This window comes from Saccopteryx leptura, chromosome 9 (genome assembly GCF_036850995.1).
Source record: "Saccopteryx leptura isolate mSacLep1 chromosome 9, mSacLep1_pri_phased_curated, whole genome shotgun sequence".
Taxonomy (NCBI): domain Eukaryota; kingdom Metazoa; phylum Chordata; class Mammalia; order Chiroptera; family Emballonuridae; genus Saccopteryx; species Saccopteryx leptura.
Window position 1 is genome coordinate 47,776,390 of NC_089511.1, and position 144,179 is coordinate 47,920,568.

The 144,179-nt window shown below is 42.1% G+C and overlaps 4 protein-coding genes and 1 pseudogene across 5 annotated transcripts; 1 reads left to right on the plus strand and 4 right to left on the minus strand.

The window, feature by feature from the left end:
• Positions 1-22,140: 22,140 nt before the first annotated feature.
• On the minus strand, positions 22,141-56,546 carry LOC136381357 (interferon-induced protein with tetratricopeptide repeats 1B-like). 2 transcript variants are annotated; one of them, XM_066349982.1, is made up of 2 exons: positions 56,472-56,546; positions 22,141-23,835 (listed from the first exon to the last, which is right to left on the minus strand). In XM_066349982.1, the coding sequence occupies exons 1-2, from the start codon at positions 56,474-56,476 to the stop codon at positions 22,404-22,406; spliced, it is 1,437 nt and encodes a 478-aa protein (XP_066206079.1). In that variant the 5' UTR covers positions 56,477-56,546; the 3' UTR covers positions 22,141-22,403. The 2 variants fall into 2 exon arrangements, with proteins under 2 accessions (XP_066206079.1, XP_066206078.1); XM_066349981.1 differs by lacking the exon at positions 56,472-56,546 and adding an exon at positions 52,191-52,290.
• On the minus strand, positions 42,533-52,324 carry IFIT3 (interferon induced protein with tetratricopeptide repeats 3). The gene is made up of 2 exons (XM_066349980.1): positions 52,191-52,324; positions 42,533-44,518 (listed from the first exon to the last, which is right to left on the minus strand). Exons 1-2 carry the CDS (start codon positions 52,193-52,195, stop codon positions 43,060-43,062), a joined length of 1,464 nt encoding a protein of 487 aa, XP_066206077.1. The 5' UTR covers positions 52,196-52,324; the 3' UTR covers positions 42,533-43,059.
• A 5,722-nt stretch (positions 56,547-62,268) lies between the features above and the next one.
• On the minus strand, positions 62,269-70,558 carry IFIT2 (interferon induced protein with tetratricopeptide repeats 2). The gene is made up of 2 exons (XM_066349983.1): positions 70,359-70,558; positions 62,269-65,585 (listed from the first exon to the last, which is right to left on the minus strand). The coding sequence occupies exons 1-2, from the start codon at positions 70,361-70,363 to the stop codon at positions 64,190-64,192; spliced, it is 1,401 nt and encodes a 466-aa protein (XP_066206080.1). The 5' UTR covers positions 70,364-70,558; the 3' UTR covers positions 62,269-64,189.
• A 46,526-nt stretch (positions 70,559-117,084) lies between these two features.
• LIPA (lipase A, lysosomal acid type) lies at positions 117,085-142,717 on the plus strand. Its single transcript, XM_066349019.1, has 10 exons — positions 117,085-117,241; positions 119,268-119,379; positions 120,691-120,808; positions 129,613-129,811; positions 130,886-130,995; positions 133,047-133,183; positions 133,598-133,744; positions 135,218-135,289; positions 139,469-139,540; positions 141,232-142,717. The coding sequence occupies exons 2-10, from the start codon at positions 119,269-119,271 to the stop codon at positions 141,463-141,465; spliced, it is 1,200 nt and encodes a 399-aa protein (XP_066205116.1). The 5' UTR covers positions 117,085-117,241; position 119,268; the 3' UTR covers positions 141,466-142,717.
• LOC136381573 (small nucleolar RNA U3) lies at positions 125,096-125,179 on the minus strand (annotated as a pseudogene).
• Positions 142,718-144,179: the final 1,462 nt, after the last annotated feature.

A 144,179-nucleotide genomic window follows, 5' to 3' on the forward strand; every position in this document is an offset into this window, starting at 1 on the left:
GTGATAGAGAAGCAACTAACCAAGTAGAATCTGGTCTGAGGATCAGAAGAAAGGTCAATCAAAACTTACTATTCAGAGTTAAATGTGAAACTCATTATTGAATAAATATTCATTATAATGCTTATTATATTCGAGGTGCTGGGACACAAAGATGAAAGCCAAGCCCCTTTCCTCAAGAAATGCCTGCTAGCCTGACCAGGCGGTGGCACAGCGTATAGAGCGTTGCACTGGGATATGGAGGACCCAGGTTCGAGACCCCAAGGTTGCCAGCTTGAGCCCAAGGTTGCTGGCTCGAGCAAGGGGTCACTCGGTCTGCTGTAGCCCCCCAGTCAAGGCACATATGAGAAATCAATCGAACTAAGGTGTCGCAATGAAGAATTGATGCTTCTCATCTCTCCCTTTCTGTCTGTCTCTTTCTCTGACTTTCTGACTCTCTGTCTCTGCCACAAAAGAAAAGAAATGCCTGCTATTATAAATACATAATATCTGATCAGTTCTGTGACTGGAGATAAGCTTGTGCAAATAGCAAAAATCAGGAGCAGTTTCTAGACACTTGAGTCCTTAGCAGCACCTCAGCTAAACCCTTTAGCTATGAAGCCTTTACCCTCTCTGTTCAGCTCCCCTTGCGGTTCCCCACAGCAACTAATCCCAATCTTCATTCCCTTCATGCCACCAACCTGCTGCTACTGTACTCTTCTTGATGCCTCCTCCATGGAGAAGATGGAGATTACCTGGCATTTCCTCAACTTTCCACACCCATACCTATCCATTGTCTCTATTACTACTCACAGCTTCTTTCCTCTAGTCTCAGAAAATGATGCACACCTTCTATTTAGTGCTCATCGTTCTAGTATTTGGCTGTTAATCAATTACACCCATCTTTCCCTTCTCACTCATGTTTCTCTCCCTCTCCCCAACTTGGTATTTTGGAAATTTACAAACATAGAAGAGTTGAAAGAACAGGACAGTACAGTAATACAGCATCTATATATACCACTTAATTCAGTTCACGTTTCGCCTTTTGCAGATAGCCCAAACGGCAGGGAAACCACATTAAGTTTCCATCCTCTATTAAGTGACATCAATACACTAAGTCAGCAGGTGTCAAGCCTCCCCGCAGCCTCCAGCGGGCGCACGACCTGTGGACGCCTTGATTTGTGCCCAGCGAAGGCCACGCACCATGGGAAATGTAGAAGTGCCAATAACATGATAAAAGTATTAATTCCTAAACGTTTCCGCATTGAGACAAATTGCTCACATTTTACAGCAGGCACAGAACAGCATTTTTATTTTTAAGCAATATGGCGTGAGCTATACTGTTTAAAAGACGGAGACACAGAGTTCAAAGATGGAGGTGGGGGTCTCAACCATCGCAGAAGCAGCGCATCCTGTAGTATACTGTCAGTGTTACAAGGGGGCGCTCTGGGCCTTCAGCACCGATGGAAGTTTATGGAGTACTTGCGAGGGGAGTACCTTGGAGGAGGACGGAGTGAAGGCGCCCAGAAGTGGTGGGGCTGTCTGTACGGGGTAAGGTTGTCCTCAGGTGAGGGAGGCAGAGAGAAAGATAGACACCAGCCTCCAGGGCATAGAGCCCCCCAGTGAGGAGGAGGAGACAGAATCCAGCGGGGACTAGAAGTCGAGAGCGCAGAGGGTTTCCGGGTAGTGGGCCAGGCATAGGCGAAGGGTGGAGTCAAGGGTTTGACGGGCTGTCTCCTGACCGTCTCCTGACCGTCTCCTGACCAGCAGAGAAGCCCATCAGGCCAGGGATGTTCAGGGATCCGACACCAGCCAGGGAAGGGCAATAAATAAGGGCGTGGGCTTAGGATCAAGGTGTAGGAGCCGTGGGTGGGGAGTGAAGGCAGGATTCCCGTATCCAGGAGCTCTCAAACCTGATGAGCCCAGCTGATGGTTCTCAAACCGTGGCCACTGAAGCATCGCTGCCGCGTTAGAGCAGCAAACTGTCCACCATTACCAACAGCTAGTCCTGTGCCTGCGATCTTCAGTTTGCAAGAGATGGGAGGGGGGACTGCAAGGAGAAGAAACTGACAGGCCCCAGGAGCCAATGAAGAGGAGCCTGGGCGCTGAGTGGGGAGAGGGATAGAGGGAGGTGCAGGACTCGATGACCGTGGAGTGAGTGGAGCCCCCAAAACGGAAAACGAGCAACATTCCAGAAAACGGGATAAACTCCCAGGGAGGGCATCGTTCTCCCCCTGCAGAGCTATTTACACGGTTTTCCTTCTTCAGACATTAAATTCTCTCTGTATGGTATGTGCTGTTCCAAACACTAATCCAAACTTGCCCATTTAGGACATAATTTTTTCACCACCAGAGATTTGATGTTAAACCTGCTGAGACTCAGAAATAGTGAATGAAGTCATCCTGCCCCAATTCGTCCAGTTCTGAAGGCTTGGTTTCACCCTCAGGAGCTTATAGTGCACTCTACTTACAAACACGACAAGTTGCTGATAATACCTGAGCAGAGGCTCCACGGCAGCACGAATGTCGAGTTGATCATATATATATAAAAAATCCATCCTGAAAACGGTGCACCACCAGAGAATTAGGAGCTCCTGCCCGTGCATCAGGACAGGTACTCCTAAAGGCCGGCACAGCCATCACATGATGCTGACAGTCTACTGTTAGCCGTTTTTAGGAAAACATAACTGTTCTTCATTAATATTAGCTTTATTTAGGACAAAGTCAGCGCTACTGCTCTTAGTTCACAAATGTCAACTGCATTTAGGACAAGGTCTGACCCACTGGTCTTAATGCAAAATTTTCAGGGGCTTTTGTGACAATGTCAGCCTCACTGGTCTTAGTCGACTTAATGTCACCCACTTATAGAACAAATACAGTCCCTTTCATCTTAGTCCACAAATGTCATCTGCTTTTAGGACAAAGTCACTGCACTGGTCTTAGTCCACTAATGTCAGTCATGTTTAGGGCAACGTCAGTTGCATTGATCTTACATCACAAAAGTGGGCCGCTTTTAAGATAAAGTGAGCCCCACTGGTCTTAGTTTACAAATTCAGCTGCTTTTAGAGAAAGGAAGTATCATTGTTATTTTTTATATTTAGTTTTTCGTTTTGTTTTTTATTTTTCCAAAGTGAGAAGGGGGTGTGGCAGACAGACTCTCGCATGCTCCCGACAGGGATCCACCAGGCATGCCCTGCTCAGCTGCAACCAGAGCCATTCTAGCACCTAAAGCAGAGGCCATGGATCCATCTTCAGTGCCCGGGCCAACTTTGCTTCCTTGGAGCCTTGGCTGCAGGAGGGGAAGAGAGAGACAGAGACAAAGGAGAGAGGGGAAGAGAGAGAAGCCAATGGGCGCTTCTCCTGTGTGCCCTGGCTAGGAATCAAACCCAGGACTTCCACATGCCAGGACGACGTTCTACCACTGAGCCAACTGGCCAGGGCCTACCATAAATTTTTATATATTTTTTTATTCACTGTGCATATTTTATGTTTATGACTTTTCTTTTATCATATTCTTTCTCATTTATTTAATGTTTTCTCTTTCTTGTTTTTCAAACTCTTATTTACCATATATTTTTATATCAGTTTTCTTTATTCAGTTAGTATATTTTATTTTACTATATTTTTTTCATAGTGTTTATTTGTATTTGATTTTATACTTTCTCATTCTAGTTGTTCTATTTCATGTTTACCATACATTTTTATATATGTTTTTACATTATTTGATATATCTTAGTTGTATATATTTTATTTAATCATAACCCTTTCTATTTTATCTTATGTCTTTACGTTCTAGTTTTTCTTATGCGTGTGGAACAAAGTCTTATATCATTTTTTAAATTCATTAGCATGTGTTATATTTATGCCTTTTGATAGATTATGTTCTTTTGCATTTTATCCTATGCATTCTAGGTTTTTTTCTCATTTTCCATAAACTTTTATAACAGTTTCTTCATTCATGTTGCATTTTTTATTGTATACATTTTGTTTTATACTGTTTCTCTCTATTTTATCTTATGCTTTCTTAGTATTGCTCTTTTACACATGTTTATCCCAACTTTTATAGTGTTTCTTTATTCATTTGCACATTATTTTTCCATTTTTTTGTTTTATCGTGTTCCTTTGTACTTTATCCTATGCTTTCTCATTCGTATATTCTTACTGTAGTTTACCATTAATTTTTGTATTGTTTATTTTATTCATTTTTCACATTGTTTTATGTCATTTGTTCCACCATGTTTCTTTATATTTTATTTTATACTTTCTCATTCTAGTTGTTCTAACTCATCTTTACCATACATTTTATGTTTTTTGTATTTTTCTGAAGTGAGAACTGGAAAGACAGAGAGACAAACTCCTGCATGCACCCAACCGGAATCCACCCAGCAAGCCCAAAAGGGGCAATGCTCTGCCCATCTGGGGCATTGCTCTGTTGCAACAGAGCCATTCTAGTGCCTGAGACAGAGGCCATGGGGCCATCCTCAGTACCTGGGCCAACTTTGCTCCAATGAAGCTTTGACTGAGGGAGGGGAAGAGAGAGATAGAGAGAAATGAAAAGGGGAAGGGTGGAGAAGCAGATGAGTGTTCTCCTATGTGCCCTTGCTGGGAATCGAACCTGGGACAACCACATGCTAGGCCAACACTCTACCACTGAGCCAACTGTCCAGGCATACCATACATTATTTTTATCTTTTGCATATTTATTTATATTTCTAATATCTGCAAAGAAAATACATTCCTTCTTAAAGCTTTTAACACCCTCCTTCAAGGTTAATATTCAAACTAATTAAACATTATAAGAAAATAGTTTTTTTTCTTCTCTTTAAAATATAAATTGGTTGTGTTTATATACTTACAAGTGTTCCCCTCCTTCCATGATTTACTGTTCTGCCCTCTATCTCTCTGTGTTATGTGTATATACTTTCTCTAACATCTCTCCTTTCTTTGATTCCCTCCTCTCACCCCCTTTCCCTCTGACCACTTTCCCTCTGGACTCTTTAACCCCTTCTCTGTCTCTCTTCCATTCCTCACTTCACATTGTTCAGTGGATTCCTCATATGAGTGAGGTCATATGATACTTTTTTTCTCTGCCTGGCTTATTTCGCTTAGCATAATAGACTCCAGGTGCATCCATGTTGTCACAAAGGGTAAGATTTCCTTCTTTTTCATGGCTGCATAGTATTCCATCGTGTATATGTACCAACGCTTTTTAATCCACTTGTCCACTGATGGACATTTGGGCTGTTTCCAGATCTTGGCTATTGTAAACAATGCTGAAATAAACATGAGGATGCATTTCTTTTTTTGAATCAGTGATTTGTTATTCTTAGGATATATTCCTAGAAGTGGGATAGCTGAAAGAAAAGGCAGTTCGAATTTTAAGTTTTTGAGGAATTTCTCCATATTGTTTTCCACAGTTGGGCTGTACCAGTCTGCGTTCCCGCCAGCAGTGCAGGAGGGTTCCCTTTTCTCTGCACCCTCGCCAGCACTTGTTATGTGTTGTTTTGTTAATAAGCACCATTCTGACAGGTGTGAGGTGGTATCTCATTGTGGTTTTAATGTGCATTTCTCTAATGATTAGTGATGTTGAACATTTTTTCATATGCCCATTGGCCATCTGTATGTCCTCTTTGGAGAAGTGTCTATTCAGTTCTTTTGCCCATTTTTTTTTTTTTTTTTTTTTGTATTTTTCCGAAGCTGGAAACGGGGAGAGACAGTCAGATAGACTCCCGCATGCACCTGACCAGGATCCACCCGGCATGCCCACCAGGGGCGATGCTCTGCCCACCAGGGGGCGATGCTCTGCCCCTCCGGGGCGTCGCTCTGTCGTGACCAGAGCCACTCTAGCCCCTGGGGCAGAGGCCAAGGAGCCATCCCCAGCACCCGGGCCATCTTTGCTCCAATGGAGCCTCGCTGTGGGAGGGGAGGAGAGAGACAGAGAGGAAGGAGAGGGGGAGGGATGGAGAAGCAGATGGGCGCTTCTCCTGTGTGCCCTAGCCGGGAATCGAACCCGGGACCCCTGCACGCCAGGCCGACGCTCTACCACTGAGCCAACCGGCCAGGGCCTCTTTTGCCCAATTTTTGATTGCATTGTTTACTTTCCTGGTGTTGAGTTTTACAAGTTGTAGATTTTGGTTATTAACCCCTTATCAGATATGTTGGTGAATATGTTTTCCCATTGTGTGGGTTGTCTTTTTATTTTGTTCATGTTGTCTTCTGCTGTACAAAAGCTCTTTAGTTTGACATAGTCCCTTTTTTCATCCTGTCCTTTATTTCACTTGCCCGTGGAGTTAAATCAGCAAATACATTGCTGTAAGAGATATTAGAGAGCTTACTGCCTATGTTTTATTCCAAGATAATCATGGTTTCACAACTTACATTCAAATCTTGTATCCATTTTGAATTTATTTTTGTGAATGGTGTAAGTTGGTGGTCTAGTTTCATTTTTTGCAGGTAACTGTCCAGTTTCCCCAACACCATTTGTTAAAGAGACAGTCTTTACTCTATTGTAAGCTCTTACCTCCTTTGTCAAATATAAATTGACCATAAAGGTGTGGGTTTATTTCTGGGATCTCCATTCTGTTTCATTGATCTGTATGCATGTTCTTATGCCAGTACCAAGCTGTTTTGAGTACAATGGCCTTGTAGTATAACTTGATATCAAAAAGTGTGATATCACCCACTTTATTTTTCATTTTTAAGATTGCTGAGGCTATTCATGTTCTTTTTTGGTTCCATATACATTTTTGGAATATTTTTTCTATATCTTTGAAATATGCCATTGGTATTTTAATAGGAATTGCATTGAATTTTTATATTGCTTTGGGTAGTATAGACATTTTAATGATATTTATTCTTCCTATCCATGAACACGGTATATGCTTCCACTTGTTTGTATCTTATTTGATTTTTTTTTATCAATGTTTTATAATTTTCTGAGTACAAGTCTTTAATCTCCTTGATTAAATTTACTCCTAGGTACTTTACATTTTTTGTTGCAATAGTGAAGGGAATTGTTTCCTTAATTTCTCCTTTAGACAGTTCATTGTTGTTATACATAAATGCCACTGATTTTTGACTTTGTGATTTTATATCCTGCCATCTTACTGAATTCATTTATCAGTTCCAGTAGTTTTTTTTACTGAGATTTAAGATTTTTTATGTACAGTATCAACTCATCAGCAAATAATAAAAGTTTTACTTCTTTTTTTTAATTTGGATGCCTTTTATTTCTTCTTCTTGTCTGATTGCTGTGGCTAGGACTTCCAGAACTATGTTGAATAAAAATGGTGAAAGGGCTGACCAGGTGGTGGCGCAGTGGATAGAGCATCAGACTGGGATGCGAAGGACCCAGGTTCGAGACCCCAAGGTCTCCAGCTTGAGCACAGGCTCATCTGGTTTGAGCAAAGCTCACCAGCTTGGACCCAAGGTTGCTGGCTCTAGCAAGGGGTTACTCTGCTGAAGGCCCACAGTCAAGGCACATATGAGAAAGCAATCAATGAATAACTAAGGTGTCACAACGAAAAACTGATGATTGATGCTTCTCATCTCTCTGTTCCTGTCTGTCTGTCCCTGTCTGTCTCTTTCTCTGACTCTATCTCTGTAAAAAAAAAAAATGGTGAAAGGGGGCACTCCTGCCTTTTTTCTGTTCTTAAGAGGATTGCTTTTAATTTTTGTCCATTGAGTATGATGTTGGCTGTGGGTTAGTCATGGCCTTTATCATGTTGAGGTATGTTCCCTGTATTCCACTTTGCTGACAGTTTTGGTCATAAATGGGTGCTGGATTTTATCAAATACTTTTTCTGCATCTATTGATGTTACCATGTGGTTTTTATCCTTCATTTTTTTTATGTGATGAATCACATTGATTGATTTGGGAATATTGTACCACCTTTGCCTCCCCAGAATAAATCCCACTTGATCATGATGTATGATTTTTTTTTTATGTATTGCTGGATCTGATTTGTTAATATTTTGTTGAGAATTTTAGCATCTAAGTTAATAAAAAATATTGGCCTATAGTTTTCTTTTTTTGTAGTGTCTTTTTCTGGTTTTGGAGTGAGGATTATGTTCACTTAATAAATAAGAAGTTTTGAATATTTTCCCTCCTCATGAATTTTTTGAAATAGCTTCAGAACGATAAGAGTTAGTTCTTCTTTGAATATTTGGTAAAATTTTCCTGTGAAGCTATCAGGCCCACGAGTTTTGTTTGTTGAGGGGTTTTTTTTTTGTTTGTTTGTTTGTTTTTTGTATTTTTCTGAAGCTGGAAATGGGAGGCAGTCAGACAGACTCCCGCATGCGCCCGACCGGGACCCACCCGGCACGCCTACTAGGGGGCGATGCTCTGCCCATCCGGGGTGTCGCTCTGTCATGACCAGAGCCACTCTAGCACCTGGGGCAGAGGCCAAGGAGTCATACCCAGTGCCCGGGCCATCTTTTGCTCCAATGGAGCCTCGGCTGTGGGAGGGGAAGAGAGAGACAGAGAGAAAGGAGAGGGGGAGGGGTGGAGAAGCAGATGGGCGCCTCTCCTGTATGCCTTGGCCGGGAATCGAACCCAGGACTTCCGCACGCCAGGCCGACGCTCTACCACTGAGCCAACCGGCCAGGGCCTGTTGAGAGTTTTTTGATAACTATTTCAATCTCTTTTGTTGTCATTGGTCTGTTTAGGTTTTTTTATTCTTTCAGATTAATTTTTTTAAAAATATCTTTAAAAACCTTTTATTTTATTTTTATTTGTTTATTTATTTTAGAGGGGGGGGAAGAGAGAGAGAGGGAGAGAGAAGGGGGGAGGAGCAGGAAGCATCAACTCCCATATGTGCCTTGACCGGGCAAGCCCAGGGTTTGAACTGGTGACCTTAGCATTCCAGGTCAAACCTTGATCCACTGCGCCACCACAGGTCAGTCTCAGATTGATTTTTGAATGATTATATTTTTCAAAGAATTTATTCATTTTATCTAGGTTGTCCCATTTTGGGGCATACAGTTCTTCATAATATTTTCTTAAAATTGTTTGAATTTCTGTTGTGTCAGTTGTTACTTCTCCACTCTCATTTTTAATTTTATTTATTTGAGCCCACTTTCTCTCTCTCTCTCTCTCTTTTTTTCTTTTTTTTGAGTCTGGTTAAAGGGTCATCAATTTTGTTTACCTTTTCAAAGAACCAGCTCTAGGTTTCATTGATCTTCTGTATATATATATATATATATTTTGCCTCTATGTCATTTATTTCTGCTCAGGTCTTTATTATTTCCTTCCTTCCACTTCCTCTAGCTTTACTTGCAGTTCTTTTTCTAGTTCTTTTAGGTGCAGGGTTAAGTTGTTAATTTGAGCTTTTACTTGCTTCTTAAGGTATGTTTGTAATGCTATGAACTTCCCTCTCAGAACTGCTTTAGCTGTGTCTCATAAATTTTGAGTTGTTGTATGTTCATTTTCATTTCTTTCAAGGATGTTTTTTATTTCTTCCTTGATCTCATTGTTAACCAGTTCATTATTTAATAGCATGCTATTTAGTCTCCAAGTGTTTGAATGTTTTTCAGTTTTTCTATTGTAGTTGATTTTTAGTTTCATACCGTTGTGATCAGAGAAGGTGCTTGATACGATTTCAATATTCTTAAACTTTGTTTTTTGTCCTAACATGTGGTCTATCCTAGAGAATGTACCGTGAGCACTTGAAAAGAATGTATATTCTGCTGCTTTGGGGCAAAAGGTTCTGAAGATATCTATTAAATCTAGTTTATCTAGTGTGTCTTTTAAGGCCCCTGTTTCTTTGTTAATTTTCTGTCTGGATGATCTATCCATTGATGCTAGTGGGGTATTAAAATCCCCTACTATTATAGTATTGCTGTTGATCTTGCCCTTTTTGTTCATTAAAATTTGTTTTATATATTTAGGTGCTCCTATACTAGGCATATATATATTTATAATAGTTATATCTTCCTGTTGTAATGCTCCTTTTATTATTATGTAATGACCTTCTTTATCTCTTACTTTGTTTAAAATTTATTTTGTCACATATTAGTATTAATTATAGCTGCTACCCCAGCTTTTTTTTTTTTTTTTCTTAGTCTTTTTTTTGTATTTTTCTGAAGCTGGAAACGGGGAGAGACAGTCAGACAGACTCCCGCATGTGCCCGACCGGGATCCACCCAGCACACCCACCAGGGGCGACACTCTGCCCACCAGGGGGCGATGTTCTGCCCCTCTGGGGCGTCGCTCTGCCGCGACCAGAGCCACTCTAGCGCCTGGGGCAGAGGCCAAGGAGTCATCCCCAGCGCCCAGGCCATCTTTGCTCCAATGGAGCCTCAGCTGCAGGAGCGGAAGAGAGAGACAGAGAGGAAGGAGGGGGGCGGGGTGGAGAAGCAAATGGGCGCTTCTCCTATGTGCCCTGGCTGGGAATCGAACCCGGGTCCCCCGCACGCCAGGCCGATGCTCTACCGCTGAGCCAACCGGTCAGGGCCTACTCCAGCTTTTTTTTTTCTTTCTATTTGAGTGAGATATTTTTTTCATCCCTTTACTCTCAGTCTATGTGTATCTTTTATTCTGAGGTGAATCTCTTGTAGATAGCATATGTATGGGTCCTGTTTTCTTCCTTTCTTTCTTTCTTTCTTTTTTTTTTACAGAGACAGAGAGAGCAGTCAGAGAGAGGGATAGACAGGGACAAATGGACAGGAACAAAGAGATGAGAAGCATCAATCAGTTTTTCGTTGTGCATTGCAACACTTTAATTGTTCATTGATTGCTTTCTCATACGTGCCTTGACCATGGGCCTTCAGCAGACCGAGTAACCCCTTGCTCGAGCCAGTGACCTTGGGCTCAAGCTGGTGAGCTTTTGCTCAAACAAGATGAGCCCTCGCTCAAGCTGGTGACCTCAGGGTCTCGAACCTGGGTCTTCCCGCATTCCAGTCTGATGCTCTATCCACTGTGCCACTGCCCGGTCAGACTGGGTTCTGTTTTCTTATCCAAGCAGCTACCCTATGTCTTTTGATTGGAGCATTTAATCCATTTACAATTAAGGTTATAGTTGATATGTAGTTGTTTATTGACATTTTATTCTTTAAATCTATAATCCTCTTTTTCTTGATTTCTTTTCTTTTTTTGCTCTTTCTACAGCAAGTCCCTTAACATTTCCTGCAGTACTGGTTTGGTTGTAATGAATTCCTTGAGGTTTTTTTTTTTTGTCTGGGAAACATTTTATTTCTCATTCAATTTTAAATGATAACCTTGCTGGATAAGAAGACTTGGTTGTAGGCTCTTGTTTTGCATTACTTTGAATATTTCTTGTCATTCCCTTCTGGCCTCAAGTGTTTCTGTTGAAAAGTCGGATGTTATACTTGCAGGGGCTCCTCTATAGGTAATTGACTTCTTTTCTTTTGCTGCTTTTAGTATTTTTTCTTTATTTTTAAACTTTGGTATTTTAATTATGATGTGTCTTGATGTAGGCCTCATTGGGTTTCTCTTTGCTGGGACTCTCTGTGCTTCTTGAAATTCTGTGACTTTTTCCTTCATCAATTTAGGAAAGTTTTCAGCTATGATTTGTTCAAACAGATCTCTATCCCTTGTTCTTTCTATTCTCCTTCAGGAACCCTATGATGTAGATGTTATTTCTCTTCACATTGTCACAGAGTTCTCTTACAGTTTCCTTCTACTTTTTGAGCCCCCCCTTTTTTTTGCTGCTGTTTCTGTGTTTTTATTTATCTTGTCCTCTGATTTGCTCATTTGATCCTCTGCTTCATCCAGCCTGCTGTTAATTCCTTCTAGTGCAGTCTTCATTTCTGATACTGTATTTGTCACTTCTGACTGATTCTTTTTTATGATCTCAATGTCCTTTTTGATGCTTGCTATCTCTTTATTTACTTGGTCATTATGTCCATCCATTGTTGTTCTAAGATTCTTGAGCATCCTAAAAATCATTGTTTTAAATTCTGCATATGATAGTTTGGTTACTTTCATCTTATTTGGTTCTTTTTCTGGTGATTTCTCTTGTTGATTCATTTGGATTGCATTTTTGTGTCTTCTCATTTTGTCTGTGTATAGACTCATCCTTTGGGTGTACTGTTTGTGTAGCTAGCTGAGTTTAGGCTTGGTGTTGTCTGCCTCCATCTTCCAGTTGTGTTGTTTCTAGATCTTCTTGGATTGGCATCAGCTGTTGTTTGTAATCCACTGTGAGCACTGTCTGCAGCTACTGTTCTTTTTGCTGTTTGTGTTGGCATTTTCTGTAACTTAGGTGGGCCAGGTGTGAGAAGCTTTTCTTTTAGATACCACTCTAACAAAGATTCTTATGGCCTGAATTGATGCTCTCTGCATCTGGATGCTGGATGTGCCAGCCTTGGATCTCCCTGGCAGAAATCTGGTGCAGACCAGTGGGTGTCACTGCCTATGACTGTCCCTTAGCAACCTTCTTGGAGCCACAAGCAATCCAGAGTTTGTGGTTGCCTCTGCTGGGCCCAGGTGCCATTGTAAATATCAGCTGCACTCTTAGGCTGGCTTTTATCTACTATTGGCCTGGGGAAAGTCCACTTAAATGTTCAAGTTCCCCTGCATCCCACTTTCTGCCGCCTCTTACTGTTGGCTGCTTGTTAAGCTCAGCATGGTAATTCAGGGATTAAGAAGGGTAGTGGGTGTGGCTTGCCCCTTGGCCTCAGGTGTCATTCTATCCAGACTTTTTTTTTCAGACCTCAGTAGGGTGTGGCCACAGGAGTCCAGTGGGTATGGCCTCTGGGATCCAGAGGTGTGGTCTGCCCACTGGCCTGCTGGCCCTCTGATGAGTACTCAGCAGTGCGGGGCAAGGGAGGTGTAGCTCAGGCCTCAGCACCCCAAATCTGTGTCCCTGACGTGCCCCCTGCTTCTGAGTGACACTTTGCCCTGACTGGAGCAGGAGAGACTTTGGTGGGTGCTTCCCTTTGCTGTTGTTGCCAAAATGTGTTGCTTCTCCCAGAAAAATGGCCACTTTAGTATTGGGGAATGACTCAGCACAGGGGTGGCCATCCCCCACAGTGTCTCTGCCTGGGCCTCCAAGTTAAACTCTCCTCACACAACTCCAGTCCTCTCAGCTCTCCCCCACCATGCCACTCTCCCCACAGTAAGGGTCCTTGTGGACCCTCCACTGCTGCTCACTCCTGGGAGAGGGGCAGCCCTTTTCAAGTCCCCACCCTTCCTACCAGTTTTGTTGTGGCTTCTTCTGTGATTCTTGGTTATAAACTTCTCTTCATTTAGTCCTAAGTTGATTTTTCAAGGTGATTGTTCTTAAATTAAGTTGTAATCCATTTTGGTCCTGGGAGGTGGCAGTTGGAATGTTTGCCTACTCCGTCGCCATCTTCTGGTCTGAAATGAACATTCTTGATGAAGATGCATGATGAAACAAATGACAAAGAGAGAACATAAGTTAGAGCAGGGGTTGGGAACCTATGGCTCACAAGCCAGATATGGCTCTTTTGATGGCTGCATCTGGCTCGCAGACAAATCTTTAATAAAAAAATAATGACATTAAAAATATAAAACATTCTCATGTATTACAATCCATTCATTTCTACCGCTCATGTTCATGGTTGCGGGTGGCTGGAGCCAATCACAGCTGTCCTCCAGGACAACACCAAATTTTTATTGGATAATGCCTGACGTACCTGGGTCGTTGTATGGCTCTCACAAAATTATATTTTAAAATATGTGGTGTTCATGGCTCTTTCAGCCAAAAAGGTCCCTGACCCCTGAGTTAGAGTAAAAAGAAACACCACAGAAGTTCTGGCTGATTGGCTCAGTGGTGAGTGAGGACTAGGTGTATGGGTGTCCTGGTTTGATTCTCGGTCAGTGCACACAGGATAAGTGCCTATCTACATCGCCTACCCTCCTCCTCTTGCTTTTCTCTGTCTTTCTCTCTCTTCTCCTCCCCCTCTGCAGCCATGGCTTGTTTGGAGCAAGTTGACCCAGGATGCTGAAATAGCTCCATGGCCTCCAGGTCAGGTGCTAAAATAACTTGGTTGCCCAGGAACAAAGCTGCAGCCTAGCCAGGCAGAGCATCACCTGGTAGGGATCTATCTATGCCAACCTGCCTCTCACTTAAAAAAAAAGAGAGAGAGAGAAAGCAAAAGATAAAATATAAAGGAATGCCTGACCTGTGGTGGCGCAGTAGATAAAGCATCAACCTGGCAATGCTGAGGTTGCCGGTTTGAAACCCTGGGCTTGCCTGGTCAAGGCACATATGGGAGTTGATGTTTCCAGCTCCTCCCCCCTTCTCTCTCTCTGTCTCTCCCTCTCCTCTCTAAAAAAAAATGAATAAAAAAAATTAAAAAAAATATAAAGGAATACCATAAAAAATACATTAAAATAAAAGCATTCAAAAAATCTTTGAGATGAATAGGACAAACTACAAAGGGCAATCATATGATAAAATGTAAAGGAACATGGTTAAGCCAAAGAGAAAATTAAAATATGCCAAATGAAAATACCAAAATGATCATTTATGATATGATTAGTAAGAAAAAATACAAATCAAAAGCATATGATAATGTATAAAAAAACACAAGAAAATAAATATATAAATGTAAAATATGAAAAATGATTCAAAGATTTATTATCAAAACAATAAGAAATTACAAAAGAAAGCATATTATAAAGTATAAAAGGACATGATAAAATAAAATATATAAATATAAAATATATATTACATAAATAAACCAACTGAATTTAAAATTTATAATAAATAATAAGACAACTAAAAAAACAATAAAATCACTAATATAAATATAAAAGATATAAAATAAACAAACTACAATAACAGTTTTTTTTAAATTTGGAATTAAATTTAATGGGGTGATACTGATCAATTAAGAGTACAAAGTTTTCAGGTGAACATCTCTATAGCATTTATTTGAACTATTGATTATGTTGTGTACCCATCACTCAAAGCCAAATTATTTTCTGTCACCATAAATTTTCCCTCTTTACTCCCTTCCCCCCAACCCTCTTCCTTGGGTAACTATTTCACTTTTTTTTGTGTGTGTGTGTGTGTGTGTTTTGTTTTGTTTTTAGTGAGAGAGAGAGAGAGTGACAGACAGACAGGAAGGGAGAGAGATGGAAAGCATCAACTCATAGTTGCAGCACCTTAGTTATTTATTGATTACTTCTCATTGTTGTATCAGGGTCCACTGCTAGATTTTCTTCATTGTATCGTGGTCCATTGTTAGATTTAGTTTTTTGTTGTATCCCGGTCCATTGTTAAAATTCAATTTTTCGTTGTATTAGGGTCCATTGCTAAAATTAGTTTTTTCATTGTATCAGGGTCCATTGCTAAAATTAGTTTTTTTGTTATATTAGGGACCATTGCTAGATTTGTTTTTTGTTGTATCAGGGTCCATTTTTAGAGTTAGTCTTTTATTGTATCAGGGTCAGTTGCTAGATTAAATTTTTCATTGTATCAAGGTCCATTGCTAGATTTGTTTTTTGTTGTATCAGGTTCCATTGCAAGATTTAGTTGTTTGTTTTTTTTATACCAGGGTCCATTGCTAATATTAGTATTTTCGTTGTATCAGAGTCCATTGCTAGATTTACTTCTTCGTTGTATCAAGGTCTATTGCTAGATTTAGTTATCGTTGTATCAGGTCCATTGCTAAAATTGTTTTTTTTTTTTTTTGTATTATCAGGGTCCATTGCTAGATTTAGCTTTTCATTGTGTCAGGATCCTTTGCTAGATTTAATTTTTTGTTGTATCAGGGTCCATTGCTAAATTTAAGTTTTCGTTGTATCACGGTCCATTGCTAAAATTAGTTATTTTTGTTGTATCCAGGTCCTTGCTAGATTTAATTTTTGTTATATCAGGGTTCATGGCTAAAATTAGTTTCAAGTTTTCTGAGTTAGCTTTGCTCATGTGTATTTTTTGGATTGCTTTAAAATTAACCTCATTGCTTCATTTTTGAATTGTGTCCATTTTCGGTTCATGAAGAATTTCCACACTCACATTACAAAACATCTTTCTTTAACCAAATTATGTGCTTCATTTTTGAACTGCACCATACAAAGCATCTTGAGTTTAATATACAATTTGATTTCTGGTGGCCAAGTATGCCATCATATTGTTAAAAAAGTTATGAACCCTTAAAAAAAGACAAGCTACCTGGGAGTATAGAAGTAACTCAAATCATATCGCTCACATTAACAGCAAGTACAAATTCTTACCCAGGTAATGGTGAAGGCTTTTACTCCTTAGATTTAATTTTTCATTGTATCAGGGTCCATTGCTAGATTTGGTTTTTCTTTGAACCAGTGTTCACTGCTAGATTTAGTTTTTCGTTGTATCCAAGTCCATTGCTTGGTTTAGTTTTTCCCCCTTCTCCAGCAAACAACAGCAAAAATTGCCCCTCCCAAGCAGGAAGGCAATCTGCAATTTGCAATCTGCAGCCCTGAGGACAAGCACCAGCTACACACACATGGCCGCTGCTCTAATACAAGCGAGCAAACTTAAAAAACATTTGTTGGCCCTGGCCGGTTGGCTCAGTGGTAGAGCGTCGGCCTGGCGTGCAGGAGTCCCTGGTTCGATTCCCGGCCAGGGCACACAGGAGAAGCGCCCATCTGCTTCTCCACCCCTCCCCCTCTCCTTCCTCTCTGTCTCTCTCTTCCCCTCCCGCAGCCGAGGCTCCATTGGAGCAAAGTTGGTCCGGGTGCTGAGGATGGCTCTGTGGCCTCTGCCTCAGGCGCTAGAATGGCTCTGGTTGCAACAGAGCGACGCCCCAGATGGGCAGAGCATCGCCCCCTGGTGGGCATGCCGGGTGGATCCTAGTTGGGTGCAGTCTGTCTGACTGCCTCCCCGTTTCCAACTTCAGAAAGAAAAAAAAATACAAAAAAATAAAAATAAAAATAAAAAACATTTGTTTACCCAACATCAAGGTAAAGCAATGCTTTCTTTTATTTGTTTTTAAAAATAGTTTGTATTCTTTTTTTATATTTTATTTGACTTTTAGAGAGGGGAGAGGAGAGAGAGAGAGAGAGAAAGGGAGGAGGAGTCGGAAGCATCAACTCATAGTAGTGGCTTCTCCTGTGTGACTTGACTGCGCAAGCCCAGGGTTTCGCACCAGCATCCTCATGACTCCGGGTCAGTGTTCCATCCACTGGGCCACCACAGGTCAGGCATAAAATAAAGTAATGCTTTCTTTTAAAAAAGCTACCTATACTTTGCCTTTTAAATAATAAACAGACAAGAAATAGCTGCAAGATATTTTCCTCACAGAAACACTTAATTGGACATACAGTCAGATCTAAAAAATTTCTTCTCGTTCCATCTTGCCCAGTTCACCTCTCATTTCAGCAAATCTAAAGCTTCCACTGTGACGTTGTTACTGAATTAAAGGGTCTGTCTCTTGGTGAGCTTAACGCAGTGAATCTCAGCCAGGACAGTATATGTGCAAAGGAAGTTTATTACTTGCAGGAAGTCAGGAGAGCACTGAGATATCTCCCAAACCAGTGTCTTCTCAAATAGACAAGGGGAACTACCTGTATTGGGACTTTTTGTGCATATTCATCAAAAACGGACAGGCATTATGTGAAGAGGCTGGGTCATTCTCACACAGGTGCACAAATAAAAATTTCTGAGTAAATAAGACAAGCTTATCCATGTATTCTGATAAATGTTCAGGCTATACGGAAGTGCTGAAATAAATGAATTAGAAACTCCTTTTTGGGAACAAGGTGTGTTTGGAATTCTTAGGGAGAAAAGCAGCTGGGGTTGTAATTATAAAAGGCAGAGAGGCAGACAACATGTTTCTGTTGTCATTGCTGTGAACTGGCAGTGGTGTTGGTTCTGTGGGGCTCTGGCGCTGGTTGGTTAGGATTTCAGAATCTTGCCCACGCCTCCTTGAGGTAAGTGTACCCGTGAGTGATACAAGACAGGCAGAAAGAAGAAGACAACAAAGTGTGTGTGTATTTACAGTTAGAAAAGAAAACAAGAACTGGAGTAAATAAACTTTAAAAAAATTAGGCGGTTTTATTCTCTATCCCATATATGTTTTGGTTTATTTGCTATATTTATTTGCTTTCAAGAAAAAAGAATTTATATATTTATTTGACTCAAAAAAAAGAATCAAAGAAAGAAACCTCTTGATTATCTATTTACACATTCAGAAATTCAAATTCAGAAGGACAAAAGCCATCTGTAAAAATTTGAAAGGAAAGTACATTTTCAACACTGAAAAGAAAGAGCTGAGTGGGTGTTGAACATGCTGAAATGACTACATGGAATTTGAATATTAATCTTTTTATCACAGACTGTTGAATTGAGTGGATTCTTGGGAAAATCAGTGGTATATTGTCTTTTGAATTTCTTATCTACATGTAAAACACAACAATTAGAGAAAAGGGGAAATAAAAGTGAAACACAGAAACTGACCTAAAATCTGCTTGGGAAACTGAAACTTAAGTAGCGTTTCAGAATAAACACTTGTTGGCAATAACACTTCCAGCAGATGAACGTCAGTCAGAGTTTCTCAACCTTCGTCCTCTTGACATTTGAACTGGACAATTCTTTGTTGTTCGAAGCTGTCCCAGGCATTGTAGGATGTTTACCCAGCACCACTGTGTATACCCACTAGATGGCAGCAGCATCCTGTAGTTGTAACAAATCAAAAAAACCGGTCTAGATGTTGCCAGATGCAATTTCTTTCTGCCCTCAGGGGCAAATTCTTCTCTTCCTTCTTACCTTCTCCCCACCCCAATTGAAAATCACTGCTACAAACAACACCCTTATAGATGTGCCTAATTATTTGAATTATTTTTCACAGCACAACCTGTAAGAGATAGCAGATGGATTTCAAGTAGGAAAGGAAAAGTTGAATACAGATGAAGAGAAGCTGGGGATGTCAAGACAATGCCAAGTCAATGCTAGCTGGCTCTTAAGGCTTTTCAGGCAGGATAACGGTCTTGCTTGGGGGTGATGTTGCAGGCTACATACTGAAACCCTTTGTGATTTGACACATTGAGACCCCAGGGGCTTCCAAGACATCAAACATCACATTTCCCAGTGTGCTACAGGAACCATAAGAAGTCATGGATGACTCAACTCCTATTCAAAGATGCCTTTCTGAATTGCTCTGCTAGCAAAATTGAGGAGTACTGTTTGGAGAGTAACATGCATTTCAAGATTTTGCTTGTTTTTGATAATGCTCTTAGACATCCCCCTTCATTGGTGATCTTCCCTATATCAAAGAGGTGCTTCTCTCTCCAAACAACATTTCTATTAGTCAACCAATGAGCCAAGGAGTTATGGCAGCTTTTAAAGCCTACTACCTCAAGAGGAGCTTTTCCCAGGCTGTTGTTGCAACTGGGGAAGACACTGATGCAGTTCTAGAAGGATTACGACTTCTATGACCACATCAAGATTTTCGCTTGGGCTTGGTATGATGTCACTGAGGAGTACACCTGACATCTGAAGGAGACCCTCATGAGTTCATCCATTACATCAAATCATTTGTCAAGGATGAGGGGCTTTCAGAAATCAAGAAGACTGAGGTTGAGATGGCAAACAACTTGCACCTGGGTGTGAATAAGAAAGACTTGGAGGAGCTCCTAGAGATGGTTCCAGAGGATTGACTAGCGAGGAGCTGTTGGAACTGGAACAGGAACACATAGCCAAAGAAGAAGGAAAGGAAAACTGGGAGGAGAAAGAGAAGAAGAATCCCCAAGAAAATTCATAGTGAATGGTTTAGTAGAAGCTTTTGCAGAACTCAACAAGCTCCCAAAAGAATCTGAAAACATGAAATCCCCCAAACTAAAAGGTTTTTATTTTATTTTATTTATTTTTATTTTTTTTCCCGAAGCTGGAAACGGGGAGGCAGTCAGACTCCCGCATGCGCCCGACCAGGATCCACCAGGCATGCCCACGAGGGGGCGATGCTTTGCCCATCTGGGGCGTCACTCTGTTGCGTCCAGAGCCATTCTAGCGCCTGGGGCAGAGGCCGAGGAGCCATCCCCAGTGCCCGGGCCATCTTTGCTCCAATGGAGCCTTGCTGCAGAAGGGGAAGAGAGAGACAGAGAGGAAGGAGAGGGGGAGGGGTGGAGAAGCAAATGGTCGCCTCTCCTGTGTGCCCTGGCCGGGAATCGAACCTGGGACTCCTGCACACCAGGCTGACACTCTACCGCTGAGCCAACTGGCCAGGGCCTAAAAGGTTTTTATTAATAGAAGAGAATGTTCATGGTACACTATGGACTTACAAGCAAATCGGTGGTGAAAAAATGAAACAAGCCAAGCAAACCACCAGGAGCACATTTCAGAAAAGAGTCACACCTCCTCAAGTAGAGCCTCAGGCAGGTCTTTCGGGAGGTGTTTCAGAGGAAGGCATTGTTATCACAGGCGAGGACAGCTACATGTGTGCGGTTGCCTCTGAAGAACTTCTAACGGCACAAGACGTGGGGGAGGAAGACAGTGATACTGATGATCCTGACCCTGTGGAGGCCTAGGCTAACGTGTGCTTGTGTCATAAGCTTTCTAATAAAAAGTTTTCAAAGTAAAAAAGAAAATTAAAAATAGAAAAAGCTTCTTGAATGATGATAGAAAGAAAATATTTTTGTATGGTGTTTATGAATTAAAGTGTTATTACAAGAAAGTTAAAAAGTCTGTTAATTTATTATTTAAAAATATATTTTCAAGTAGTGTATCTAAGTGTATGATGTTTGTACAGTCGACAGCAGTGTACATTATCGTCTGAGGCCTTTACATTCACTCAGCACTCACTCGCTGACTCACCCAGAGCAGCTTCTGGTCCTGCAAGCTCCGTTCATGGTAATGGCCTTATATGAATATACAGTTTTTCATCTTTTACCTGTATTTTGCTGTACTTTTTCTATATTTAGATATGTTTTGATACACGAATGCTTACCATTGTGTTGCAGTTGCTACAGCATTCATTACAGAATCATGCTGTGCAGGTGTGTGGCCTTGGAGCAATGGTGTGTAGTAGGCTATACCAGCTAGGTCTGTGTAAGTGCACTATGATGTTTGCACAGTGATGAAATGCTCAACAATGCGTTTCTCAGAACGATCCCTTACTGTTAAGCAGTGTATAACTGTACTTGCTTCACTATCTGTCTCTTTCACTAGATGGTAAGTTGTGTGAGGTTTGGAGAAAATCTCTGCTTGGTTCACTGAAGGGAAGCAGAAAGTCTCTGCTTTGTTCACCTTGGCATAAGGACTGTTTTGAGCTGAAGGCAATTAAAACTAAGCAGATACAGGTATCCCTACTTTTTTGAAATTCGCTTTATGCTACTCTGCTTCTATGAAAGATGTACATTAGTACCTCTTTTGCTAATTGACTGCTTCAAAGAGATTTTTCATTTTTATGAAAAAAGGCAAAAAATCATAGTGTCCATCGTTCATTTGCATGGAAGCTTTAGATAGGCCGTGCGCTCCGTTAGCAGCGAAGCTCTGTCCCCAGCAAGTACATTGAACATCTCAGCGTGAGGCTGCTCTGGTTTCGAGCTGTGTCTGTGAGCATCTGTGTTCCATCTTGACTCCATTAGCGTAATGTCTCCTAAGGTAATTGCTTCTTTGCTTTATGCTGTTTTGGCTTATGAACGATTTCATAGAGACACTTCACTCATGGATGGTGGTGTGTGGGGGGAAGCGGGAGAAGAACAGCTTTGCCATCTCCCTCTCTGCCTGTAAAGCAGGGTGTAGTTTCCGAAAGGGGTTGCCCTTCCCGCTCTGTCCAGACAGAGGGTAATCACGTGAAATAACTCCAGGCACTTATTAGCCCAGAGTCACTACCAAAGGAATGTATGTAGCAAACCTTACTAACTAGCAGCTATTGTCTATTAGATTTCCCCATATATTTACCTTCTTATACTTTGCCTACCCTAAAAACTCAAAGTTCTCCTTTGTCTTATAATTTCTCTAAAAATGTATTGTTGTTTCGTTAACATCCTATGAGAGCCCAAGTTCTAACCACCTCTTCGAGTTACTCATCACTGGGTACTCCCGGGTGTATGTGAGATAACATACATTAACAAGCTTTTGTTTGTTTTTCTCTTAATTTGTTTTTCCTTAGTCTAATTTGTGGGGCCCCAATAAAGAAACTTAAGATGGGTAGAAGAAAAAAATTTTCTCACGTCACCATAGTATACTTGGTATCTAGCTCTGAAAACTATTTTTTGACAAAATGAATGAATCATTTTACTTTACGTAAGTGCACTGTTTTATTTGCTACAAATCTGCTTAACAAATGTTATTTTTACTCTATAACATTCACAGAGAAATGGTTTATGTCTCTCTTCATCTCACACACAGAGACATAATATATTCTGTTTTACTATGTTCTGAATACAAGTAATATTTTATCAGGTTTGAGCAATTGTTCAAAAATTACATGTTTCTGAAGGCAGCAAGCAGAGAAGATGATTAATACATGTCAATCTATAGTCAAATGCAATGTGACAGTGGTCCATACTTCAGCACCTACAGACTGTGTCCCGCCGAGTTCTCCGAGGCCGCAGCCAGCCGCAGGGCCTGCTCGTAGCACTCCAGGGCCCGATTCATTTCTCCTTTCAGTTTGTGCAGGAGCCCAAGGATGCTCAAGCTTTCTATGTCTGATGCATTCCGCCGAAGTTTCTTTGAAACCAATTTCTCCAAAGCACCGATACTTTGATTGCTTCGATATGATGACATTTTTATTTTTATTGTTTTTAAATAATGAATAATTGCATCGTCTTCAGATTTCATTTGATACTCTTGAAATCGGCCATAGCGGTAATGAACCTCGTGCCGTAGATAATCATCAGAAACGCCCTTGGACAATAGTATCTGAAAAGTGTCGTCAGCTTTGCTGTACTGGCCCAGTTCTGCATACATCTCAGCCAGGTCGATATACGCCATCTCAAACGTGGGCTTTATCTTCAGAGCCTTTTCAAATTCATGCATAGCTGACCTAACTAACCTCTGGACATTTTCTCTATCCCGTCCTCTAGGCTGCCACTTTGCAGCTTTCTTTATTTGAATCATTTGTGACTTGTAGCAAATCCCTATCTGGTGATGCAGGAAGGCAGAGGAAGGTGTTGCCTGCAAAGCCATTTTTAAGAGCTGTAAACATTTATCCACAAAGCCCTTTTTTCTATAAAACACGGCCACATATCGAAAGACGTAGGCCTGCGAAGATGCGTTGTTCAGTGCCTCTTCAATGTACTTTTCTCCCTCAGCCTCTTGTCCTACATCCTGAAGCTTCAGGGCAAGGAGAGCCTTAATGTAGGAATCTTCTGGATTTAGCCGGACGGCCCGTTTTAGGGGGTCCAGACTAAATGTCCCAGGACCCTCTGTTGTTTCGTTAATTCTATCCAGACGAAAGGTAATAATTGCATACCCGGTGTTGAATTCAGGGTTTTCAGGCTCTGCTTCCAGAGCCTTTTCAAAGCAGGCTTTGGCTCGTTCATAACCCTTCCCTCCACATTTCAGTAAGGCCCACCCTTCCTCGCAGTCCATTTCTGGACACTCCACTGAATAGCAGGAGACACTGGCAAACTTCTTGCAAGTGTTCTCCACCTTGTCCAGGTAGATCTGGGCTTCTGACAGTCTGCCCATGTGGTAATACAGCCAGGCATAGTTGCCCCAGGTAACCAGCCTTCTCACGTCTGATTGGCCGGGATTTTCTGGCTGCTGTAAGTCTTCAGCTTCTTTCAAGCTCTCCAGGGCTTCCTTATTCTGGCCTTTCAGGTGTCTCACATAGGCCAGGAGGTGGTATATTCCCACATTAAATTTTGTGTCTAGGAACTCAATCTCATCAAAGACCCTGCTTTCTAAATCAGTCAGTTCAGATTCTTTAATTGGCAACTTCCAAGTGAAGTGACATCTCAACTGCTCCAGCCTGTCTTTGATCTGATCTTCATCAGCATTCTTACTGTGAAAACAAAAGCAGATTTACTTTGTTAGCAGAAGAGCAGCCAATGCAAAGAAGCCAGATACAACACTTCACCTTTACAGCTTAGCCTTGAAAAGGACACACCTGCCTGGAATTTTTTCAGTTTGTCTGCAGTTGACCCTTGAGCAACATGGGTGTGAACTGGCAGGATCCACTTATACCTGGATATGTTTTATTAAACATAGTCAGCCCTTCTTATTAGGGGTTTCACATGCAGGGATTCAACCAGCTGTGTATAGAAAACAGTATTTTCACATGTTTGATCTGTGGTGGGTTGAATCCTCGAATGCGAGGGGCTGACGGTAGAGTTTAAGGTTATAGTGTTCCAAAGAGTACCTATTCCTTTCTTTCCTGGCTTGGTTAAAACTGACAAAGTGCCTGACCAGGCGATGGCGCAGTGGACAGAGCATCAGGCTGGGGTGCGGAGGACCCAGGTTCGAAACCCTGAGGTTGACAGCTTGAGTGCAGGCTCATCGGCTTGAGCGTGGGCTCACTGGCTTGAGTGTGGGATCATAGATATGACCCCATGGTTGCTGGTTTGAGCCCAAAAGTCACTGGCTTGAAGCACAAGGTCACTGGCTTGAGCCCAAGGTCACTGGCTTGAGCAAGGGGTCACTCTCTCTGCTGGAGCCCCTCCTCCATCAAGTCTCATATGAGAAAGCAATTAATAAACAACTAAGGAGCTGCAATGAAGAATCGATGCTTCTCATCTCTCTCCCTTCCTATCTGTCCGTCCCTCTCTCTCTCTTTCTCTGTCAAAAATAAATAAATAAATAAAGTTATAATGAGTTTTTTTATGGGGATGGGGGATTAGGTGGTGAAGTTGGCATCCCTATCTTCCATGCTGTTTGATGGTCAACTGTATATCTAAGATCTGCATGGAGTTGGAATGCAATTAGCTTGACTCCATATTCTGGCTTCAGCACTTTTTTATCCAAGTAACCTCTTTGTGCTTCAGAGTTCCATATGTAAAATAGGGATAATAATAGTACATATGATACTGGGTTTGATAAGGATTTATTAGCCATATATGTTAAGCATTTGGAGCATATTATGTGCTATATAAGAATTTCCTGTTGGCCTGACCTGTGGTGGTGCAGTGGATAAAGCATCGACCTGGAAATGCTGAGGTTGCCGGTTTGAAACCCTGGGCTTGCCTGGTCAAGGCACATATGGGAGTTGATGCTTCCAGCTCTTCCCTCCCTTCTCTCTCTCTGTCTCTCCTCTCTCTCTCTCTCTCTCTCTCTGTCTCTCCCTCTCCTCTCTAAAATGAATAAATAAATAAAAATTTCCTGTTTTTTTTCTGGAAGATTTTATTGATTTTACAGAGAAAGAAAGAGAGATTTGTTGTTCCATTGATTTATACATTCATTGGAATTCTTGGTTGATTGTGTGTGTGTGTGTGTGTGTGTGTGTGTGTGTGTGTGTGTGTGTGACAGAGGGAGAGAGACAGGGAGAGGGATAGATAGGGACAGATAGGAAGGGAAAGAGATGAGAAGCATCAATTCTTCATTGTGGCATCTTAGTTTTTCGTTGATTCCTTTCTCATATGTGCCTTGACCAGGGGGCTCCAGCAGAGTGAGTGACTCCTTGCTCAAGCCAGCGACCTTGGGTTTCAAGCCAGCGACCATTGGGCTCAAGCCAGCAACCATGGGTCATGTTTATGATCTCATGCTCACGCCATTGATTCTGCACTCAAGCTGGATGAGCCTGCACTCAAGCTGGTGACCTCGAGGTTTTGAACCCGGGTCCTCTGAGTCCCAGTCTGATGTTCTATCTACTGTGCCACCTCCAGGCCAGGCTTGGTTGATTCTTCTATGTACCAGGACTGGGCATTGAACCCACAATCTTGACTTATTGGGGCAAGGCTCTAACCAACAGAAGAAACTGCCAAACTATTTTCCAGAATGGTTTATCAATTTATATTCCTATTAGCAATGTATGAATGTTCCAGTTATGTGTATCCTTTCCAGCATTTGCTTTTTCTCATGTCTCAAAATTATTTTTAACTCTGTCATATTCAAAAGAGAGACTTGGAGACTCTTGTAGTAAACTATGTGCTGTCCGTCACTTGCGATCTCTTCGTGGGACAGGAGAGGGAATCCTGAAGGAGAGGCTCCTCCTCTGTAACTGTCGGCAATGGCAGATGGGGTGTCTCTAGCAGGTGAGAACACTTTGCAATAGAAAATATGTCCTCCACTTTGTTAGTTGTTTTTTTGTTTTGTTTTGTTTTTACAGAGACAGAGTCAGAGAAAGGGATAGACAGAGACAGACAGACAGGAACGGGGAGAGATGAGAAGCATCAATCATTAGTTTTTCATTGCGCATTGAGACACCTTTAGTTGTTCATTGATTGCTTTCTCATATGTGCCTTGACCGTGGGCCTTCAGCAGACCGAGTAACCCCTTGCTTGAGCCAGCGACCTTGGGTCCAAGCTGGTGAGCTTTTGCTCAAACCAGATGAGCCCGCACTCAAGCTGGCATCCTCGGGGTCTCGAACCTGGGTCCTCGGCATCCCAGTCCGACGCTCTATCCACTGCGCCACCGCCTGGTCAGGCACTTTGTCAGTTTTAACCAAACCAGGAAAGAAAGGAATAGGTACTCTTTGAAACAAACACATCACAACCCTGATGAGATCTCTTATTTTCTAACATCTAGTGGAGTGGTGAGTGGCTCTTCAACTTTGAGCTTGCATCACGATCACCTGGAAGACCTATCATGTTACCCCCTCCTCACTGAGTTTGAGTCAGTAGGTCTAGGGTGAGGCCTGAGAGTCTGCATCTAACAGATCCCCAGGTGATGTGGATGCTCCTGCTTAGGAGACCACACTTTGAGAACAATTGATTTAACGAAAAGCAAATTTCACAGTGATAACAATTTGCACAGTTTCACAGTAACCATGAAACTTTTCATCAAGAAGAACAGAAAAAGAAGATCATCTTAAAAATAGCTTCTTCTCCTTCCCGCTTGTCCTGTATCAGATGGAAAGCTGCTAGCAGGCTAATTGAGTTTTCAAGTGAAAGTATTTTCTGCAAGGCAGCAGCACTAACCCAACTTTGAAGGAAAGGGATGGAAATACAAGTAATACTAAAATGAAGGTTAGGAGGGCTGTTTGCACTCACAGCAATATGGCTTTGGATGCTTTTATGCATAAAATCATTGTTTAGTGACAGTAGCTCAGGGAAACACGTGCTACTCAGATGATCACTGAATGTGGCGGCAGCCCTGACCTGCAGGCCTCTGGCTCAGCAGACGCGGTGTTCAGAATCCTGCCCGGTGTGTCTTCGGCATAAACACACCATGAATCACACAGGACAGAGGAGCGTCAAGAAGAGAGGAAACAGCCAACAGAGTGTGTAAATGTGTGTCTTTCTGTGCGTGTTTACAAGCAGAAAAGAGCAATAGAATTTAGAGAGAGTTTAATTTCTAAGGGGCAGGGTTCCTCCCTGCAGAAACTATATTTAAGCACTAAACTAAAGTTCAATATCGGGATTCAAGGACCAGCTCTCTGTTTGATTGACAAGCTAGGTAGGTGAATTTGATTTAATTGAAACTCTATTAGTTGCCTTATCAGTTAAATAGATAGGTTAGCCTTCGATAGTAGTTTGCAACCCTGGTCTCTGGGAGTGAGGCCCAGGCATTAGAATTATAAACAAAACAAAATAAAACAAAAAAAACCCCCAGAAGCCCCAAGGTAATTTTATTGTGCAATCATGTCTTAAAACCACTGAGCTAGATTTTTGCTACTCAGAGTATGGTCTCTACACCAGCAGCATCAACAGCAACTAAAGTTTATTAGAAATGCAGAATCTCAGGCCCTCCCATGAGCCTATCAAATGAAACCCTTTAACAAGGTGTTTGGGTGATTTGTTGGCATTTTAAAGTTTGAGAGGTACTTTCTCAGATGACTCTTAGGTCCCTTTCGGGGAGGGTGGTCAGGGACTCATTCCTAGTCTGTACCGATCTTTCTGTGAGGCTCTGAATCAGTACATTTATTTCTCTGTGCCTGGCGTCCCTGTGTGCACCTGATTAATCCACACAATATGACAAAGGAATGTAAGTCAAAGTGTTTTGACCTCTATACAGAGTGTCTGACGGTTGCTTTTGAGTTTACTCAGGTTTGAAAACACGTGCCAATCATCCACAGAGAAAATCCCTAGCCCAAGAACTACGCTGCTCTGAAAGTTTCAGTCGTTTTTGTACCATCTCAGGGGGCTTGGTGCTTATCTTTGTCCCATCATGATATACATTTTGGACTGACTCCCAAGTATTCCGGTTCTAACTGAATATTCTTGAGCTCCTGATTCTAGAGCAGATTCCTTACCCGTCAGCTGGCCATAGGCTGCGGCTATGTGGGACCCTAAAGTGGCAGCAGAATGACATGTAGAGATGCTGTTCTTTCATTGACCCTCTCAGCCTCCAGCTCAGCCAGTCTCTCTGTATTGGGGTCTAGGGTATCATCTCTCGGGGGCGGCGGTTTGGCCGATCTCTGCCGCACTGGTCATTGCTAGAGAAGAGTGATTTCCAACAAGGGGTAATTTTTGCCCCTCAGGGGGCCTTTGGCAATGTCTGGAGGCATTTTTGATTGTCACAAGTAGAGATAGGGATGGTACTGATATATAATGTGCAGTGGCTAGGGCTACTGCTAATCATTCTATAATGCACAGAACAGCCCCTCACAACAAAGAAGTACCTCGCCCCACACGGCAATAATGCCGAGACTGAGAAACACCAATTTGTTCAGAAAGAACTTTTAGCAGTGATGGACATGTTCCAAATCTGTGCTGTCTAATGTGGTGGCCACCAGCCACTGGTTACTATTGAGTACTTGAAATGAAACTAGGGTCTCTAAGGAATTCAGTTTTAGATTTTACTTTAATTAATTTAAATACCTACATAGTGGCTATAGGATTGACCAGCACAGCTTTGGATAAAGGTCTGCACTGTGAGATGCTTGGCTTGCTCCACCCATCTTGATGGAGACAGCAGATAACTTGGGAGAACTTGGGAGACATCCATTTCTTTTTTCTTTTTCTTTTTTGTATTTTTCTGAAGCTGGAAACGGTGATAGACAGTCAGACAGCCCGACCGGGATCCACCTGGCACGCCCACCAGGGGGCGATGCACTGCCTACCAGGGGGCGATGCTCTGCCCCTCCGGGGCGTCGCTCTGTCGCGACCAGAGCCACTTTAGCGCCTGGGGCAGAGGCCAAGGAGCCATCCCCAGCGCCCGGGCCATCCCTGCTCCAATGGAGCCTCTGCTGCAGGAGGGGAAGAGAGAGACAGAGAGGAAGGAGGGGGGTGGGGGTGGAGAAGCAAATGGGTGCTTCCCCTATGTGCCCTGGCCGGGAATCGAATCCGGGTCCCCCGCATGCCAGGCCAACGCTCCACCACTGAGCCAACCGGCCAGGGCCGAAAAATCAGGTTTTAATTGCTAATGAGCCCTTTTCTGCTAATGAGGTCATATGTCTGACACTCAGAGGCTGATGATTTTCCAAGCACATGAGTGTGTTTTTGAGTGAGTCCTTTAGAATTTTAAGACTGACAGGACAGAAAGGGCTGAAGAAAGGCTTGCCCATCTCTGGGACTTGGACCATGGCTTGTCGGGAGCCGATCCACTAATGCTGGCTAACTAGGTCACAGCAGAAGAAGATCCACAACTGCTGGTTGACAAAGTCACAGCAAAAGAAGATAGAGTCACCGCAGTAAGACCAACAGCTGCGGGTTGACAAAGTCACCGCAAGGAAAGACACGATACTTCCCCCTTTAATCTTTTGAATTAATCTGGCCTTATATCCCCTCTTTTTCTGGGTGTGTGCTATTATTTGTGGCACAGGGATAATAGTACCGTACTTTCCCTGTAGATTTGTAGTAATTTCTTTGGAAATGAGACAGAAGGTGTAAGTTCCACAGAAAAGCCTGTAAGCCCCTTGAACTGGGCTCATAAACATAAGAGGCTGGCTATGATATCCCTCGTAAAGGGTTAAGTTTGTAGGAGAATTTCTTATTATTAATCATGTTAGAAAGAATATAGCCAGAACTTAGCTAGTGTATGAATATAGTAAATAAATAAAGTTTAACCAGACAATAGAATCTTAGATAAGGTGTTATGGAATGGCCTGTTGCATGGCCTGGGATAGGAATGCAGTCAGCAAGAAAAGGATGTTTTGCTAAGAGAATTGTTTTATGACTGAAGGCAGTTGCTGGACTTTCTCAGTGAGACACTCATGAGATTTATAAACTTTCCCAAAAATTATTTCTTCTGATAATGAGAGGTATGGGGCGGGGGGCATCCATAGAAGCAATAGCAATTAATGTCTTCTGAAATTATGTTGCTACTAAGCTATCTTGCGAGTGCACTCTATATATCTTTAAGTAAAAGTTACTCTTAATGTTATGTCAATTTCTTAATGGGCAAGCCTTTTGTTATCTTGTGAGAAAAGCCAGGACACTGCATAAATTCCAGGCCATTTGCCTGAGCAAGCGGTGGTCCTTTGCTAGTCCTTAATGATTTTGTCTGTTAATCTCTCTCTGCCCCTTGACTCACAACAACAGTAAAGTTGAGTTATTAGTTAAGTACTAATCCTTTAAAAGCTTTTACCGATGTTATCGCTATTCAAGTTATTTTTTAGTTGTACTTTGAATGATTTACCACCTGATCTGTAGTTTACAGATGTAAACTAACTGTTATCTGGAAACATGTAAACATAGTGAAACAGAAGCAATGATTAATACCATGTAATTGTAACTTGGTGTGTGTGTATAAAAAAGGAGCTGTACTAGCATTTGGGGGAGATGCCTGGCAGTAAATGCTAACAAGAGAATAAAGAGAAAGAAAAGAATTCGGCTCTCTCACTCGATTTCGCCGACGCCGTCTCTTCCTGTGGGACCCCTGGATCCCCCCCGGGGCTGGACCCCGGCATTTGGCGCCCGATACAGGGACCTACAGGTAATCCCCCCTCGTTGTCTCGGGACGGCTAGGACTCCACTCAGGGTGCTGCAGACCCCCCTGTAAGAAAGACAGGGTGAGGATAGGTGGAGAATTTCAGAACTTAAGATTTTGAGAAGTCATGGGCCATACTGAGTCTAAAGAAAGAAGACTCTTTATGAAAGTCATTAAGTATACACTTTCCCTAAAAGGAGTTAGTGTTTCCACTAAACAAGTAGCTCGTTTTATGAAATTCATACAAAAATGTTCTCCATGGTTTCCAGATGAGGGAACGCTTGATTTCGAGGAATGGGTTCAAGTTGGAGAAGAGTTAAAACTTTATTATGAGCTACATGGACCAGAAAAGGTCCCAGTTGATACATTTGCTTTATGGAGCTTGATTAAAGATGCCTTAAATCCAGAACATGAGATGCATAAACTTTCTAAGGCAACTGCTCCTCCAAAAGAAGAGACTCCATTAATTAGAAGTAAAAGGCAGTCTCAAGATACTACAAATCATGCTATGGCCTCTTTAAAATTAAGTAAACATCAGGATGATAGTGAAGATCATTTATCTCCAACAGATGAGGCTGAATTAGAAGATGAGGCAGCTAAAAATAATAGGAATAATGAGGATTGGAAGTCAAAAACAGTCTTGCCCATATTATATTCCTCCAAGACTGACAAAAAGGATGAAAATAAGGCTATTAAAATGTCTTTGCCTCTACCAGTACAATCACCAGATGTTAATGAAAAGAAAAAATCATCAGGGTTAACAGGGTTGCAGAAGGCAATTCAAGCTTCTTGCGACCAAGGGGAAACTGATTTGGCATTATGTTTCCCTGTGGCTGTGGCTGGTGAATTTGATGAGGAGGATCCTACATGGGAGCCGCTTTCTTATAAATTATTGAAAGAGTTGAAAATGGCTTGCAGTCAATATGGACCCACCTCTCCTTATACTATGTCTTTGATAGAAACAGTTTCTCATAATTGGATGACTCCTTATGATTGGGAACAAGTGGCTAAAGCTTGTTTATCTGGAGGAAATTATCTCCTTTGGAGAGCTGAATATGAGGAGCAAGCTAAACAACAGGCAGTTAGGAATCGGAGGACTCATAATCCTGTGATTAGAGAAATGATTACGGGAGAAGGAGAATTTGCTGATGTTAGTGAACAGTTAAAACTTTCTAAACCAGCTTTGATACAAGTGAATAATTGTGCTATATCAGCTTGGAGAAAGTTGCCAGCTTCGTCTGGTGGAGATGTTACTGTGGTAGGAGTAAAACAGAAAGGTGATGAACCTTATGAGGAGTTTGTTGCTCGGTTGATTCAAGCAGTGAGAGGAGTTGTTTCGGATGAGGCGGCAGGAGATATTATAATTAAACAGTTGGCTTATGAAGATGCTGATTTTACTTGCCAGGCCATGTTGTGGTCAGTGAGGAGAGAAGGAACGATAGGAGATTTCATCAAAGCCTGTCAGGATGTAAATCCTGCTTTTGTTCAGGGAGTAACTATTGCTGCAGCTTTAAAAGGAGAAACGTATCCTCAATTTATCAAGACTATGTATCAAGGAAAAATGCCTTCTGTTAATGAAGCTTCCTCTAAGGGAAGTCTTACTTGCTTTACTTGTAATCAAACGGGCCACTTTAGCCGACAATGCCCTAACAAGAGTGAGCAAGCAGGCCCAGGAGTGCAAGGGACAGCTCCTGTAATTAATAATACTAATAATAATGTCCCATTACCTAAGACTTTGTGTCCACGCTGTCTAAAAGGATTTCATTGGGCAAAGCAGTGCCATTCTAAATTTCACAAAAACGGACAGCCATTAGGACCAAAGTTAGGAATAGAATGGCAGCCCCCACATAATTTAAATCTAGCAAGCAATCCAAGTAGCAATCAGGGAAACTGGCAAGGGGGCCAGCCTCAGGCCCCGATAACAATTGGGGCCAGCCTGAATCCATTTGTCAACTCCGGTCTGTCTCAGACCTCACTCGGGCCTCCCGCATGGCAGGCGGGAATTCTACCACTGAACCACCCATGCCTCCATGCAAAATATGAGAAGCAAGCCTCTTGTGGAGGTTGAAATGGAGGGATTCCGGCTGCTGGTTGCAGCAGCTATTAGAAGTCAAGAATGATTAGAAGACTGAGATGAGTTTTAAAGTTGTGTTATTATCTGATTTTCTTTAGTAAATAGAAGGACTTAAGAGTTTGGAAAAATTACAGGTTTTTTTGTTCTCCTCTTTCTCTCAACTCATTTTATTTCTTTCCTGTTCTATGCCTGAAAAGAGGGCAAAGGGAACACCTGTTTGGATATGGCTAAACAAAATCTCATAAGCGGCCGTTCTTGAAACTTTTCAAGAGAGAGTTCTGTTTAGTTTCTATCCAATATGTTCCAGTCAAAATTGCCCTGTGTAAAAATCAAGCAGGCCATACTCTAATCTCTAAATCCCGGGTTTCTTTCTAATCTGTCTGATTTGTCTACTTTGTCTGATTCTTGTTTGTGTTTGGTCTTTGTTTAATGTTGTCTAAATGTAATTTTTTAAGTCTTTGCATGCAAAAATTGAATATGCCGGCTCTAATATTATAAAATATCATTCCTACCAATTTATAATTTTAATTGAAATAAGTAAAGCGTGCTCATTTAAATTTAAATAGTATAAAATATAAATCCTAAAAACTTGTTAATTTTGACTAAACTGCTTCAAGCTTCAGGCTGCTTGCTGCTGCTGCAGAGCATGAAGCAGAGTAGATTTGCCTAACAAAGGTATAGATTTTTTTACTATAGAAAAATAATGAAAGTCACTAGAGTTTTCCAGCTTTAATGTGTTCTTTAAATTGCCTGTTAATTAATGAAGTAGAAATGTTTTTATGAATATAGAAAACTCGTATACTGAAACTCCTGCAAATCTTCTTTATCGTGCTTCTTACTTTAAAAAATTTCTTTTAAATGCTGATATACAGAATTATTCAACAGCTGAGAGATGCTGGAATCCTACAGGAGATGCTGAACCTGTTTCTTCTGCAAACTTTTACCCTCTTTTGTTTGATCCAGCTAATAACGCTGTTTTGTCTTTTTCTAAATAGTTCCAGATATACGGAAATGATTTATATAGGTAAATAAGAACCCTTAAACCCCTCACCAGTTGCGGTGCCTCATGGCTACAGTGTAATTGTTATAGATTTACAGGACTGCTTTTTTACTATACCATTAGCTACACAGAATTGTCGAAGGTTTGCATTTAGTCTGCCATCAGAAAATTTTAAACAACCTTATGAGAAATATCAGTGGAAGGTATTGCCCCAGGAAATGAAAAACAGTCCCACGCTTTGTCAAAAATTTGTGAATCTAAATTCAGATTGCTTTTAGTAATTTTACAGGGCAGGTTTTATTTCATCTTCCTGCTTGCCCACTGCTGCAATTTCTAAAAAGACAATCAGTAATTTATCCCACTAAGACTTCTAGAAATCTGCTGCCCCCTCCCAGCCAGAAGGAGACTTCTGTGCCACCCGCATCACCAGTGACTTTCCAGCAAACGCCATCAAGGAACTCTTTGTATAATCCTGTTACTCGAGGGATACAGCGATTGTCACTACAGGAAGCTAGACGACCTCCCTATCATAGTCAACGGATGATTCACTCTACTCGAACTGTCAACCCACCAACCTGGGACCAGTTGAAGGCATTGACTGAGAGGGCTAATTTAATTTGTCATTGACAAAATATACATCGTAACCCTGTTAATATGTTTATTGCTATGCTAGCTGTACTTTCAATTCAGGTACTTAATGTTGAGGCTACTGGACAAAACAAATCTTATTGGGCTTATATTCCAAATCCACCATTAGTTAAGCCTGTTACTTGGGGAGGAGACGATATACCTGTGTTTAATAATCATACTAAGTTTTTGGGAGGATCATGTAGTTCTTTTATTATGCATAAAACTAATTCAAATTTCTCATTTCATGGAAAAACGGATAAGGTACCTATATGTTTTATGTTTAATAATACTCACAAGATTTCTGGGTGTTTTCCTACTACACTTAAGACTATTTTGACTGACTCTCCTAAAAGTAATAAACCTGGACACACTACAAGAGACTTATGGTCTCTCACAATTTTAATGCCTGGAGGCCCTGACACCCATGAGTATAATCCTGTTACATTGCCTCCTAAGGGATTTCACCCATGTAAACTTTATCCTCCAAAAAAAGGCAACTCAAGAGCCTTACTGGTGGTCTGTAGAGAATAGATTTGGTTTTCCCCCATGGCAAGAATGTGCATATTACAATTATATGAATTATACTGCATATGCTGTTAATTTCACTGTACAAGATTGGTCTAGTCCTTATTCTGAATATGATTATAGAAAATTAGTGCAGAAAATGAGAGATGATTACAGTTGGTCAGATAAATATAATCCTTTAAATAAAATCGTCACACGTTGGCAGTCTGCTGGATGGATACCTGCACAGCTGACTTATCAGGATGAATTAACCACCAGGTATCAAACAAAGCTTTGGCAGCTAATTGCAGCTGCTGCACCAGCATATTTGGTTAGGCCTTACCCTTATCCAGTTCAGAATATTTTTGTTCAGGCTTGTGTACAGGCTCCTTATGTACTCTTGATTGCTACAATGGACAGTAATCTTTCTGTTAGTACTTATAATTCTATATTTAGCATTTCCTGCTCTCGCTGTGTTTTAACAAACTGTCTATCATATGACACCAAAGCTCAAGTTATGTTTATTTTGCGGCAGCCACCTTATGTGATGTTACCTGTTAGTCTGTCTCAGCCTTGGTATGATGACCCAGGGTTGCATGCACTACAGGCTGCTTCTGAAGCGCTTGCTCACTATTGAGGAAAGCGATTTGTTGCAGAATTGATTTTGGGAACTACTGCTCTTATTGCTATTATAGAATCTGTAGCTGCTTCCACCACTGCTTTAGCTCAATCAGTTCACACTGCAAATCATGTGGATAGTTTATCTCGTAATATATCTCTTGCATTAGCAGTACAGGAGACTATAGATAGGAAGTTAGAAATAAAAGTGAATGCTTTAGAGGAGGCTTTTATTCACATATGTAATGAGCTGTTAGCTATGAAAGCTAGAATGACTCTTAGATGCCATGCAGGATTCAGGTGGATATGTGTGACTCCTTTAGAATATAATCAGTCTATCATAGCATGGAATAATGTACAGAATCATTTGTTAGGTGTATGGAATAATAGTGATATTAGTTTAGATTTGAGGGAATTACATCAGCAGATACAAAACTTAGGACATTCGGGCTCTTTAGTCTCTGCCTCAGAAGTAGCTGATCAATTTGTTGAAAACATTAAAAGTATGTTTTCTATGCATGGCCTGACCTCTCTGGCTACTGATATAGGCATAATAATAGCTGTGGCAATTATCACTCTTCTTGTCCTTCCAGTCATGTTCCGACTCTTAAACAGCAATCTCAGAGAAACAACGGTGAAAATACAAAAGCTTTATTTAAATAATAAAAAAGGGGGAGATGTCGGGAGCCGATCCACTAATGCTGGCTAACTAGGTCACAGCAGAAGAAGATCCACAACTGCTGGTTGACAAAGTCACAGCAAAAGAAGATAGAGTCACCGCAGTAAGACCAACAGCTGCGGGTTGACAAAGTCACCGCAAGGAAAGACACGATACTTCCCCCTTTAATCTTTTGAATTAATCTGGCCTTATATCCCCTCTTTTTCTGGGTGTGTGCTATTATTTGTGGCACAGGGATAATAGTACCGTACTTTCCCTGTAGATTTGTAGTAATTTCTTTGGAAATGAGACAGAAGGTGTAAGTTCCACAGAAAAGCCTGTAAGCCCCTTGAACTGGGCTCATAAACATAAGAGGCTGGCTATGATATCCCTCGTAAAGGGTTAAGTTTGTAGGAGAATTTCTTATTATTAATCATGTTAGAAAGAATATAGCCAGAACTTAGCTAGTGTATGAATATAGTAAATAAATAAAGTTTAACCAGACAATAGAATCTTAGATAAGGTGTTATGGAATGGCCTGTTGCATGGCCTGGGATAGGAATGCAGTCAGCAAGAAAAGGATGTTTTGCTAAGAGAATTGTTTTATGACTGAAGGCAGTTGCTGGACTTTCTCAGTGAGACACTCATGAGATTTATAAACTTTCCCAAAAATTATTTCTTCTGATAATGAGAGGTATGGGGCGGGGGGCATCCATAGAAGCAATAGCAATTAATGTCTTCTGAAATTATGTTGCTACTAAGCTATCTTGCGAGTGCACTCTATATATCTTTAAGTAAAAGTTACTCTTAATGTTATGTCAATTTCTTAATGGGCAAGCCTTTTGTTATCTTGTGAGAAAAGCCAGGACACTGCATAAATTCCAGGCCATTTGCCTGAGCAAGCGGTGGTCCTTTGCTAGTCCTTAATGATTTTGTCTGTTAATCTCTCTCTGCCCCTTGACTCACAACAACAGTAAAGTTGAGTTATTAGTTAAGTACTAATCCTTTAAAAGCTTTTACCGATGTTATCGCTATTCAAGTTATTTTTTAGTTGTACTTTGAATGATTTACCACCTGATCTGTAGTTTACAGATGTAAACTAACTGTTATCTGGAAACATGTAAACATAGTGAAACAGAAGCAATGATTAATACCATGTAATTGTAACTTGGTGTGTGTGTATAAAAAAGGAGCTGTACTAGCATTTGGGGGAGATGCCTGGCAGTAAATGCTAACAAGAGAATAAAGAGAAAGAAAAGAATTCGGCTCTCTCACTCGAATTTCGCCGACGCCGTCTCTTCCTGTGGGACCCCTGGATCCCCCCCGGGGCTGGACCCCGGCAATGGCTGGCCTGCCCAGCCTCATGTAGGCTTTGCTGCTGCTGGAAGAAAAGCAGCTGCCTCTTTTGAAATCTGGGATTCACAGATCCTAACTGCCTGGACCTGACTCCAAGCTGAGACCTGGGGCGGACTGCCATCAGTCTGTTTCAGCCTTCCTTGCTTATGTTGATCTGAAAGAGGGCTCAGTAATTAGAACCCTGACTCCGGGACTTTGCACATGTAGGACCCCCCTCTGTGGAGCCCTAATTTATAAAAACATCATGGATGCCAGTGCGACTTCTGGAACAACTTCTGGATCACAAACAATCGCCCACAGAAAAGAACATTTCTCTGATTGACCATCTGAATTATAATAGCAGATCAGCTCTCTCTCTCTCTCTCTCTTACTGTAGAGAAGGGAAAAATATCATTTTCCTCTATCCATCTTAGGTTCTTTGAGGGGGCCGTACAAATTAGACTGACAAAAACATATTAACAAAAGAAAAACAGAAGTTCAATAACATGTGCATCATGCATACTCCTAGAGGTACCCAGTGATGAGTAACTCAAAGGGATGGTTAGAACTTGGGCTTATATACCAGGGGTCCCCAAACTACGGCCCGCGGGCTGCATGCAGCCCCCTGAGGCCGTTTATCTGGCCCCCGGTGCACTTCCGGAAGGGGCACCTCTTTCATTGATGGTCAATGAGAGGAGCATAGTTCCCATTGAAATATTGGTCAGTTTGTTGATTTAAATTTACTTGTTCTTTATTTTAAATATTGTATTTGTTCCTGTTTTGTTTTTTTTTACTTTAAAATAAGATATGTGCAGTGTGCATAGGGATTTGTTCATAGTTTTTTTTTATAGTCCGGCCCTCCAACGGTCTGAGGGACAGTGAACTGGCCCCCTGTGTAAAAAGTTTGGGGACCCCTGTTATATAGCATCTTAACAAAAGGACAATATATTTGTAGAAAAGTGACAAGACAAAGGGAAGGGACTTTGAGCTCGGTGGGGCTGCAAACTGTGGGAGGGTAAGTACATGGGGGAAATGAATGGAGGATAAGAGCTAGGAAGATAAGGTTTGTTTGTGTATATTCTTTTTGGTGTGATCTCCTCTCTGGTAAGAAGACTGTTATCCCTTCTTGGTACAGGAACTGAGGTGGGGGCACATTTACACGAGGAGTTTATCTTCTGCTTTCAGACAGATGAGGAGGGTCAAGAGCTCATCCTGTGTCTGCTTTTTCTCAATTGCTTTAAGCTCAAAAGAAGCTCCATGATACAGAGGGTAGTTGCGTTTCTAACCAGTGATTCTTTTTAAATTTTTATTTATTTATTCATTTTAGAGGAGAGAGAGAGAGAGAGATTGAGAGAGAGAGAAGAGAGAAGGGGGGAGGAGCAGGAAGCTTCAACTCCCATATGTGCCTTGACCGGGCAAGCCCAGGGTTTTGAACCGGCAACCTCAGCATTCCAGGTCAACGCTTTATCCACTGCGCCACCACAGGTCAGGCTAACCAGTGATTCTTGTTGAAAGCTGCAAGGTGGGAGAGGATACATTCCAGGGCGTGTGACCCTCTCCTCCCGCTCCTGGCAGATTTCATCTGACCCCTCTCCAGGCTCTCCCACTGCCTTTGACTTGCTCTTTTTAACTTTTCCAGATACTGCAATCTGCAAGACTGGCTGGAGAACCTGACTCCACATCCCTTACCTTGGTCTTAGTATACACGTCTCAGTAAGCTATGCGGTCTGATTGTTAAATGCAAATGACCCCAGGAAACAGTCACTCTTTTCTGGGCTCACCATATAAATGATCAGGATGGAGGGGTGGCGAGTAATGTAAATGCATTTTGAAAAATTTTAAAAATTCAGGACTTTGTGCTCATCCCTAAACATGATGCCTCTTTCTGGCTAAGTTGTATAAAATGTTTTTCTATGAAAACACTTCTGTCCCTCTTGTATATAGCCTGTCAAATGGAAAAGTCTGGGTAAAAGAGAATAGGGGATAATTGAAGGGAAACAATGAAAAGTTATGACTCTGATTTGTAACAATGAAGAAAAAGAAAAACAGCATCCCGGGAAGGCCCACGGGAGGGGAGGGCACTAATGATCTTTGTGTTTCAGAATTGTTCCTGGAAGTTCTCCTTTCTTTTTTTTTCTTTTTTCTTTTTTTTTTTTTTTTGTATTTTTCTGAAGCTGGAAACGGAGAGAGACAGTCAGACAGACTCCCGCATGCGCCCGACCGGGATCCACCCGGCACGCCCACCAGGGGCGACGCTCTGCCCACCAGGGGGCGATGCTCTGCCCCTCCGGGGCATCGCTCCATCACAACCAGAGCCACTCTAGCGCCTGGGGCAGAGGCCAAGGAGCCATCCCCAGTGCCCGGGCCATCTTTGCTCCAATGGAGCCTCGGCTGCAGGAGGGGAAGAGAGAGACAGAGAGGAAGGAGAAGGGGAGGGGTGGAGAAGCAGATAGGCGCTTCTCCTGTGTGCCCTGGCCGGGAATCGAACCCGGGACCCCTGCACGCCAGGCCGACGCTCTACCGCTGAGCCAACCGGCCAGGGCCTCTCCTTTCTTTCTGAAGAAAATCTCCGATTCTACCTTTGCAACCTGTGCTAGTGCTTTGAATTCAGACTGCTGAGCCAGTGAGCACAGGGGACAGCAATGGGGTGGCAGGGTGGGGGCCAGGTCCCGAACTCTCCACCCAGAAACCCTCAACATCCTCTTCACTCCTGAGGCAGATGAACTGGTATCAGGGAAGAACACATGCTTCAAGCTAACTGTCTGGCAGTTCTTCTAAAACCAGGGACTCAACTGAATCTTCTGGACTGGTCTGAAAACCCCAGGGCGGGAAGCCTTACAGTGGAAGGCCACACCTGGAAAGCCTGTTACCCTGCACTGCCTGCCTAAGGTATGTCCTGCTTGGGATAGCTAAACAATTGTAAACTCTGTTTCCAGGGGAACACATGGGTGCCTTCTGAGACTGTACTGCTATGTGCGCCTATGATGACAGGAATAATGCTTCAGCCCAGGAGTGCAGCCAGCTCAGCTCATTGGCCAGAGCTGTGCTGTGCCACCAGGGAAAAAGGATAGCACAGGAACTTAAGGAGTAAGTGACCCAGACTTTCAATATAGACCTTATTAATTAGTAAAAGACTGAATCCAGAACCCCAAAAGGGCATAACTGAGGCCAATACTGTAAGGTCTCTCCCTGACATGTGGGACCCTACTGATAATCCTTTGTGTTCAGATACCTTAGGAAAGGACCACGGGGCTGGGCTGGGCAGAAGAGCATTAGGCCAGAGTCTGTGATCCTTAGAAAGGCCTGCTTGCAAGGTTGGTCCTTAGTTGACATCTGGGAACTTAAATTTTTGGAGTGTTCCCACCATTTTTTAACCAATAAGCATGGTTATTGTTTGTGCAAATGATGTGATTAATGCTGACACCTGCTTTTCTTCTGGGAGTCTGGAATTTTGGTATGTGCTAAGTGGAAGGTCCCTATGCAACTAGTCCCGGCGAAACCATTGACCTTGGAGTCTCTGATTAGCTTCATAAAAGTTGTCACAATTTGATGCTGGATGAATCAAGGAAATCCTGTATGATTCTACTGAGAGTCTCTGGGAAACTTGCACCTCATTTCTTCTTTCTCTTCTTTCTCTTTCTCTCCGTCCTTCCCTCCCTCCCTCTCTTCCTTTCCTTCTTCCTCCATTCCTCCTTTCTCCATTCCTCCTTTCTTTCTTTTTAAGTGAGAGGAGAGGAGATAGAGAGACAAACTCCCACATGTGCCCATGACCAGGATCCACCCGGTAACCCCTATCTGGGGACAATGTTTGAATCAACCGAACTGTCCTCAGCACCCAAAGCCTACACTCAAACCAATCAAGCCACTGGCTGCAAGAGGAGAAGAGAGAGAGAGAAGAGGGAGAGGTAGTGGAGAGAAGCAGATGGTCGCTTCTCATGTGTGCCCTGGCAGGAGATGGAACCCAGGACGTCTGCACACTGGGCCGACACTCCATCCACTGAGCAAACCTGCCAGGGTCTGCACTTCATTTCTTTATTCTTGGATTTAGGCACCTTTTTCTGTGCTGATTTTGCTTTGTATCTTTTTGCTGTCATAAGTCTCAGCTGTGAGCATGACTCTGTGTTGAAGCCTGAGAGTCCTTTCTGTGAAACCCACCAGACCCAAAGACTGTCTTGGGGGACTTCTGATGCTGACATCTTAGACTTCTCATTGGAAAAAACAATGCAACAGCTGTTAGGAAATGCTAACTACATCTGGCAGAGCACAGGAGATGTGCAAAGTGTGGATCCCTCTCCAATCTATCCCGTTTCTTGTGAGGATTCCCTTTTTGTGACCCTCCTACACAAACAGCTGCCCTTAGATTCCCAGACCCTGGGAACACTGGCTGAGGACACAGCATTAATCTAGGGCATACCTGGGAAAGGGTCTATCTCCTGGTAGATCCCAGTTGCGGGTATGTTTCCACATAATTTAGCAGAGAAAAAGGACCAGGGACATCAAAACTCTTATGTTTATGATCTCAAATTGCAGCCAATGTTTCTCCATAATCAATGGTGTGTGGGGATGGGGGTGGAGGGAACTGTGAAATGGTATTTAGCAGGGAGGCAACTTCCAAGGTATTCCTGGGTGTACAGGAACCCTAGTCTACAGCAGCAGCTACTGACTGGGCACTGGGCTCAGGTGAGGCTCCGGAACTGCAAGGTGAGTCATAAGTATGTAGTTCCGTATCCCTGAGATGCGCTGGCCACAGGGTGAGAGTGTCAGTTCTAAAGAGGAGCTAAAATGGACGACATGTTGGGAATAGCTTGGCCTGGCTGCAGCAATTACCCACCATCTCTGACAAGAGAAACTTTGGGGATTAATATCACTCTTAGTCACACATGCAAACCACAAAATTACTTCTATCATGAGTGGAATTTTAAAAATTTATTGTAACATTACAATCAACAATACATGTTTATTGTAGCATCACTTTCAAGAATACATATATATATATATATATATATATATATGGCTGAAGTCAAGAAAAGCACTTAAAGAATATTACAGGGTTAGTCAAAAGCTATTCTTCCAGAAGGTTAAATAGTAAAGGGATGAAAGATGTGATATTTTGCTGGTGGATAGTCACTAGGGATGACCTTTAGCAAGAAGGGCAGAAATGGGGGATTTCTGGTGAACAGAGTGCAAACTGAGAACTAATCACATCAGGCAGGTCCGAAGCATTGTTCCTAGTTGTCATTCATTAAAAGACCTACAGACTACACAACTTTGTGTGGCTGGTATGGAACCAGCAAGACAGACATGAGAAAACAACTCTCTAGCAAGGTACCTTAAAGTCACATGCCAGACAATCTCCGACTGGGGAACTCCTGCCGCCCACCCTTCTCCCCCTCGTGACCATTCCAGGCCTCCTCCTCTTTGTGTCCCTCCTCTGTGTTTCAGCTCAGGGGTCCAGGAGCTCACTGAGAGTGGAGCTGTCTACCCCCGGGCCCCCTTCCTCACGGTCTTCTTCAAGCTCGGACTCTGGCAGGAAAAAGCTGCTTATGCCTGAAGGGCTGTTCTTTAGCAGGCAGCCCAGTTCCTTCTCAAAACATTCGGCTGCTCGCAGCAGATCTCCATTCAGCTTGTGAGTTAAGCCTTGGAGGTACCAAAAATTTGGTGCATTTTGTGGAAGTTGATTTTCAGCTCCGTTCTGTAGTTGGTACTTTACCTTTTCCGTCTCAGTCGATTTTGTGCTTACGGTCAAATCCTTTAAATGATCTAGGATGGGAGTGTCTTCACACTTCCCCGGACACTCCTGAGAGTTGGAATAGCGCTGGGGGAGTTGTTTCCCCTCAGCCTGGGGGTGCTCCTTATTGAAAGATCCCTGATAACATTCTTCTGCTTCCAGGTCAGGAGAATCAGAATATGCATACAGAGGATTTAGTCCCTTCTCAATAGCTTTATTTATATAGTCCATAGCACATTTCCTTGTTTCTTCAGTCTTCTCACTGTCCCTACTCGCTTCAGAGTGGTCCGTGTTCTGAATTTGTTTTTTCTTTGCCCTGTAGCAGCACGCGATCTGGTGATAGATGTAGGCATTGTTTGGCAGGGACTCCAATGCCTTTTTAAAAAGTTCAATAGCTTTGTCCAGATCACCCTTTTTTTGGTAAAAATAGGCGGCACTACGAAGAACATCTGCTTGGCAAGAAGCTTTCTCCAGGGCCTCTACCACCAGTGGCTCTCCTTCCTCTTCTTTATTCATCTTTTGCAATTTCAGGGCCAAGAGGACTTTGATATACTGATTGTCAGGGTTGAGCTCAATGGCCTGCTTCAGGACACTGGCAGGGAACTGCTTCTGTGGCTTATCATCCAGACCAGATATTGCAATTGCCAGCCCGGAGAAGAACTCGGGGTTGTTGGGTTTCTCTTCTAGAGCCTTCTCAAAACACACCTTCGCCCTCTCATTCCTTTTGGCTCCGCACTGTAGCAGTGTCCACCCTTCTTCACAGTCGAGCTCAGGACACTCAATACTGTAGGGATTTGAAAACTTCTCGCACACTCGTTTGACCTTGTCTACGTAAGCCTGCGCTTCGGAGAGTCTGCCCATGTGATAGTAGACCCAGGCGTAGTTTCCCCAGGTGACCAGGCTTCGGATTTCTGCTTGGTCAGCGTGCTCTCGCTGGATAGAGTCTTCCGCTTGCTGTAAGCATTCCAGTGCCTCCTCGTTTTGGCCATCTAGGTGTTTTATGTAGGCCAACAAGTTGTACATTGTAGCTTTGAACTTAGTGTTTAAAAATTCAATCTGATTAGACACTCTATCTTTTAGATCATGTGAGACATGTTCTTCCTTAAGTAAGTTCCACGTGAAATGGCACTTCAGCTGTGGAAGGATTTTCTCCAGAGAGTTCTTGTTGACCTCACTGTGGAGAAAATAACATGGTCACTGTGATGGTCACCTGCCAAGCACTGTTCCCTGGGATGCAATCACAGGTTAACTGTGTGTGTCAACTTGACTGGGCCATGGGATGCCCAGAAATCTAGCTAAACACTAGTTCTGGGCATATCTGTGAGCCTAGCATTTGAACCAGTAGACCGAGTAAAGCAGGCTGTCCTCCCCAACATCCAATCTGTTGAGGGCCTGAGAAAAAGAAAAGAAAAAACGGCTGAGGAAGGGTGAACTTGCTCTCTCTGCCTTGCTGTTTGGGCTGGAACGATCTCTCAGACTGGAACTCAGACTGTTGCCACTCCTGGTTCTCAGGATTTTGGACTCGGGCTGGCACTTACACCACTGGCCCTTCAGTTCTCGGGTTTTTGGACTCAGATGGGAATTACACTGTTGGCTTTTCTGTGTCTGCAGCTTACAGACAGCAGATCATAGCATGTCTCAGCTTCCATAATCACATGAGCCAAATACTCATAATAAATACCTCTCTCTAGTTCATTATATACATATCTATCATCTATCTATCTATCTATCTATCTATCTATCTATCTATCTATCTATCTATTCACACACACACAAGCACACACACATGGGTATACACATACAAGCATGTATGTTTGTGTATATAGCTGCATTAGGTGGGAATCTTTATATATAAATATTTTTTAAAAGCAATATAAAAAAAGGCAGGTAAAAATGAATGTTTACAAATAAGGTAGAAATAATACAAAAGAACATTAAAATTCTCAATGAGGAAAACCAAAATGTGTTCAAGTGTACAAAGCTTTTCCCCTTACAAGAAACGGGCATAAAGTTGAAGATCCAGTTTGGTTTCCCTGCTACAAATGCACAAATGCTGTGAGCCCATTTCTTGCGCCTGCCTACTTTCGATCGAAGGAAGGGTGATGGCCACCGTGCCAGCCAGAGCCAGTGAACTCTCCATCCTCCATTCACCTTAACTAAAAGCTGAAGGAAACCAGCTTTCAGTGAAGTCTGAGTTCTGCAGTTGCCTGACTGAATGTCCGCCATAGTGGTGCTCAAAACAGTTTACTTCTTGGCCAGAAAAAAAAAATGGATGAGCCTGGAACAGCCTTTAGCCTGCTGACTTTTCCCAGCCTTTGTGGGTTGGGCCTGATATCAACCAGCAACATGTCTATATATCCACTGTTGGTTCAGTTTTTCTGGAGAACCCTGACTAATACACTTCCTAAGTTTTCTTAGGAGGGCAGGTACTTCCCTCTTGCTTCCTGGACTCACCTTTCTATAGTTATGGTTTGTGCAAGAACCCACTAAAACAGTGGTTCTCAAAGTGTGCACCCTAGAAGATTTCCAGGTGCGCCCTATGGTATTCCAGAGAAATATGTGCCTGCTGGGGCCAAAAAACCAACAGGGTTTTTGGAGTTTAGATTTTTGGAGACACAGAAGTGGGAAATTGGCTGTAAACTGACAGTCTGCCCAACCCTCCACCTCATTTGCTTGATTAGGTTCAAAAAGGAGGTTAAGCTGTGGTGCTGGATTGTTTACACTACCCCCCACATTCCCCGGAAAGACTGGAGGCAAGTTTCTTCTATCCTTTGTTTGGTGTAAAGTTAAGATGATATGTATGGTGGGGGTTTTCTGCACTCAACACAATTAAGAAAAAAAAGAGAGGAATTCTTCAATGTATTGACGAGGAAATGAGAGTTTGCCTTTCAAATATATGCCCAAACATTGAAGAAATCGCCAGGACACATCAGGCTCATGTTTCTCATAAACACAAGAATGAAAAAACTTAACATTTTCACACCGGGACCTGCCGAATTTACTAAATCTTACTAAGAATGTATCTATATAATAAAAAGATAACTTTTTTGTCATTTTTTAAATTTTTTAACCCCTCTCTTTTACGAATTCTAAAAAGCATAACTCAAATAATGTAACATAAAAATGTTTTTTAATGTCAGAATAAACTTAATTTTGTTGTATTTATTTTATTTAATTACCATAAAAGCATGCTTGGACTTTATATATTTTTCTTTAATATTTGACTTAATTATTATAACATATTTCTCAGAAATCTGTATATAGTGTGCCTACAATTATTTGTAGGATTTTAAATGCGCCCCGACTTCAAAAAATTTGGGAACCACTGCACTAATCACATCACTTCCACTGTGTGAGTGAGGTAAGGTGGATGAGATGGAGCCAGTGGTGGGATTCAGCTGGTTCGCATTGATTCGACAGAACCGCTACCTAATTTTTTGTTGAGTTCAGCAAACAGCTTGTTAAAATGGCACTTGTAATCAGGGTTCTCTCTAAGGAGGGTGCCTGGGCAGCTGCCCAATGTGGAAATCGCAAATTTACATTCTTTACTCTTTTTTAACGTTCATCTGTTCAACAGTGTATTCTAAGTGCCTGTAGTAATGTTTATTCCATCCATATTGCCAATCAAGAAGCAATATGGAAATATCTTTTTTTTTTAAATATCTTAAGTAATACTTTTATTGTTTTTTGTCAGGTATTAATATTCTTTCATTAATATTTTAAAACTTATAATCTAGTTTTGTGTAACTCTTTTATAGTTCTTATTTAAGTATTAAATGCATAAAATAATAAACTACCTATTGGTATATTTTTTTATACTTAAAATGGTCATTGGGGCAGAGAACTGGTTGTTAAATTATTTGAATCCCACCACTGGACAGAGCAGTGAGAGGAACTGGGATCCCTCTGGTCCTGCTCACTTACTAACTCAGGGCTCAGTCCTCACACATTCTGAGGAATCAGTTTTATTTAGCCATCCAATGACCCTTTATAGGGCTATCTTTTGTGTCTTACTAGTTTTGGGGAATACTAAGAAGCATAAAGATTATCCTGACCCAGTCTACCCCCCGGAGCTCATAATATTCTTAGAAGGAGCCATGAAAAGAAGTGAAAAGTCAGGGATGTTTGTCACCATGCTCTGTTATTTATAGTATTTTCCCATGTATAAGGTGCACATTTTCCAAAAAATTTGGGGTCTAAAAACTGGGTATGCCTTATACAGTGGTTGTAGATTTTTTTACTTGCATCTCCTGCTTTCTCACACTTGGTTTTGCACTCATTGTTGTAGATTTTTTTTACTTGCATTTCCCACTTTTTCACACTTGTTTTTTTTCAAATTTTGGGCCCCAAAATTAAGATGCGTCTTGTACATGGGAGCATCTTATACATGGGGAAATACGGTAGTTCTCTTTCCTTCTTCTACACCAGTTCTCTACAGTCACACACAGACCCATGAAAGTTTGGTTTCAGTCTGGTTGAAGTAGCTGTTTGAGAAACAAACAGCATTGATACACGATTACAGGGGATTGTCTTACTCATTGCTAAGTAAGTTACACAGTTGTCAAAGTGTGTTCTCCCATCTGTCTTTGCCTAGGGCTTTTTTTTTTTTTTTTTTTGGTGGCAGAGATGGAGAGAGACAGAGAGAGGGATAGATAGGGACAGACAGGAAGGGAGAGAGATGAGAAGCATCAATTCTTTGTTGTGGCTCCTTAGTTGTTCATTAATTGATTTCTCATATGTGCCTTGACCAGGGGGCTACAGCAGACCAAGTGACCCCTTGCTCGAACCAGCGACCTTGGGCTCAAGTTGGTGAGCCTTGCTCAAACCAGATAAACCTGCGCTCAAGCTGGCAACCTTGGGGTCTCGAACCTGGGTCCTCCACATCCCAATCCGACGCTCTATCCACTGCACCACCGCCTGGTCAGGCTGCCTAGGGCTTGGAGTGTGATAACCGAGTTTGTGCTCCTCCTTTCTCACCAGTAGGTACTTAGCACCTTAAGATTGGAAAGAACTTCCAGAAATCATTAAGCCAAGTGTTGTCTATATTTTTTTATTTCAAAGACTAGCACAATTTCAGAAAAAAGTTATGAACCAAATAGAGCTGCCAACTTATTTGTAATACAATGACACTGGGAGAAATTTCATCCCAAAAGACACCAGCCATCTATTCTTACCAAGATTTATTAAAAAAAAGAAAAAGGAAGCATTTTTGTTATCACTGGCAATAGTTTAAATCCTCCAATCAAAAGATATAGTGGCTGAATAGATAGATAAAGAAATAACACCCAGCTATATGCTGTCTTTAGCTTTAAAAATACCCACAGACTGAAAGGGGACGGGAAAATATATTCTATACAAACCAAAAGAAAGCAGGGGTAGCTATACTTACATTGGGCAAAATTAACTTTAAGCCCAAAACTGTAGCAAGAAGCAAAGAAGGTCATTATATAATAATAAAGGAGTCAATCCAATAAAAGGATATAATATTTGCAAATATCTGCACACACACACCTAAAAATATACAGCAATACAATAATAGCAGTGAACTTAAATACCCCTTTTTGACACTGGATAAATCACCAGACAGAAAAATCAATAAAGAAACACTGGGCTTAAACAACAGATTAAACCAGATAAATTTAAACATTTATAGAACATTCCATCCAACAGCAGCAGAACACACACTCTTCTCAAGCACACATGGAACATTTCCCAGCATAGACCATATGTTGGGCCACAGAACAAGTCTTAATAAAACTTAAGCAGAGCAAAACCATAGTAAGCATTTTTCTGACCACTATTATTCAATCATAAAAAAGAAAAGAATCCTGCCATTTACGATATCACTGATGGACCTTGAGGACATGTTAAGAGGAATAAGCCAGACAGAGAAAGAGAAATACTGCATGTTATCACTTATATGTGGAATCTAAAAACAAAGAATGTCCACGTGCAGGCTAAATATAGGGAGCTAACTGCCCTTCTGTTGGGCAAATGAGTTTGTAAAATTTGTGTTGAGTTTGCTCACTTTTACTGTTAAAAATGGCACTGGGCAGTGCCAGGTATGTGATCTGTGAAATTGCTAATTACCTTCCTGCTTGGGAAGGGCCATTGTTATGCTAATGTTGTTGGAGGAGAGGTTTTCATGCCAGAAAAGTTTTTGTTTTTTTTTACAGAGACAGAGAGAGTCAGAGTGAGGGATAGACAGGGACAGACAGACAGGAACAGAGAGATGAGAAGCATCGATCATTAGTTTCTCGTTGCGACACCTTAGTTGTTCATTGATTGCTTTCTCATATGTGCCTTGACCATGGGCCTTCAGCGGACCGAGTAACCCCTTGCTTGAGCCACCGACCTTGGGTCCAAGCTGGTGAATTTTGGGTCCAAGCTGGTCCAAGCTCATCTGCTCAAACCAGATGAGCCCGCGCTCAAGCTGGCGACCTTGGGGTCTCGAACCTGGGTCTTCCGCATCCCAGTCCGACGCTCTATCCACTGCGCCACCGCCTGGTCAGACCATGCCAGAAAAGTTTTAAAAAAAAAGGAGAGGAAAGAGGAGGAGAAGAAAGAAGCCAAGATGGCAGAAAAGAGAGAGAAGCCAGTTTTGCAGAGTAAGAAGCCCTGATGGCAGATGGGGAACCAGAGGTGAGGGGCTTTGGGACTGGTGACGCCTTTGATTCTAGGAGGAACCGGAGAAGATTCTCCTGGTTGTGGAACTGGATAATGTGTCAGTGGTTTTGTGAGCCCTGTGTATGTGTTTGCTCGTCGGCCAGTGTGAGTCTTGAATAAAGGAATGGCCCACCAGTTTTTGGCTCCACTGTTTCTTTACTGTCTGCCCGAATACAATGAGAACCTGCATGTGCATGGCCACGACGGCCGTGACTACTGGCCGTACACCTTCCTACCTGGAGACTGATTATCTAACAGAAACATTGGGGAGGTTGAGTCCCTCTGGCCCAGGAAGAGATATTGCATGGCCTCAAACTGCAGCCATGAAGTTTTGTGGAGCAAAACAGATAAAGGCAGCACTGCAACTTCTTAGGAAACAGCCCGAATCAATCCATGTACAGTCCTTCCTCCCCCTGCTCACCTACCTGGAGGTGACAGACAGCCTGTTAGCACTGCCCACAAACCCCAGCATAGATGCCTCATCTCTTGCCAGGGCTCAGTCAAAGCCATTACTACAGAAAAATCTTGAAATTTTCAGAGAGATACCCTGTTTAAATGGTAAGAATAGGAGTTTCCAGGGAAATCTCTGAGGCAGCGTGTACCAAAGATGCTCTGGTTATGCACCAGCTGACTGTGCGAAGGGATAGGCAGAACCCATGTTCAGTTATTTGGGCAGAACAGGCACAACCCAAAGAGCTCGTCCCTTCAAAAAGTGAACCAGGCCCTGGCTGGTTGGCTCAGTGGTAGAGTGTTGGCCTGGCATGCAGGAATCCTGGGTTCGATTCCCGGCCAGGGCACATAGGAGAAGCGCCCATCTGCTTCTCCACCCCTCCCCCTCTCCTTCATCTCTGTCTCTCTCTTCCCCTCCCGCAGCCGAGGCTCCATTGGAGCAAAGTTGGCCCGGGCGCTGAGGATGGCTTCATGGCCTCTGCCTCAGGCACTAGAATGGCTCTGGTTACAACAGAGCAATGCCCCAGATGGGCAGAGCATTGCCCCCTGGTGGGCATGCTGGGTGGATCCCAGTCGGGCGCATGCGGTAGTCTGTCTGACTGCCTCCCCATTTCCAACTTCTGAAAAATACAAAAAAAAAAGTGAACCAAGGGCCTGACCTGTGGTGGCACAATGGATAAAGTGTCGACCTGGAGAGCTGAGGTGGCTGGTTCGAAACCCTGGTCTTACCTGGTCAAGGCACATATGGGAGTTGCTTCCTGCTCCTCCCTCCCTTCTCTCACTCTCTTTCCTCTCTAAAATTAATAAATAAAAAAATAACATTTGTTATAAAAAAAAAAGCCCAACTCTATATTGAAAAAAAAAAGTGAGCCAAGGAACTCTGCAGAGCAGTGCTTCTCACACTGTTAAGTGCACATGGACTGAATCACCCGAGAATCTTATTGAAATGTACTTCTGAATGCAGTTGGTAGGATGCTGCCTTTATAACAACCACTTGGAGGTGTTAGACTCATACCACACTATGAATAATAAAAGTCCCAGAAGGTGTCATTTTTGGAAAAGTGATTTCAAATTATTAGTTTCTCATACCTGAAATAGCCCTGAAATGGGCAAGCCTTGCTTTATGTCAACATCCTTTCCATCCCTCCCACTAGCAACCCACTTTGGGCTTCCTCCACTCACATTTACGCACATACAAAGCCAGGAGCATTTGATGTGCTTAGAAAGTACCCGTGGTCCTCTTTAAATTTGTATTCTTTCCCCTAGGCATTACTTCTGGTCAAGATTTCAGAAAGCAAACCCAGTCATTTGCATTCTAATAGGTTGGTTACGACATCTGGCAACGTACAGCACAGTTTGAAATTCTGCCACAATTTCTCCCTGTTCCCTGAGAAGGTCTGGCACCTCAATAAGAAGACACTTTCAATTCTGAAGGAATGAACTGCAAGGCAGAGGTAACCACAGGACTGGAGGTTTACAATTCTGAAACAGTCATTAGAGCATTTGCTGAGAAGTAAACATACTTTTGTAAGAACCACAACCACCACAACAGAAAGAGCCACAGAAATAAAAACCTATGAACTGGTAAGAGAGATTTATGATCAAGTTAAGAGACATGTATCTTTAATCTCTAAGCAAACAATGAATCAGGATAATTCCGAAAGTTGCATACTAGAACAAGATTTGTGAGAAATGCTCCACCTCCTATCAGAGAAACAAGGCATAGTTACCTCATGATGGCGGTTTCCCTGTAATTCTAAAAAGCTAGGGTCCAGGCTGATTTTCTGTTCTGCTTGTGGATTGCAAGCCAAGTGCTGAAGAGGTTTCCACCCCCTACCAGCACCAGCGATTAGGTCTGTGCTTTTATGGAGTAGAAAGGAAAATGAAACCAATGCGATGCTTTCATGATTTCTGTCCGGGAGAAACGAAACTAAAGATGTGCGAGCTGAGATCATTCCTGGCTGGAAATGTTGTTCTACACTCCTGGGTTTCATTTCTCTAACTCTGCCAGAACGTCTGTTTAGGGCTTGCAGGCAGATGACCAACTGCAAAGGAATGTCTGATGTCACAAGCCCAGAAGTCCTGGATGATTGAAAGCCTCACGACCTTCCCACTCCTCCTCCCCAAAACCCTTAAAACCCAGGTCCCAGCTGTGCCTGGCACGACTCTCCCTTGCGAGTCAGCCCGGCAGGGTTCCTTTCTTCCTTTCAATAAAGCCTGCTACACTGTTCTCTTCGGACTCCCATGGATTCCAACATACACGGGCTCTGAAATTGTGTTTGAGAGTTTGTTAAAGGCACGATAGATGCCCTACTCCTAGAGATTCTGAGCCAATCTGGGGGTGTCTTGGGCTCAGGAATCTGCATTTTTTCATGCACCCTGGAGTTTCTGTTGCTGGAGTGAAACGAGAGTTCTTATGACTTTGGCTAAATTTAACTTTAAGTCCTATTTCTAGAAATCATATCTCTCTTTATAGATATACCCCTCAGAGCCACGGCAGCAGAAGCCAGTAGCCCAAATCTAACCAATTATCACAATGACCTCTGGCAGGCTGAAGATAACATCTTAACTTGTTCCATTTCAGCTCCTGAGCCCTGAGGTGGAATGACCCTCCGGACTATTTTCCTATGAGACCAGGCGGAGGGATGGGATGCCAGAAAGAATCTCAGAGCTGTCCTTAAGGCCTGAAGAAATGATTCATTACCCTTACCTCCCTTTTGACCAATCGGCTTCCAGCATGACCCTGCATGCCTAATACACAGTGTCTTGTGGTTTTGCCTGCTATAATCTATAACATACATACCACCGGGAGTTTGGACTTTTGAGCATTAGCTTCTTGTTCTCCTGGGTGGCGCCATTCATAACAAAATAGACAATATTTCTTCGCTACCATTCCTGGTGTCTAGTGTTTGGCTCTGCTAGTGCCATGTGAACAAACTCTTTCTGTTCAATAACAGCAGTCTCTGAACCACAAATTGAGAAGCACTGTTCCAGAGGTGTTTTGAAAAGCACTTTCCCATTGACTTGCTGAAGATAATGTAGTGAGTCAGACAGTCTAGAATAGAGCAGGCGTCCCCAAACTACGGTCCGGTCCGCGGGCCGCATGCGGCCCCCTGAGGCCATTTACCCGGCCCCCCGCCGCACTTCCGGAAGGGGCACCTCTTTCATTGGTGGTCAGTGAGAGGAGCACTGTATGTGGTGGCCCTCCAACGGTCTGAGGGACAGTGAACTGGCCTCCTGTGTAAAAAGTTTGGGGACCCCTGGTAACACCAGGACACCTACCTGGATTTCGGGTATCTCTTTGACTAGCTCTGGAATATTTCTTGAATCATATCATTTAGCCTCATTTCCTCACCTTTTTAAAGATTTTAAAATTTTATTTATTCATTTTAGAGAGTGGTGAGGGTAGGGTGGGAGGGGGGAGTAGCAAGAAGCATCAACTCCCACATGTACCTAGACCAGATAAGCCCAGGGTTTCGAACCGGCAACCTCAGTGTTCCAAGGTGACACTTTATTCACTGCATCGCCACAGGTCAGGCTCATTTCCTCAGTTTAACATGGCCTTAATGAATTGCCTTTTTCCTTCCATCCAAATTATAGAAATCTATGCTATGAGAAGACTGGTTTTTACCTTCACTTAAGGTGTGACCTTAAGAAGTGAGTTGCAATCAAAGAATTGTCCTTACTCTCCGAATAGGAGCCCTGAGAGCCTAGTCCTCCCAGTCCCTGCCCTTTCTCTCTAATGTGAGCATCATTAAAAGCATTCAGATGTTTCACCCTTTTGGCCTTTGTGCAGAGAGCCAGGCAGTGTTCGGCACTAGATTTCAGCACTTGGGTAATGACTCTGCTTTGACACCTACTCTCTATGTAAACTCTTAGGTGAGTAATTTGCTCTAAGAGCCTCATTTTACTCATCTAGAAAACAAGGCTAATAAAGAAATAACAGTTCTTCCTTCCTAGGGCTATGGGAAAGATGATATGAGATAATGCATATAAATCACTTAAGACTACACTAGCCACTACTGATCACATAGAAGCTGTTACAATCATAATTACTGGTATATTAGTGTTACGATTTTAAGTGAATTTTGAGTAGGTGTAGGGGTCAGCCAAGTTCCTCAGCGGATGGGGCAGAGGAGGGTACCCATGAACCAGCCAACAGGGCTGGACATTTCCCCATATGGCTCCCTTTTTGACACTTTTTAGCACTTTTGAGGAGGAGCAGCCAAGACTGAGGTGGTCCCTGCTGCCTCTGGGAACAGAGCACATTGATGTGGACTTTAGTCCAGCACAGTCCAGAATGCCCTTCTCAGACTTCCTCAGGTCAATGGCTCTGGACACACTCAAGCTCAGATCCCCACAAAACCTCTTGGGCAGACCTGCTACCAAGACTCTGGACAGAGCCAAGTTTTCTGGTCAACCTTACCGAGGCAGGCACAATTAACATTACTTATGAATAGGAGCCCATGATATTTAAAAAGGTAACCTGAGGCATTTGGCAGTGAATCCTCTTACCCTACCACCCTCTGCCCTCATCCCCTAATCTGAGCCTGCAGAGTATTTGGGAATCCTTGCGTCTCCCTTTCTTTGCTCCCTGATTGGTCACTAGGACCCTTCCCCTGCAGGCAATCAATCCTTCAGTCCTTCCTTATGGTGTTTTATGGGAAGGGGCTTCTCTTTCTTTCAGTTCTATCTCTCCTGAAGCTCTATGTGATGGCAGAACTCCAGCAGGTCTATATGCATTTAAAAAAATCAAGGGTACTGGCCCTGGCCGGTTGGCTCAGCGGTAGAGTGTCAGCCTGGCATGCGGGGGACCCAGGTTCGATTCCCAGCCAGGGCACATGGGAGAAGCGCACATTTGCTTCTCCACCCCCCACCCCCCCCTCCTTCCTCTCTGTCTCTCTCTTCCCCTCCCGCAGCCAAGGCTCCATTGGAGCAAGGATGGCCCGGGCACTGGAGATGGCTCCTTGGCCTCTGCCCCAGGTGCTGGAGTGGCTCTGGTCGTGGCAGAGCGATGCCCCGGAGGGGCAGAGCATCGCCCCCTGGTGGGCAGAGCGTCGCCCCTGGTGGGCGTGCCGGGTGGATCCCGGTCGGGCGCATGCGGGAGTCTGTCTGACTGTCTCTCCCTATTTCCAGCTTCAGAAAAATACAAAAAAAAAAAAAAAAAAAAAATCAAGGGTACTAAGGTTATACTTTACATACAATGAAATGCACCCATTTTAACTGTACAGTTTGATAAGTTTGGACAAATGTACCTATTCCCAGGTAACCACCACCACTGCATCCTCATAGACTATCTGCATCATCTTCGAAGTTCGTCCTGTGTGTCTTCCCAGTCAATTCCAACCCTTCGCACCACCACCACCCCTGGCGACCACTTTCCTGTTTTTGGTCACTAGAAATTATCTCAGTAAGAGATTAGGTCACTGTGTTTTGAAGAGAACTTATAATATTTTCTGCTGCTCACAAGTTTTCATCATAGCAACAAAAATCAACTGTAAGCTTTTTGGTTTGTGTTCATTTAAGAAATAGGAGGAAAAATCATTTCTTCTACTTCCCATCTTGATGTTATCAAGCTCTCAAGGCAAAATTCCTCCCAGCGTGAATTGGGTTTGGACTACAAATTCTGCTTCCTTTCCAATGACAAGAAGGCAGTCTTTTAGTTCTTCAAAGGAAAACAATAAAAACCCATAAAGAGCATTTCCCTTAGTTCTAACATTGAATCAGCCAACTTTGTGCGTGAGTGAATCTAACCATTCCTGCCAAGCCTCCATCCCTCTCATCACAGCTCCCGGCTGCCAGCACCGCGGCTGTTCCATGACAGTGCTGGAAGTTTAGGGAGCAGAGTGTGTACTCCAGAAAAGCCCCATCAGTAGAAAGTGGCAATGATGATGAAGGCACATTTAGTCCATAAGTAACAGGACAACTCAGGAACTTGTATGCACTGGAGAAACTCAGTTTATGATTAGCATTCAAGAACAGTGGTATTTATGCATTCTTATCTCACTGACCTCATGATGGCAATCGCTTCCCTGCTGGTCTGTCAAAAGCTGGGTTCAAGTTGATTTGCTCTTCAGAAATCTTCCTAGTCTCTGCAAGAAACCGCTCAAGGAACTATTTAAAGGGGCAGTGGGCGTAGCAGGGGAAGGCATCAGCAAACGAAATGCTTTCTCTCTGTTTCTGAGTTGGTAGTCTATTATACAAGGGAAACGGAACTGGAAAGTGAAACTAATTTTAGATCAGGAGGAGGAAAAGAAAACGTAAGCTTGGGCTCTGATATGGCTCAGTAGAAGTACAGTAAACAGACTCAAACTACAATTCAGCACTCCCTTTACCATAAATCGAAGGTTGGTCCCAGGAAACTGCATTTTTAATAGTCTGTAAGAGATTCAGACATAGGGATTTCTAGGACTACATGATTTGAAAAATTGTTCCTGAAATACTTTGTAAAAAGGAGTTTGGTTCAGTAAATTGATCTGTGGGAGACAATTTGCATCTGGAGACCTAGATTTAATTCTGTGTGCTCAGTTTACTAGCTCTGGGACTATCCAAGAGTCACATCGCTGAACTTGAATTTTCTGTTTTGCCTCTAAATATAGGAAGCCAGGCCCTGGAGTGAACCTTAAGCAGTTTATCTCTCTGAGTAGCCTAAGGTAATCATTTAGTTTTCCCAGCTGTAAAATGGGAAATAGTAACACATAATATTGTCTAATGCAGGGGTCGGGAAACTTTTTGGTTGAGAGAGCCATGAACGCCACATATTTTAAAATGTAATTCCGTGAGAGCCATACAACGACCTGTGTACCTTACACATTATTCAATAAAAATTTGGTGTTGTCCCAGAGGACAGCTATGATTGGCTCCAGCCACCCGCAACCATGAACATGAGTGGTAGGAAATGAATGGATTGTAATGCATGAGAATGTTTTATATTTTTAACATTATTAATTTTTTTTTTTAAAGATTTGTCTGTGAGCCAGATGCTGCCATCAAAAAAGCCACATCTGGCTCCTGAGCCATAGGTTCCCGACCCCTGGTCTAATGGCTGGTTAGCCAGCTGATAAATTAACATACCTGTCTTTATGCTTTGAGCTCAGAAGGAGTAATATAACCCAAAGAGATTTTTTTTTAATTTTTATAAAATTTCTGAAGGAGTGAAGAATGACCTTCCCTAAAATATGCTGCTTTGGCATGTGGACTATTTTGAGCTGAAGAATTTCAAGACCCAGCAAACTCAAGAAAAACTTTTACATCTCCCTTAACTACCTAAAAGAATTTAGATTGTGCACAAGACAATGCAAACAAACTTAGGGGTTAAAAATAGGGGAGGAGCCTGACCTGTGGTGGCTGCACTGGATAAAGGTTACCAGTTTAAAACCTTGGGCTTGCCCGGTCGAGGCACATAGGAAAGGCAACAACTACAAATTGATGCTTCCTGCTTCTCTACCCTTCCTTTCTCTTTCTCTCCTCTCTCTAAAAATGAATAAATAAAATCTTTTAAAAAATAGGCGATCATAGAAAAGCTTGCTTTCTTAATGCAGGATGGAGCAAAATTAGGTTTGCAGTAATTCATGTGGAAAATATGATAGTACAGCCCTAACAGGGTAGGTCAGTTGGTTGGAGCATCATCCCAATATACCAAAGTTGTGGGTTTGATTTCCAGTCATGGCACATACAAGAATCAGCCAATGACCTGACTAGGTGGTGGCGCAGTGGATAGAGCATTAGACTGGGATGTGGAGGACCCAGGTTTGAAACTCCAAGGTCGCCAGCTTGAGCGTGGGCTCATCTGGTTTGAGCAAAACTCATCAGCTTAAGCCCAAGGTCACTGGCTTGAGCAAAGGGTCATTCTGTCTCCTATGGCCCCCTGGTCAAGGCATATATGAGAAATCAATCAATGAACAACTAAGGTGCCACAACGAAGAATTGATGCTTCTCATCTCTCTCCCTTCCTGTCTGTCTGTCCCTATCTATCCCTCTCTCTGTCTCTATCTCTGTTGCCCCCGTCAAAAAAGAATCAGCCAATGAATGCATAAATAAATGGAACAAATTCATGCTTCTCTTTCTCTCTCTCTCTCTCAAATCAATAAATAACAAAATTAAAAATAAAATAATACAATAATTAATAAATAATAATACAAAAATGAACTCTGTTTCAAGTACTCACAACTGTATACCTACTTTTGCCCCAGCCTGTATACATTTGTAATAAGAGTCCTAATTTTTAAGTTATATTAAAATGTAATTCACATTCCATATAATTCATCCACTAAATATACAATTTAATAGTTTCAGCATTTCACAGAACTGTGTGACCATGATCACAATCAATTTTAGAATATTCTCATTACTCCCCAAAGAAACTCCATTTGCTGTCACTCCAATCCTACCACTTTCCCAGCCCTAGGCAACCACTCATCTGCTTTCTGGTTCTATGTTTGCCTACCTAAAACATTTTACAAAAAAAGAATCATACAGTATGTGACTTTTTGTGATTGGTTTCTTTCACTTGGCAAATGTTTTCACGGTTCATATGTGTTGTAGTGTGTATTAGTATGTACTTAATTTATTTTTATTGCTAAATAACATTCCACTGTATGGCTATACCTTATTTAATATATCAGTTCACCAGCTGATAGATCCACATTTTGGCTATTATGAGTAATGCTACTCTGAACATCCATGTACAAATTTATGTGAATATATGTTTTCATTTCTCTTGGATATGAAACAAGGGATGGGATTGCTGGGCTGTATAATAATACCTTTTTTTTTTTTTTTAACAAATTGAGGGACTGCCAAGCTGTTTTCCAAAGTTGCCGTACCATTTTGCATTAAGGATTTTAGTCATTGAGGATTTCTCTCTTTGCAGCCTCCTAAGAAGGTATAGATTACCAACAATGAGATAGCTGCGTTGTAAATCATAAGGAAAAATTCTAATCCGTTAAACCAAGTTATTCCCTTTTCCTTAAACTAAATGACCGGGAAATGGTGGAGGGATGGAGGGAGGAGACAGGAGGGTATGGTCTCTTGTTGGAACCTACATTTCCTGGCTAAAATCCAAGGTTGATTGTGCACCTGGCAGGGATCCTAACACAGTCTTGTTTGTCTTCGGGATTCTAATGCTCTCATGCTTCCAGTCTCACTGAATGCAGATTGTACAAGTCAGTTGACATAAGGTGGGAAGAAAGATGGATGAATGCAGAGCGTGACTCAGGTCTGCTGCCTCCAAGGGCTGTATTTGAGTGCTACGGGATAACTCACTATAAGCAGAGGCTGACAAATCACTCTCTGAGGACTCTGAGGCTGAGAAATATTTTGTATAACTTGGAACCCAGACAAAGATGAGATAAGTTGTCCTCACTTCTAAATGAGTATGATCACACTTGAGAGCATCTTTGGCAGGGATATCAGTACCCTCAAGGTGGCAATCAAATACAGAGAATGATGAGATGTAGTGAAGCCATTTCATGGGCAGAGGACATTGATGGCTATGGCTGCTGGAACCGTACAAACAGCTGATGTGATCAGATAATCTGACAGACCTGTTCACTAGCACTTAGGAGATGCCTTTTGGAGGCATATTCTTTACCAGGGTGAGCATACGAGGCGGGTCAAATGTCCTGCACTGGGAGATGTGATTAAGAGCCAAAGAATTACAAGTCATTCCAATTAATGTGGTTCCATTTGTTCCCTGTATAATGTCATTTCAGAAAACATAGCTATATACATAATTTTCCTTATTGTTTTCCAATCATCTTTGTTAACTTTAAGCCCTCAGATAAATATTAAGTGTTATATGTCATACATCTCTTCCCTACCCCTTTCCACCTTGTTCCTTTTAAGGTTCTGTTCCTGGCGATATGACATGCATGAACAAGATTCCATACACCTGCTGTATCTCCTTTAGCACACTAGGGGTGCCAGTGGTCTTCATTCCAGGTCAGCATACTTGCCCATCTTACCGTCCACCCAGAACACGCCTACTTTCCCTCCCCAGGCACCAGATCCAATAATAAGTTAGACAAGCAAAGTGAGCTGAACCTTCCCTTGAGAAGCATCTTGTCCAATTCAGTTCAGTGGAACGAGTTTACCTTTGCTGCTGGTGTGAATCATGTTTTCCACCAGAAGCCTCTTAAAAAAACAAGAGAGACTTCAGGGTTTCATGTCTCTTTCTCTTCTTATCAGGAAATTCTATTCTTTTACTTATTATGCCTTCAGACAGCCTCCAAGGCAGGTGTTGGTCAAATAGGTTTATAAATATGATATATATGTTTGCTCGCTTATGGTTTGCACATTGGATGTGGGGGGACAGGCTGTAAGCAGGCAGGATCCTTGTAGCCTAAGGCTTAGTTTTAAGACTAAGCTTTTCCCACCCTTTTTGATGTAGGGTGGTGCACTCTTATGAGGAATCCCATTTATGCCTCAGATAAGTGACTTTGTATCAGAGACTTCCTTATTTGTATATTGGATTAAAGGTTTTGACCTCTACATTATAAAATAGGGCAGACTGGAAGCTTGCTCTCTCTCGGTTCCATTAGCATTAGAGATTAGCATTAGAGAGGAGAAGCTGCCAAGATGGTGGAGTGCTGAAGGAGAAGCCAGTTTGTGCAGAATTTGTGCAGAGAGAAGGAGATGGGGAACAGAGGTAAATAAGGCTGGTGAGGTACAAACCTTTGATTCTAGGAAACTCGGATAAGTCAGTGGCTTTGAGAGCTCTGAATGGAAAGAGAAGTGTTTTCCCACTGTATTTCTTGCCCGCTGGGTGCAAGCTGGATTAAAAGGTAATGGCCCACCAGTTCTTGGCTCCATTGTTTCATTACCATCTGTTTGAATCAAATGCGAATCTGCATGGGCCAGGCGGCTGTGATGGTGGCTGCTCTACTGGCTTTACATAAGGGTGCCAACAGAATCAGGCGCACCTCCTCATTTCTCATAATGGAGATCAGAAGAGGAGAATGTGGATAGAAGCAGATGTCAAGATTTAAGAGAGAGGAGGACAGCAGCCCACCCACCAACAGTGTGGGTGCAGGGTGTCTGTGTGTACTATGGTGCGTGATGCTGGATGTCAGGGTATAAGCTGAAGTCCTGGACTTTTAAGAAAGCTGTAGAAAAAAAAATGGTTCTATTCAGTTGCTATGATATTAGACCAGTCTGGGTCACTGGAGCCAGTTCATACTCAGTGTAACATTTCATTTATCTATAGCTGAGACTGTAAGAGTTAAGATATATCAAATTTTCAGAAAAACCAGAACTCCCTTTATGCTTCAACACATTTTTTTTTTTAAATAAATTTTTATTAATGGTAATGGGATGACATTAATAAATCAGGGTACATATATTCAAAGAAAACATGTCTAGGTTATTTTGTCATTAAATTATGTTGCATACCCCTCGCCCAAAGTCAGATTGTCCTTCGCCACCCTCTATCTAGTTCTCTGTGCCCCTCCCCCTCCCCCTAACTCTCCCCCTGTCCTCCCTCCCCCCACCCCTGGTAACCACCACACTCTTGTCCATGTCTCTTAGTCTCGTTTTTATGTTCCACCAATGTATGGAATCATGTAGTTCTTGTTTTTTTCTGATTTACTTATTTCACTCCTTATAATTTTATCAATATCCCACCATTTTGCTGTAAATGATCTGATGTCATCATTTCTTATGGCTGAGTAGTATTCCATAGTGTATATGTGCCACATCTTCTTTATCCAGTCTTCTATTGAAGGGCTTTTTGGTTGTTTCCATGAACATGGGGCTACATGTGTCTTCCCATATCAATGTTTCTGAGGTTTTGGGGTATATACCCAGTAGAGGGATTGCTGGGTCATAAGGTAGTTCTATTTGCAGTTTTTTGAGGAACCACCATACTTTCCTCCATAATGGTTGTACTACTTTACAGTCCCACCAACAGTGAATGAGGGTTCCTTTTTCTCCACAGCCTCTCCAACATTTGCTATTACCCGTCTTGTTCAACACATTTTAATTATTTATTAATTAAATCTATGACTTTTTCCAGGAATCCATATGGTGCATACTGATGGCCTCAGGGCACACAAGATTATTTTTGTTACAGAAAACACAAAAATTGTTACAGTAGTTGAAAATTTTAATTTAAAAAAAAACTTGAATTTTATGTAATGTTTTAATTGCTTATGTTAATATATATTGTTTTAATTGCTTATGTTAATATATATTAAGTTTATTGAAACATATTTGACATACAGTATTGTGTCAATTTACGTATACAGCATATTGATTTGATACAGTTATATATTGTACTATGATTGCCATTGTTTGACAACATGCCTCTCAGACCGTATAATTATCATTTCTACTTTGTGGTGGGAATAACTAAGATCCAGTGTTTTAGCAAGACTGATGATTATAACATAATATTGTTATCTATAATCACTATACTGTGCATTAGATTTCCAGGCTTCTTTATCCACTAATTGCAAGTTTGTACCCTTAACAACATTTCTTCTCTCCCCCACTCTCCTAGTCTCTATTTGCAACCCAGAGGGTGACTGCTGGTCTCCTGCTGGGTCAGCTATGTCCGACCAACCTTGACTTCACAGGCTATTCAGTATCCATCTAGAAAACCCCGGTCTTCCCAGACATATTAATTTGGCGGTTTTCATAAACACTCTCAGGGTTAAGAGAAGTTTTATATTAGCAAATATACAATATTTCTAATGTTGGGAAAACCTTCCATTATTGATGTTATTTCCCAAGACCTTTCACTAGGTCCTTATCCATCAAATGAATCCCTGTTCTGTTACTTTCTTATCATCTTGAACCTGGGTTCTTCATCTTATGAAGAAATTTTTCTAGTTGTGGCTAAGGAAATGAAAATTTCTCCATATGATTACAATCTACAATGACAAACCAGCTATCCTTCCTCTTTCTCTCTTTTGCCTACCCTGTTCCCATCATGCCTGGTGAGACATATATTTTTTCACACAAGTTTTAAAGAAACGTATTATTTTGGTTTCTAGCATAGTGTACAGAACCTCTTTTTTTATTCTTCATATGTTGTATTATGATTACAGGGAGAGCAGAGTGGAGGAAGAATCTCCCTGTGTAACTCCTAAACCTATGCACTGTGACTGACCCCAGTGCTTCTCTGAGATATGTCCCTTCTAGGTTTGACTTATTTTCTGTCCTGTATTTTTCAAACCATGTTCTCATCTCAGTTAATAGGGCAATTGAACTCCAGCTGTGCAGGACAGTGTAAACTGAGGATTATCTGGGGCAGAGGAGCAAGAAAGCAGAAGTGAAAGTCCCCCAGCGTTTGGGTGGAGATAGCGCATTCCTGTACAGGATCACAAATAACTCCAGTGATAGAAAAACAGTGCAAAATGGACCCGTGTTACAGATGTGAGGAATTTAGCCACTTTATATAAACATAGAAACACACTCAAGTTATCGCCCCTTGGAGAATGACTAAAAGAATGTTACAGAGCAAACTGCTCCCCAGAGGTCGATACCAAGCCATAGGACCAACACCCCACTCCCTTCCCAAATAATCTCTCTCCCAAACTCCTTGCACAATTCGAGTGTTAACAGAGCTGTCCCAACAGAGTTCCTCCTACACCCTAATCCAGTACTGTGGTCAGTGTCTTAGTCCATGCCTATGCAATAGCAGATGTTAAATATTTTGATACCAACTTGGTAGAAGCATTTCAACCCCGTCTCAGGAGTAGCCCTATGGACACCACACCCTGATTCCTCATTCCTCAGCTAGAGATGCTGAAGGGTCGAGACACTCAGAGTCCAAAACCTTCTCGGAGTTCTCCTCTGTTGGCCGCCTATTCCCATTCAGCTCCTCGAGAAATGCCAGAAGGTGCAAGGTCTCAGGATCTGTTCTGTTTTTAGAAAGCCTAAAGTAGGCAATATTTTGCAGTTTACTTTTCATCTTTTCTGTCTCCTTTGACTTTGGGTTTATTTTCACCCCCTCTATAAAATAGTGGATGGCCTTGCTCTCACATTTCATTTGAAACCACTGGAAGTTGCCGTATCGTAGATGAAGCACTTGCCTGTCTACAGACGTGAGCTCTTTGCTGAATTCCTTTTGGAAGTAATGCTCTGCTTGCTCATACTGGCCCGCCTGTGCGTACAGGCAAGCCAGGTAGGAGCAGACATTGAGCAGGTTTCCGTTAAGCTCATCAGCTCTCTTCAAATGATTCACAGCGTGTCCTATTAGTTCCTGTAACTCCTCTCCTCCAGTCATTCCATTCTTCTCTTTTCTATGATACTCACGGACTTTGGCTCTATAGCATACCCCAACATGGCAATGCAGGTAGGCATTGTTGGGCGAGCATTCTAGAGCTTTTTTGAGTAGTTGGATAGCTTTGTCCGGGTCATTTTTTTTCCGATACAGCTTTGCTGCACCGCGAAACACATCTGTTGCAGGTGAGGCTTTCTCCAGGGCTTCTTCAACCAACGTCTCTGCTTCACCTTCCCTTTTCATCTTTTGAAGTTTCAGAGCCAGGAGGACTTTAATATACTGGTTGTTGGGATTCAGCTGAATGGCTTGCCGCAGTGCGTCCATGGGGTTCTGAGGTGCTGGCTTATTATCCAGACGGTAGCTCGAGATTGCCAGTCCGCAGGTGAACTCTGGGTTCTTCGGGCTCTTTTCCAGACACTTCTCAAAACACACCTTTGCCCTTTCAGTGCTCATCCCGCACTTCAACCGTGACCACCCTTCCTCGCAATCCAGCTCAGGACTCTCCATTCTGTATGGGCTGGAAAACTTCTCGCACACTCGTTTGACCTTGTCTAGGTAAGCCTGCGCTTGGGAGAGTCTGCCCATGTGATAGTAGACCCAGGCGTAGTTTCCCCAGGTGACCAGGCTTCGGATTTCCGCTTGGTCAGCGTGCTCTCGCTGGATGGAGTCTTCCGCTTGCTGTAAGCATTCCAGTGCCTCCTCGTTTTGGCCTCTGTGGTGTTTTATGAAGGCCAACAAGTTGTACATTGTAGCTTTGAACTCGCTGTTCTGAAACTCGGTCTGGTTACACACTCTGTCTTCAAAGTCATCCAAGGAATTTTCTCCCTCTAACAAGTTCCAGGTGAAATGGCATTTTAGTAGCCGCAGGCTGCTCTCCAAGGAGTTGGCAGCGGTATCACTGGAGGGAAAAGCAGAAAGGTGGGCATTATGAGACAGTACTGGTTTACAGGGCAAGAAACCCGCGCAGGGCGAGTGTACTTCCGCTCCTCCGCGGGGGTGTGAGCCCCAATCAAACAGAGCGTGTTTCCCGTTTGGTTTTTCTTTCTGCATTTTGGTGTTATGTGTTAAAACATTAAAACATTGGGAAGCAGACATCAGGTGACTGGGCTGCAAAAGAAATAGGGAGAAGGAAGTGGACAGGTTTCCCTAAATAAGGCCGTTTTTGTTAGGTGTTGTGGGCTCTCTGCTTTCTGCCTGTGAGGGCCTCTACGGGGTGACCAGATCAGTGGGAACTGATTTCTGAACTTTGTGTGTGACAGAGATGGAGAGATACAGAGAGAGGGACAGATAGGGACAGACAGACAGGAAGGGAAAGAGATGAGAAGCATCAGTTCTTTGTTGTGGCTCCTTAGTTATGCATTGATTGCTTTCTCATACGTGCTTGACCAGGGGACTACAGCAGACGGAGTAACCCCTTGTTCAAGCCAGTGACCTTGGGCTCCAGCCGGTGACCTCGGGGTTTTGAACCTGGTCCTCCCCGTCCTTGTCTGGTGCTCTATCCACTGCGCCACCACCTGGTCAGGTGATTTCTGTACTTTTTAAGAAGGCTGTTTAATTGCTTTTTTTTTTTTAATTTAATTTTTATTTTATTTATTCATTTTAGAGAGGAGAGAGAGGGGGAGAGAGAGACAGGGGGGAGGAGCTGGAAGCATCAACTCCCATATGTGCCTTGACCAGGCAAGCCCAGGGTTTCGAACCGGCGACCTCAGCATTTCCAGGTCGACGCTTTATCCACTGTGCCACCACAGGTCAGGCCTGTTTAATTGCTTTTGTTTCTGTTCTTCCTACCTAGCATTTACTGTTGAACTGGGAAATTTCAGCTTTATAGTTATCTCTTCATTTAGTGTTTTGCCATCCTGATTGTAATCTCTGCTGTCCCTTTGAGATTCAATTCCATTTTATCTACATTTTTAATTCCTTAGTTCCCCTTAATTTGTCTTTTTAAATCTCTATTACTTTCTATTTCTTGTCTAATTGAGCTTTTCATATATCCTTAATTGATTTTCTCTGTTTAGCCAAACCTTTTAATCAAATGGGTGTTGTTTTGTCTTTTTATTATTTTGGCATTCTATGTTCTTATTTTTTTATTTTATTTTTTTTTTACAGAAACAGAGAGAGTCAGAGAGAGGGACAGATAGGGACAGACAGACAGGAATGGAGAGAGATGAGAAGCATCAATCATCAGTTTTTTTGTTGCAACACCTTAGTTCTTCATTGATTGTTTTTTCATATGTGCCTTGACCGTGGGGCTACAGCAGACCGAGTAACCCCTTGCTCAAGCCAGTGACCTTGAATCCAAGCTGGTGAGCTTTGCTCAAACCAGATGAGCCTGTGCTCAAGCTGGCAACCTCGGGGTCTCGAACCTGGGTCCTACACATCCCAGTCCGATGCTCTATCCACTGCGCCACTGCCTGGTCACGCTGTTCTTATTTTTTGAACTTTGCCATTTTAACTATTTAAATCTTAATTTCAACCATTCTTAATTTTTACTCACTTCTCCTACATTTGTATTATTCTACATCCTCCCTCGATTAATACACATATTATGTTAGCAATGTTTTCTATTTTAGAATAAATATAATCACCTCCCCTTCTTAGACTGTCAATTTCTGTTCTGATCATGTCTCATCAAGTTTATTTATTAATACTTTTGCATTTGTTGCTTAATAATTTTCTTTTGAAATTTTCTTTTTCCTCTCCTGTGGTTTGTTTTCATAACAAGGGGTCAGAAGTATGGCTGCAGGAGGAAGCCCACAAAACAGACCCTTTTCCTATTGGGAATGCTCCTTTGCACTAAGGGTGTCCTCGCAACTCCGCTGGGAGGATTTTGCATTCCCTTTAGTGTTAGTCCTCAAAACAAGCAAACAAACAACACCAACCAAACAGAAGCAGCAAACAGACAAATAAACAAACACTTGATCTTGCATAACTTCAGAGATGAGTAAATTAAAACTCATTAATAGCCCACAATTGTTTTTCTACATTGCCTATGCATTGGAATCTGAAATGTTGCCTTTTTTTTTTTCACTTAAAATTTTCTTTTTGGCTTTGGCTGGGTAGCTCAGTTGGTTAGAATGTCATCCCAATATCCCAAGGTTGCAGGTTCCATCCTTGGTCAGGGCACATACAAGAACCAACCAATGAGTGCATCAATAAGAACAACAACAAATGTATGTTTCTGTTTCTCTATGTCCTTGTTCGTTTAAAATTAATGAAAACATTTTATGGTATATGTTAATTAGCTCTTTTATCAGGAACTGATATTCTCAAAATTAGGGAATCTGATATAGACAACAAATATATAGATAATCTGGGAAATCCTATAATGTGGCAAAGATCACTTTTGAAATATTTGTCCAAACGGAAGGTTATATCCCCCCATTTTCTTCTATAACCTAATTTTTACTTTTTATAGCCTCCTCCCAACCCACAGTGTGATTCTACCCAGACTCTAGTGGGAGCTGGGAATGAAACTGAGAGGGAGCGAGGGAGCCAGAGGCAGTTTGCACATGGTAAGAAGAGATCTGAGCATGCCAGGGTCTGACGGTGACCACATTCTGAATTATGTGCTACAGAGAGTATCTCAGATGCACTTGGAGAAGACGGAGTCTGGGTTCCCCAAGCTTCCCAGTGTCCTGTTCTAGTCCCCCTGGGGTTGCTCTAGTCAGGCGTGTGCAGTCCTGTGAACCATTCCAGGAACTTTAAATCAGTGCCTGCTCATTTCTGTTACTTGAAACAAATGGTAACTTAACAGCCCCAAGTAGAATAAACAAAAAATAGGAAAGGAAGTGGGTAGGAGCTTCCTCTCAGGGAAGGAACCATGCCCTTTCAAAGCCCCAGGCAAGTCTTAGTGAAGAACTAGATTGTCTGAGCCCAGTGGGTAACATGTCAGGGAGGAGGGGGCAGAGCCTGAGAGTGCCTGGCTTGTTGTCTACATTGTAATGACAGTCGCCTCCCCTTGAACAGTTAATGTCCAATCTGATCTACCTTCCTTCTCAGTGAGGTTATGGGACGATTTCCTTAAGCACTTGAGCTTTCAAGCTCCTTTCTCATTTTATATATAAAATAAGCAGAGAAAGTGAATATAGTTGAAATCATCTCAAACATACAAAACATACAGCCAACTGTGCATTTGCAGGATAGAGACATTTAATATATACTCTTATGTAAAAGCCCTTTGAGTGGCCATTCGAAAAGCAACCAATGTCGGTGCATCATTATAGATTTTCATTTTCACTGGGAAGTCAAAGCTGGTCCCAGACACTTGCTTCCTGGACTCACACTTGTGACTTATGCTCCTGATGCCTTTTTAAGTCTGTTTACACAACAATTCTTTTGCCCTGTTTCTGGTCTGGATGAAAGCCACAGTGACACTGTTCACCAGGCTCAGAGCTAAAGCTGCCTCTCCAGTGTCTGACAGCTGTGCCAGCCAGCATCACTGAGAAGAAGCCTTTTAGAAATGCAGTCTCCGCCCTCAACCCAGAACTACCAACTCAGAATCTGGGGGGTGAGGGTTGAGCCGAGTAATCTGTCTATAACAACTCTCCAAGTGGTTCTTACGTGAGCTCACATTTGAGAAGCACAGTCTTAGAGAGCATAGGGGGCGCAATGCCTGGTCACAGCGCCTATAGCTAAACAGAGAAAATTAGAAGAGATTGATTTGTCTGGATTATCATGGGAAAGATTCTATGCGCAGACCAAGCTGAAAAATCTAAAAAGTAGGAATTAGGTTTCTAAAAATTCTGAGTTACTATAGAAACAGACATCTGGAAATGTTACAAATCTTGTTTTTTCCTTTTTCTTTTTCTATCAGGCAGACTAGCAGGAAAAAATATCTTTCGAGAAGAGCCACCAGGAGATGTAGAGAGGGAGGCAGTGTGTCCTCCAGGAAGTACATGCTGGGGCCAGTCAGTGTCCCGGATTCTGGAGCTCCCAGGATTGAGACTTAGGCATCTGGTCTGGTCACCGTGTCCTCAGACTGGAGAAAAAATATAGCTCCCTTTCTATGCAACGAACTAACACTTCCTTCCCAGGGCAATCTTCTATTTCTGGGGTATAAGAGGATCATCTCCAATTCATACTTTAAATAGAAGGACTCCAGCCAATTAGCAGAATTTGAGGGTAAATTATATTTCTGTTGAATGAATGAATACATTTAGCCAGCCATAATACAAGTCTGAGATGAATTATTAGCACATTAAAAGTAAAGTCCACCATCACATGAAGTGGGATTGCTACCCTGAGTGCATTCTAAACACTGTTCAAAACAGATTTTTTGTTAAATAAGAATCATATTAAAAGCCCCTCACTTAACTCTTTTAAATAAGAAACAACAAGATAGTCTCCAGGAACAATTCCTCTGGACCCACTGTTGAGTGAAGTACCTGCCTGAATAAATCCCTCTTTCTCTGCCCTCTTCCTTCCTGCTTCACCTCTCTGAATTCATCTCTCAGCTGCCCCAGTGAGAGCTGGCCTTTGGAAGCTTGACAGTGTGAGGCAGAAAATGACTTAGTAAACAAGCCAGCAACCTACAAGGCAGATGCATGGTAAGGGCAATGAATAACCATCAAAGCAAAGCAATTTGGAAACTTGCCTTTTAGAAACCGGGCTGCTTAGGATTTGCATTCCACAACAAGCCTAGGCATTTTCAGCACAATCAGAGAATGCTTACCTCATGACTGCCGAGCACCGTTCCCCTGTTTTATAAGGCTGCAGTTCAGGCTGCTGTGCTCTTCAGAAATCTTCCTCCTCTGCCTCAAATAAATGCAAAAAGAGACCTATATATTTGGGAGCATTCCTAGTTTCCCTTGCCTTTTCCCCGTTCCCAGCAGCTGGCTTTTGGAAAGAGAAACTGAAACTGGAAAGTGAAATAGGCAGGGCTGTAAGAGGAAATAGATCTTGAGTAAGAGTTGGCCACTGACCCCCTCCTCCTGGGTGCTGAGTCAGAGGGAACTTCCTTTTGCTGAATTACACTGATGTCCTTATCAGCTGATATCAAGGGAGCCCAGATGGAGGAAACTTTTACCCAGCACCATTCTCACAGTCCACCCTTATTAGCAATATGACTTCCAGGCCCCTAGAAGGAGCAGTTATGCAACCTCCACAGGACAGAGGGGTGTCTTGTTTGTTTCATTCACTGTTGAATCTCCAGTTCCTACAATAATATCTGGCACACGGCTGGCGTTCAAAAAGTAGTCATTGAATGAATGAACTCACGATTAGAACTGTGGACTCTGATGTTAGTCTGTCTGGATTAGAAACCAGGCTGCTTTAAATGCTATGACGCCATAGAAATCGCTGAATGTCTTTATGCTTTAGTTTCTTCTCGTGTGTGAAATAGGGATAATTACCAACTTGCAGTGGTGTTGTGAGGCTCAAATAGGTGAATACGTGAAATACATCATTTTAAGGAGAATAATGCCTGGCACATAATAAGTAAATGTTAGTTTAGTTTTCATTCTAATTTGTTTTTTTTTTGTTTTGTTTTTTTAATATTTTTTTATTTATTCATTTTAGAGAGGAGAGAGAGAGACAGGCAGACAGACAGAAAGGAGCAGGAAGCATCAACTCCCATGTGTGCCTTGACCAGTTGTAAGGCCAGGAGCTGCCATCGTGGCCATTCACATGCAGGTTCCCATTGGATTCAGGCAGACGATAAAGAAATGGCGGAGTCGGAGGATGGTGGGCCATCCTATTTATTGGTGTCTTACCAAGACAGGCAAACCACAAAAGAAGACAAGGGAAAAGCAGAAAACCAGCTCTTCCCATGAAGGGCAAGGGATCAGGGAAGCCCCTGCAATTGTGATAGTAGGAACTGAGTGTGCCAGCTCCTGGTCTGTCCCACTTTATAGTGTAGAAAACCAAAAACCCCTAATCCAATATACAAACAAGGAAGTCTCTGATACAAAGCCACTTATCCGAGGCATAATTGGATTCCTCATGAGAGTGCACCACCCAGATCATAGAATCAGTCAAGGGTGTGGGGAAAAGCCCAGTCTTAAAACTAAACCCTAGGCTACAATGACCTTGCCTGCCCACAGTCCGTCCCCCACACCCAACACAAACCACAAGTGAGCAAACACATATATCATATTTACAAACTCATTTGACCAACACCAGGCAAGCCCAGGGTTTTGAACCGGTGACCTCAGTGTTTCCAGGTCAACACTTTATCCACTGCACCACCACAGGTCAAGCTTCATTCTAATTTGTAACTAAAACCATTAACCAAAGAGACCAGAAGGGAAACTTGATGTTCCAGAGCTTTAGCTTCTCTGACATTGCATGATCCATCATGATCACTAACCTAAGACAAACAATTCCTAACGTCTCTATACATTGTTGGCTTCCCTGAGCTCCACAACATTTTAAATCTCCATGGGCCACTTTGGTATTCGGCACCCACACAACTCAACTGGCAACCATAGTGGTTTGTTATGATAGAGGAAGTATACTTTCTTTGCCTTTTCCTTATTCATACCTCTAATCACAAAGGGTTTACAATGTACATAGGCCCAAGGGGAATAAAGGTAATTGTTGGGCAGATAAAATGTATTATGCTCACTTTGTTAAAAATGGCGCTGCCCACGTGGGGCCGTTGCCCAGGTGATATTAATGTGTGTTGAGAATTCTTGTAGCCTGGGGCTTGGTTTTGGGATTAAGCCTTTCCCACCCTTTTTGATGTGGGGTGGTACAATCCAATCATGCCTCAGAGAAGTGACTTTGTATTAGAGACTTCCCTATTTTGTATATTGGATTAGAGGTTGTGAAGCTACAATATAAAATGGGGGCAGAACGAGAGTTTGCGCTCTTGGTTCCTGAGGTTAGCATGAGAGAGCAGAGAGTAGAGCCAGCAGCGGAAGGAGGCCACATGGAGGAGGCCAGGAAAAGCAGCCAAGATGGCGGAGTGCTGAGTGAGATGCCAGTTTGTGTAGAGTTTGTATCTGGGATAAGGAAGGAGATGGGGAACTGAGGAGAATAAGGCTGGTGAGCTAGAAACCTTTGATTCTAGGAAACTCGGATAAGTCAGTAGCTTTGTGAGCACTGAATGTGATTGGGTTTTGGAGCCCAGTGTGTGTTTTTACTTGCCCGCCGGGTGCAAGCTAGGATTAAAGACTATGGCCCACCAGTTTGTGGCTCCGTTGTTTCTTTACCGACTGTCCAAATCCAATGCGAACCTGCATGGGCCAGGCTGCTTTGATAGTGGCCCTGGCCATGGCTTCTGGCTTTATAGTAATAGTACCAGGTTTCTTTGAGGACAGGAAATGACTCAGAGCACAAGGAAACATGCTCCAGTAGCTGAGGTTGATGAGCAGGCAGGTTAGTCAGTCTTGGAGAAAGCATTACTTATTATGTATTTTTCTGTTCAGGACAGGGTGGAAACTATGCTTCTTGACTATCTTCTTTCTTTTTATTAAGATACACACCTAGCCCTATCCCAGTTGGAAATTCTTATTTTTAGATCTCACTCAAGAGTTACAAGTTTGCCTGACCAGGTGGTGGCGCAGTGGATAGAGCATCAGACTGGGACGCAGAGGACCCAGGTTCAAAACCCCAAGGTCACCGGCTTGAGCGCGGGCTCACCAGCTTGAGCCCAAGGTCACTGGCTTGAGGAAGGGGTCACTCATCTGTTGTAGCACCCTGGCCAAGGCACATATGAGAAAGCAATTGTTGGGCAGATAAAATATATTGTGCTCACTTTGTTAAAGATGACGCTGCCCACGTGGAGGCCGTTGCCTAGGTGATATTAATGTGTATCTCTGTGGGCTGTGGGCAGGCAGGATCCTTGTAGCCTGGGGCTTAGTTTTAGGATTAAGCCTTTCCCACCCATTTTGAGGTGAGGTGGTACAATCCCATCATGCCCCACATAAGTGACTTTGTATCAGAGACTTCCCTATTTTGGATATTGGATTAAAGGTTATGAATCTACACTATAAAATGGGGGCAGAACAGGAGCTTGCGCTCTTGGTTCCTGAGAAAGCATGAGAGGAGAGCAGAGAAAAGCCACGTGGAGGAGGCCAGGAGAAGCAGCCAGGATGGTAGAGTGCTGAGTGAGAGGCCAGTTTGTGCAGAGTTTTTGCAGGGAGAAGGAAGGAGATGGGGAACAGAGGTGAATAAATCCGGTGAGCTAGAAACCTTTGATTCTAGGAAACTCGGATAAGTCAGTAGCTTTGTGAGCACTGAATGTGAGTGGGTTTTGGAGCCCAATGTGTGTTTTTACTTGCCCGCCAGGTGCAAGCTAGGATTAAAGATAATGGCCCACCAGTTTTTGGCTCCATTGTTTCTTTACCGACTGTCCGAATCCAATGCGAACCTGCATGGGCCAGGCGGCTGCTACGATGGTGGCCCTGGCCACTGGCTTTACAGCAATCAATGAACAACTAAGGTGCTGCAACAAAGAATTCATGCTTCTCATCTCTATTTCTTCTTTTCCTGTCTGTCTGTCCCTATCTGTCCCTCTGTCTCTATCACTGTCACACAAAAAAAGTTACAAGTTCTAATTCTGTTTACAAATTTTAATATGTATTTATAAAAATGTTTGTTAAGTGTGCAAGTAATGCTAAAACAGAAAACTAGGAACACTGTGGGTTTTGTTTTATTTTTTTTTGAATTTGCACTTAAGAAAACTATAGAATAGATGTGTTTCAATCTTCTTAATGAAGGTACTTGTTGGGCAGAAGCACCGAGAAAGCATATGGTCATGTATTTTGAGTGCCTAGGTGCAGTACTCTAGCCCGCTGGGAACTATCAGTGTCACGTGGAAAAAACCTACTCAAGACACAAACTGATGTCAAGAGGAAGAGGGGAAAAAAAAATAATAATAAAAAAAAAAAAAAAAAAAGAGGAAGAGGGGGAGGCCTGCCAAGAGAAGCAAAGAGCTCCTAAATCTTCCTCTCCCTCAGTTTTTTATGGATTAAAAGCAGAACAAAAGTAACAGGATGACAGGGGAGGGAGATCGGGTGATAAGGGGAAAGAATGACTAATGGCCATTTTGCTGACTTGGAGAAAGGGCTAATTTGGACCAGTACATTCATTTTCTTTTGCTAATTAACAAGCACAAAGTGAGGGGCAATCTAGAATCTCTAGGCTAATTTTCTAAAGCCTGTTCACATGCATTCCTTTGTGTCTGCCCAAAGGTCACTCACTCACAGTTTCTTGGTGTTTGCATCCCAGAGACATTCACTCAGGGCTTTTAACTAAAGTTCCCCAATCCAGGTCAGAGAGGGTTCAAGGCTAGATGGACAATTAATTTCCTACACTTAGGTACTGATTCACCCTTCAGAAATCTGTATGGTCTTTGCCTGTGTATAATCCACCTCAACAGGGAGAAATCACCTGCTCTGGCAGCTGAGTCAGAATCCATGGTCTGATTACAAAATAGAAACTGGAAAGTAAATACCAACTTTCTTCTGGCAATACTTCTCTTTCGGGAAAAATGAAACTGTGAGAGTTCAGATTATTCTGGTTGTTACAGATATTCTATGTCTGTCTTAACATAGCCCTAAGGGTGCCCCTGTTTCAGTCTAGACTAAGAGAGACCCTTGTTTGCTATTCCCAGAATGAGGAAAGCCACCTTGAGGGGCTGCATCCGCTAAAAGTGGTATAATGCACTAGTTCTCGCCTGTCAAAAATCACCAGCAGTATTAGCATCACCTGGGGACCTGCTGGAAATGCAATTCTTGGGCTCCATTTTTGACCAAGTGAATCAGCAATTCTAGGAGGGAGGCCAAGCAATCTGTGACCTACTTTTGTACAAGAGGAGGATGGGAAATATAGTTCCAGACTGGGAAGCCCCCTTCCCAATGACAGCTTCACATTGTGGAAGTGGGGGCACTTATTTGGGTGGGCCATGGGCTATTTCTATTGCAGTATCCTACTCTGGCTCTACATATCCAGAATGTACTCTTCTTCCCAAACACAGAACATACTCTGAATTTTCACAAGGGAGTCAACCCAAAGTCAAAGCAATTATTACACCCAACTTATGGTCAAAAATTTCTGGGTGATGCACTGTTCTCCCCAATGGTCTGGATGTGTGACTCCTTGTGGTTGGGTGGTTAAAAAAAGAAACTATAATAAACTAAAAGATTAGATAAGACTAGATATCTGATGTGTACCACCTGCAATGTGTGCACAGTGACCATAATAATACTCCCAATTGAAAAAGGGGACATGGAAGAATCTCAGAGGCCTTGAGTCTGTAACAATGGTGGAATTTTTCTTAGATCCTGATTCTGCCCTCTGATGAGAACTATCAAGCCACTGTTCTCCACATCCCTGGCTCCATCCTCTGCAAGGTCAGTTTTGCATTTTACTTTCTTTTTCTCATTTCTTCTGCTTTGGGGATGGGGTTTCTGTTTTTACCTTGTTGGTTCCAGAATCTCCTGTAGTCATATAGAACCTTTGTTGATAGTATTTGTTAGGAGAACATTTATTCAAAACATTAATGCCCTCGCCTGACCAGGCGGTGGCACAGTGGATAGAGTGTCGGACTGGGATACGGAAGGACCCAGGTTCGAGACCCTGAGGTCGCCAGCTTGAGCGCGGCCTCATCTGGTTTGAGCAAAAGCTCACCGGCTTGAGCAAGGGGTTACTCGGTAGACTGGCGGTCAAGGCATATATGAGAAAGCAATCAATGAACAACTAAGGTGTTGCAACATGCAACGAAAAACTAATGATTGATGCTTCTCATCTCTCCATTTCTGTCTGTCTGTCCCTGTCTATCCCACTTTCTCTCTCTCTGTCTTTGTAAAAAAAAAGTAAACAGCTAAAATTAAAAAAAAAAATTAATGCCCTCAAGGAATGTCTCAAATATTTGTCCATGTTACATTCTGAGAATAAAAAGAGGTTTAAAAGTAAGTTATCATGGAAGTATTGGTAGGTAAAAGAGAGATGAACAAGGCCACACAAAAGTACAAGGGACAGCAAGGGTAGTGAGAGAAATGTGTGGATTAAGTGCTTTCTGCATGTCTATGAATTCCTTTTTTTAAAAAAAAGTATTAGAAGTAAGAGCATTTCCACCCTTCTCACCAGCTGCCTCATCAGGGCCCTGGAAGCAAAGCATCTAGGGTACTTCACAGTTTACGACTAGACTTCTTTTGTGTACCTACTAAAAGGCTAGAGGCAGAGACCCGAAACTCACATCAAGCCTAGCAGCACAGGCTATAAGTGCCCCTCAATGGCAGAGAATGGAAGTATCATTATGAAATAAAAACCCTGGTCTTTGCCTTTCTGGAGTTCCCAATCTGATTGCAAAATTAAACTTTCACATATCTAAGGACAGAGAGAAAAGTCCTTCAAAACGAAAAAGCACATGGGATGCAGGCAGCTGTTATGGGGAAATGGGACAACTGAAGGGTGTTGGTGTTGTCAACAGAAGAAAAATATTGCGGAGTGCACTCTTAAAAGATGTGTGCTTTTCATCTTGGTACACTCTCATTTATTACATTAATTGACATCTATTGGGAGCCCAACAAAAGTTTTTTGCATAACAAGTAAATTCCCTAACAGATGGAGGAAGAGTGTTTAGAGCAAACTTTTAGGAGGTGGTGATGTTTTAAAAAATCAGGATACAATTATGGATTAATGAAAAGGGTTGGAAGGCATTTTGTGTATGCTCAATGGGGAGGGAGTAAGCAAGTGGGTAGAGGTAGTAGAGATTAAGGCATGAGGAAAGACCCGCAATAGAGACTAGTCAGTTATGTGCAGTGTCCTGTCTAGAGGCATTGTACAGAATTGCCTCCAGAAGAAGACTACAGAAGGAATAGCTCCTTCTCCAAATAGTCTATGCATACTTATGATACGCTTTTCTTTTTTCTTTCTCTTTCCTGCCCTTCCGTCCTTCCTTTGAACAATGTTAGCATGTTGTACACATTTTTCTGCACTTTTATTTAAAAATATTTAAATATTTATATATCTCAGAGGCAGTGTTCTATATTTTTACATTTGGAACAGCCTTATTATTATTTTTTTTACATAGCTGCATGCTATTCCATGCATGAAATACACTGTGTTCATAAGGTCATGGTGCACTTTTGACCAGTCACAGGAAAGCAACAAATGATAGAAATGTGAAATCTGCACCTAATAAAAGGAAAACTCTCCCAGTTTCATACCTATTCAGTGCAGTTCAATGTGGGCTCATGTACAGATTTTTTAGGGCTCCTTAGGTAACTATTCCGTATAGCCTCTACAGACCCGTCACTAACTGATGGCCTGCCAGAACGGGGTTTCTCCACCAAACTGCCGGTTTCCTTCAACTGCTTATCCCACCGAGTAATGTTATTCCCATGTGGTGGCGCTTCGTTATAAACGCACAGATATTCATGTTGCACTTTGGTCACGGATTCGAATTTAGCGAGCCACAGAACACACTGAACTTTCCTCTGTACCGTCCACATCTCGACTGGCATGGCCGTGGGAAGCTCCGCTGTATACACGGTGTTACGTCATCATCTGCGCATGCGCACATGCTGCCACATCATCCTACAGAAACTGGGACGGTTTTCCTTTTATTTGATGTAGATTTCACATTTCTATCGTCTTTTGTTGCTTTTCTGTGACCGGTCAAAAGAGCACCGTGACTTTACAGACACACTGTATTAAAATTAAATTAATGTGCCCCCTAATGATGGACTTCTTGTTTCAGTCCTTTGTCGTTATAAACAAAGCTTCATGAATATGCATATACATGGCTTTGTATGCATATGCAAATAAGAATAAATTAATAAGAGTGGAAGCTCTGAGGCAAAGATGAATGTACACTTAATAGCCATCAACACATTCCTTCTGTCTATACAACTTATCATTTCAACAGCAATGTATGATAGAGCCAGTTTCCACATATCCTTCTTCGGACACTCTTAGGAAAGGTGTTTTCTTTGTTGACCTGAGATGGTCTTCCTTGTAATGTTGGTTTGCTTTGTTTGCTTTTAATCGGTGTGACATTGAGCATCATTTCATACGTTTAAAAGCCATTTCCATTTCTTGTCTATTCTTGACATTGGTCCATTCCTCAATGGAGTTTATCACATCGTTATTGATTAACAGGAACTATTTCAGCATAAAAGAAATTAATCTTTACCCAGTAATGTGTTGACAAAGTATTTTTAAGTTTGTCATTTATCTTTGGGCTTTCTAAATGTATCTCTTCTATGCAATATATGTTTTAATGTATCTGAACTTATTAATATTTTACGCCTTTTGTGTTTTGTTATACGTACAACTTTCCAATTCCATGATTTCAAAAAGTTCTCTCAAGAATTCTTTTTTTTTTTTTTACAGGGACAGAGAGAGAGTCAGAGAGAGGGATAGACAGGGACAGACAGACAGGAACAGAGAGAGATAAGAAGCGTCAATCATCAGTTTTTCGTTGTGACACCTTAGTTGTTCATTGATTGCCTTCCCGTATGTGCCTTGACCGCAGGACTTCAGCAGACCGAGTAACCCCCTGCGAGAGCCAGCGATCTTGGGTCCAAGCTGGTGAGCTTTTGCTCAAACCAGATGAACCCGCGCTCAAGCTGGTGACCTCGGGGTCTCGAGCCTGGGTCCTCTGCATCCCAGTCCGACGCTCTATCCACTGCGCTCTATCCACTGCGCAGTGGCCTGGTCAGGCCTTTCAAGAATTCTTATAGTAATTTTTTGTTTTCTATTTTTTAAACATTTATAACTTTGATTTACATGGAATTCATTTTGGAGTTTAAAGATCAAGGAAAGAGGCCCAGCAGTCAGTTCTGTTCTATTCATTCATTCACTCAGCAAACACCGAGGGCCTGTTGTGTGCCAGGCCACGTGCGAGTCACTGGGGGGCAAATGGGAGAAACCAGAATCACCTGTCCCAAGGAAAGTGCTTTCTCTGAAAGGAGCATCTGCTCAAAATATCTAAATGACAAAGGAAACGTGGTTCTGAATTTCCAAATATGGATAAGAAAATATTTGAAACCTGGAAAAAGAGAACACAAAATGAAAAGCCCAGCCGTTCGGCCTAGCTCTTTCGAGTTGGGGCTTCTCTGTCTCCCCATTTTTCTCCCCTTTGTGACCACTAAGCAAAGCCTCCTACCTTCCTGTCTTGCTCTCCCTCTCCTCTCTCTAAACCCAGAGGCCTGGTCATAGACACTTCCTAGGGCCTTCAGCATGATAATTAATGTGAGAGGATGATCAAGTTCTATAGTTACGACAAATGCAGGCTATCCTGTGTTCTATCATAGGCAAAATATAATAGAACCTTGGGAAAAGAGATAAACAATAATAATGAAAACACGAACTAACCTATATTGAGCATTAATAACATGCCAGCCACGGTTCTAGGGGCTTTACATGTATTAACTCACATAATACTCAGAGCAACCTTATATGGCAGGAGCTATTATTATCCGAGTTTGCAGATATGACATTAAGTTACTTGTTCTTAATGGCAGAGGTAGAATTTGAGCCCAGGCACTGTAGCTTCAAAGCCTACACTCTTAACTATTAGTCTAAAGCTACAGACAGCAGCCATTAAATACAATTCACAGGTTAAACAAATATTTGAAAAAAAAACACATATGAGTGTGTAAATATGTATATACATACATATGTATATATACACATATATCCACAAATGTTTGTTGAAAAAATAAATGAGTTTATGTATCAATGTATATTTCTATCATTCACTTATTCAACAGATATTGGGGGCAAGGTACCATTTTATGTACTAGCGGTATAGCCATGAATAAGACAGGTTTTTACTCTCAGCTCACATTCCAGTGAGAGGAAGCAGCAGTAAACTACAAAGTGGGACTATACAAGACTGTATCTTTGTATGACACCATTCAGTTATGATTATTGCTCTCCTGATGAAATTAAAATTGAGTGTATTGGTCAGGAGTTGCCTGGGTATGTGATTGGGGCGTGGGGGTGGGGTGAGCTAGAATTACTTTAGGTAGAGTGGTTTGAAAGAGACTCTTCAATGAGGAAGCATTTAAGGCACAACCTAAATGATAAGAAGAACTAGGTATCCAAAGGTCTGGGGGCTGGGGGCGCTTTCCAGGCATAGAGAAGGGCAACTGCAAAGGCCCTGAGGCAGGAATGCACTTGGCATGTAGAAGAAAAAGAAGGCTGATGTGGCTGATGCAAGGGGGAGAGTTACGTGAGATAAGTTAGAGGAGTGGGTAAGGGCCAGATTGCATGGGAGCCTGCTACATGGGGTGAGGGGCTAAGTGTTCTAAGTGACACACAAAGCCAATGGGCAGGGTGTGCGTTGAGGGGGAATTTAAGCAGAGGAGTGACTTGATTTTATATGTAGCTGAACAAAATCATTTTGACCGCTTTATGGACAATGGATTTTAGGAAGTCAAGTCTAGAAACTGCTAGACCAGTTAGGGAGCTATTGCTGTGGTCTCGGCAAGAAAGATGGTGGCCAGGACTAGTATGCTAGCAGAAGAGATAGAAGAGAATGTATTTGGTGCATATTTTTGAAGATATGTTCAATAACATTTGCTGATAATTGGATTGGGTATAAGGTAAAGAGAGAAATAAGGATTACAGTGTATTTTTGGCTTAAGCAACTTGATGAGCCATGGTAACGCTTACTGAGATAAAGGAGATGACAGGATAAGTCAATTTATTGGAGCAGCTAAGAATTCTGCTTTGAAGTTGCTGAAATGAGATGCCTATTGGGTGTCTAGGTGGAGCTGTTAAAATAATAAATGGATTATGTGAGTCTAGACTTCAGAGGTCAAGTTTGGAGTAATAAATCTGGACGTCCTGAGCATATAAGTAGTTTTTTTTAAAGCCCTGGTCTGGTAGTTTTTTTTAAAGCCGTTACCCATAGAAAGAGCGTAGATACAGAAGAGAGGGCGAGCCCAGGTACAGCCTTGGGCACAGCGACATTCAGGGGTTGGATAGAGGATGAGAAGGCACAGAGGAGGCTGAGAAGCAATGGCCAGTGGAAAGGAAGAAAACCAGAAGATGGTATTTCCTAAGAACCAGCTTTATTTATTTCTCTTTTGTTTGTTTTTAAATGTCTTAAAGAAAAATGGTAAAATTAGTTCTTGGGAAAGGACTAAAATGAGAACAGAAAAGTGACCACTGGATTTGGCAACATGTCGATAATTAGTAACTTTGGTAAGAGATGTGTGTCAAGAGTGAAAGAGGAAAATGCTCAGCTGAAATGAAGAGAAATGAGAAGTGAGGAGACGGTTCTCTTCAGAAATTTCATTGTAGCCTGACGAGGCAGTGGCATAGAGGATAGAGCTTTGGACTGGGATGCAGAGGACCCAGGTTCAAAACCCTGAGGTCGCCAGCTTGAGCCCAAAGGTCACTGGCTTGAGCCCAAGGTTGCCGGCTTGAGCAAGGGGTCACTCGCTCTGCTGGAGCTCCCCCTGCCCGGGTCAAGGCACATATGAGAAAGCAATCAGTGAACAACTAAGGAGCTGCAATGAAGAATTGATGCTTCTCATCTATCTGTCCCTCTCTCTGCCTCTGTCACCAAAAAAAAAAAAAAAAAAAGAAATTTCACTGTTGCCTGACCTGTGGTGGTGCAGTGGAATAAGTTTTGACTTGGCATGCTGAAGTCGCTGGTTTGAAACCCCAGGCTTGCCTGGTCAAGGTACATATGAGAAGCAGCTACTACGAATTAATGCTTCCCACTCCTCCTTGCACTCTTTCTCTCTCCCTAAAATTCAATCCATAAAATCCTTTTCTTTTTTTTTTTTTAAAGATTTTATTTATTCATTATAGAGAGGGGAGAGAGAGAGAGAGAGAGAAGGGGGGAGGAGCAGAAAGCATCAACTCCCGTATGTGCCTTGACCAGGCAAGCCCAGGGTTTTGAACCGGCAACCTCAGCGTTTCCAGATTGACACTTTATCCACTGTGCCACCACAGGCCAGGCAAAATCCTTTTCTTAAAATTTAAAAAATAAATAAAAATAAATAAATAAAAAGTTTTTACTATAAAAGCCAAAACTTGGGAGGTCACAGCTAGAGAAGACTGAGGGGAGATTATTTTTCAAATGGAGTGATGTTAATGAATATTTGTGAGCAAATGAGAGTGCTTCAGTAAGAATGCAAAAACTGATCTTACAAAAGTGTTGCTAACTGAGTAACTGAAATGGGATGTGAACCAGAAGAAAACTGTGATATTTCACTTTTTCTTTTTCTTTTACGGTGGGGACAATTCCCTCAACATTATGGAAGGGAAGACAGGCTGAACACACAGATCTAGGCAGGCTGCAGATTTGGTAGTGATGAGTGAGGGTGGATTTAGAACTTTGCTTCTTCAGGAAGTTATACACCAAATGTTAGCAACATTTTTTTTTATTTATTTACTTCATTATTTATTTCTCCTCTTCCTCCTCCCCCACCAAGTTTTTGCTTTTGAGACTTGTTTGGAGGTTCTAGCAGGGGAGTGCAACTACTCGTATACCCTTGACCGAAGAACGGTCCTCTCCTCTAGCGGGGAAGGTTGTCCTCTTCGACTGAGCACACAGCTTTGGGAGGGATGCACATGGAGTGGTGAGGGAGGAAGGGGACACCCACCTAGCCAGCCAGATCAGCCGAATCAACCCTGGCGATCAATGGGGTGACAGATGTCACAGCCAGATCGCCCTCACATCCAAGTTTTTGCTTTTGATCATGTATCTCTGAAAATCAAGTAATGTATCAATATGTGTCATAAGTTCATGGAATCCATCCTATGTAGTTTCCATTTGCCTCTTCAGATCCATTCTCCACTCTTCTCCACCAACCTTTATAGACGTGAGTGCACTCCACTGTCTGGCTTCCCAGTGGGTTTGGCCAAAGGGAGATGTAACAAGAGATCAGAGAGACAGAGCAGTATCCTCAAATACTTACTTGTGAGGTTCCGCCCTGCAGAACTTTCCTCTTCTGAAGACCACCATTGCTGTTCAGTTGACCATCTGTCTGCAGTTCTATCAATATTTTTAGGATCCTGTGATTTCCTCCTTCTCTTGCCCTTTCAGGTTTAGTTTGTTATTAGCCCCAGAGTATTGCATAATCTCTTATTACTTCTAAATCTAACCCACCTACACGTCCAGCTTTCTTCAATTACTCAGCTTGAGTTTGACATCAGTTTCCTGTTAGGATACCTGACTCATACAAAAAAAGAGAGGAAACCTTAGAAGTCAAAACCCAAGTCTGAGGACTAATTGGCAGATGAATTTAAGATATTCTCTTTGTGACCTTGTGCAAGTTGTTTAACTTTTCTGAGATTAAATTCCTTATATCTTTTGTAAAGATTGAATGAGATAACACCTAAAAAGTGCCTGTAACATTTCCTGCTACATAGGAAGCATTTGAAAATGTAATTGATTATTATTGTCATTATTAACAACAACTTACATCAATCAAGTGAGGGACCATCTCATTTAGTATGCACAGGAGAAAGGTGGTAAGTATACCCATTTACAGATGAGGAACTGAGATAGTTTTTATACAGTATTACACAATAAGTACAGCACCAATTATTAACCATATGTCTGTGTGTATCTGTATTCCCTGATTTCTTAACCATTAAAAGCACACATAGCATTTTGTGGTTAGTCAGAACATTAATCTAGATGTTGCTGTGGAGGTATTTTGCAAATGTGTTTAAATACCATAATCAGTTACAGGGTGTCCCTGGTTACAACACAGTTCTGTCCCTACAATAGTGATGTAACCCGAATTTTGTTGTAAGTCGAAACACACCCTAGCCGAAGTCACTTACCTATCCTAACACAGTTGTAAAATCATAATCTAGAACATAAAACATAATTAAGGCACAGAAAAAGAAATATACTGTACTGTAGTAACAGAAAAAATGACAGAAAATGAATATTTCTTACCTTTATTCCTGTGGTTGGCTTGCACAATGGAAGGGGCATTGCAAGGTGGCAGAGAGTGACCTATTGGGAGGAGGAAGCTGGAGAGGTAGGAGAACCTGCAGAAGGTACTGGAGACACTGGGGCAGGTGAATCAGAATTGCCTAAGGACCAGGCAAGAGATGCTGGAGATGACTCTACCTGTACTACAGGTGTTTCATCTCCAGAAGCAGCTGATGTAGAGCTACTTGAGAATACTACATATGTCAGCAGTGGGGAAAATCCAAGAATCAACCTAATATATAATGCAGAAGGCACCAAGGATCTGTTGCAGACCTCTCTTCCTTCTTAAAGAATTGTTCTAGGCTAGTCTAGAAGGTTGATAACTTCTCTTCCATAATCTGCCTATAGCATTGCAAAGCATCCACAACAGCTTGGTAGACCTTACTGAATTGTCATCTCTGGGGTCCTCAGTCTGAAATTTTGCCATCTCATCCTTTACCATAGAGAAACCTCCTGCCACACCCTAGGTAGTAAATCTCTGGAGTTCTGGGGTTTCTCTCTTCCTCTTCAACCAGCTGCTTCTCCAGCTGAATGAGGTCCTCAGCAGCCAGCTCCTCTCCATATGATGCCAGTAGATCTGTGCCATCCATTGTGATGGCTTTCCTCTTCTTCAAAGCACTACCATCTGAAGACTCTGACTTTCATTTAGAAGCCATGATAAGGGCCAAAAAGTCACCAAAGTAACACAAACGACACTTGAGCTTTTAACAGTCCAAAATGGAGTAGGTAAGCATACTGGGACTCCAACTCCCTCACTCACATCCCGCGTTACTGTGTATTCTTCTGCCTGTGCAACCAAACTAGTTCACCCACATAGTTTGTAAGTACTACACCAACGGCATAAGCCAAAACACTCAGGTCTCAAGTTTTTAAAGTTTTTATGGGGGTGATCACCATCCACTCAGAACGTTATATGTTGAGACTGTCATAACCTGAGGACGCCCTGTACTTTTAGGTAAGAGATCTTCCTGGATAATCTGGGTGGGCCTGGTTTAATCAGTTGAAAGGCTTTAAGACAGAGCTGAAGCTTCCCTAATGAAGAAATTCTGCCTGTGGACAGCAACTGTATGTGCTCTATGCCCCAAAATTTCAGCCTGCCTTTTTTGGACAGTTTGCCCTATGCATTTGGACTTGCTTAGCTAGCCCTCACCATCATATAGACCAATTTATTACATTAACTCTCTTAATATATATCTCTTACTACTGCATCTGCTCCTGTGGTTGAATTCTTACTGATACAAAGGTTTATGAACAAAGGATGTTTATTGCAGGATTAGTTACAACTGCTTAAAATTTTAAACAAACTAGATGATGGTTTATAGTAAATATTTAAAGGCATTATGGGCCTATCAATTGAACATACGAATCTGTTTTAGCTTCTTCCTCAAATCATACTAAAATGACAGAGTTTGTGAAGGCTTAAATCCATAAAAAAAAGAGAATAGTAGAGAATACAAAGGCAACAGAATCTTAGAAACTCTGAAAGAACTAGACAAGAAGCAATTCCTCATGCTGTACTAAACTTGTGAACACTACATCTGTCAGCAGTGGGGAAAATCCAAAAATCAACCTAACATATAATGCAGAAGGCACCAAAGGCTCAGGAATTAATGACACAGATCAGTCTGCGAGGAACAGCATCTCAATAACTAGGGTTCTACAGAGGAGAAAGAAATGAATGAAAGAAAAATTATTCAAGAAAAATCCAATAAAATTTCCCCAAGTTGAAAACTGCAAGTTTCCAAATGGAAAAAGAAATAAACCCTGACCATGGTGGTAAGCTTTTAGAACCCTGGTGACAAAGATAATTCTATAAGTTCTGGGGTAGGAGGAGGATTTATATTAAAAAAATTCCAAATGTTTTTGGACTTCTCAATAAAAATAATAAATGATAGAAGACAAGGGAGAAATGCCATCAAAATTGTATGGGAAAATAATTTAGAATTCTAAATATAGCCAAATAATTATTTAAATGGGGGGAAAGACTAAAGACACTTTTATACATGTAAGTATAAAATTTATATGTACCATTCCTCAGGAAGTCAACAGGAGACGTCCCATCAAAAGTAAGAGTAAACTCAGGAAAATAAAGAAATGGGATTTAGGAAACAGGATCTAGTGGCAAAGAAGGTCCAGTACCAGAGGGAGGTGAAGGAAAACCCTAAATGAAGGGCAAGGGAAACCCTTGCTACTTCACAGCAGGTCTAGAGAACACCAGCGTAGACAGGAGTAGGTCAAATGTCCCATGGGCGATTTCCACAGAAATGTGAAAATGACAGCTTACTTAATATTTGAAAATATGGAGAGGCGATTTATTCACCTAGAGGAAACTTTGGGGCTGAGATAGTGGTAACTATACTGCTCACAAAAATGAAGGGATATTTAAAAATGAATATGAAGCAATGAAATCTCCCCTAATTTTTTTGTGAGCAGAATACTTAGAAACCTTAAAAAAAAGAAAGAACAAGACTTTTTTTGTTTGTTTCCTTTAACTTTGGGAAAAAAATGAAACAAAATACAAGAAGAGAAAGGTCATTGTAGAACAAGACATGGCTCAGTTGTGAATAACATTTATGTGGTGGAACAGTGTAAATACTGAACATTAATCTAAGTTACAAATGATATTGGAATGAAAGCATGTGGGAGAGGCTCTGTATGTGTGTTGGGGGAAGGAGTTCTATTGTGGAAAGCCAATAGATAATGCCTAAACATCTTTTTAATCAAGAACTTCCAATATAAGCATATTATTTGGTATAAGGCAGTGGTTCTCAAAGTGTGCACTAGGGCGCACTGATGCACCCTAGAAGATTTCCAGCTGTGCCCTATGGTATTCCAGAGAAATATGTGCCTGTTGGGGACCAAGTAACCACAAGGTTTTTGGAGTTTAGATTTTTGGGGGACAGAGGTGTGGGGAATTGGCTGTAAACTGACAGTCTGCCCAACCCCCCACCTCACTTGCCTGATTAGGTTGCAAAAGGCTGTTAAGCTGTGGTTCTGGATTGTTTACACTACCCCCCTTGTTCCCCGGAAAGACTAGAGGCAAGTTTCTTCTATCTTTTGTTTGGTGTAAAGTTAATATGTATGGTGGAGGTTTTCTGCACTCAACACAATTAAGGGTAAATAGAGAGGAATTCTTCAATGTATTGATGAGGAAGTGAGAGTTTGCCTTTCAAATATATGCCCAAACATTGAAGAAATCTCTAGGACACATCAGGCTCATGTTTCTCATAAATACAAGAATGAAAACCTTAACACATTCATGTCAGGACCTGCCCGAATTTACTAAATCTTACTAAGAATGTATCTATATATAAAAAAAGATAACATTTTTGTTGTTTTTTTATTTTTTTAATTTTTTATCTTATTTTTATTAATTTTAATGCAGTGACATTGATAAATCAGGGTACATATGTTCTGAGAAAACATCTCCAGATTATTTTGACATTTGATTATGCCCTCACCCAAAGTCAAATTGTCTTCCATCACCTTCTATCTGGTTTTCTGTTTTTTAATTTTTTTAAAATTTTATTTATTTATTTATTGATTTTTTACAGAGACAGAGAGAGAGTCAGAGAGAGGGATAGACAGGGACAGACAGACAGGAATGGAGAGATGAGAAGCATCAATCATTAGTTTTTCGTGCATGTTGCAACACCTTAATTGTTCATTGATTGCTCTCTCATATATGCCTTGACCATGGGCCTTCAGCTGAATGAATAACCCCTTGCTCGAGCCAGCAACCTTGGGTCCAAGCTGGTGACCTTTTTGCTCAAACCAGATGAGCTCGTGCTCAAGCTGGTGACCTCGGGATCTCGAACCTGAGTCCTTCACATCCCAGTCTGATGCTTTATCCACTGCGCCACCGCCTGGTCAGGCTGTTTTTTTATTTTTTTAACCCCTCTTTTTTATGAATTCTAAAAAGCATAACAAAAATGTAACATAGAAATGTTTTTTAATGTCAGAATAAATTTAATTTTGTCATATTTATTTTGTTTAATTACCATAAAAGCACACTTGGACTTTATATATTTTTTCTTTAATATTTGACTTAATTATTATAACATATTTCTCAGAAATTTGTATATAGTGTGCCTATAATTATTTGTAGGATTTTAAATGTGCCCCAACTTCAAAAAGTTTGAGAACCACCATCTAAGGTAATAAATAACATAATAGTCACTAAAAGAATGATAAATGGTTGCTTCTGGGATATAGGAAATACGGTAAAGGGCTGCTATTTCTCCTACCTTGTAGGTCATGTTTATTGCTTAAAGGGTGTGGATGTATAAATATGATTAAGCTATAAAAGAAGAAATCAGCCTGACCAGGTGTGGCACAGTGGTTAGAGCATTGGACTGGGACACAGAGGACCCATGTTTGAAACCTCAAGGTCGCAAGCTTGAGCGCAGGCTTATCTGGCTTGAACGCGGGCTCGCTGGCTTGAGTGTGGGATCATAGACATGACTCCATGTTCATTGGCTTGAGCCCAAAGGTTGCTGGCTTGAGCAAGGGGTCACTCATTCTGCTGTAGCCTCCCCCCCCGCCTCCGTCAAAGCACATATGAGAAAGCAATCAATGAACAACTAAGGAGCCGCAATGAAAAATTGATGCTTCTCATCTCTCTATCTCTTTCTCTGTGTTATAAGAGAAGGAGGAAGAGGGAGGAGGAGGAGGAGGGAAGAAGAAGAAGAAGAAGAAGAAGAAGAAGAAGAAGAAGAAGAAGAAGAAGAAGAAGAAGAAGAAGAAATAGAAATCAGAAAGGAAGAAAAGGAGAAAGGAGGGAAAGAACTAAGGAAGGAAGGAAAGAGAAAATGAGGGAGAAGAAAAGGAAGAAAGAAGAAATGGGTAGGGAAGAGAAGGAGGGAAGGAAGAAAGAAAAAAGGGAACAAAGGAAGATACACTTTACAACATTATTATGAAGTCTTCAATACTCATGATATTAAAAAATCTTAATAACATGGTCAAATTCTCATAAGAGAACGCTAAGCAAAAAGACAACATGAAACGGTATGTAATAAATATTCTCAACTATAAAAAATTTCCCCCAAAATCTATTTATAAATGTTGAAATGTTTATTTCTGGTTGGTTATATATATAATAGAGAATATGAATTTTCCTCTTATATTAGCTGGTATTTTCCCAAAGTTTTTATGTGTGCATAGTATTTGGTATTTTTCCTAAGTTTTTAAGTTTGCTTACAGTATAAATATTTTTATTCTTAAAAATGTGCTTCATTTTAGTTTTGCTGTTGCTGCGTGTGTATGTTCCTTGGTTGTTTAAAGATCACTGAGGATTAAAAATAAAACAGAAAAAGGAGGGTGGCCACCAAACTAATCAAGCCCAGCCTCTCTGGAGGTTTGGGGAGACCTCGGAGATGGGGGTTCTGGCTTAGTGTCTGACTGCGTGCGGTTCTTTGGGAAAGAATTAGCTAAATCCATCCTTTTACTAGGACAGCCACTGCTGAGCTCTTATAAAGAGATATACCTACTTCCTTTAAAAATTGTAATTAAATAACCGAAGCTGCTGACTTTTCCTTTCAAAGGAAAAACAAACAAAAAAGCCTGTAAGAACATTTCTGCCTGGTTTGTTTCCTTAACTGATGAAAATGTGCCCACAACAGAATAAAATACATTTGCCCTTTCCCCATACCTAAAGCCTCCTGCACCCTTTTCTCCTCATCCCTTCCTATTTCAGCCTCTGGCCACTTCTCGTCTAGGATTTCTACCAGCTTCCATTAGGGAGAGGCAGTGTGAGTCTGGGAGTGCTATAGACTTGAAAATGCCTGAAATAATTATTATCCAGATGAAAGTTTGTTAAATATTTAAGCAGACACAGAAGTCTAGCACTTAAGAAAAATCTGCCTTAAGATTTGCAAAGACACCAGACACAATTTCAAGGGATCGATACAAGAGAAAAACCATTTGCCGCCTGGTGGTAGGCTCAGTGCTGGCCAGCTGTCCTGCTGCATGTGTGAAGCTGGTCTGCTGCCCAGAATCTGCCTGAGCTGACAGCAATCAATGAACAACTAAGGAGCCGCAATGAAAAATTGATGCTTCTCATCTCTCTATCTCTGTCTCTGTGTTATAAGAGAAGGAGGAGGAGGGAGAAGGAGGAGGAGGAGGGAAGAAGAAGAAGAAGAAGAAGAAGAAGAAGAAGAAGAAGAAGAAGAAGAAGAAGAAGAAGAAGAAGAAGAAGAAGAAGAAGAAGAAATAGAAATCAGAAAGGAAGAAAAGGAGAAAGGAGGGAAAGAACTAAGGAAGGAAGGAAAGAGAAAATGAGAGAGAAGAAAAGGAAGAAAGAAGGAATGGGTAGGGAAGAGAAGGAGGGAAGGAAGAAAGAACTGGTGTCGTTGATGAACTTCATGTGTTGTTGGTCAAACAAGTTTGTAAAATGTGATTTTTATGTTTGCTCGCTTATAGTTTGCGTTGGAGGCTGGGCAGCACCAGGTCTATGTGGTCTGTGAAATTGCAGATTACCTTCCTGCTTGGGAAGGGCCATGGTTTTGCTAATGTTTGCTGGAGGAGAGGTTTTCCGTCCAGAAAGTTTTGAAAAGAGAGAATGAGAAGGAGAGAGAAGCCATGTTTGCAGAACGAGAGCAGAGAGAATGCAGAGTGCTGAAGAAGAAGCCATGTTGGGAGAGAAGGGAGAAGGTGTGCAGATGGGGAACCAGAGCTGAGGGGTTTTTGCGAGCTCTGCTGAGACTGGTGGGGCCTTTGATTCTGGGAGAAACCGGAGAAGATTCTCCTGGTTATGGAACCGGAGAATGTGTCAGTGACTCTGGGAGTCCTGAGTGAAAGGGAAGTGTTTTCCCTGTCTGTTGCTTGTCTGCCGGTGCGAGACTTTAGTAAAAGAATGGCCCACCATTTTTTTTTTTTTAGCTCCACTGTTTCTTTTTTTTTTTATATATATATATAAATTTTTATTAATGTTAATGGGATGACATTAATAATTCAGGGTACATATATTCAAAGAAAACATGTCTAGGTTATCTTGTCATTAAATTATGTTGCATACCCCTCGCCCAGAGTCAGATTGTCCTCCGTCACCCTCTATCTAGGTTTCTCTGTGCCCCTCCCCCTCCCCCTAAATCTCTCCCTCCCTCCCTCCTGCGTCCTCCCTCCCCCCACCCCTGGTAACCACCACACTTTTGTCCATGTCTCTTAGTCTCGTTTTTATGTTCCACCAATGTATGGAATCATGTAGTTCTTGTTTTTTTCTGATTTACTTATTTCACTCCGTATAATGTTATCAAGATCCCACCATTTTGCTGTAAATGATCTAATGTCATCATTTCTTATGGCTGAGTAGTATTCCATAGTGTATATGTGCCACATCTTCTTTATCCAATCTTCTATTGAAGGGCTTTTTGGTTGTTTCCATGTCTTGGCCACTGTGAACAGTGCTGCTATGAACATGGGGCTACATGTGTCTTTACATATCAATGATTCTGAGGTTTTGGGGTATATACCCAGTAGAGGGATTGCTGGGTCATAAGGTAGTTCTATTTGCAGTTTTTTGAGGAACCACCATACTTTCCTCCATAGTGGTTGTACTACTTTACATTCCCACCAACAGTGTATGAGGGTTCCTTTTTCTCCACAGCCTCTCCAACATTTGCTATTACCTGTCTTGTTGATAATAGCTAATCTAACAGGGGTGAGGAGCTCCACTGTTTCTTTACTGTCTGCCTGAATCCAGTGAGAACCTGCATCTGAATGGCCACAACAGCTGTGACTACTGGCCCTACATGTGTCCTCCCAAATATGACATGGAAATTTATCCTGACAAGCACCACTAACTTTTAGCTTCCCTGGTTTGCTTCTGGGGAAACAGGAGATTTTAGTAAGGAGAGCTTTGATCTTTCTGGTTGGGAGCTCAACTGGGACAAATATTTTGGAGGAAGCCTGTGCAAGGAAGTTCAAGACGGAGGGAAATTTACTAGAGGGAAGACCATAAATGTAGCACTTCGAGAGCTAGAAATCTAAATGACCACTGGACCTGTGTAGCTTCAGGAGAGCTGCTGTCACTGCTAACACCACTAATATTGAGAATCTTTGCTGGAGAATTTATAGGACTGGCCTAATTTATTCCATTTGACACCCACATAAGAGATGGCCAGTTATGATAAGAATTAGAGAGGATGCCTGACCAGGCAGTGGAATGGTGTATAGCAGAGGCTGGGAACCTATGGCTCACGAGCCAGATGTGGCTCTTTTGATGGCTGCACCTGGCTCACAGACAAATCTTTAATAAAAAAAATAATGTTAAAAATATAAAACATTCTCATGTATTACAATCCATTCATTTCCTACTGCTCATGTTCATGGTTGCGGGTGGCTGGAGCCAATCACAGCGGTCCTCCGGGACAACACCAAATTTTTATTGGATAATGCGTAATGTACACAGGTGGTTGTATGGCTCTCACAGAATTACATTTTAAAATATGTGGCATTCATGGCTCTCTCAGCCAAAAAGGTTCCCGACCCCTGGTGTATAGCCTGTCGGCCTGGGACGCTGAGGACTCATGTTTGAAACTCTGAGGTTGCTGGCTTGAGCCGGGCTCATCAGGCTTGAGCATGGGATCATAGACATGACCCCATGGTCTCTGGCTTGAGCAAGGAAACACTGGCCTGGCTGGAGCCTCCTCCTCCCCCACTGCAGTCAAGGCACATTTGAACGAACAACTAAAGAACTGCAACTATGAGTTGATGCTTCTCATCTCTCTCCCTTCCTGTCTATCTCTCTCTCACTAAAAAACAAACAACAAACAAAAATACCAATAGAGAGAGAGAGAGAGAGAGAGAGAGAGAGAGAGAAGATGCAGAGAGAACAAATCCAGGTCTGACTGACTCTAGAGCCTCACTTGTTTAGTTTTGAGACTTAGGGGCAAGGACTCTGCATAGGTTCACTTATACATTGCTGGTGGGGATGTAAATTGGTATAGTCATTACTGAAAACAGTATAAGGATTCCTGAAAAAATTAAAAATTGAACTATCAGATGCTCAGCCATTCTACTTCTGGGTATACCTCCAAAGGAAAAGAAATCATTATGTTGAAGAAATCACTGTGTTCATTGCACCATTATTAACAATAGCCAAGACATGTAAGCAACCTAAGTGTCCATCGATGGATGAAGAAACAATAAAGAAAATGTGTCATATATTACAATGGAATATTGTTTAGCTATAAAAATGCTGTCATTTGTGACAACATAGATGGAAATTGAGGGCATTATGTTAAATAAGACAGAAAAAGACAAATACTGTGTGATCTCTTTTATACGTGTAATCTAAACAAACAATACAAACTCATAGAAAAAGAAATCAGATTTGTGGTTGCCAGAGGCAGGGGTACAGGGGATCTGGGTGAAGGTGGTTGTCAGTACAAGTTTCCAGTAATAAGATAAATAAGTACTAGGGACGTAATGTGCAGCATGGGGATTATAGTTAACAATGTTGTATGGTATATTTGAAAGTTGCTAAGAAAGTAGATCCTAAAAGTTCTCATCACAAAGGAAAATAATTTTATTTGTAACTATGAGCTGATGGATGTTAATTAAACTTACTGTGTAATCATTTCGCAATATATATGTATGTCAAATCATTATGCTGTGTACCTTAAACTTAAACACTGTTGTATGTTGATTAGATCTCAATAAAACTGGAAGAAAAAATAAAGGCCTTTTATTAAAAACAAAGAATTTATAGCGTAACTCCTTGGGGTCTGTACAATTTGTTCTTCCCCATTTGATTCAAATGCTTTTGCATTTTGAATTTGTTTGACTTTTTTTCCCAGAGTAGTTTTAGATCTGGTGAAGCAGATAGGCAATTTTTGGTGAGAATTCATAAACTTTGATAAGTAATGCAGAGCTTTTCCCAGATTTTCTGTTCTGTGTTAACCTTGACTCACATTGTAAAGTATTCTTGTTGTTGTGGGGTTTGCTTAAAGGCCTCTATTATACCATCTCTACTGTTCTTCATGTTTCTTCTGAAGTTTTCAGGCCAAAAAAATTTAAAATACTGTTTGTCAAGATTCAGCTTAAAGCCCTTTCTCAGGAAATAGGTGCATTTCTCCATTATATGTCTCTCATTTTTGTGGTTTGGCTAGAAGCCCTGGTCTCTAAGCCAGTATCATGGCCAGGCCCTCGGCTCCTACCACTACATTTGGAAATCTGAAATCCTCTGGGAAGGTAAGAGCCTTCTCCACTCCATCTTGCCCTGTTTTCCACCACCTGCCACTCAGAAATATAATCCTGGATGCTCTTCAGAAATTCCCCCAACCTCACAGCTGAGCAGAGCCTCCTATACTCTTCATCCATCCTGTTCTAGAGAATAGTCCCTTTTGACTAAATTAATTGGAGATTAAACTCATTAAGCTAAGAGGAAGGGAAGAAGGTGCGGTGTATCATAAAAGGGCAAGGAAGGTGGTGGAAGAGTCAGGTTTGGGTTCATCCTTAAAGACCCGGGGTCTCAAATGGACCCATCTCATCAAACAGAATCTCATGACCAGTAAGCTTAAATCACTTGTCATCTCCTTTTTTTTTGGACTACTCTACTTCTATTAATGTAGCCAAAAAGACAGCTATTTTTCTAGGGACATATCTTCTTCCTGATAATACCTGACCTTTCACAGAAATCATTCTCTCAAGTATATTTTATATGAGCTACAGTAAAGCAGTTGTTGATAAAAATCTCTCACATTCCATATGTTTCCTTTATACAGGTGTATATATGTTCCTTTATAAGAAATTTTGTTACAACATATTTATTACTTATTTAAATAATTTATATATTATTTTACATTATAGCTTATATAATATATAAAATTAATATTATTTTATACTATGACATATAAATGTTTAAATGTAATATATTAAAATAATGCTTAAATATAACATAAATATAATAGCATATTTATATCAATACTATTACATAGTATTTCTATGTTACAAATATGTTTTTTATATAATGTACAAAAGGAATATTCTACCATATAATATTCTATTATATAGTCTATATAATTTGTATGAATGTACGTATCAGTAATATACATTCTGTGTGCTCCTATTATTACTTTTTTAACTTAAACTTAAGACTTAATATTTTCTACAGTTCAATTACATAGTCTGAGATTTCTTGCTTTTCCAAAGCATAAAGCACTATTTGCAACCTGTCCTTATAAATATTTTTTTGGTAATATTTCAGACTAACAATTTTAATTGTCAAGTCCTTCATCTCTGGACTAAAATAGGGCAACTTCCTAGCTGTGTGGCTTTGGAAAAGTTACTTAATCTCTCTGCCTCTGCTTTCTACCACATTAGTTTGTTGTAAGAATCACATGAGATAAACCAAGATAAGCCCCAAGAATAGTGCCTGACAAATTGTAAACTATTAAGAAATGTTAATCACATGATATTATTCCATGTTCATTATGTATGTCCTCCACCCTTCCCTGATAACACTGCAGCGGAGAGAGACACTTCACAGGTCTGGTTTGTAGACCTCTGGTCACAGTGACTCAAATGCCAGATAATCTTGTGTTGCACTTTAGGTTTTGTGGTCAGTCCAGCGATGGCCTCTCTTGTTTGTAAAAGGTCTTATGTAAGGAGATCACTAGCTTTGTCACTTTCCATTTCCTTCAGCATCAAGAAGTCATTAGAACTGAAAAAACAAAATTACCCTCTTTACACTTTCTGAGAAAGAAACTCGGTACATGATTTGAGCAAGAATTGTTTTTTTTCTTGTTGCCATTCTATTGCCAGCCTCATTAAGACTCTTGGTCCTGAGCCTGATTCACATGGAACACTTGTTCTGATGAAGGAGAGGGAGAGGAGGGAAAGAGGCAGGGTGTTTGACAGGTTCTCCAAACAACAGCACGCCACCTCTTGTCCCTCACATTCATATAACACTCTGTGTTTTCAAGTTACGTTTGTAATTACAGCTAAATGAGATTGGAACACTGAAAAACAAAATTATAGGGGGCATGCTCCCATAACAAAAGCGAGAAGGGGGTTGCTATTTGTGTAAAAATAATCATAGAATAAAAGACACTGAGGAAGTTCAAACTGCAAGATGTGCTTTCTTTACTTGGAGAATGAATGAATGAATGAAGACACTTTACTGCCTCCAACCCAGTCATATCCCTAAACCCAATTATGAACAACAAAGGTTGTTTTAAATAGTATCCTTCATTTAAAAATAATCATCAATAATTTGTCAGTGATTGTTCCCTTTGTTTTGTCTGTATTTTTTTTGAAGAGCTTAGGGAAAATCCAGGGATGTCAAACTCAGAATATATATTTTGTTCATCCGACTATTCATCCATCATCTTTATTCATTCATTAATGCACTCAATCAATATTTGTTGAATTTCATCTACATAGCAGACACTGTTCTATGCTTCTAATGTTTGAATATAATACAAATAAAAATAAATATAGCTAATATTAATTGATCCTTAACTATGTGCCAAGAACTGTTTTAACTGTTTTATATATACTATGGTGTTTTGATCTCTGAAACAGCTATATAATGTATTTTGTGATTATTCCCATTTTAGAGATCAAAAGACAGACTCAAAGGGACTAAATAATTTGTGTAAGATTGCACACTAGCAAGTGGTGGATCTTTGCTTCAAACCCATTATTCTGGCTCCAGAACCAGACATAGGACTAGAGTGAAGTGAGTTAGGCACCAAGGGTATAAAATTTAAAGAAACACATGCTCTCAGGGTGGTATAAACACAGACCCTACACTTGCATGACCACGAGAGTGAGTGTCTCCTTAAATGATGTGCCCTAGGCACCTCGCTCTCCTTACCCTACCTTGTCTGAGCCCTGTCCAGCACTTACGTTTTTAAACTTTGCCCTCTTCAAAATAATGTTCTCTACAAAATTACACTCTGACTTGAGTTGGCGTTGCTTACGCAAACTATGTAGTTACAGGTTGAAAATAATGGAGAAACAGTCATAATATAATCTTTATATTAAAGAGCTACTTATGAAGGGCCTGGTATACTTTGGCATTGACTCATCAAGCTGTTTGATAACCTCAAAGCTGAAATGGGATGTAAGTTGATCACTTGATAAGACTCCTGTACTTTAAAGAAACTGAGACTTAAAAGGTTAAAATAATTTTCACAAAGCGACAGGACCAGAATCAGCAGAAATGTAACTAGATCACTAATTTCCTAATTCCCAGTTTCACAATGTAACTTGGTGTATTGGGTTTGAGTAAGAGTAGAAGAGCCATGAGGAGGTATATAAATGGATTTCTTACAGGAATTTGATTTTATGCGACGTGGGACTGGCCAGGCCGTCTCTCTGAGGCTCTCTTCTTCTCGTCTGATGCTGGAGCTTCAAGTCCACAGCCAGGCAGTAGAGAAGGGAAGATGGATGTGATGTGGGGAGACCACAGCCTGTGCTGCGTGCATCCCCACAACAATGGGCTGGAAATCAAGTCAGCTCTCCCTGCCTCCAACCTGGAGAAGCTGGTGCCCCTCCTCATGGAGCTAAACACACACCTGGCCCAGGCTGTAGAGACCCTGTCGGAGGGTCTGGGAGGAGGTTGAGCAGCTGTAGGCCTGGCCCACCAAGGGGCTGAGCCAGGAGATAAGCAGCAGTGTGCCATGAGCTACAAATCTTCCGCCCTGCTATTCTAAGCATAAAAAAGCCAAATGAGTGCTTCTCTTCCACCCTCCAAATCACATGCAAAAATGTCTCCTGATTCACCCTGACTGGAATCATACAAGGAAGAAAATTCTGGGAAAAGCAGTTCAGTCTAGCTGAGTGGACACATTACAAAGCCCCACAGTTTACCACTGTCTGTCCTTTTTGCCTGAGGCACTGTGAACCTTTGGGCAGTGCCTCCCCCAGACTGAATATAAAAATAAATATACCTAACATTAATTGGTCCTTATTTATGCTCCAGGAACTGTTCTGGCTGTTTTATATATACTATGGTGTTTTGATCTCTGAAACAGCTATATAATATATTTTGTAATTATTCTCATTTTAGAGATAAAAAACCGACTCAAAGGGATTAAATAGCTTGCATAAGAGTGCACAGTAGCTAGCGGTGGATCTTTGCTTCAAGCCTGTTAGTCTGGCTCCAGAACCAGGCATAGGGGGATGTCTGAAGATGTTGAAGAATTAAATGTATTCTTGATTTCTGGGATGATGACAGAAGAAGCCATAGCACCAGAAGCCTCTTTAATAATAAAAAGAGCAGCAAAAAAAAAAAAAAATCAAGTCATTTTGCATCTCTGTGTGTTCTGAGAGGACAAAAACTCCAAAAAGTCTATTTCCAGGGAAGGGACCTCCCTCCCAGAAGTCATGGAAATGCCAGTTCCTGCTGGGAGCCCCAGTTGCCATTCTAACCCCTGTCTCTTGCCATCATCTAAAGATCAGGGGAAATATCTTTCATCTTGCTAGATTTTAATAGCAACAAAGAATATTGTTTTATGAGTTAATAAAAACAAGCTCTATGATGCTAAGAGATATCAGTCAAAAATGTTTTTTGCCTGACCAGGCAGTGGCACAGTGGATAGAACATCGGACTGGGATGCAGAAGACCCAGGTTCGAGAACCCGAGATTGCCAGCTTGAGCGTGGGCTCATCTGGCTTGAGCAAAAAGCTCACCAACTTGGACCCAAGGTCGCTGGCTCGAGCAAGGGGTTACTCGGTCTGCTGAAGGCCCGTGGTCAAGGCACATATGAGAAAGCAATCAATGAACAGCTAAGATGTCACAATGAAAAACTGATGATTGATGCTTCTCATCTCTCTCTGTTCCTGTCTGTTTGTCCCTGTCTATCCCTCTTTCTGACTCTCTCTCTGTCCTTGTAAAAAATTTTTTTTAAATAAAATCCCTTTATTCTCTAATCAAGATATTATAAAGGCATGATCTGCTCTAGTTTCTCAGCTGTCCAATGCAGAGATTTCTCTTTTCACCTTTCAAGACTGAGCAGAGCGGAGTAGAGGCTTGAGCAACCCTCTTGTTAAGAGAGTTAAAGACAAAAGTCTGCCTGGACTCAGACATCATGGACATATTCCGTCACTGGTCCTTTCTCTCAAGGTCACCTTTTGCTCTAATTATCCCCAGATGACTGACAGTGAGGACATCTATACATATCTGTTTTCCATTCTCATTTGGGCATTAAAAAGTGGGTTTTATTTCTTTTCTAACTGAGACACTTGAAAGCAACAAGTGTGCAAATATTCTTATAGCAGAATGCACGACCAGAGACAACCCTTTGCTCTATTCCAGATGCTTGTTATTGTTTAATTAAATTCTATCTCACAGGCAATGTTGAAACATTTCAAATAACCAAACAGTCCCCCAGTGGGCACCTGCATGGATGTCCAGAGGTCCTGCGCATGCCGCTTCCAGCAGTTCCTACCATCTACTGAGTCTCAAGAGCCCCGGGAATGTGAATCTTGGCTATAATGCTGCCCTCTAGCAGGATTTGTAAATTTCTTCAGTTTTGGGGGCAACATGGTCTCTGTTTCAACTGATCAACCCCCTGTTGTTGCAGTGCAAAACACATTACATGTTCCAGGAAAACTTTACAGAAGCAGGAGGCAGACTGTGTTGAACCCATGAGCTATCTAGCTTGTGTATCCTTGCTCTGCGGCCCAATAAACCTTTGTGTTCACAGGGCATCTTGAGGAAATGGTCCCCAATGTTATTCATTCTACTTTTTACTTTAAATTCATGTTCTCACTACAAATGTTCTACAGATCAGGGATATCTCATTGAATACTCCAAACACGCCACCTCTGTTTATACATTGTCTAAATCTTTAGACTAATTCATTAATAAAGTCCTGCCAATCATGGCTTCCTCCTTTGCAAGCAGAGGAGGAATTGGTTGGCTTCATGCAGCTCCCCACTTTACAATACTTTTCTTAGCAGACCTCTCCTGGGTGTCACAAATGTTATTAGTCATCAGCTCTGTTTTCTCAGAGTCATCATTAACACTTTAAGTGGCATGAGTAAACGGGATAGACATGGTTTCTTAAACAAGAAGCAGAAAGCACCAACCATATAAGAAGACTTGGTGGCAAAACACCAGCTGGGTTGATTATAAGATGTGGAGTTCCGTGAGGATTTTAGATGAAGAGGAGATCACATAACGTACTACGAGGCATGAAAGTTTATAAGGCAGCTCTTGCTCATTGAAGGATGCAGGAATGTTTTGGGGGTGATAGCAATGCTGGAGACTTCCAAAGATTTACACAGTAATGCAAGAACAATGAAGGTTTTATTTGGGGACCAGAGCATTTCATTAGGCTGAACTTCATGTTACATACAATTGTTTAGAGTTAGAAAGAAAAGTTATGGTCCAAAAAGAGAAAAATGGCCCTGGCCAGTTACCTCAGTCAGTTAGAGCATCATCCCAAAATAACAAGGTTGAGAGTTTGGTCCCCGGTCGGGCACAGACAGAAACAACCAAAAAATGCACAACTGAGTGGAACAACAAATGTTTCTCTTCCCCCTTTCTTCTCTCTCCCTTCCTCTCTTTGTCTCTAAAAATCAATGAGAGTTGAGCCCTGGCTAGGTGGCTTGATTGGTCGCTTGGTTGGAGTGTCGTCCCAAGCCTGGAGCTTTCTGGTTTGATTCCTCAGTCAGGGCACATACAGGAGCAGCTCAATGTTCCTCTCTCTCTCTCTCTCTCTCTCTCTCTTTCAAAGCAAACTAAAAAGAAAAATATATATAGAGAAATAAATCACGTTGCCCAGTGGCCACTCCATTTATCCTACTTGCCACTGAAAGAGACCTGCTTCGTACAGGCACCGGACTCACATTTTAACAGAGGCTACTAACAAAAAAGCAGAGGAATTATTTATTTCCTCCAAAAAGGATTTGTTGGTTCTGGAAGGTAGACCTCTTTTCACTGCCAGTTTAAAAAAAAAAAAAAAAAAAAAAAAAAAAAAAGCCTGCCATTTAGTTGACAGCTTTATTCTTCAAGCATTAGAAATGTTAGAAGCAACAAAGTCCCCACAATTGTGCACTGCGTGAAACTGTGCACGGATATCCTTTTAACCATGCAAATTCAAAATAGCAAAACACAGGTTTTGTCCTCACAATTTTCCACTAGCGGTATTAAGTTCTTCCAGAATTGAAATGAGATCTTTAAATTGTCTACTTATCTGAAGTCAAAATAATAAAGTATATCAAGGCGAGCCAGTGGAAACCTCAGCTTCCCCACCTCCTTCTCCCATCGCCTCCACTCCTCCCCACACTCACTTTCTGCTTCAGAGAACAGAGCAATGACCAATACGAAATACTCTCCGCAAAACCCATTGAGTGTCAAATACAAAAAGAATCTCTGTGAGTCCAGTTACCTGGAGGCAGGAACCATGAATGCTCACCTCCCTCAGGGCTCGTCTAAGAGTGTGGGAGCAGATTCAACTGTCAGCTCAGAATGCTGCTTCGCTAGTACGGGAGAAGCCGGACGGGGTGGGGAGAGCCCTGGTAATTACTTACATTGTGTGTGAGTCTGTCATTGACTCAGAATCTCGTGTTGATTAAGAACATGTATGAACCTGCCCAGCTTGCTTGCCACTGCGCTGCAAACATTCGACAGGAGTGTCCAGAAGCTCCTTTGTCAGAGGACACCCCGCCCCCACACTCCATCCCCCTCCTTCCTATACAAAGGGGCAAGATGTTCTCCCACGCTGAATCCTAAAACCGTCAGTTTAGATTTCTAAGAAAAAAAACGAAAGAAAGAAGAAAAAGAGAAAAACAAATGGCTATGAGAAAGAATCCCTCCCTCAAAGAGGAATTCTGATGCTTTGTTGTTACTGTAAGTTAAAGAAAATCCAACTCATTCCAGACTGGATCGCTAAAGAATCCGAGTGTTGTGAAACTGTGGGTAACTTTTTTTGTGTGTGGTTTTTGGTATTTTCGCAAGTTTCTGTGTGTTCTTGTTCAAATAAAAAACACGACAGAAAAATAGTGCCGTTTTTTAAAAGCACTGACTTGAAGAAGATGGAAGGCAGCCTTGGCACAGGAGCAAGGTAGACCCGCCACCCTCAGACCAGCTCAGGAGGGGCAGATGAGTAGGCCAAGCGCGCCCCCTCGTGGGACAGTTTGTTAGCTCCCTCCACTCCTCTAGGGTCCATTAAAACTGCGTTTTCAGAATAAGCTCCTTGACATCATCAGTCTTGGCAATTGACTTTTTGGATATGATACCTAAAGCACAAGCAATGCAAGTAAAAATAAACAAGTAGCACTGCATCAAACTAAAAGGCTTCTGTATATCAAAATAAATAATCAATAAAATAAAAAGGCAACATATGGAGTGGGAGAAAATACTTGCGTCTCATTATGATAAGGGGTTAATATCTAAAAGATGTAAAAACCCATACAACTCAATAGCAAAACAAACAAACAAAAAACAAGCAAGCTGATTTTTTAATGGGCATAGGCTCTGAATACACATTTTCCCAAATAAGACATATAGGTGGTCAACAGCTACACGAAGAGGTACTCAACATCAGTAATCATCAGGAAAATGAAAATCAAAATTGCAATAAGATATTACCTCATACTGTTAAAATGACTGTTACAAAAAATAAAAAAGAACAAGAGGCAACAAATGCCAGCGTGGGTGCGGAAAATAAGGAAGCCTGGTGCATTGTTGGTGGCAATATACATTGGTGCACCATTCTGGAAAATAGTATGGAGGTTCCTCAAAATATTAAAAATAGAACTGCCATATGATCCAGCAATCTCCCTTCTGGACATATACCCAAAAGAGATGAGTTCTCTACCTTGAAGAGATGTCTGCACCCTATGTTTACTGCAGCATTATTCACAATAGCCAAGACGTGGAAACAACCTAAGGTGTCCATTCTGGATGAGTGGGTAAGTAAAATGTGATATATCTATATCTATATTTATATCACCTATATCTATATCATCTATATATACAGACCATGAATTATTATTTAGCCATAAAAAGAAAGTCTGCCAATTGTGACAACATGAATGGACTTTCAGGGCATTTATACCACATGAAGTAAGTCAGATAGCAAAAGATAAATAAATGCTCTATCATCTCATTAATACGTAGAATTTAAAAACTTCAAACTCATAAAAACAGAGTAGAATGGTGGTTGTCAGGGGCTCAGGGGTGGGGGAAACGGTGGGATGTTGGTCAAAGGTTACAAACTTTCAGTTGTAAGATGAATCAAGTCTGGGGACTTAATGTACAACATGGTGACTAGAGTTAATGATACTGAACATTGTTATGAATGTAGAGCCTTAATGTTCTCACCATAACTACTATAAGAAAACAGTAATTATATTCGGTGAAGGATGTTGTTAGTATGTGTAGGCCCAGGGATAATCTCTGGAGGTGGGAAATCTACCTCTATAAGCAAAGGGCAGGAAAATACTGAAGAAAGAGGCAGGCCACTCTAGTCTGTTAATTAATAGAATTTATTGAGGGGAATTTATCTACCAGTTGTGTCTTGGGAAGCTATGAGACAAAATGGATCCTCAAGCTGCTTGGCTGATGACAAATAATTATCTAGGGCAAAAAGGGGACAGTCAGGGGTACTAGTACGTGAATGCTACCAGGTACCAGACATTACATACTTGACCAACCAGATCAGGACAATGGCCTGTTCCAGGAACCAGTACATAGCAGAAGGCAGGAGAGAGGTGCTGATTTATGTCAGAATGAACATCAGTTGCCGTCAGATAGTCTGTAAGGCAGTTTGCTATAAGCATTCTTTGTTCTGGCCCGAGGCCAGCTTGTGGGTCTGGTGGCAGTCACGTCATGGAAGGGTCTCTTCACAGATGTGTTAACTAATCATATTTCCCAGTGCATGTGTGTCTCGAATCATCACGCTGTATATCTTAAACTTGCACAATGTTATATGTTCATTATGTCTTGATAAATTGGAAAAAATAAGTTGTCCTTGTAAAGGTCACCCGATTTCCCCTTTCAAAAGCCAGTGAAAGACCGTTACTCAGCCTTACCATTCCCTTGACGGAAAGAGTGGGGGCGGTGGCATCCTGGGTGTACAAGACGTGTCCAGAAGGGCGCGGAGCCCTCTCCCAGACAGACTGTCCCAATCTAGCGCATGAGTGAGCCGTAGTGTTTGGCTGCCGCTCGCCATCACAGCTGCTTAATTGCTTGAACAGAGTTTACTTATTTGAGGCTACAGATTAACAGGTTTTGTTTCAGTGTGTGTTTCCCAAATTTTAATTTGCGGCACTAATCTCTTTCAGGATTCACTAGCACAGACTCCTGGCTGTTTGCTAAAGTTAAGTGGCAAGGACTCAGGTCTCCCCGCCTCTGACGCACAGCTCAGTCTGCGAGGGGAGTGGAGACTCCAGAGAGGCTGCAAGAAATACTTTTCTTTCTTTCTTTCTTTCTTTCTTTCTTTCTTTCTTTCTTTCTTTCTTTCTTTCTTTCTTTCTTTCTTTCTTTCTTTCTTTTTCTTTTTTTTTTAAATTTTTAAAATAATTTTATTTTTTTAATGGAGCAACATCAATAAATCAGGATACATATATCCAAAGATAACATGTCCAGGTTATCTTGTCGTTCAATTATGTTGCATACCCATCACCCAAAGTCAGATTGTCCTCTGTCACCTTCTATCTTGTTTTCTTTGTGCCCCTCCCCCTCCCCCTTCTCCTCTCCCTCTCCCCCCTCCCCCCATAACCACCACACTCTTATCAATGTCTCTTAGTTTCACTTTTATGTCCCACCTACGTATGGAATAATGCAGTTCCTGGTTTTTTCTGATTTACTTATTTCACTTCGTATAATGTTATCAAGATCCCACCATTTTGCTGTAAATGATCCGATGTCATCATTTCTTATGGCTGAGTAGTATTCCATAGTGTATATGTGTCACATCTTCTTTATCCAGCCATCTATTGATGGGCTTTTTGGTTGTTTCCATGTCCTGGCCACTGTGAACAATGCTGCAATGAACATGGGGCTGCATGTGTCTTTATGTATCAATGTTTCTGAGTTTTTGGGGTATATACCCAGTAGAGGGATTGCTGGGTCATAAGGTAGTTCTATTTTCAGTTTTTTGAGGAACCACCATACTTTCTTCCATAATGGTTGTACTACTTTACATTCCCACCAACAGTGTATGAGGGTTCCTTTTCTCCACAGCCTCTCCAACATTTGCTATTACCTGTCTTGTTAATAATAGCTAATCGAACAGGTGTGAGGTGGTATCTCATTGCAGTTTTGATTTGCAAGAAATACTTTTCTTGATGAGAAGGGCTTTGCGGAGATATTCCTCCACCCCACCCACACACCCCACACCACCCTCCCTGTAGCTTCTTCACATTAGAAACAGAAGAGAGGAAAAAAATCCTGTTTCTCCAGCTTCACTTCTACACACAGGTGCAGAATCCAGCCCTGCGTTAGCCACCCCTCCCCCGCCCCGCCGCTCCCAAATATATCAAGGGGGCCCCGAGGAGTGTCCATGGGTGTCTCCTCCTGGCTCCATGTGCCTTGGCCATGCTCCTGCCACTGCTCTGTCCAAAACCCAAGCCAAGCCTGGTGTGTGTTGTTTTGGTCCTTGGCCAAGCCACCAGCTCCCCAAGGAACAGGACAAAGTTATGTTGACTCTGCATGTAGCCAAGTTCACACATGGACACTGCAATGACAGAGGAGCTTTAGTGTGCCTGTATGTCAGTCTCCACTCCTCAAGGCCTGGCACAAGTGCCTAGGACAAGGAGAGAGGGAAGGCAGATCTAATACTCCCACAGCCTGCCTCCCTCCCTCCAAACACAAAATACTCCCAAAGCCTGCCTCCCTCCCTCCAAACAGATTTATGTTCTCCCATTCTTTTTTCCCTTACTTTAAATTCTTTCCCAAGAGACTTCCAGTCATTTCTGCAATGGCCCCAGAACGGCACACCCTATACAGTGGCACAGCAGTTACAATTGGTCCCCAATGGTCCAATGGCATGGCGGAATCAGAAAGACTCAGCTTAGCGCAGCTTAAGTTTAAGCTTTTTTTTTATATTATTAATTGATTTTTTAGCGTTAGAGAGACAGAGACAGAAACATCTATCTGTTCTTGTGTGTGCTTTGACCAGGGATCAAACTAACAACCTTTGCATATTAGGACAATGTTCTAACTGACTGACCTATCCAGCCAGAGCAGCAAGCTTAAGTTTTTTGTTGTTGTTGTTTATTTTTACAGAGACAGAGAGATAGGGATGGAGAGAGATGAGAAGCATCAATTATCAGTTTTTCGTTGCGACACCTTAGTTGTTCATTGATTGCTTTCTCATATGTGCCTTGACTGTGGGCCTTCAGCAGACTGAGTAACCCCTTGCTTAAGCCAGCGATCTTGGATCCAAGCTGGTGAGCTTTGCTCAAACCAGATGAGCCTGCGCTTAAGCTGGCGACTTCGGGGTCTCGAACCTGGGTCTTTTGCATCCCAGTCCGACATTCTATCCACTGCGCCACCGCCTGGTCAGGCTTCACAGCTTAAGTTTTAAAGCTGAGATCTTCTTGTTTTGCCTAGACTCACACTATTCACACACATAAATACACACATACACACTCAGGGACATACACACACAAGGCTATGCACATGCATACAGACTGATTTGCCTATTTGAAGTATTTCTATCTCCAGCCACTCTGGATATACTACTACTTGTCACCACCAGCCCCATCCTCCTGACCTTTCACAGGATGATGGAAAATACATCTGTACAGCACCGAATGAGAAAAGTGTGATCTCGCCAATACAACCCTTTGAATGATTCAGGAAGAAATCATTAGATCTTTTGATGCCTCTGACTCTACTGTAAATGTAAGAGAGTGGGGTGGGAGTTGGGGAAGGTATATTGAGAATAACTAGAGAGAGCAAAATAAATAAAAATTGAGAAGCAATTTGAATCAGTTGAGAATATGATGACGCTGCTTCAGACTGTACATCAATCACTCAAACCGTTGGACTGGCTAAGGTCTGCTGTGGTACCCAGCAGTGCGTCAGCATGGAAGAAGGTGTATCAGATTCCTGTGCCTGCTATAACAAATCATCCCAAACTTGATAGCTCAAAACGACAGAAATTTATTCTCTTTCTTTCTGGAAGCTTCAAGTCCAAAAATCAAGCTGTTGGCAGGGCCACGCTCCCTTTAACGTTTCTAGGGGAGAATCTATTCTTGTTTCTTCCAGCTTCGGGTGGCTCCTGGTGTTAGCTTGTGACTGCATTACTCAAGCTCGGTTTCTGTCTTCACATGGTTTTCTTCCCCGTGTGTCCCTGTGCCTTCTCCTTTTCTGTCACAAGGACATTGTCATAGGATTTAGTGCCTATCCTAAATCTGGGATGATTCATCTCAAGATCTTTAACTTAATAAAAAAAATAAAAATAGTAGCTGCATTGAAAGCATACTATATGCTAGGCATGCTATGCATATTTTGCCTCTCAATGAAACTGCAAAGTTGGTGTTATTAGTTTCATTTTACAGATGGGAAAATTGAGTCTCAGAAAAGTTGCCCAAAGTTCTAAAGCTAAAAGCTAATACATTTGACCAAGTTTACACAGAATACTCCTTGACAGTTATATCACTGTTGCCAACTTCATTCATTCATTCATTCCACAAACATTTATTGAATGCCTGATGCATATGAAGAAATATTCTAAGTACTAACAATATAACAAAATACAAAACAAAAATTTCTGCTTACATAAAGATGACAGTCTGAGAGTGATAGACAGTAAATAAATACATAAAATATATAGTATTTTGAATGGTGATATAGCTACATAAAAATTATGAAGCAGTGTGTGTACCTTGTCAATCAACTGTAACAAGACATCTTTGAGGCAACTGGAAAATTTGAATATGTACTGGTATATGATACTGTTAAGTTGTTAGATTTGATAATGGCATGGTGGCTGTGTTTCTAAAATATAAGTATTTATGGATGAACCAAGATTGCAAGAATGTTGCTAATTATTGATGTTGGATGATACGTGAAGGAGAGCCTTTATACTTTTCTAATTTTGCGTATGTTAAAAATTTTCATATTGTGAGATTTTTGGATAGGGATGGAAGATAAAACATACAGGGTTTTTGGAAGATTAATAGATCAGGCAAAGTGATCATTAAGAAGGTGACATTGGAATGAAGACTTTAATCAGGTAAGGGGGGGAGCTATGTGGATCTCTAAGAATGTGCCAGGCAAAAGTAGAAGCCAGTGCAGAGCCCTGAGGTGGGAGCATGGGAATGAAGGATGCATTCCAAAGAAACTGGGTGAAGCTGTAAATTAGAAATAAGAATCTGATGACTGATGGCTTTCCCTCAGCCTTGTAGATATTAATGATGTACTTTATTGTGTCTTATGCAACAGAACATTTTCACACAGTATCATGAAGCTAATTAAGTTGTGGCATCCTATTTATTTATTTTTATTTTTTAGTGAAAGGAGAGGTGGCAGAGAAACAGACTCCCACGGGCGCTCTACTGGGACTCCCCTGGCTAAGCCTGCTAGGGGGCGATTCTCTGTCCACCTGGGGCCGTGCTTGGAACTGAGACATTAGAGCTATTCTGAGGTAGAGGCTCCATGAAGCCATCCTCAGCGCCTGTGGCCAACTCGCTGGAACCAACTGAGCCATGAAGGAAAGAGGTGGAGGTGGGGGTGGAGAAGCAAATAGTCACTTCTCCTGTGTGCCCTGACTGGGAATCAAACCGAGACATCCACATGCCGGGCTGACGCTCTACCACTGAGCTAACTGGTCAAGGCCATGTGGCATCCTTTTGAAACCAATTTTTTAGACTTTAAAGAAAAGAGGATTGAATATTTTAAATGTAGACATGAGCTTTTTGAAAAGCCAAGAATCAGTGCAGATTTTCAAACAAGAAAAGGTTATTAAAGCATCTTACAGGTTTTCATTTCTAATAACATAAATATCAATTGTTGTAAACCACATAAACAAAAAGAGTTTTGGGGTCCTTTATTTTATTTTTTTTTTGAGTAAGGGGGTTTTGAGACCAAAAAGTGAAAAAATCATTGTGGATTATCCTCAGACTTATTAATATTAGGTCCATTTCTTCCTGTGATTTCATACAGAACTATTGCTGTGCAGATAGTTCTCTGGGCTGTCACTGCTGAGTAGAGCTCAGAATCGCAACAGTCTCCTCAGGAGCCCTGGCAAGGGTGACTCAGCTATGGGGAAGCTGGCCCCGCGCATCCTGCCTGGGAAAGCCATCCAGCCGTGAAGATCACTGGTGAGACTCAACAGAACTCTGCAGCCTCCAGAGACTGTCCCACAAAGGGTAATCATGTAAGGCTGGATCATCCCAGCACAGCGAAATATTAGATGAATGGAGGGCAAGACTCTAGTGGAGGAGAGGTGTTTGTAAACCTACCGACTCACAGCAGTAGGAAAGGAAAGAGGCTGAAGATAAATCCCACCGGTTGGTGCCTGCTGTGCAAACTGTCACTAGAGTATAGATTATCCATAGAAAACCTGCTCTTGGATTCTGGCACGAACATCAGACTTTGGCTTCAGTGACAAATTCACCTTTTACAACAAGCTGGATACCTTCTGTGGCAGTCCCCCAAATGCTGCCTGGAACTCTCCCAGGGTCAGAGTAGGACCCAGTGGCTATATGGAGTCCGGAAGTTGTTCTGTATACACAGGTCTACAGATTTTTGCCTTTTGAGGGACAGACCTTCAGGAGCTGCGGGAGCAGCATGCTAGATTTACCTAGACTCATAGGCAATATCTAAGAGTCTCCTGTCTCTCATAATGTTTAATTTAATATTAGCCCTTGCACATAATGAGTGCTCCACAGATATTCCATTGACTCAGCGAATATATTTTAAAAATGTAAAAGAAAAGTAAAATAATAATTAAAGTTCTCAAGAACAAAAGCACTCTTTCTGTATGTAGCTCTTAGTTTGTGCACTTTAAAGCTGTTTACATCTTATTCAAAAATGGTTTTCTGCTTAAGAATATGTTTACTGATTTCATATGCAGTTGATTATTCTTGATCTTGATTTAAATTAAATTTATGCTTCTCCAGCAACTTCTGGTTAATCATAACTTTCTGTGTATGTTTGTTTATTGCCTTTTCATGATGTGTTTGGCAGGGTTAGAGGACAGAAATAGTTTCTACCATGGGAAACGGAAAGAGTCTTGGTGCTCAAGTTGTTTTCCTGAACATAAAACCAACCAAAGAGGATCTACCAGTCTCCACCTGGGAATAGAACCATTCCATTTGAAAAACTCCTGAAGCTTCCAGTCATGCTCCATGACTTACTTTATCCGGTTGCCAGAAAGTTTATCTTCCCGGATGCTGTTCTCCATGGTGAAGCAAGGACATCAGAGAACCTGAGGATTTGGCACCAAAGCGGCCTAGGAGCAGATAGCTGTGCCTGCAGCCATATGTGGACAGTGATGACCAAACCACAAAAATGACCAACATCCCTCATACCCTGGCTGATATACATGACTTCTGCCTCTCTACCAATGGCAGCTTTGGCCTCACTCACTTCTTCTCACCTTCTAGATAAGAATTATTAAGATATCTAATCATAGATTACCCCATATCCCGATAATATGCAATCCAGAGCAAAGCCCTGCTTTCTGGAACTCTTCCCCCAAATTACCTAACACCAACCCAAATCCCATAAGTCCCTTCTAACGCCTCTCAGTGACATGCCCCATGGCTCCCGAGGGGTATGTTCTCTGTTGTCGCAGCAAGTCAAAAAACCTGTGTTCTGCTCTAGTTATTTTCCCATTAATCTTTGGCTGGAGAACGTTGGCAAGCATAAGGAACATTCTGTGGGTTCTGTTCTTTTCTTCACTTCTTTGCTATTGGAATAAAAAGTCTGAATTCTCTATGCCCTGCTGTATCATATAGCTGGTGTCTTCTACCTGTGTGATGTCTTGTTACCTGTAAGATCACAACATTCTGGCCATGTTCTTTGTTAACATTGTAAACCACTTCTTTGTCTTCTTTATATCACCAAATTCTTGTACAGGGGAAACAACAACTGACAAAAATCTTTGGCTTGTTTGTTACCATTCTGTGCATAAAAAAACCCCCAAAAAACAAAAAAACAAAAAACCAACCAAAGATTCAAGCATATTGAACTTATTATCTCTGGTTATTTGGTAGCAATCCGTCAGAGATCTTCAATATAGCTTTTCACAAAATGAAACATTTGTAGATAAGGCCCAGTACCAATAACCCAACCAATAACAATAAACTTGTGAGACTATTTTGGTACATCTCAAATCGAAACAGTGATTACTGTATATAAAAAGCTTAACAAGTTTTTGTCATAGTTTGAGAGTTTAGAAGCAGCAGACTCATGATGAGTGAGTCAATGTAGGAGTATGGGTTGGAGAAATGGAGAAATTGGATTAGGAAATTGAAGTTTCAGACAGAAGAATCATTCCTAAACCAGCGCTTCTAAACAAGCTCATAAAATGTAAGATGACCATGTCTGTAGATTTATGCTACAATTGGCCTCAGTTTCAGTACCTACACTAAAATCAAGATAATAAACATATTCATTCTCTCAAAACTTTCTTCACATTCCTTTGTAATACATTTTTCTCTTGCCACACCACCCTTAGAAAAATCTCCTCCCCAGGCCACCACTAACTTTTCTGTCAATGTGGGTTAATTGATATTTTCTATAATTTTTTCTCAGTCTTGTTTATCTCAATATAATTGTTTTAAGAATCATACATGTTGCTGTGTTCATTAATAGTTTGTTATTTTTTTATTGCTGACTAATATTTCATTGTATGGCTATTCCACACCTGTTTACCCATTTACCTGTTTATGGGCATATGTGTTGCCTGTTACAAATAAAACTACAAAGACCATTTGTGTACAAATAATTTTTATTTCTGTTGGGAAATTTTTACTTCTACTTAGGAGTAGAATACCTGGTCATATAGTAGGCATATCATAACCTTTTAAGAATCTTTCAAATTGTTTTCTTAAGTGGTTGTACCATTTTACATTTTCATAAATAATGTGTGAGATTTCTAGTTATTTTGAATCCTTGTCAACACTTTTAAATTTTAGCCATTTTCATGAGTAGAATAGTGATATCTTATTGTGGCTTTAATTTGCATTTCTCTGATGACTAATGATGGTGAGCATACTTTTATGTGTTTATTTGCCATCTGTATATCTTTTGCCCATTTTTGATTGTTTTTAATCTTCTTACTAAATTATAAGAACACCTTATCATTTTTACAAAGCTTTTAAATGCAGCTTTATTGAGCTATAATTCACCTACTTAAATCATATAATTTAATGGCTTTCAGTTTATTCAGAGTTGTGTAATTATCACCACAATTACTTTTAGAATACTTTCATCACCAAAAAAAGTAACCCCACATCTTTTAGTCATCAACCCACATTCTCCCCACCTTCCACCACTATCCCTAGGCAACCAGTAATCTACTTTCTGTTGCTATAGATTTGCTTATTCTTGACTTTTCATATAAATTGAGTGTTTTGTTTTTTGTTTTTGTGACTAGTTTTTTTCACTTAGCATGTTTTCATGGTTTATTCATGTTTTAGCATGTATAGATAGATTCTTCATTTTTTATTATGCAATAATATTCCATTGTATGGATATATCACGTTTTATTTATCCATTCATCAGTTGATGGATATTGGCTTGTCTCCACTTTTTAGCTATTATGAATAATGCTATGAACATTCATGGACAGATTTTTATGTGAACATAAGCTGAGTCGATACATAGCGATAAAATTGCTGTGTCATGTGGCAACTGTATGTTTAACCTTCTGAGGAAGAACAGACTTCCAAAGCAGCTGCACCATGTTACATTCCCACTAGCAGTATATGAGGGTTCCAGTTTCTCCCCATCTTCATCAACACTTGCTATTATCTGTCTTGATTATAGTCATCACAGTGGATATGAAGTGGTATCTCATTGTGATTAGAAAGTGTCTTTTGGAGAACAAAAGTTTTCAATTGGAAAAAATCCATTTTGTTGATTTCTTTTTCTTTCATGGGTTATGTTTTATACATCGTGTTTAAGAAATCTGTGGCAAACCTATGATTTTCTCTTTTTTTCTGGAAGTCCTACAGTTTTAACTCTCAAATTTATGTCAATGGTCCATTTTGAGTTAACTTTTCTATAAGGTGTGAGGTAAGGATTGAAGTTCACAGTTTTGCATATAGCTATCCAATTTTGCCAGCAACATTTCTTAAAAAGGTTATCCTTTCCCTGCAGAATTGTCTTGGCACCCTGGTGAAAATCATTCGAGGGTCTGTTTCAGGACTCTTATTATCATTATTATTATTATTATTATTATTATTTTTGTATTTTTCTGAAGCTGGAACCGGGGAGGCAGTCAGACAGACTCCCGCATGCGCCCGACCGGGATCCACCCGGCACGCCCACCAGGGGGCGATGCTCTGCCCATCCGGGGCATCACTCTGCCGTGACCAGAGCCACTCTAGCGCCTGGGGCAGAGGCCAAGGAGCCATCCCCAGCGCCTGGGCCATCTTTTGCTCTAATAGAGCCTCGGCTGCGGGAGGGGAAGAGAGAGACAGAGAGGAAGGAGAGGGGGAGGGGTGGAGAAGCAGATGGACGCCTCTCCTGTGTGCCCTGGCCAGGAATCAAACCTGGGACTCCTGCACGCCAGGCCGACACTCTACCACTGAGCCAACCGGCCACGGCCAGGACTCTTATTTTTAAGCAGCCTCATTCTGGGGCTAATTTCAATCCAATATTGAGGCAATATCATTTTGAATGTTAAACTTAATGCCTTTATATTACAAGGTTTTCCCATTATGGTCAGGGGGAACCTGAACTATTCCCAATGTTGTGTGGACTTGAGTTTTTTTCGCATTTCTTTCTTTTATGTGGTTTTTTTCCTGGTCTAGTGTAGTTTCTTCACTTGCAAGCACCAATTGGTAGTCAGCCCAAGACTTGAAGGGAACGCTTTGCAGACCTCCAGGGCACGCACGCTCATGCTCAGGTCTCTCCCCTCCATGCCTGCAGCATCAGTCTCCACTTCAGTACTCAGCCCTGAAAACTCGACTGCCTTAGCCTTCTTGGATCCTCATCTGTCTTCTTCATTCAGAGAAACCATTAGATTTTCCCTAAGCTCCCCTCTCACTAAACTGCAGCCTGGAAATTGTCTCTAGTCTGTTATTTAGGGCAATTGCAGGGCTCACTTCATTTGTTTTCCTTGACTCAGGGATGACTCTCCTAAACTTTGTTACCCAAGGTTTCATACTTTTCTCCCTAGTTGTTTAAGGCAGGATAGTAAATCTGGTCATCCTTACTTCACCTTGGCTGGATGCATGACTGCTATTAGTGCTGTTGTTTCAGTCTGTAGTCCACCAGTCTGGTTTATAAAGTGCCATCTCACACTCTTTTTCTCTCATATACGCCCACACTAAATACCATGTACCCCTGTATTCTGTAAAGCTTTACCTTTGTAATAAAAGTATGGGTCATCCATCAGTCACTGTGGATTATAGTGGTGCAATGCAGAAAATGGGGAAATCCTCTTCTACTTGGGTGAAGGAACTCCTTGATTGCATTTTTGTTTCATTCATTCATTCATTCATTCCACAGCCTGGATTTAATTTGCCCGGTTTATATTTTGGGCAGTATCACTTTCTACCTTTGATTTGGGGCAACACATTTAACCTTCTGAGCATCTCCTGTGAAATGACGATGTGGACATAGTTTTGAGGATTGAATGTGATGCTGTGCAAAGGGCTTAGCCCAATGTCTAATGCTCAGAAATGTTGCTGTGATGCTTTTTTCTCAATGTCCACCTCACTCAAGCTGTCGTTGGCACTTGCTCAGGCTAATCATTTTCTCTTTCTTGAAGTTTATTTTTCTTCAAGTGTTAAGTACAACACTCTCAGTTCTCCTCCAAGTTCTCTGTCTTCTCAGCCTTTTTATCTTCTGAATCTCTACGTGCCTTCTTTGTTATTATTGTTTACTCCGTAGGAAATCTGTCTCATTCGGTCTCATGGCCTACATACCCAGAAGACCTATATCCTAGGCTGATCTTTGCCGTTTGTCTTCAGATTCATCTCCCCTCCTTCTTCTGCTCTGCTTTGTATTATGCAGGAGTCTGACCCTTGCAAGCTGCATTTCTTAGGCTCCTGTGTCAGCCAGCTTCAGGCTACATTTGACCCACAGGAGGGTGGGGTATTGGAGGACAGAAGGACGGAAAAAGCTATAGTATTTTTACCTTTCTTCTTTTATCCTCAGGCAATCTCTGACAGAGGCTGCTATCTCAACATTACAACCTGTGGTCTCTGTTGACACTATCTTCCACCAATAATGCCTGAGCCCTTCCTGCTGTTGCTAATCTCAGTGGGGCCTTCTCAAACGCTGTTGGGCTTCCCAGAAATTCCACGAACTGTGTAACTGTTTCCTCTGTTTGGAATACCTAGAGTGGTTCTGTTTCCTGATGGGGCCTTAGCTGATACGAGTTCTCTTAACAGGCAACAGTATTTAGTAAAATGGCAATTTCATTTTACTAAACCCAGTAGCACCATCCTTGACACCACATTCTCATACCTGTATTCAACCACCAGCAAATACTGTTGGCTTGACTTGACAATTCCTAGAACCAAGTATTTTTCTCCACTGCCACTGCTCTCATCACCCTGGTCCAAGCCATTATTAACTCTCCCTTATTATTGCTGTAGCCTTCTAACTGGTCTCCCTGCTTCCATAGTTTACCCTCGCAGTTAGAGTGATCTTTCTAAACGACACCATATTATGTTGCCTTTCTATTGAAAAACTTCCACTGGCTTCTCACACTTTTCAGAAGAAAAAGCATAGTTTTTACCATTGGCCCTTAAGGCCACCAATTACCTCTAGGACTTCATTCCTACCACTCTCACCACACACAATCTATTCCAGTGACACTGACCTCATTACTTTTGCTAGAAGCAACCAGGAATATTACTGCCCCAGGGCCTTTACACATGCTATTCTGTCACCCCAGAATGCCTTTTCTCGGGTATAGAAATGTCTCTCAATCACATTCCCTGTTTGTGTTTAGATGTTACTTCATTAGAGTCCTTTTCTGATTATCATACATACAACATTGCATCCTTCTTCTTGCATCTCCTTTTTTGTTGTTCTTCATGGCACGTTCTACTATATATGTTACAGTTATTTATTCATGGTGTATCTCTTTTCATTAGAATGTAAACAGAAGGAGAGGAACCTTGTTTAGTTGGCTGCTAGACCCCTAGTATCTCAATAATACTTGGCACATTTAGTAATAAAAATAAAATGTACAGTAAGATTACTTTGCATTGAGCATATAATTTGAAGCAGAAAATGCTGGCCGGACGGGAGATCCTGGGGCAGAGAACTAAGAGACTAGGCAGCTGTTGCATGGGAGGCGGAGACCCGGCGGCCGAAGAAGTGGCAGCCGCACCTCTTAGGGCCCGCCCAGGGCGCATGCGCCGCGGGGGCCGCGGGCGGGCTCGGGCCCACGGCGTTCGGCCGGGGCGGAGTCTTCGCGGCACTTCCCCACGGCCGGCTGCTTTGATTGGCGGCGCGAATAGCCTGAGCCTGGGGAGGGAAGCTGCCCTCGGGTTGGACTGTCCCGCCCCCTGCAGGTCTCTCCGGCTCCCGGCCTTCCCGGGCTGGCATTGCGGCTTTGGACAGCGGCGTGGGAGGACGGCTCCGGGTGAGTGCCGGCCCGCTGCTCCGTTAGGTGCAGGTGCGGCAGTTCGGTTCTGCCTCCGCGGGCTCCGAGGGGAGGCTCGCGCACCGATCCTGGGGCCTCAGTCCCGTGGCCCTTGAGCCTCTGCTGGGCGCCGGCCGCCTCTGCGCGTGGCCCGGCGCGTCTCGTCGGAGCACCTGCGGGCCGAGGCCCCTCCGATTGTCCCAGGAGTCGGAAGCTCTCTGAAGTTGGCTGCCCCTCCCCGGGCGCCCTCGGATTTCCCAGACAGGCGCGGTCACCGCGCAGTGACGCTGCCCGGAGACTTCCGACTGCGGTGACAGCCAGGATTCTTGATTCCCAGCTCCCCTTTCTCCTCCAGGCAGCCTGTCCCACGCTAGCTAACTTGTTAGCTAACGGCATGGTCGAGAGCGGACTTTGGCTTTGGTCGTGGTGAAAATTAACCAGTTGGCACCTTGCTTTCAGTACTTAACCTGGGTGAACTGTCTCCTGATGAAACGACTCAAGGGCACTGCATAGAGTTGGTGGAGAAGTAACACACTAGGTCGTAAGCGCTGCCTGTGGGGTGTGGCGCATAGCGAGAGCTTGTTGTTACTGTTATAAAGCTAAATGATAAGCTCCTCTGGGACTTTTATTGAGTCACTGAACTGTTGGACCGCCCCATCCCATTTTGCAAAATCTGTATTGTGCATCTAATATTTGAGTGGCACTTGGTTGGGTACCAGGGGCTCAAAGTTGAATCAGACACACACTCTTCCCTCGAGCTGGGTTGAAATGAGGGCAGACAGGCACTTAATTGGATTGTTAAATATAGAAAGAAATGAGATAAAGTTGCTAAGGGAGCCTAGAAAAGCACTGGAATCCATCCCGAAAGGGGCTTTTTTCTCTCTATATACTTGTCAATCTTCATCCTATGAGAATCACTTGACTAGTAAGTTAAGAAACTTGCTCAGTATTGTGTCGTAAGGAGAATTGAGCTGGGCGATATTTCCTTGAGTAGCTGCAGCTGTTAACCCCTTGGAGACTCCTCTGGTTCTGTAGGGTAGGTGCTGAATGGAAAGCAGCTACTGCTGGATGCTTTGTAACCTTTCATTTTTTCTTTTCCACCTACTCCTTATCCTCTAGTAATAATAGATTTAAGGGAAGTCATATGGGGTGGGCGAAAACTTGGTTTATGGTTTGAGCATGCAAAACACTATTTATTATTATTATTATGGCAATGCCACTGTAAACCTACTTTTGCCCACCCTTGCATTTATGATAAAAGTCAGCCCAGGATGGTGCAGCCTTTCTAACCACTATAAAGAAGTAAAAACTTGTGAGTAAACATGAGTGGGCTTGCTTTGCCAGTGCAGACCCACTTCACTTCTTTATGCCTTTACCATCCAACCCTGAATCTTTGCTATGTTATAATTTTGTGCCCATCACTGTCAGAAACTAGGTGGTCTTTGTTGATAGATGGAGGGTCTCAGAAAGAGAGAAGGGTGGTCTTCTTTTCCTCTTCTTCTCTTACAGGGTCTTTTCTGTCATTTCACATATTCCCCGTGGATGACATATTTGAATCCTGGCATACAATTTTGAGCAAGATTGGAAGTGAGGAGATAGTAGGGGGCAAGAACTAATATTGGCAAAACTTAAAAATGTTGAAGTCAGTTAGAGAGAAGGTGGGAGGTTAATAGGCTCCGGACTTTTAAGGATCCTTTTTCTCAACCTAGCTTCTTCTAAGTCCTCCCTTCTGTTATTTCTCCAGAAAAATTTTATATGATCTCATGATGAAAGTGGTGAGTGGGTGTGCTGGACTTCGAAGGTCACATATTAACTGGGGGTGGCATATGGGGGTGTCCCAAGTAAAAGAATTCCTCCTTTTTTTGCTTCCAGATGTGACTGGAGTCTTTTGTTTCATATTGCATATGCCCTTCACGTACCTTTTACTTGCCTTAAACCTGGTTCAGAAATTTTTATGGGAACTTTAATCTACCAACAGAATTATGTGTAGTGATATTTGGACGAATAACAGTAGACTTTTATACAGAATGAAAATGTGGCTCTTTGGTTTGCTGTTCTGTTTGGCTGTCGGGATTCTCCATTCTGAGCCATCTGGAGGGAAGCTGACAACTGTGGATCCTGAAATAACTATGAATGTGGTAAGCTTCTCAAAGTCACCTGCTTTTAAACTATATGTGACAAATGTTAAATATTTTCTTCAAGTCAGTTATGTGGGCTACATGGAGCCATGAAGTCTAATCTCTTTATATCTCATAGTGCTTTTCAATATTCTCTGAATTTTTTTTGTTTACAGAACAAATTTATTTAAACTAACTTTGCTTAAAGAACAATGAAAAAGGTGTCAACACTTTACAAGAACATTACTACTGAGTGTTGCTTTTACAACACATTGAACAAGGATTGTGATTAGCAATGTCGAGGAAGCACAACTCAATACAAACATGAATATATCCCAACACAAAAATGAAAGTAGCTCAAAAAACAAGCAAAAGTAATCCCTTGAGTAATTAAAACATTTGAAAGTTTTTTATCTAAGTAAACAATAAAGTCTGGAAATATCTCATGTAGGCATAAAATATTCAGAAAATTGATATTACTAAAGAACACAACGACTTTAAAACATAATGCAGTGACCCAACTAAAGAATCGGGCAGCCTTAGAGGCTGAGATACATTCGTAGTGAGCTAAGAGGATATTACTTGACATCAGTTCTTAAATTTTATTTCTTGACCCAAATGTTTTCTTTTTATCCTCTCCTGCCTTAAAATTTTTTAATTAAAATTTTTTTCAAGTATGATGGTAGAGAGAATAATGAGAACTTATTTACATAAAATCTTCTGGATAACTGAGTTTCCCATATGGTACTGAGCCCTGAATAACAATTGCCCCATGGAACTTTTCTTATGGAGAAGTAAATTTGATCACAATTCCCTACTTTTCATCTTTTCTGGTTCCTTAATTCCACCTTGTCATTCTGTATTTTATAAGTGTAATTTTATTAGTCTGTTGTTAAAAGTAGACAAATGATTTTTATGCTTTGTTTCTCAGAATGGGACCTCTTAAAATAAGGACAGTGATAGATCACAGTATTAGCTGGCATATTTAGAGAAGAAAGAGTGTTTATTTGTGCCCGGCAGGCAGGATGGAAACTAAGAGACCCAAAGCTATGGTAAAATTAGTCACAGTTGGTGTAGAACTTGCCAGAATGATGAAACCAAGGTTTAACTGAATACCTGTGAGTGGAACACATGGATGAACCAAGGGGAAGGTTTACTTCAGTGAGGGGTGTGCTACTAGATCCAGCAGACTAAAATCTCAATTGTAATGGATTTCTAAAGTACATCCTGAAGCATGGCACTGCCATTTTGTCTTCTCTGTTGCCTGTAAATATGGGAGATCTAGTCACATTCTGTCCAATGAATTTCCATCATTATTATTTTTCTCCGCAGAGTGAAATCATCTCTCACTGGGGATTTCCTAGTGAGGAACACCTGGTCGAGACAAAAGATGGATATATTCTTTGCCTCCACCGAATCCCTCATGGGAGAAAGGACCGTTCTGATACAGGTATGGTTGTTTCTGTGTCGAGAGAGGAAAGCGCTGAAAAGCAACTACATTGCTGGAATCTGGCCAATTTTTTTTTTTTTTTTTTCTGAAGCTGGAAACGGGGAGAGACAAACAGACTCCCGCATGCGCCCGACCAGGATCCACCCGGCACGCCCACCAAGGGCGACGCTCTGCCCACCAGGGGGCGATGCTCTGCCCCTCCGGGGCGTCGCTCTGCCGCGACCAGAGCCACTCTAGCGCCTGGGGCAGAGGCCAAGGAGCCATCCCCAGCGCCTGGGCCATCTTTGCTCCAATGGAGCCTTGGCTGCGGGAGGGGAAGAGAGAGACAAAGAGGAAGGGGGGCGGGGTGGAGAAGCAAATGGGCGCTTCTCCTATGTGCCCTGGCCGGGAATTGAACCCGGGTCCCCCACACGCCAGGCCGACGCTCTACCGCTGAGCCAACCGGCCAGGGCCAATCTGGCCAATTTTTATATCAGTAACCAGGTTAAGTAATTTCTAGAGCCATTACTTGAAATTGTTAAAGATCAGAATAAAGTCTGATTCTCATTCAGTTATCTCTCCAGATGAAGTTTGATCTTTAACATTTTCTTTTTCTCGAAACTGTCCTTGGTAAATTAAGGTTGAGATGAAGGTAATTAGATAACTATCTCATCTTCAATTACATTTTTATATGAGCAGAAGGGCCTTCTTTTCCTTAATTCCTTCCCAAATTATTATTCAAAGCAAACTTAAAAGCCTTGTGTTAATGTGAACTTTGTATTGTTATGTTTTTCTTAATGTAATCTGATGTATCTGTTTTTCTCCCATAAATTCTAACTATAAGAAAGCTTTTTTAAATAATGCATAAAATGGCCCATGCTCTTTTTGAAATTTCTACTTCTTGAGGTTTTTATGATTTACAGATATATGCTACTAATTATCCTTCTTTATAAGCATGTTACAAAAATCGGTAGTGAGCTATAGAGCTATAGTGAGGGTCTCTATTATTCCTTCTGCTCTAAACATACAAAACATATATTTTATTCCAGAGGGATCATATGATCTTGGTTTTCTTTCTTTGTTTTTAAAGTAAACTCTGTATGCTGGTTTCATATCCCACATAGAGAAAAATATTGATACTATTTTTCTTAAAAGTGGTTAGTTGACTAATGTAATCAATAATGTGAGTTAAAAACAAGCTGAGAGAATGTGCTTCCTGTTTTGTTTTGTTTTTATCACCGTGCCCAGGCTTCTCTCTCCATACAGCATGAAAGCAACCAGCGCCACATGCCCTGCATGTGTGTATCACGCTATTGCAGGGGAACGCGCTGTGCCCTGGGATATGAGGAAAGTGAGCATGGCCCTTCCAGTGGTAGGAAGAAGAGTTAGGAGAGCTTTGTTAACCCCTAAGCGCTGTGTGGTTTCACATCTGTGTGCCTTCGGTTCTTCATCTGTAAAAACAGTGGATTGGCTGGCATGATCTCAAAGTTCCCCATCAGTCTTTATCCCTCTCTGGTTTTGTAAGTTATATCCTATATTCTTTTTGTTTTGTTTTGGGAGGGTATGGGGCAGTGGATGCCCTTGGTCTTCAAAATGGGGAACAGAGACTGAAAGTACCCTAAATCTGGTCATAGTGTTAGATCCTCACCTTCTTCCTCTGTTCTGCAGATGACTTCCTGTAGGGGGTCAGTGGTGTGTGTGGAGCACCTGCCCTGAGCAACCCTCAGGGGGGAGTTTTAAAGGAAATCTGGGACAGCTGACTCAGTTCTCCAAAGGGATGTGTGATTTTCCTGAGCGCTGCCTGGGTTCTTCTTCCCAGTTGCTTTGCAATTCCGCAGTCCAGGCAGAGGCTCCTCAGGAACGGTGTTGTCAGTGGTGTTACTTTGGCTCTTTTTTTTAGTCGAACAGTCGCAAAGAGTTCATGAGGTCCTCACATGGAACTCATCTTCTCATTCATGCCACTTCCTCTCCTGACTTCCTCCTCTATCAATAACGCCATCGCCCTCCTAGTGACCCCGACTGGAAACTGCAGATTCAGGCCTGTCTCCCATCCCAAGCAGTGTCAGGTTTTCTCTAGACCTCAGCCCACCGCCCTACCTTATGTTATTGCTACTAACTGGATGCTTGAAGTAAGCTCAGAACTTAGAGAGGCTTGAGACACTTCCATTTTAAGGTTTCCCATATGTTAAAAAAGAAAGACATTCAAGACAGGAATATGGAAATTCAGTCTGCTTGTCTGTGAAGAAATTAGTGTTCTTAATACAGAGATAACACGATACATCTGAACATGTATACTGCCTACAAGTGATTACAAGATACACTGAAACATTGGTACTGTGGTGCCACGACCTGCGGTTACAGCTGTATGGTGGGCACCCTTCTGTCCTGGCACAGGGGTCCTCTCTGATTGTATGGAGAGCCTCGCTTGGAGATCATTAGCGCTTTATGATCCTAGGGCTTAGCCACATGGCGCCTTTACACATGCCAGCTGCTCGCTCTCTGCCCTGTTTTCATCCTCTTAGGTAGTTTTACAGGGTTGAACTTCTTAGAGCCCAGGCATAATCACGTGACATTGCCATTCAGCGTCTACAGGGGCTAGTAAATGAAGATACACACCTTTCCCTCACGTTCTGTCCCAGATGTGTCTGTGCCGCTCACCCCCATTCCGTACAGCAGTAGGCCTTTGAAGTTCACCGCGGGTATGATTTTCTGAATTAGTGAGTACAGGCTCAGGCCATGATGTCTTCAGTGTCTTCCTTGTAGATGCGGTAGAATACATCTTTCACAGGTTTACGAGAAGTGCTAGAGAACTGTTGGTTGCCAGCTTGTTTACCCATTGTCTAAGAAATACTTATCACTTAACCGCACAGATTTAAATTGGCACCATAACCAAATTATGAATGATATAATTGATATCATTGAAGTTGTGTTTGTTATGTTAATGAGTCTCAAAGAACTACTTTCTACACTCTCAAATCCAAATGAGTTCTTTCCTTTTTGCTAAAATCTTCCTGGACTTCAGCTTGTAAACACCACCTCTGGAATGCTGCTCACCCTGCCTACCATCTCCATTTTTATACAGATTTTTAAAAGAAACCTTTTCCTCCTTCCAGGCCCTACTTAGCTGCCAACTTTTCCTTCCTGATTGCTTCAGCAGGAAGGAGACACGCACTTTCCCTGAACTCCCAAATGCCTTGCTAATACCCCTCTTGCGGCGGTTTTCATATTTTGCTTTGAATTGACTTTTGTACTTCTTTCTCCCCATGCTTCCTCCCTCAGTCACTCTTTGGAGGCAGAGGCTGGGTCTTTGTCACCTTTGTGTCCCTCACAGCAGCTAGCAGGACGGTGTCTTTGCATGGTCAGCCTGAGTGGCAGTTACACCAGGACAGTCCTCAGAATTGGGTACATAAATAGCTGAAGGCAATGGGCCTTCTCTCTAGTAAAATAAAAGACCCCTATGTGCACACAGATTTTGTATGTATTTGTGGAGGGTTTATGGATCCAGTAAAGAATTCCCTGATTTAATCAATTATATATTTGCATGTCTGATCAAACCTCTACTCACTAGTCAGCTTGGAATCTTGTTTAGAAAGTAAGTAATCTGCAGAGCTGGCGACCTGAGAAGGATGTGCATGCTGTTTCTCAGTGTTGCGCCAACTTCTCTGTCGGGTGTGGAGCTACCCCTGCTTTTGCATTATTAACTCCAAAAGGGAATTGAAATTCAGAAATTTTTCATTTATAGGGAAGTGGTTCTGTTTTTATCTGCTCAGCCTTATTTCAGAAAGTCATGGGATGTTAGCGCTAGAAGGCTCTCAGAGTCCTGCCTGGGCCAAGGATTTGGGGAGCTTTCGTTTTTAACATTGTCTTTTACAGATTCCGAGGTAAAATTTTGGGGTTCTTAGAACCTATGTTCTAGATCAAAACCCTCATTGTAGTGGGTGAGACAGCCAAGTTCAAAGAGGGAAAGGGCTGTAGGTCAAAGGGCAGTGGGCTGGCCAGTGTGAGCCAGTGTTCTTCAAACCTGAGAACATGGGCTTATGTAATAAGTATTGAGCAAGTTAATCCCATGGTAGAATACTTATTTTATTTGGCTAAGACAAGGAAATACATATAGACCTGGCTAAAGTACGCAAACAGCCACAAGGAAGACTTAGTTATTGCCTAATTGGGAAATAAATTGTCCAATAAAGCAATCATAAAATAAAGCACCAATAGTATCTGAAAAGTTATGTATCTGGTGGCGTCCTGGACTAGAAATAACTGCCGTGAGCATGCACAGACAGGCGTCTTGAACTTGCCTTGGCAAAGACCCCTCAGGGGCTAGCCTCTGAGGGCTGGACATGTTTCCCTTTAGTAACAAACTATAGAAATGATCCCTGAAAGTATAGTCTTGACATGTTCCCCTTTAGATGAATCCACTTTGGACACACCTGTGGATGCACTGCGTCAGAAGAGTCGAGGGAGCTTGTTAAAAAGAAGTATTTCCGGGCTCTGTCCCTGGAGTTCCTGATTCCCTAAATCAGAACAAGGGCCAGAAGTGCATATGTTTTTCTAAGTGCTCCAGGTAATTTTAATATGCAGCCAGTTTGGAGAAATGGTGCCTGGCTTGCTTTAAAATGTCTGGAATACTTATGAGCACTCCTCAGCTCCCCCAGTACTTTGTTTTCCAATGACTTTTTCTTTAGAGCAGTTAAAAGCAAGGGCTTTGGAATGAGGCTGACCTGGGTTTCCATTCTCGCTGTCTGCTCGGGGAGTCTTCTCGGGCAGGGTGCTTCTTTCTGTTCTCAGGCATCAGTTACCTTGTCTTTAACGTGGAGGTGGATTGTAACAGCTCTCTTGTACTAGTATAATTTATGTAAAATAAAGTGCTGGGCACATAATTGGTAGCTGCTATGACAAGTGTCAGACTAATAACTACAAATCAACCAGGTGCCAGAATGCTTGCTAGTGTTTATCTTAAATAGTGGGGGCACTTTCAGGAAGCCTCCCAGGCTCCAAAGCCTTTGGTGATCTAAAGCCAAAAGGGATGGTTGAACCAGTCTTGGACTTTGGATTTGTGCAAACTGATGGCCTACTTTGCTGGTGTCAAGCTTCCTTGAATTGTTCAGTCCCCTGGATGATTGCAGAAAGGTCTAAAGCAGGGGTCTCAAACTCGCGGCCCGCCGAACAATTTTGTGCAGCCCGCAGACTAATCCACGAAGTTCAAAATATTTTGGATAAAATTAAGTAAGCCTAGGGGCCTACTTGTATTTGCCTAACGGCTGTGATCTTGCTCTGCGGCCCACATGCTGAGTTGAGTTTGAGACCCCTGGTCTAAAGTGAGAGGTGGTTCTGACTTTGCATAACTCACTGTGAAGTAGTGGGAATGCTTGTGTCCATAAGCTCAGTCCCTGATGCCATGTCTAGAACCTTCCTTTCCAGAAGCAGAGGGTGGCCCCTTATGCAACTCACAGCCTGTCTTCTAAGAGATCCTGCAAGTTTTTAGGTTGTGCAGGCTCCTGCCAGACTAACAAGGAGCCAGGCCTCTCTCTCTCTCTTCTTTAGGCCCAGGAAACATACTGCTGCCTGAGCCTTGGTTCAGGATCACTGGCTGTGCAACTCTGCACAGATTACTTAGGCTCAGTGTGCCTCCAAGTCCTTGTCTGAAAAATGGAGGTAAAACTAGTTCCAAACTGTATTAGTTCCCCGTTGTTGCTGTAACCAATCACCACAAACTTAGTGCCTTAAAACAACATAAATTTATGATCTGATATTCCTGGAGGTCAGAGGTCTAAGATCATAGTGTTGGCAGGAATATATTTCTTCTGGAGGCTCTAGGGGAGATCTGTTCTTGCCTTTTTTTTTTTTTTTTTTTTTTGTATTTTTCTGAAACTAGAAACAGGGAGAGACAGTCAGACAGACTCCCGCATGCGCCCGACCGGGATCCACCTGGCACGCCCACCAGGGGCGACGGCTCTGCCCACCAGGGGGCGATGCTCTGCCCCTCCGGGGCGTCGCTCTGTTGCGACCAGAGCCACTCTAGCGCCTGGGGCAGAGGCCAAGGAGCCATCCCCAGCGCCCGGGCCATCTTTGCTCCAATGGAGCCTTGGCTGCAGGAGGGGAAGAGAGAGACAGAGAGGAAGGAGGGGTGGGGGTGGAGAAGCAAATGGGCGCTTCTCCTGTGTGCCCTGGCCGGGAATCGAACCCGGGACTTCTGCACGCCAGGCCGACGCTCTACTGCTGAGCCAACCGGCCAGGGCTTGTTCTTGCCTTTTGCAGCATCTAGAAGCTGCCTGCATTCCTTGGCTTCTGGCCTCATCCTCCATTTTCAAAGCCAGCAGTGTAGCAACTTCCTGTCTCTCTCACTCTGGCCCTCTTGCTGTGCTTCTGTTCTAATATTTATTACATTTATACAATCCATTATTGTTTTTATGAGTCATTATTTATTGAGCTTCACTGCATGTCCACTGACTGTATCCTTTCCACTTTAGAAAAGGACATCTGCACTTCAGGGCGCTTGAGTAAATCCCACAAGCTTTCCTAGCTGGTAAGAACCAAGGTCTGTTTCATGCCCACGCTTGATCTTTGTGACTTCCTCCTTGTTCTTCCTTTGGTTCTTTCCTTCACCTCAGCTGACACCTCACGCTGTTTTAGAGCCTGACCAGTGGATGCCTGACCAGGCAATGCTCTGGTAGAGAAGGCCAGTGACCTGGGAGGCAGGGGAACTTCCCGTCCACGTGGTCATCTTCCTCTCGTGAGATACTGTGGGCTGTAGGCTCATTTTCGGAGCCTGAGTAATCCCCTCCTCACTTCCACCCACGTTTGGGCCTAATCATGCAGGCAACACTGTGGTGGGTCATCACTGGGATGCTTCTCTTTACTGGCTCTACGTTAGTTATTTAGGTGACCATGATAATACCACTTGCCTTCTCTGGCCCAGGGTGCTCTTAGGCCTGTCCTTCAGTCCCAAGTCCTCAGAGCTATTTGGGACAAACAAACGAATTGTAGGTCACCGCTAGGGAAGGCAGCCCTTTGCCTGTCATATGAGTTTGTTGTTTAGACACAGCAGGCCTCAGGTGCTGGAGGGCGAGACCAAGCTGATCCTTGGAAGAACTGCCTGAGCATGGAAGGCTCAGCATCATGTTCCTGTCTCACATTATCTATTTCCTGCAGCTACCAGAGATTGCTTTCTTCCAAGCATGTGGTCCGTCCAACTCCTCCAAAACAGCTTCCCCCTCTTTGGGCTGCCATTCTCTGAGGGCTTTCTGTATGGTGCGGAATGACTTTTCTCTGGCTAACCTCCTTTCCAGCAGCAAAGCAGTTATGCCCATGGACCGTAGCTTACCAGTGGTCAAATTACTTGAGTTCTCTTAGCCACAATTCCCTGTCTGCTAAGTGTGAATAGTACCAGCTTCACAGGATTTTCACTGCAGTACCTCAGAACTTACAAGCATGCAGTAATAGCTATTATTTAAGTAAGCTTTTCTCAGCAAGGTGAAACGAAATTTTATTAACAGAAATAAACGTTTGCCCATTCACTTCCCATCTGACTAATCAGTCTTCTCATTTTTCTTTGATATTTTATGCTCCTCATTTGCATACATTATTGCTGCATTTCTGTAGTCCAAAGTAGTCTATAATTTTGTACTTGACTCCTTTTTCCCCTTCAACACTGTTATAAGCTTTTCTGTGCTGCCTCAGACCCTGTCATTGTTGATAGCTTAATTATTGCACCAGGTAGATTGCAAGTGATTATTTGACCATTCATCCACTAGCTTCTTTCCAGTGCTTTTCTATTACAAAGAATGGGCAGAGGCAAAGGCAGTTCTTCCTGGTTCATTTTGACCTGTGTGTCAGTCACTATACCAGACACTTAATTATCTTATTTATTCTTCCTAATAGTTATTTGTGGAACTGAGACTCAGACTGGCCAAGCAACTTAATAATGTGAGCTAATTTTTATTGAACTCTTCCTGTGGGTAAGACACTTAGTTAAGAACTTTTCACATAGTATCTCATATCTCATTACTCCACGTAAGGTACATATTACATTTCCACATTGCAGGGGATGATATAAATTTCAGGGGGAGTTGAAATACTGTGCCCAAATGGCACATCAGAACTAGGAGAGGAGAGATTTGAACCCAGGTGTGTCTAACTCAAACTCATGGTCAGTATAATGCAGCTCCATGAGGATGAGTTGTTTTCTTCACTGTTTCTATTCTCTGATGTGTCCCCAGCGCATAGCTGGGATGCTTGGCATGTAGTTAGTGCTCAGTAAATGCTTGTTTCATGAATGAGTGAATGTTCTTAATACTGTGTAAGTAGCCACAGGTCAGGTTTCTTTGACTTCCAAGGCTTTGGTTTTTCTACTATATCATTATCTCAGGTATGGGTGAGTAGAAGATAAATTTACATATAAATATGTGAGTATATGCTTATGAATATATATGTGTATATATCTTTGTGAATTTGTGTGTGGGATAATTTTTACCTTTGATTTATTTTGTTGGAATACATTCTGAGACATCTACTGGAGCAAAATATAAAAACATTTCACTAAGTTCTTAAAAACATATTTAAAAATATTGATGATTAAGTCAGTGTGTCTTGGTACTGCGAGATATGCAAAAATAGTCGTTTCACTGTTACGTTGCCAGCACTGTTTAAAAAAGTATTCTTTACTAATGTTATGTGTGAGTACATTGCTACCTTAATAATTTAATTTGTTTCCTTTCTGTTTCATTATTTTCTTTCGGATCTTTTATGCATTATCTGTATAGCAAGATAATGATTTTTTTTTTGAAGCTAGGTGCTGCTAACTCCTAAATATGACTGTTTTTCAGGTCCCAAACCTGTGGTGTTCCTGCAGCATGGCTTGCTGGCAGATTCAAGTAACTGGGTCACAAACCTCCCCAACAGCAGCCTGGGCTTCATCCTGGCCGATGCGGGTTTTGACGTGTGGATGGGGAACAGCCGGGGAAACACCTGGTCTCGCAAACACAGGACACTGTCAGTGTTCCAGGATGAGTTCTGGGCATTCAGGTAGGTTTGAACTGATTATGGTAGGGGTCTAGTTCCTTGGGGCCTTTAATGCAGACACCCAGGGAGGCAGGTGGGTAACTCAAGGTTATCTGAGAGAGGAAGCTGATGGATCATGAAAGATTTTAAATCTTTTTTTTAGGAATTTAATAAATAGCAGTAAGGGTAAATTTTAAATAAATGATTACACTTAAGAATTAGATTTAATTAGGAATTTTTAGTTATTTTGGCATTCCTAGTGGTGTGGGAGCTGCTGGGTAAGTTGTGTCCCGTGACCTTCTTCCTGCCTTCATTCCAAACATGCACTGTTCTATATCTGGAAATGTTCCTCTTCTCTCTTTTACTTCTGGTGCTACCAATTACTCTGTGTGTGACAGTGGGCATGTCACATAAGCCCTCTGTGTCTGAGGGCTTGATGTAAAATAGGGATAAGAAATACATATAGGTTATTGGGGGATTACAGGAGAGGATACAGGAAAGAACCTGGTCCATCTTAGGTGGTGGCAACAAGTGGCTCATCCGTCTCCTGATGACAAACGTACTCACATGTGCACGAGTCCAGGACTCTGCCTAGAAACCCGGTACCAAGAAGATCAGGCCCTGGATCCTCTGGACTTGCTTCCCGTGATAAAACCAGTGCCTACCTAAGGACATGCAACGCAAGAGAGTTTTTACCAACGACACGTACAATGACACGTCACCTTATTTGTAATACTGAAAAATTGGAAACTACCAAATGCCCATTAAATATGGTATATTTACACAATGAACAAATTACAGCTATATGACACTTTAGATGTAGCCTAATACACATACTGTTTGATACCATTTATAGGAAAGTTCCAAAATGGGTAAAACTAATTTATGGTGTAAAAAATGAGGATAATGGTTGCCCTTGGAGGCACGATTGGTGGGAGCCCGGGGTTTCTGCAGTTCAGGTAATTCTGTTTCCTGCACTCAGTCGTGGTTTACCCAGCCGTGTTCTGTTTGAGATGAGTCCTCAGACTGCACGCTTACTATTTGTGTGCTGTTGTATTGGTATGCAATGTCTCAAAGAGTTTCATTTTTGGATTACAGTTATGATGAGATGGCAAATTATGACTTACCAGCTTCAATTGACTTCATTTTGAATAAAACTGGACAAAAACAAATATATTATGTGGGTCATTCTCAAGGCACTACAATAGGTACGTAACAGAGATTGGAAGTTGGTATATCATTACGGAATTTACATTTGTTCTGAAAAATTATGCTAGCTCAAATAGACATTTGCTTATTTATTTATTTACTTATTATTATTTTAAATACCAAGAAGAAATAATGATTAGGGCAAAGGCATGGAATTTTGTTCATATTTTGTCTTCTCTGGAAATTCTGACTTTACTATAAATGGATAAACGTGGCATGGTTCTCTTGAATTTAAAGGAATTAATGTAAGCCATAGCCTATTACGTATTTTTCTAATTAAACACTATGGGGATGTGAGAGGGTAGAAAACAAGAAGTTTTGGAAGTGCAGAGACTTCAAAAGAAAATGAGAAAGTACACTGACTTTTAAAGTTAAATGGAATGAAACTACAGAGATTCCATATTATTCTTTATTTATAATTAATTAATTTATAATTAATTTTAAAAAGTCATACACATTTTTTTACTTGTGTTGATTATAAAAGTAATGTGTGTTCATTGTAAGCAAAAATAGAAAATTACCTAATTTCAAAGAAAATAAAAATTGCCCATAATTCTAGCGAACAAGAGTTCTTTTGATGAGGGACTGGGAACCTGTCCCATAATTTAAATACCCCACCTGCCCTCCTTTTTTCCTTTGTCCGAATGTCTTCTATACCCAATGTTGCCTCACTGTCTTTGGGAATTTTCATGGATCTATCACGTCTATGGGAATTCCCCATGCACTTGTATTAAACTTTGATTTTCTCCTATTAAAAAAACCAATAATTTAAATAATTCCCCCCTTTTAGTGTTTACTATGAGCAGTATCTTTGTGTTCATATCACATGGTCTAATTAGAATATATTCCTCGAAGGAGAATTATTATTTGAAAGGTATGAATGCTTTTAAGTGTCTTGATATATGGGGGTATATCACTCAGGTTATGACACAGTTCCATTTCTACGACAGTGATGTAACCCGAATTTTGCTGTAAGTTGAAACACACCCCAGCCGAAGTCACTTACTTTTTCTAGCACAGTTGTAAAATCATAATCTAGAACATAAAAACACAACTAAATCACAGAAAAAGGAAAAGAACGTAAATATACTGTACTGTAGTAACAGAAAAAATGAGAAACGAAGCAACAGAAACGGAACACTTGCGCTTTTAACAGCCCAAAGTGGCGTGGGTAGGCGTTCTGGGGGACGCCAACTCCCTCACTCATATTCTGCGTTACTGCGTATGCTCCCACCGTGAGCAACCAAACTAGTTCACCCATGTAGTCTGTAAGCACGACGCTAATGGCATAACTGAAACATGGCTCAATTTTTTAGTTTTTATAGTAGTGAGCGTCGTAAACTTGAAATGCCGTATGTTGAGACTGCTGTAACCCTAAAACCTCTGTATATGATTAAATTGCCTCACCCTCACTACCACCAAACATTATCTACTAGTTTGAGAGGCCGCAAAAAGTAACGTGGAGACATTTTTGCCTTATTATTCATTAAGCATTTTTCTTCATTTGTATTTCTTCTTCCATGACTTGTCTACTGAATGTCCTTTGCTTTCTAAATAACATTCTGGGGCCAAGTTTAAGGCTCACAGTAACCTGAGAGGCAGCTAAGAGATATTCTAATGCTAGGGCACTCGAAATATGCAAGTCTTTTCTGAGTCCTTGATGATTGATTTGAATGTCTCTGGAAATTGTTCTTAGGGATGATGGGGGGCATTGGTGGATGGGGGGTGGTGGGGCTGGAGACACTAGGAATACAATCTTAGCTTGGTTTACAGTAGTAGAGGAACAGGAAACATTTTCTTGTTTTAGCAACCTAGATTTCTTCCAGTGCATATTTAGGTTGAAAAACTGAAACCAGCACTCAACAGATACTTGATTTACTAGTTTAGCTGAACTGAGTGTTTCTGCACACAGAAACTCAGAGGACCCCATTTCAAGAATTTGCTTGCATGTTTCACAGGTTGCCACTAGAGGGCGTCCTGCATGACTGCCTTTGCCTTTTCAGAGAAAGTTCCAGATCAAATTCCTCTCACTTTTCTTTTGTTCCTGTAGGTTTTATAGCATTTTCACGGATTCCAGAGCTGGCCAAAAAGATTAAATTGTTTTTTGCACTGGGTCCTGTGGCTTCAATCGAGTTCTCTACTAGTCCTCTAGCTAAAGTGGGACGATTTCCAGACCCTCTCATTAAGGTACTTACTACCTCTCTTTCCCAATTTCCTTTTCCGATCTGAAGAGTTAGCTATTCGAGGGACAAGCTGTGCTCTTCTCCTTTATGTTTTGCTGTCGATGGAAAGTGGGATTTCTTCTCTCTCCCGTTTTTCTTCAGTCCCCTTCCCCCTACTTCCAGATCCTGGGGAGTCGTGGAAGGTGTATCTTGATTCTATATGTGAGCCCCATGTTCTCATGGGTAGCATATTTATAACATATGCTTCTGCCTTAGTAAACAGATTGCATAAGGACCCTAGTTTGAACATCTGCTGGGTTACCATTTCTCTGCGGAGGCCATCGGGGAGACAGTTGACACTTCTCTGCTTCTGGGGTGGGTCGTGGGAGTCCTTGTACCAGAATGCTGAGGTGGTCTTGGGTTTCTTTTTATTTTGCAGGACCTATTTGGGGACAAGGAATTTTTCCCCCAGAATGCATTGTTCAAGTGGCTGAGTAGGCATTTTTGCAATCATGTCATTCTGAAGGAGCTTTGTGGAAATACCCTTTTTCTTCTATGTGGATTTAATGAGAGAAATTTAAATATGGTACGTATGTTTGTAATAGGAGTTGCTTTAAACTTTCAGTGATTTTATTTTATCTGTGAATATGCTCATTTGTGCTGGAGGATGCTGGAGAGGTTAGAATGGCATCATTAGAATTCTGATGGGTCTTTTATTTAAGAGGCATAAGAATCAGCTTCAGCAAGTGCCTGGAACACCACCCTCGGGCCAGCTGTGGCCAACTTCCTGCGTTGTTTCTCTACGGAAACTACTGAATGAGGAAAGCTGTCGTAACTTAAGTCTTGATATTTACCGTATTTTTCTCTCCATAAGACGCACCTGACCATAGACACACCTAGGGTTTTAAGGAGGAAAATAAGAAAAAAAAATTCTAAACCAAATGGTGTTTTAAAATATTTAATAAAATACTGTATTTTTAGCTCCATAAGACGCACGGGCATTTTCCCCTCCACTTTTCTGGGGAATAAAGTACATCTTATGGAGCAAAAAATATGGTATATTTATTCTTGTGATTTGTTTCTTTTAAAAATTATTATAATTGTTTAATTTTGGAATGGTTATTTACATACACACAGGTGTGCGTGTGTGTGTGTGTGTGTGTGTGTGTGTGTACATTTATTTATAAACCCTTGGCTAGCAATGTGCTATTTTTCTAAATATATTTATAGTTTGTAATGTTGCTTGTTGAAAACAGGTTTTAATATTCTGGAGTGAAGGTTCTAGGAAAATTATATTTTTATTAAAAAATTTTTATTTTTCTTATTGAGAGAGAGACAGAGAGAGATAGAGAGAAGGAAAGATAGGGACAGACAGACAGGAAGGGCGAGAGATGAAAAGCATCAATTCTTTGTTGCAGCTCCTTAGTTGTTCATTGATTGCTTTCTCATATGTGCCTTGACCAGAAGGCTCCAGCAGAATGAATAACCCCTTGCTCAAGCCAGTGACCTTGGGCTTCAAGGCAGTGACCTTTGGTCTCAAGCCAGTGATCATGGTGTCATGTCTATGATCCCACGCTCAAGCTGGTGAGCCCGTGCTCAAGCTGAATGAGCCCAAACTGAATCTGGCAACCTTGGGGTTTTGAACCTGGGTCCTCTGTGTCCCAGTCTGACGCTTTATTCACTGTGCCACCGCCTGGTCAGGCGGGAATTTTTTTAAATGATAATATTTCTTGTTTCTGATGATAAAAGTAAGGTATAATTATTACATAAAATTTTGGAAATTCAGAAAAACATGTAGAAGAAAATAAAAACGAGCAGTAATCTACCCACTCAGTACCATGGTTACTGTGTTGCTGTATTTCCCTCATATGTACTTGAAGTGAGGTTGTACATCCTTTTATAGGACGTATTTGTAGTCAGAGTATTTTTCCTCCTTTTTATCTCACATACTTGAGATTGTGGCTTGTAGTTTTTAATGCTGTGAAGTGTGAAATTTATTATCAATGCTTTCTTAATGCTGTTTTTATTTTTCTTTCCTTATTTCAACATATTTTTGCAGTCTAGAGTGGCCGTGTATGTAGCGCATTCTCCTGCTGGGACTTCTGTGCAGAACATGATCCACTGGAGCCAGGTAGGCATTCTGTGCAGCCTGTGTTAGAAGGATCTGTGCGTCCCGTGGGGCGCCGCAGTGCGAGCCCCGACCGCACGGAAACACAGTCTGCTCGCAGATCTGAGCTGCTGTCCCTCCCGGGTTCTTGGGTTCCCGCCTTTGCGCCTGTGTTCCTTTTGTCATCTCCTTGGGAAAATTGTGCTAGGTGTGAGTTCACCAAATGGCTGTTGGGTTGACTTCTTTGTATCTTTCCCCTTCCCTGTCCTCCATCAGCTTTTCCTGAAGTCCCAGGTTTATTTTATTTCTATGTATCTTCACAAAACGAGACTTCAGAGCTGTTTTGGAGACCCAAGCTGTCATTTCAGCATTAACCCATGAACATAATATGCTGAAATATCAGTGGATAACCCAGAGCTAAACCCATCATGGGAGTTAATTGGAGCCACCAGCTTTTAAAATAGAGTTTGGTTGTTTTATTACATCCCAAAAGTAATGCATATTCACTCTAGAAAATTTAGAAATTACACATAGGCAAAAAATAATAAAAATTCTCTTAAGATTAAAAAAATTATTCTATACTTCTACACAGAGATAGAAAATGTGTACCCAGAGATATGAAATGTTTCTGCATTCCACTCTATAGCTCTTGCTGCATATCATTTCGGAAGGAAATAGTTAAAGATATAGATGAAATAATAATTGTAGAAATAGATTGTTATATTTTCTTTTACTTATTCTTTTGTAACTTGATTTTTTTTTCCACCTAACAATATGTCAGGTACTATTTTTCTACCTCAGGACCTATTTTTGTATAATCCCCCACACTTTTAAAATACAAAATAACTTACCATTTAAGCTCCAAACCAATATGAGGTGAGTGTATTGGCTATTTCCAAACATGGGGCAGTCACTGCCTGCATCAGAAGCATATGACTTGCTTTAAAAGTATACTTTTAATAACATTGTTTAAGAAAAGTAAGGGTGTTGCCAGCTGAGGGGTTCTTTTCCCAGACACAAGAATAAAAATCAAGAGAGGGGATAAAATAGATTCAGAAGAGAAGAGGTTTGCTAAAATCTGGCTAAGAGGCAAAGGGGGGGCCGGAGGGAGCTTGGTGCACAGGGGAGCACACTGACAGGGTGTGGCTCCCAGAACTGCTGCTGGGTCTGGCCTATCTAGTGCTGGTTTCTTCACACGGGCACAGAGTAGGTCTCTTGTTCTCCAGGCTCCCACTGGGTGCTCTCATTGACTGGAGCAGGTGCTTTGGTTTGGGGAGTACCTGAAGTGAAACCTTAATCTTATCTAGGAGAGAGGCTCAAGAAGTTACTGAAGGACATCCCCATCCTCCTAAGAGAGGCTCGCCTGTCTCAAGGGGAGTTGAGTTTGTGGTAGAGCTGTTGGATTGGCTGTAATCTGAGCTTTTAGAAACAGAGACTCCTGTGTCCCATCCCTACCAATTCTGTTCATTTGGACTGGAGAGTCTCTACTCCTATTTTTTTAAATATAATTTATTGGTTGATTTTTAGTGTTTATTTGGAGAGAGAGGAAGAGAAAGAGAAAGAGAAACATCGATTTGTTGTTCCTCTTATTTATGCATTCATTGGTGGGTTATTGTATGTGCACTGACTTGGCGTATCAGGATGATGTATATTTTGACATAGGTATGCACCCACAAAACCACCACCACAAGCAAGATAATGAACATATCTATCATCCCCAAATGTTTTCTCATGCTCCCTTTTAATAATTTTTTTTGTATTTTTCCGAAGCTGGAAACGGGGAGAGACAGTCAGACTCCCACATGCGCCCGACTGGGATCCACCCGGCATGCCCACCAGGGGGCGACACTCTGCCCACCAGGGGGCGATGCTCTGCCCCTCCGGGGCGTCGCTCTGCCGCGACCAGAGCCACTCCAGTGCCTGGGGCAGAGGCCAAGGAGCCATCCCCAGCGCCCGGGCCATCCTTGCTCCAATGGAGCCTCGCTGCGGGAGGGGAAGAGAGAGACAGAGAGGAAGGAGAGGGGGAGGGGTGGAGAAGCAGATGGGTGCCTCTCCTGTGTGCCCTGGCTGGGAATTGAACCCGGGACTTCTGCACGCCAGGCCGATGCTCTACCACTGAGCCAACCGGCCAGGGCCTCATGCTCCCTTTTAACACTCTCCTCTTTACCTCCTCCACCTCTGTCCCCAAACAACCACTGATCTGCCTTCTTTCATTATAGCTTAGTTTGCATATTCTAGAACTTTGTAGATTTGTAATCATACAGTGTAGACTTATTTCTGTGTGGCTTCTTTCAGCATGATTATTTTGAGATTCATCCCTGTTGTCATGTGCATCAGTAGTTCATTCCTTTTGCTGCTGAGTGGTGAGAATTTGTATTTTTTTAAAAAAAATTATGTCCAATAGATTCTTCTGCCCAACTGGATTTGGGAACCACTGATCTGGGACATCACTGGTGCTTTAGTGTCCTTCCTCAGCTGTTGGGAGTGTAGGAGTTCACCTCTTCCTGGGCTGGTCCCAAGGAGCCAGGCAGGACTGTGCCCGAGGCTTGCAGCCCCTGTAGTGACTGTGAGGCCCAATGTTGAACGTCAGTGACTCAGTGCTGGAGTTTGCTGTGGCTTCGATGGGTCCCTGGGACACGGGTAGTTGACAGGCTGAAGAGCACGCCCTTCCCTCTTAAGGGATGTCCCCAAACCTTCAAAGCTTCTCAGATTCCCCACTGTTTATTCGGCCTCCTGCTTTTCTTCTCAGCCACATTTCTGTTTGTGGTCGCTTCTTTTCCTCGTGTGCCCCGTTACCAAAACACCCCCTACCTTCTGGAACACTTTTTACCCTCTTCCCTAATGGAGAGTGTTTTAAAGGCCGCACTTCTGTCAACTCAGGAGTTAGTGCACTTTTGTGGGGAGAGTGACCAGCTGAGTTGGAGGCAGATGCTGAATTACCCACTTCAGTGAGCACTGCAGCCCCTGTGCGATATGCCAGGCAAAGTGCAAGTGACGAGCTTTCAGGGGCCTTTGGGAATGTGGCAGCCAAGGACATCGGACCCCTTTGTACAGCACAGAGCAGTGTGACTCCCCACCCCCCACTGTGGCAGGCCGCCACTGCGCGTTGGGTTCGGTTCGCAGAAGAGCTCTTGGACCTGCTGCGATCCAGGCTTCTGTTCTTGTCCCAGCCCTTTTATCTAGCGGCTGGCCGGGGTCAAAAGCCGCAGACTGAGGTCCAGAGCGCTGCTCTGGGGCCCTGCTGTGGTTTTCAGCTCTAACCACATTGGAATGTGCCTCATGGACCTCTCCAAAGCCCAGACTCGCTGTGGAAGGCAGTCCTGCCCTTTGCTCTTCGGCTCACTGTCTTATCTCTTTGTCAAGAACAGTTGCTTTGTGCAGCTGTTTCATAGGACCTTCTTGATCCTCCCTCCTCTGGGCTAGTCAGGGGCTGCCACCCTCTGACTGTGCAGGCCAGCTTGGTGCGGGGGTGGGGTGGGGGTGGTGGGGTGGGGGGCCCCGAGCTCCCAGGCTTCCGCTGATGGGGCGGGGCGGGCCTGGGCACTGGCAGGCTGAGGGCTGCAATTCAGGAGTGAAGTTTGCAGGTTTCTATGGGAGCAGTTTGGGGATGCCCTTCAAGGCCATATTATTCATAGTGGATTCAGAAATTTACTTTTTGTTTCAATAATTAGCATTCCAATTTTTTTAAGATAGTACCAAAACCTAGTTTTTTTTTACATGTAACTTTATACATGTTTACTTTTTTTTGTTTCTTTTTAAAAAAATATTCTTTAATTAAAAAAAATTTTCAATTACAGTTTACATTCAATATTATTTTGTTAGTTTCAGGTGTATAGTATAGTGGTTAGAAAATCCAAAACCTAGTTCTTTACTAGGCTTTTAAATTTAGTTTACAAAGATTATTCTCTTTATAAATCTGACACGTTTTAGAGAGCCCCGGAACATTGCCCCTCCCTGTGTAATTCACCGTGTGTGTCTAGTTGCCTCATTGAGTCATGTAATAGCTACTTTTCAGTCATAGAGAAATAGCGTCATTTTATAAAGGAGAGCAAAATAATACCATTTATTTTAAATTGCAGTTTGGATATGAAGAGTAAACCCGGGTATTGGTGTAAAATTGATTTGGGATGTGGCTAGCTTTAGCAACCTGTGCTGTTATCTCAAACATCCATAACCTTTTCCCCCAAATTATCTTCTTTTTAGACTTTTAAATTGCAAAAGTTTCAAGCCTTTGACTGGGGAAGCAGTGCCAAGAATTATTTTCATTACAACCAGGTAAAGTCTTCAAAGTCGTTCGAGTTAATGGGCCCTGAAAACTCCTCAAGGAAGCCGGCCTGAGTCGTTAGGGTCCTGGCTGGGCTCAGGGGAAGTGTCTGAGGCTGATTCCTGAGTCGTTAGGGTCCCGGCTGGGCTCAGGGGAAATGTCTGAGGCTGATTCCTGAGTCGTTAGGGTCCCGGCTGGGCTCAGGGGAAATGTCTGAGGCTGATTCCTGAGTCGTTAGGGTCCTGGCTGGGCTCAGGGGAAATGTCTGAGGCTGATTCCTGAGTCGTCAGGGTCCTGGCTGGGCTCAGGGGAAATGTCTGAGGCTGATTCCTGAGTCGTCAGGGTCCTGGCTGGGCTCAGGGGAAATGTCTGAGGCTGATTCCTGAGTCGTTAGGGTCCTGGCTGGGCTCAGGGGAAATGTCTGAGGCTGATTCCTGAGTCGTCAGGGTCCTGGCTGGGCTCAGGGGAAATGTCTGAGGCTGATTCCTGAGTCGTTAGGGTCCTGGCTGGGCTCAGGGGAAATGTCTGAGGCTGATTCCTGAGTCGTCAGGGTCCTGGCTGGGCTCAGGGGAAATGTCTGAGGCTGATTCCTGAGTCGTCAGGGTCCTGGCTGGGCTCAGGGGAAATGTCTGAGGCTGACTGCAGAGCGTTTCCATTCCAGGACAACCCGAGCTTCGCGGGTTGCTTTTCCCTCTTTGCTCTTCCTTGGCCTTGTGTAACACCTGTCACTGTCATTGTCACACGAGACTCATAGTAATCAGTCAGACAAGCCCAGGTCTGTTATCTGGTAGCTGGTGGGCCTTGGCCAGGTGACTTTGCCTAAGCCTTTCTCCCATATACCAATAAATTTACTACCTTTTTTGAGTGCTAAGTACTCTCAAGTGTTAGCTCTTTGCCATGTTTTACCTATTTAATTCTCACAACTTCACTGTGGTGATGACGATGATTCAAGATGAAGAAACAGCCCTAGAGTACTCCTATGACTGTGTTATACTCCAGAGGGAAGGAAAGTAGGAGGTGTGGATTCCAAAGCCCCTTCCCAACTACTTGGTTCTGTTACTTTCAATCAACCCCCTGGGAGTCTGTCTTCCTCCCAGGGGATTTAAGCACTTGTTACCATGCCCAGCATGTTACTATAGTAACTATTCTTTCATTGTGGGTTAGGTTCCTTTTTGTTCAGATAACAGTGACTTATAAAGCAAATGGAGAGTAGTTTCCAAAATTTAATCTTTATTCTCAATGAATCAGTGTTTAATGGATATTGTTTTTTTTGTTTTGTTTGTTTGTTTTTGTATTTTTCTGAAGCTGGAAACAGGGAGAGACAGTCAGACAGACTCCCGCATGCGCCCGACCGGGATCCACCCGGCACGCCCACCAGGGGCCACGCTCTGCCGCGACCAGAGCCACTCTAGCGCCTGGGGCAGAGGCCAAGGAGCCATCCCCAGCGCCCGGGCCATCCTTGCTCCAATGGAGCCTCGGCTGCGGGAGGGGAAGAGAGAGGCAGAGAGGAAGGGGGGGGGGGTGGAGAAGCAAATGGGCGCCTCTCCTATGTGCCCTGGCTGGAAATCGAACCCGGGTCCCCCGCACGCCAGGCCGACGCTCTACCGCTGAGCCAACCGGCCAGGGCCTAATGGAGATTGTTGATTGTCTTTTTGTAAATGAAAACAACCACAACAAAGTTTCCTGTGGGTTTTTCCCATAGACTCAGCCTCCCACGTACAACGTGAAAGACATGCTGGTGCCGACCGCTGTGTGGAGTGGGGGTCGGGACTGGCTGGCCGACGTTAACGACGTCAGCGTCCTGCTGACCCAGCTCACCAACCTGGTGTACCACGAGTGCCTTCCGGACTGGGAGCATCTGGACTTCATCTGGGGCTTGGATGCCCCTTGGCGGCTTTATAATGACATGGTGACTCTAATGAGGAAGTATCAGTGAAAGCCAGCTGGAGAAATTGACCATCAAGCCAAAGATGGAATCAAGTTAAAAATTTATTGACTTAACTTTTCTAACATACTAATTTTTCTTTTATATTTTTATATCCAAGAAAATGATGATGTTGGAGATGCCCAATTTTCTCCAGTTAGGATTAGAAATACACTTGCTTTTTTTGTTGTTTGTTTAATCATGGCCAAATATGTGGCTTGTGTCTTAACCATAGCGTAGTTTCTGTGAGTCTTTTAAAAACAGCACTGACTTGTGAAAGGTCATAACCATCTGCTTATCTATACAATTGAAAATGTACTGTATTGCTTTCTCCACCCCCACACAGGACACATTGACATCTGTGTTAGAATTTTTAAACCGTGTTATTCGTTGGTAAATAATCTGACAAGACTTGAGGAAAGCTCTGTGGATAAGCCCCAGTTCTCATCTCCTGGCCTAAAAGGCTCCCCAGTGGAGTGAGCCTGTTTTTAAGAATCTAAACGACACTCTCACATGTTCTCAGCAGGAGGCGCCGAGTCAGATACACTGACTCCCCACCCGTGTTAGCTATAAAGATTCTATAATGAATTTTTAAAAAATCTATCTGTGATAGCTGTTATTTAGCAAGTGTTTGAATTGCTCTGATGAAGCAAAATTATATGCTGGAGTCCTCAAAAAGAAATTCCACTCATTACAACACAACAGCTGTATTTTAAATACTTGAAGACTGATTCATGCAGCCATCCATACTCATGAACTCTTAATGGTAAGTCCACTTGTTTGAGAAGAAAAGTCCTGTGGAGAGACGACACCATTATTTTTTTCTGAAGTTAATGTATTCTCTGAACCAGTTGCTGTAGCTTAGTGATGACGTGTGTGAATCAAAAGCTGCCCATGAGGAGTGTCCTAATTCATTTTCATATGAGAGGAATGTGACCGTGAATGCTTTAAGATTAACGCTCAGGGAATTGCTCTGTTTTTAGTTTTGTATGTGTCCATATTTTCACGACTCCTGACTTTCATTCCTGTGTCAGGAGCCCACATTCACCTGCATTTCTTACAGCAGTGTTTCCTGACAGTACTGTCAGATGGGCAGAGTAACAGTTGATATTTTTTCTGATCTAGTCACTTTAGCTCCAATAGTGAACAATACTTGGTATTGACTAATATGTGGAGTCAGCACAATACTACTTTTAATATATCAATATATAAAACGCTTATTTAAACATTTCAATAAAACTCAGTGAGCCTCATCGGCTTAAAGGATTCTTTGTATGTATTGTTCTTTATTTAACAACCATTCTTTACTTCCCTTTTTCTTTTGGTAAGACTTGTGCTTTTCTTTCTCATCTCTTCCCCCTCTCCCTTACTCCTTGTAAACTTCACCTGCACTACCCATGAACATTTGATCCTCTCCAATGGGGCGTAGAGAGTGGTCTCAAGCCTGAGGAGCATTGGAGATAATTTGGAAACACTGGCCTTTCTCATTATCCTGCAGGGTTCACTGGGGGAGGCTGAACAGAGACTAAGCAGTGATGAGCCCATCTGCAGGCACTGGCCTGTCGCAGGCAGGACCAGTGATTCAAGGACTGTCCATCTAACTCCCTCCGTGAGCAAATGAGGAAACAAGCCTGTCAGAGACAAGTCATGCTACAGGGACTCTGCCACCTAAATTTGGTGGTCTAATGTGATCTCTCCCACTCGGTGAGCTTGAGGGCAGGAGATGTATCTTACCCCAAATCTAACACACAGCTTAGAATATAGTGAGTCAATAAATATGTGTGAAAAAAAGGTAGGTTTTGTCATTTAAACAAAATTAGATGCACAGGTAACATACGGAATCATACAGGACTGAAGTGGAATCTGTTTTTTCATGGCAACCATAGGAAGGAATAAAAATTGTAGTAGATGCAAAGGATATACATTCCTAGGAGGATGTCACTCCTCCTTGCTGGACTAATGTTCCCCACAATAAAGAATGCTTCTTCCTCCTTCGACCAAGGCAAACTGGTTTGGCCAAGCAGGTCGAAGATCCTTGGCTAGGGTGGAAAGAAAGGGACAGTGAGGAGGTGTTTTTGTTTGTTTTACACCAACAGCGGGATAGAGCTCACGGGACTAGTGACAGTGCCCTAGGTGACTTGTTTCTTCTGCGTTGGTTGCTGCTGTAGAGGCTTCCATAGGTGCCCTTGAAAACCTGTGGTCATTGGAGCGCCAACACACCAGACCACAGTAATGAGCAAGGGCTCCGTTCTATGAGGCTGAGAGTGCAGAACGAGGTTGGATCTTGTGCCTCAAGAAGTTTCCTAACAAGTTTGTAGGAGTTCTGACTGTTCTTATTAACTGTACTTGATATATGTTGTACTGAGCAGGTTACAAATATGTCCACAGACCTCTACGGCAAGGAAAAGACTAATATTTGTATTCAATAACTTGGAACTTGAAGATAGCCACCAAAGGAAGTCAACTGAGAATGAAGCTTTTTTTTTTTACTCGCCACTAGAGGGCACTCTTGGCTCTGCTTCCAAACCTTTCCAGAGGCTTTCTCCAGTTTCTTCCCCTGGGAGAGGCAGGGAGCTGTTGCTTTAGGGGCCAGTTTGTAATTTGAGACCTGGTAAGATCAACCATGTCTGTGGTCATTTCTAGGATCATGATTGATTCTGTCTAATGCATAACATCTAAAAAATGTTCTCAAAGAATAGCTGTGCCCCGAATGTGTCATGAAAATA

What these genes read in the sequence shown, in the direction of transcription:
- LIPA (XM_066349019.1), top strand. Translation starts at nt 119,269, where the DNA reads ATGAAAATGTGGCTCTTTGGTTTGCTGTTCTGTTTGGCTGTCGGGATT. An exon ending in CTGAAATAACTATGAATGTG is followed by an intron (nt 119,380 to 120,690) that starts GTAAGCTTCTCA and finishes TTTTCTCCGCAG; the next exon opens with AGTGAAATCATCTCTCACTG. An exon ending in TTCTCAAGGCACTACAATAG is followed by an intron (nt 130,996 to 133,046) that starts GTACGTAACAGA and finishes TTGTTCCTGTAG; the next exon opens with GTTTTATAGCATTTTCACGG.